At 40.1% G+C, this 144179-nt stretch overlaps 1 pseudogene; it reads left to right on the top strand.

Annotated features, from left to right (window-relative positions):
- The first annotated feature begins 16645 nt into the window (after positions 1-16645).
- Positions 16646-92328, top strand: LOC149168865 (uncharacterized; annotated as a pseudogene).
- Positions 92329-144179: the final 51851 nt, after the last annotated feature.

The following is a 144179-nucleotide window of genomic DNA, read 5'->3' on the forward strand; positions in this document are numbered from 1 at the left end:
GACCTCAAATTTTCCTTTTAGCAAATTGAAGCAAGTTTCCCTTATGATATATGTATAATTACCTTCCCACCAGATTGAAGGGACCGAAAATGGATTGGAGAGCACAATATACCCAAGGACAACCAGGGAACCTTGTGAACTAGAGAGTTGTCTATGCCAAACGACTCACGAATAGAAATGTTTAACCCACAACATTCCAATTACCATCAAAAGAGCTTGGAATCTAAGAAGAGTCTCTTCACAAAGCCTGAAAAATTCATGATTAGATGCGACTGTAACAAACCGAGGTTAAAAGTTCATGTAATAAGGTTAATAAAAGAAAAATAAGAGCAAGGTCATGGGACACATATTCCAAGTTGAATGTTGGGAAAAACATCCTAGTGAATGTCAATTTCAGTTTATTATGGCTAAGGAAGTTGCCATTAATTGGCATTTTATTTATGAAAATAGGAGAAAAGGAATATGAATGGTCACAAATTTGCATGAGAGGAAAATTGAACGAAAAATAGAGGAAAATGAATAAAATAGAGGCCTCAATGATAAAAAGGCTTCTAAGGATCAGTTCACAATTCTTTCTTGTTCAATTTTTTTTTTAGTTCAGTTTTGGAGCTCTCTCTATTCTGTCATACTATTTCATACTTACATCATTCTTGGAGCACTCTTGCATTGGAGAAAGGAAAGAAAAGGAAGGACAAGGAAAGCAAAGGAAAAGAAAGGAATGTTGGATCAAGCATCTTTAGCAGGAAGACTTGCAGGTAACAGGTCACATGTGAGATTTCCTAGCTGGTTTGTGAATGCATGATACATGGATTTGTGTATTTGGTTCTCTTGTTTTCATTGGCATGTGTCTTTCCAAGTGTGATAATGACTTTAGCCTTGCCTTTCCATTTTCGGATAGCCATGGTGTGATGGGGTTCTGTTATTTGGTTGAGCTTTAGATTGCTGGAAGATTTTGGAACCGGGTGCGGTAGTCTCAGGAAAATTCCCAAGGGTTGGGGGTGGAGGTGGTTTTAAATCCAAGAAGCCCTCGATAGGTGGGTGGAGACAAGAAAATTCCTCAAGATAATGGTGAAGAAGTTATAAGGCATCCAAGTTTTTTTTGGGCTTAGTGATCTCTTTACGAATTTTTGCGGGGTCGCGATAGCCTGAGGGTGGAGGTGCTTTAATTTCCTGGAAGCCCTAGTTGTTTATGTATTGAGTCCCACATTCATACTTGGAATATGGCATGGGGGAGATTGGCTGAAAGAAAGATTTGGTCCAACTCAATCTATGGTCAAGTGGTACGTGGAAGTCCCTGACTTGGTTGGATTTTTCATATATTATGTTGTAGTGGCTACAACCACCCTCCAAATTTTTTCCTTAGCTTTGTTTTCGAGCATCCCTTCCAACCTTCACAGTAGCTTGCCTTGCTTCATCAAGTTCACAAGCTTCAATGTTTTGATTGCACAAAGGTAGCCTGTTGATCACAACTTGACGCATTCCCCTCATATGCTATTGACCCGGACTTGGTCCAACTACAGGTTGAGCCACTTGCCCAAGAAATTGCACATTTCTGGAGGGAAACCAGCCTTCCCTCCAGAAATTGCGCAATCTTATCTGGCAACCTTCTGGGCTCCAAGATTGCACAAGTCTTCTAGTCAAAACTCCCAGCAGGAATTGTGCACTTTTCCCTAGTAGGACTGCTCAACCCATAATTTGGGCAAATCTAGGCAATAGTCAGCTGCTCTGCCCCAGAAATTACACAAATCTTCTGGGCAGTCAACCCAGCTCCCAGCTAGAAATGCGCTTTTCCTGCAATCTATCAAACGACCTCTTGTATGTGCAATTGAGTTGATCGTTCCCTTCGGGACCGAGCAAAATAGACTTGCATGAATGGGCTGATTCTCCCAAGGCAGCATATAAAGGCATCCCTTGTTTAGGGATCCATGTTTAATAGTTGGAGGTTACATGTAAGGATCAATTCAGAAACCTCCCACCAAGTGTCGCTTTCCCTAGATTTGTGGCATGCGCATCACAACCTCGATGTTATCAAAACTCATCAACTAGATGTTGTAGAGCTCATTCCTCACATTCACCTTGTAGCTCTGACATCCCACATCACATCTAGGAGCAGTTGGTATATTCAACTCAACTGTTTTGGGGTAAGCCTGCTTCACGTGCCTTGTGTTGCATTTATGTTGTTTTTTGTGTTTTCGCTTGTATGAGTACTGTTTGCTTGATTTATTTGAACGCTTGCTTTAATTTACATGTATATTAGCTTGTCTTAGCACCATTTTAGTTTTTGTCAACATCTCACTGCTGTCGCATGCATGAAACTGTTTTCTACGAATGGTCGTCGATTTGGCGACTCGCCTCACCCACATTCATGTTGTTCCATTTTCTGAATCTGTCATTCATCATTTGCATGCATGATGATTCACTTATGCTCACAATTAGTATCAATATGCATTCATTGTCCTATTTGCTTTCAGTTGCTTATCGGTGAGTCGGGCCAACCTTGGCCTGGACTCTGCCTTCGCCACGGTTGCATTGTGCAATCTGGGGAGGGAAGGCTTTGCCTTCCTCTCCATAAATGTGCATTTTTTCCCAACACTGGCCTCCAAGACCTTTTTGTGCATTTCAAGAGGACAGTGACTACTTGGCCCAGGAAATTGCGCAAATCAGTCCCTAGGCCTGTAGTCCTTCCCAACTGGAATTGTGCATTGCGCAATCCCAGCGGCCAACAACCAGACTAGACTGTGCATTGCATACTTCTAGCATCCAGTCAGTCTCCCAGTAGCCCAGAGTGTGCCTTGCACAATTTTGGTAGTCATTCTCCCAAGCTCCTGTCTGTAATTGCGCAACCTTCATGATCAGTCACACAGGTATGTTGTAAGTCAGTTCTCAAGTTCATTTTGGTTTTCGACTAACAGATTGCTTACCATGAGTGTTGCCATGTATCTAGGTACTGCAGGTGCTCATCTGCCTCTCAATAGTGCAGGTACAATGGTTTCCAAAGGGCAGAGTCGAAGACAGCGTTCAGAGCACACCTGGAGATGTAGTCGATCAAATGTCTATGAGCTTGCCTACTCACGAATATATCAAGTTGTTTGTAAAGAAGGAAATCAAGATATGACATAAGCAACATCACAACAAGCAGCATCATGAAAAATAGCTGAAGGCAGCATACCGAATGCAGCAAACACAACGAATGCAACAAACACAACGAATGCAATGAATGCAAGAGGAAGGTTGTTGACAACACAGGGGCGGAACAAAGTTGCAAGCTCAAGATGATGAAAGCAACTTTGGAGACTCAGGCTATGAGGTGACGATGCTACATGATAATCGTGTGAAGACAGGGAATGGAACAAAGAAGGAGTTGCATGTGCTGAAGCAACAACTCAAGGAAGAACATGAAGCTGCACAAATAGACAAGTGAGTTGCAACATGAATAGGAACAATAGTGGGCGCAACATGCACTCACGGATGAAACTACACCCGTACAAGTTAAACATCCATCCCAGCAGCTAGCAAGGAGAAGACATCGTGAGTAATGTTGTTGATCGCATGTAAGGGATTCAGCAGCATGCATGACATTATGCACACGCATGCAACCCAACCCATTCAGCACACTCACCAAGGTGAAGACAAGAAGCAAGTCCAACTGGAGCTGAACATGTACTTCGGAAAGTTGATGTGCATGACCACCAACACACACTTGAAGATCAGCACAAACACTATGCATCAATGTGTTGCAAGTTCAGCCGCACCCAAGAAGACCATGCGCATGATAGCAGACAAGTTGGATGAAGGGGCCGAACTAATGCACCAGTTGCAATGGAGGTAAGAGTTCACTTTCAGCAAGATGTCATCATGAGGTGCATGCACACCATCACAAACGACCAAGCTTGGCATCAGCTCACCACCTTCACCATCACAAGCATGTCATAGAGTTGGTCTCATCACAATGGACCGAGAGTCAGTGATGTCTTGCTTGGATTTCTCAAGCCATGCTGTCTCACATGAGTACATGTGAATTGTAACATTGAGTCATGTCAAGTGTCAATAGTTGGATGAAAACAATCATTAGAGTAAGTGAATAGTCATGAGGGTAGTTGAACTATCACAAAGGGGAATGTCAAGGGTCACCCCACCCTTTGCTATAAATAGTCCCTCATAACTCATTGTATAGGCTTTTGGTCAGCCAAGATTTTGATAAGACTATTCTTGGAAAGAGCTTGGATAGTATTGTAATGCGCCTTGGCTTCTCCACTGCACAGAGCTAGTTCATCTCTTTGGAGGAGCAGGTGGATGTGGCTATAACGTTCTACTGTTGGGGCTAGCGGGTTTACATGGATGTATTATATGATTGGAACCACTTCTTTATATAATAAGAGCCAACATGTTTTCACACATGTATTGTATCTACTGTAAGACTGATCTTTAACACTTGTAATGCATGTTGCTTTAACTTGTGTTCTACATTTGAACTGATTCATTTTTTGGAATGCATAATATATTAATGGAAATGTGTTGTATATGCTGCTAATGCTGTCCCGTCCAAGTTGATTGCTCTGTCGGACATCAGACAGACCTTTCACATGAACCTTGCTGAAACAACTGTTGCACTCATTCAGACTGATTCGTGAGTGTTGTATGTGTTATCTTACCTTGTATGTTGTGACTACCGCATCCGAGTGGACTGCTCCGCCAGAAGTTGAGTATGTCTTGTGTGTTGTGTGTTCCTAGCCGAGCTGGGACTGATCCCTTTCAACCTGGAACTCATATTCACCCTCACCTCAACCCACCTGTGTTAGAACCTCTCATACACCTTCCTTGACTCACTGCAGTGGTCACACCCTTGCTACTGACAGAGTTATCTTACTTGCCTCTGTGTGACATCACGGTCAAGGCATTACCTTACGACCCACAACTGGGACTCCTACACCAAAATTTCTGAGGTTTGATTGGGACTTATTAGCGGGGAGATCACCTTACATGTTGGTGGGTCCAATACCGTCAAAATTTTGGTGCTAGAAGGAGGTCCAGATGAAAATCTGAGTCCTCACATATGTTTTGAATCTCTTCACATCTATCATGACTAACTACCGAGTTGCTCTTCCGGAATGCATGTCTTATGGAAATGATTTCATCATTCCGAAAAGGCTCTCGGATAACTTGTCTCATAAAACATTTGATGGTGGAGGCTACGTAGCCTTGGTAAGGCACACGGTCAGCGTTGTAGGCTCATGCGAAAGACATGGATTCTTTGAGGAATACATGAGTTGTGCGCTATTCATCTCCATGCTTTGAGGGAACCCAATGCACTGGTGTGCCACGCTTCCCGAAAAATATATTCATTCTCTTGCTCATCTGGTCGCAGAGATAAATTGTGATTTCAATCACTATGACCATAAAGCACTCAACAACGAAATTATGAAATAACAAAAAGCAGTCGACGAATCCGTTGAATAGTTTCACACACTCTTTTGTAATCTTGCATACCGATTCACGGAAGATGATATTGATTGGAAATTTCTTGATGGAAGATTTGAGTATCTTCTTTACATATTAAAACCCTGCTCAGCACAATCTAATGATGAAGCTGCATAATCACAGGCAGGTACAGTTGTTGTCACAAGTGACTGTCCACCTTCATCTCATCCAACAGCTCCACTAGCATGGAGTGATGTGGGAGATCATGCACACACCTCGTTTGAACTGTCACATCCTCCCACCCCACCTGCTCTTGATATTTGCGCAGATTTGGCTTGCAAGCCTGCTAGTTGTCACATGGACTCGTTCCCTCGACCTATGTCCTCGCATTCTGTTGATCCTCTGGGTTGTATTATCTTATGTTCTTCCATTCTGGACTCCTCACTTGTTGTGAACGAGGATTAAACTGTCGACGGAGTTGGTGTTATGAGGCCAACCTGTGCCATCATTCATGGTGAGTGTGTGCAGGAATATAAAGAAGGGACTGCGGTGAAGGGTGAATCCCTTCCAACTGCGCCTCATCTGCTTCATCCTGAGATCCCTTGTGATTCTACCACTATTGCTTTTCCCTGTGAAAACTCATTTCAGATGCTTCTACTTCCGATCATTCACAGGACACCTCAGATGTTGTCTATCATTATAGCGGAGAGGACACATCTTCCTCGGAAAATCCATTCAATCTATCATTTATATTTCTTGAAAACACACAGGGTGAACATCTTTTCTTCCTATCTACCCCTCTACTCGATTCATCAAATCTGAGGATGATGATAAGCATCTTGAATTTTTTTATCTTGGTTGTCGTGATCTATTCACTTCCTCCTTCGATCACGATGTTGATTCAATTGTTGTTAATATGTCTGAGACACTAGTATACAATGATCTATATGTCAATGAAGTTAAAACCCGCTAGACCGTTGAGGCACTTCAGCCTGAGCTGATGGTTATGTTAGGCCCTCGCTGTCCTGAGGTTGGTTTCATTTTTATTCAGGAAATTATTGAAACACTCAAGGCTCCTCATCACTCTTTGCTTTGCATCGAAGATCAACCAAACACCTAGATTTCAATTCCTCCACTAGAACTACATGATACCATCGCTCATGCATTGGAGGTATCTTACACAGCAAGCACACATGCACAACACAAGTGGTCTACCTTTATCACATTTTCTTGCATGTCACAGTCAAGAGAATGCATACACTCAACATCTGCACGCAGTGTAGCACAACATCATGTCAACACCACATAATGCATGTCATGCACTATCACTCATATTTGTTTTGTGGTCACTTGTAAGGTCGGCGTGTGTTTGTCTTCACTGTTACATCTTTATTGTTTGCTGGTTCACACAACTGTCTTGTTCGCAAACCTTGCCTTCACCAACATGGGTCAACCAATGCGCCGGTCGCTGCATTGGAAGTATCACTTCACGTGAGATGACCCATGCACTTGTCTAGTCAATTTAGTGTCCTAAATTTCTCTACATAAATTATCAATCTAGGTATCGTAAACTGATGAAGTGTGGTGCACTATATGTGTTTAGTTAACCTTTTTCCTTACTTTGTTGTTTTATAGTTTATGTTGTTTTTGGGGGTTTTGTTTCTTCTGCTTAAGGAAACTAATCTAAGAAAGAAAAGTTATGCTTCTAGTTGAAATCTCTAAATGTTAATGGACAACTAAATCTAATGACTCTTAATGTTAAAATCTAATTTCTAAAGAAAAGAGAAAAGGAAATGAACATTAGATAAAAACAAATCAAAACTTTGAACAATTAGACTAATCTAAGCCAGCAAAATATCTATGAAATGAAAGCAAAAATGATAATGCTAGTTTAAAACAATACAAAAACAACTATGATCTACTGCAGGCTCAAATACCATTGAGAACATTCAATATAGGAAGATGTTGAAATCATCTTCTTGAAATGAATTAAGCAATTGAGTATACAATAGATGTGATCTTAAGAAATCATGGTAAATGAATCTATCACTGCTGCGTGAACAAACACCCATTCAATCCAATTGGAAAATGGCAGAGCCACCTTCTTGAGACGATTTAGTGAGCACAGGAAACACAGTCAATTATGCTAATTTGAAATGGAAATCAAATACAAAACATGTAAAGGAAAACTAATCTATTGTGTGCTCTAATGCTCCAAGCACCAATTGGAAAATAGGAGGACTACTTTGTTGGACTATTTTGTTAAGCATAGATTACACAGTTAGATAAGTCTACAATCAACCGGTTGAACACACTTGCGTGAATTAAACTAGCATGAATGGAAAATCTAAACTATTAAACTTAAAAACAAAAAAATGACATACTTGAATGAAATCAAAGCAAAACTACAAAACAAAATCTAATCTACCTTACATTCCAATATGCTCCATGTCATCTACTTCACATCTCCTTCCATGTTGAGAACATCAAAGCTTTATTCAAATTCTTCAAAATTACAAAAGTTTACAAAGCTATCCAAAGATTTCCAAAACTAAAAATATTTCTAAGACTACAAATGAAGGAGAGAGATCTCCTATTTATACAAAAAGATGAGAAGTCATCTCATTAATGAGATTCCATGAATCCCTCCCTATACCTCTAGAGTTGTAATCAAAATAGGAAATGATAAAACACATGACTTCTTAGAGTTTCAATACAAATAGGAAATGTGACACATATCCTCATGATCCCATGATCCTCTCCACTCAAATTCGAATTTGGCCTTAGGGTGCCACATAAAGGTCTTCTAGAAGCCTCCTTTTGACCTACACATGTCAACAATCTCAACCCACTTGTTAGGTATAAGCATATGCACATTATTTTCTAATTTTTAACCACAAATTCACTTAAAAAGGCTAAGAATTAATAAAGTTTGGAAAAACATAAATGTGACCCAATGATAATGAAAGTGAGATGAATGTAGTGACATGGTAGTGAAATGAAGGTGAAATGGAGGTGATATAATGGACATAATAGTGAAAGTGTAATGGAAATGTATGACAATTTCAAGACCCAACAACACTGTTAGCTTAGGAGTAGGAGTAGTGTTTTCTTTTGCGTTGTTTGCTTGCATGCTTGTTTGCTTACTTGCTTTATTTGTTTGTTTTTCTGCTTGCTTACTTACTTTTCTTTCTCTTTTGCTTCTGCTCTTGCTTTGCCTTGTTGTTTGTTAGTTTACTTTTTTTGTTTCGTAGGATAGTTTTGCGTGAAACCATGTATGACTCTTGAAACGAGTTGGGTAAAGTACAAGAGGCCTTATGTTGCTATCACTACTTGGTTATCTATCATCCTGCCTCTGTATGAAGTACTTGCTACTTTCATTCCATGATATGTTGATGGAAAATACGTACTATTCGAAGTGAACCTTGCTGAAAACACAATGCTTGCATGCTAACTAGTGTCACCTTCTCTAGTCGGTTGTTTTTGGGTTAACCCTTGTCAGCTCAGTCAAGTAGAGTAAGGTGAGGGGGAAACCTAAACAGGCACGTCATAGATATATAAACTATTTCTTTGCTGGAACAACTTCTTCTTCTCTCAATAAGTCAGGATCCCTCTTCCACCTCTGAAATGAATAAGTGCTATGAATAGTTAAAACAAATGAAAAAAGTGAAAAAGGTTTGAAAAAATGAAAGAATGAATAAGGTGAAAGAAGAGAAAGGCTTCCTGCGCTGGGAGGTGATGCAAGTAACTCCGCTAGGGTACCGACCAAGCTCGCTGGCAGCGGAGCCATGCTTGTGTTCCTATGTGACTCCGCCGAGGTATCGTCCAGGCCTACTGGCAGCGGAGCAACACCAGAGATGAAACTAAGACTCTGACGACTATACCGCTTGTGCATCAATATACCCCTCAACCCAATCAAAACAATCGTGTTGACTTGGCTTGGAATATGTGTCAATCGACCAAGAGTTTTCTAGATGCTACATCTTACAATTAAGCTAGTGTGAAACCAAGAGGAGTTGAGAACTGAACAATAATTCTGGAGGTGTTAGAGTTACTTTTCATGAACAATGTCCATTTAGAGAGCTGGAGTTCTACCAGCGTGTCACCGAGTGTTGTAGCGGTTACAAGCGCCCTCCAAAATTTTTCCTTTGCTTCGTTTTGGAGCCTCCCTTCCAACCTTCACAACAACTTGCCTTGCTTCATCAAGTTCACAAGCTTCAGTGTTTTGATTGCACAAAGGCAGCCTGTTGATCACAGCTTGATGCATTCCCTTCATAAGCTGTTCACCCGAACTTGGTCCAGCTACAGGTTGAGAAACTTCCCCAAGAAAATTATGCATTTCTAGAGGGAAACCAACCTTCCCTCCAGAAATTGTGTAATCCTATCTGGCATCCAGCTGCGATCCAAGATTGCGCAATTCTACTAGTCAACACTCCTAGCGGGAATTGCGAAATTTTCCCCAGCAGGGTTGCTCAGCCTAGAATTTGTGTAAAACTGGGCGGTAGTCAGCTGCTCTACCTAGAAATTGCACAAATCTCCTAGGCAGTCAACCCAACACCTAGTTAGAAATGCACATTTCCTGCAAGCAGTCAAACGACCTCTTGCATGTGCAACTGAGTTGACCGGTTCCCTCTGAGACCGAGCTAAACAGACTTGCATGCATGGGATGCTTCTCCCAAGGTAGCATGCAAAGGCATCCCTTGTTTCAAGGATCCATGTTTAACAGTTAGAGGTTACATGCAAGGATCATTTCAGAAACTTCCCACCAAGTGTCGCTTTTCCTAGATTTGTGGCATGCGTGTCACAACCTTGATGTTATCAAAACTCATCAACCAGATGCTGCAGAGCTCATTCCTTACATCCACCTTGTAGCTCTGACATCCCACATCACATCTAGGAGCAGTTGGCACATTCAACTAAGCTGTTTTGGGGTAAGCCTGCTTCACGTGCCTTGTGTTGCATTTCTGTTGTTTTTTGTGTTTTCACTTGTATGAGTATTGTTTGCTTGATTTCTTTGAATGCTTGCTATCGTTTACATGTATATTAGCTTGTCCTAGCACCATTTCAATTTTCATCAACATTTAACTATTTTCGCATGCATGAAACTGTTTTCTGCGAACGTCGCCAATTTGGTGAGTCATCTCACCCACATGCATGTTGTTCCATTTTCTAAATCTGTCATTCATCATTTGCATGCATGATCATTCACTTATGCTCACACTTAATATCAACATGCATTCATTGTACTATTTGATTTCAGTTGCTCGTTGGTGAGTCGGGCCAACCTTGGCCTAGACTCTGCCTTCACCAACATTGCATTGTCCAATCTGGGGAGGGAAGGCTCCGCCTTCCTCTCCAGAAATACGTATTTTTTCCTAGCACTGGCCTCCAGGACTATTTTTCCCATTTCTGGAGGACAGTGACTACTTGGCCCAGGAAATTGTGCAAATCTATCCCTGGGCCTGTAGTCCTTCCCAGCTGAAATTGCACATTGTGTAATCCCAGCAACAGCCAAACTATACTGTGCATTACATAGTTCCAGAACTAGTCAGTCTCCCAGCAACCCAAACTATGCCTTGTGCATTCAGTCTCTCGACCTCCCGGCTGAAATTGCGCAACCTTCATGATCAATCACATAGGTATGTTGCAAGTCAGTTCTCAAGTTCATTTTGTTTTTTGAATGCCAATTTTCTTGCCATGAGTGTTTCCATGTCTCCAGGTACTGCAGATGTTCATCTTCCTCTCAATAGTGCAATTACAATGGTTTCCAGAGGGCAGAGTCGAAGAAACTGTTCAGAGCACACCTGGTGATGCAGTCGATCAAATGTCTATGAGCTTGTGTTACACAACATTTTGTCACTATCCGTGTACTCCCTATCCACGATCTTGAAGGACCTCTATAGTGTACTCGACATACTTTCCTATCATGAAGAAACTCCCATTGTGTCCCTCTTCATGAGCAGAACAATTCCCTTTTGCATCATTTCCCAAAAATCTTCTGTTTATCCCAATTTACAAGACCGACGTTAATGACTCGTGTTCTCCTCGCGCCGATATGCAGGGATTACAAGTATCCCTAGTGCCGATTGGATCGATTGAGCCCTTTCTTAGTCACAACAATCCTCTTTTGGAAAGTTTTTTAAATATGGAGCCGAGGTTTCCATCTCTAGAAGCTTCGTAACGAAAGTCTGGTAAATGGTTAGACTGGATGGAGTCGAGGAGGTTAGTTTGGGCTCCTTTCCCCTATTAGGATGGAACCAATCCAAGAGATAAGGCCTTCTCCCATGAGAAGAGGAACCATCTCCCCTCCATCTAAGCTATATAAACCTCTCTTTTTCCCAAGCATAAGTTAGCTTTTAGTCCTAATTAAGTTCTGGCTGAAGTTTTGATTTTGGAGTAGTTAGCAAGCTACCCATAGTTTGTAGCTTTCTAGTTTGTGTTTAAGGGAGAATTGTGAGTTTGGTTTGGTGTGAAGACTAAAGGGAAGAGCCTTGAGACTACCATTGTTGAGGCTATCCATGAGATACTAGCAGAAGTGTGTGGGAACCAGGATATGTTAGAGGAGAACAACAACATCAAGACATCGTTTCTAATCTCTTCTTGAACTAATATGGATGCAACTATCGATTGATTTCGTACATGAAATGTCATCTCACATATTTATGGCTTAATGTTTCTTGACCTGTTAAGTAGGCTAAATGCAATTTGTATGTTATCACGTTTGTTGTTTGCTATTGTTGACTTGTTTCATGTGTTCAAAGGAAGGAAACATAAGATAGCTGGAGCGAGGAAGAAATATCATCACCAAGCGGAATAACATACTAAGAGGTATGCCCTCTTATTTGATTCTAGGCTAAGGAGATCTTCCATAGATTGTTTCTTTGTGGCTAGACCCGCTCTATCGGGCTAGAGGAATTTTTTGTGTCTGCACTTAGAATTTACCTGCACCACAAATTGGCGACTCCACTGTGGAGCCAATCCTTCTGTTTGGTTGTTTGTAATTTCATGGTTTTGTGTGAACTTTTCTAGTATCACGATTTACCTTTAGTCTTGTCTGCTTTGCCTTGTTTACTACTCTAGGTCTAAAATTTATAGTAGCAAGTTTGGTCTCAGCCTTTAATTTTTGTTTTTGTTTTTTCCTTGCATCCCCGGTCAGCATGCTTATTTTCTTAACAGTCACGCCAATCAACGCAAATTGCTTAGAAATAGTCATGCTGACCCCCTTCTGGCACTTGTTTTCAATTTGGTAGTTGCGTCGATGCCTATAGGTAAATATTAGGGTTTTCCCTAGATCTCGACCAGTGTGTCTTTCTCTCTCGATTTCTGCCTCTAAGATTATTTAGGATGTGTTCTCCCTGATTGGAAAGCTACATTTGGTTTGGTTTATGTGCTTGTTGATTTGACTTCCTTTTACTTGATTTCTTGAGTCCTTGGATGGTTGGTGGCCCTAGGGCATCTAGGTTGTCATCCATTTAGCTGATTGTGAACTTAGTGAGTCAAGTGATTGGTGAATTTACTCCTTGCATTTCGTTTGTAGTCCTCTTGTTGCTTTGATCTCCATCACACAAGTTTGAAAGGTTTCATTTGCTTAAGCGTCTCTTTTCCAGCATAGATCACATTGCTTGTCTTGTTTTTGATAGAGTCATTGTGTCATTGGTTTAGAAAAAAATATCTTTTTTGACTTTTCATTTTCTTGAGGATTGATTGTCTCGAAATTTTTTTCATTGAAGTGTTTTATGAAAGATTCATTTTGTCATTTCATGAAAGTACATAATTCTAGTTTGTTGCATCAATGTGTTACGTTAGTTAGCATCATTGGTGACTAGAGTTGCATTTGCATTTGAAAAGAAAAAAGAATTCTCTTTACTTGTGAAAGGATTGCTTGAAGTGCACTTATTAGGAAAATAGGAATTGGAAAGAGTTTTTCATTAGTTTATTTTCAAAAAGTAAAGTAGTCAAAAAATCATTTTTCTTTTAGTTGCTTGGCTATTTTCATTTGATTTTATTTTCTAATCTCTCTAGTGTAAACAATTCATCGAATTGAAAGAGTCTTGTCCCATTTAGCTGCATATAGGATCTTTCTAGTCACATCGCTAAGGCCTAAAAAACCGAGACATAATTCAAGATAAACTTTAAAATGAACTCAATTAACCTAAGGCACATTTGAAACCTAATGATCACACTTAGAGGGTCTAGGCTAGAGATGTGCTCGTACGTCTTTAAACCTAGCAGCTGTCATTAGCTTCGACACTAGACAATGCTAGTACGGACTTGGGCTCCCCGTACCGTCGCGTATATAAAGGGTGATCCCATTAGGTTACAATCCTTTATCCATAGTAAGCTGAGTCTGCAACCTTGTAAACGTGATACACCGAACACAACATTTAGGGAGATTGCCTGTCTGTACTTCTCGGTTCGCCGGGAGCTATTATGTAGTTCACGATTACCTGGTAATCCTTTTTACCTAGATCAGCCTGAATAGTCATTTGATCTTTTTTGACTCATTAAATTTAAAAGATCGTCTGAGCGCTTGTCCTTTCGAGCTTGTTTCAAATCAAAAGTGATAGAGTCATATTTGTTTCTTTCTCGACTCTTAAAACATGAAAGAACGTCGTTTTTTTATGCGTCTTAAAAAATTGTTGCCCACAATCTCATAATATCCTTGTTAGTCTTTTCTATACCAAATCATGAGTATTCCTTAAAGTACATTTTAAAGCCGAAAATTTATCTCTCTTTTCCTGTTATTTGAGATGAAGTCATCGTGGCTGAACCATCTGGTTCACCTAGTTCCTCTTCCTCTCCTCCATCTGAAAGATTGTCTAAGGAGCCATTTCCTGAATTATCGCAGTCACTTGAGGACCAAGGTGTTGAACTTGGAATTGTTTAGAGAATTCAACCTTTTTCATCTCATCCTCCACCTCCCTCAGATATTGGGTCACTTTCTGATATTGTCCCAGAATCTACGAACAATCTTGTCCAGACTCCTGAGAGTTCATTGACTCCTGAAGGTTCGCTTGGACTGGTCGTTTATCCTCTAAATCCTTTTTTTGATCCTGTTGTGATATCACCACAACGTCCATATAGTCTGTATGATCAACTGGGTATTCCTTTGGAATTATCCCCTCAAACATCTTCAGTCATTTGTCATCGCTTGTTTCCACCTATGGAATCCAAAGGTGAAATTCCGGTCTCCTCTCTGGGTCACTCAGAGGTCTCCACTCCACACACTGTCAAAATGGAAGAATATCCTTTTCCACCTGAAGGTTTCCCCTACACAGGAAGAATTCCCATCAATGTTTACTGAGATTTTCCACCTAATTATGTGACTTTATCACAATTGGTTTCAGGTACGCCTAGTGCCTTATTGCTTTATCATAACCCTTTTTTGGCTTCTTGCGCTATGCCTACCACAGGTCCATTCATTCAAAACTCGACCTCCCAACACACAATGATTTCTATAGTCACTTCAGTCCCACTACGACCCACCATTCTGAATCCTCTTGTCTCGTCAATTCAAGTAACTCGTCTGGTTCAATCGACAGTCTCGAGTCATGTCTCTCTTAGTTCGTCAATCCATCCAGTAAGTGGACAGGCTGTACCAGCTGGGGGACAACATCTAAACGTTCCTATGGTGTCAAGCACAACCAATGTGAGTGGATCACAATCTCACATGGTTGGGATGAACCAACCTTCCTTTCATGCTTTTTGACACCCTGCTGGATCAAGAAATGTCTAGTACCAACAGGTCCAAAATCCCGTTGGTCTGTCTGGGTCAATCAATTTCCAATATCAACAGCCTTATGAGGCTCAAGTTCAGTACGAAACTCCTTATACTCCATATGGTTCTCAAGGAATGGTCAATCCGCCTTACTTCCTTCACCTTGGACAGTATGTTCAGCCTGGTCTGTTCACCATTCCCAGTGGCTATGGCCAGATACAGTTCATAAATTTTCAAGGTATCAATCCGGAAACAATTCAAGTACCCTTGCAATAGCAAGGAAAACCTCTGCAACAACAAGGGAAACCTTTGTTGCCGCAAGGACCATCCATGCAATCGCAGGGGCTACCGCAACAAGGACAATTGCAACAGCCGTAGGGTCAACCCTTGCATCAGTTGCGACAAACCATGCACCCTTAGATGTAGTATGTTCAACAAACCTCCCAGCCGATGTGTTCACAAGGCCAACCTCTGTAGTCGTAGGGAAAACCTTTGCAGCCACAAGGTAAACCCTTATAGCAATAGGGTCAACTTGGGCAGTAGCGACCCTTGTACTCATATCAACAGGGCCAACCCTTGCAAGGACAAGGTCAGGGTCAAGTCCTGCAGCAATAGGCCCAAAATCTTAATGTCCAAGGGAAACAGGTTCATAATCCTTTTGTACAAGGGCAACAAGTCTTAAATCCTTATGTCTAGGGGCAACAAGTTCATAACCCATATGTCCAAGGTTAGCAGGTGCAACATCCATATGTCCAAGGTCAATAGGCTCAACAACCTTTTAACCCGTACGTTGCTTATCAAAAACCTATGGCTGGACAGTTGCAAGGCTTTCAAGGTCAAAATCCACTATATGGGTAAGGTAACCTATAGTTGGGGAGAAATCAAATGCCCTATGGACAAAATCCTCCACTATGGGGACAAAATCCTTACCAGCAGGGATGGGCTCCTTCGGTTGGACCCGCTTATCAACCTCCAATACCTTTTAACACCCAATTGTCATTCTTGGCTACAATAGAGTTGCCATATGTGTCTCAACTCACGAATGATCCAATTCTTCATTCACCATACAGGCCTCCAATCCCTTCCAAGATTTCGAGTGATTGTCCGAAGTTTGAAGGAAAATCCAAAGAGGACCCACAAGCCCATGTGATGACATATCACCTTTGGTGCTCCTTGAATTCTTACATTGATGATTCCATTCTTCTTCGTCTTTTCCAATGAAATCTTACAGGTGATGTATCTAAGTGGTATATCAAGCTACCTCGAAATACCTATCATGACTTTAACACTCTCACCATGGCCTTTCTCACACATTTCCAATTGTGAGTTCGCTATGAAACCGACACTCACCTGCTAACGTCGCTCAAGCAAGATACTGTGACCCACATCTCTGATCATATCCATTAATTGAGGTGTCAGCATCGCCTGATTAAATTCAAGATTTCTGATCAGTTGTTGATTGAATGGTTCACCAAATCCTTCGTCAACAAAATTGTTGAGGACATAGCTATGGGAGGATGTGTCACCGAGGAACAAGCTATTGCGTGTGCCCAATATCTAGACCTTGTCTATTCACAGTCTGGCACGTTATATGACGTGTTACCTGATGCACCTAGACCATCATCTGATCTGACATCATCTAAGTCTCCTGCTACACCTCCTGTCGATGGAGTAATTGGTTCAGTGACACAGACCCCTGTAAAATCTTCTTCCAAACAGAAGTCGGTCTCCAACACTGCTTCCAATGAGTCTTCTCATAATCCGCCTGGCCCTGGTAAAACCTCAGAGGTCCACACTGTTCAGTCTACCACAACAGACAAATCCTCCAATGGTAAGAAGAAAGGCAGAGGCAAGGGTAAAGTCGATGCCCCAAAACAGGGTCCTCCTAAGTTGTCTGCTAATGATGCCTCTTAATGGAAGCCTAAGTATTTGTTCCTCATTTGTGAGGAGGATCACTATAATAAGGATTGTACCACATGATTCGAAGTTAGTCATTTGCTCAAAGGGACCCCATCTATCCTAAAAGAGCCATTTCCATCCCAGGAAACCAAAATGGTAGACCAGCCTCAATCATTTGCTTCCTTCGGTTCACAAGTGTTCATGACGAGTATGCCCATCAATGTGTCTACTAGATCAAAATATTATCAAACTCCTACCCCAATAGTAGGGAAAGAAAAAGAAGCTACCTTTTCTTCTTCTGCCTCATCAAGTTATGGTCCTCTTCATATAGAGCGACCTAACCTTGATTCCTCCCCTCGACCACCTTATCGAGGTGTTCTGCGAAAGTCCTCGTATAATCCCAATTCTCACACCGCTGAACACTATAATATTGTTGAGGATTTGGCTCAAGCATCATTGATTATGTCTTCCCTCGAGGTACTTCAAATCTGTTCGTCTCAACACAAATCATTACTGTCGGCTATTGGGGGTATTGATCTTGCTAATTCAAGTCTTATATGTTTTGATCTAGAAAACCACATTCCACGTCTTCCTCATTAGATTTCCTTTCTCATTCAGGTCATCATCAATGTGGAAACATTCATAGGACCATCATCAATGAAGGTGCTTCTACTTTCATCATGTCAGTTGCTTGTTGGAAGGCAATTGGTTCTCCTACTTTGAACCAATCCCCTAACACTTTGGAAGCTTTCAATGGGTGCAATTTGCAACCATTCAATGTCTTACCCAACCTTGACATTACTTTGGAGGATAAGACAATACATGTTGAAGTAGAAATTATTGATGCTAATCTCAATTATAATATTGTACTCGGACAGAGTTGGACCCATGCCATGCATGTTGTAGCCTCCTCCCTATTCTGCATGATTTGTTTCCCCCATCAAGGGAAGATCGTCACAGTCGACCAACTGTCCTTCTTTGCGTCTTCCTCCTTAGATGGTAATGTTCCATATGTCAAGCACACCAGCACTGCTTATGTGAGTGTAGGGGCAGGGCTTTTTAAAGATCCTACCTTGATGGGAAGTTTTCTGCTCCCACCTCCTCATGTTGCCTCTGTCAACATGATCTCGGTCAAATATGATCCTTGGGCCATACCTTCATCGGATCTTGTTGATACATGGGGTGAGGTTATGCCACTAAGTCCAGCCGAAATCAATTATGTGGATATTGTTTCAGCCTCAAGTTCCATATCCTCTGATCATCTTGTTTCGAGTTCATCTCTCGACATGTTTTCTCAATCCTCGTGGCTTAGTTCTGGCCCGACAATCATGTCTATGTGTCTTGAGAATTTCTCTTCTCCACTGCCTATTGACATGTCAGTTTCACCTGCCATTGTCAAGATCTTTCAACTGAGGGCACCTTTATCCCCTCATGGATTCAATTTTTTTCTCCCTCCTCGATTTTTTCCCAATTGCCCATTATTGCGATAGGGTTGTCGTTTGACTCGTAACCCTCCCTCGCCTAGGGGCTTGGGGGCAAAGCCTTGTATGAGTTATAATATATTATTTAGCCAAGTTAATGCTTACTCGTCATGTCAAAGGTAAAACTCCGGTGTTCATCTGTGTTGATTGATTACCCGAGTCCGAGCATGGACTCTCTCACAAAGTACTATGCTTAGGTCATCTTGCATGATTACTTTTGTATGCTAGTGTGTCATTCATTTTTGTACAATGTGATTTGGTGTGCTATTTTGTAAGCAGCTTCTTTGCTTATTATATTTTTTTCCTGCTTTGCAGATGTTAGTGTCCCCTCACATCGGTTTCGCTAATGGTGCTTGCCATAGTACTTGGAATCTATCATCTGTGGCATGGGCCATATATGACCCCCATGGTGAGTTGATTGATCTTCAAGGTATATGTCTAGGTCGAGAAACTAATAACATCGCTGAGTATAGCACAGTTATCGAATTATTGTCAGAAGCTATTGCTCTTGGCATCCGAGAATTGGTTGTCAACCTTGATTCACAACTTGTTTTTCTTCAACTCAACGGGCAATATTCCGTCAGAAACCCTCAGATCTTGAGAATGTATCTACGTATTTGTCTACTAGAGAGAAATTTTGATTAAATTACATATCATAATATTCCTCAACACATGAATACATTAATAGATGCATTAGCTAATTATGTGCTGGATAGACATTTGCAAAACATGTAACAACTCGAAAACAAAAACATTTGTACCATAGTAAGCAAAGAAGTACAACATATATATATGTGTGTGTGTGTGTCGGTAATGTTTGTCATACACCAAAACCTCAAAAAATAATATGTGTGTTCGGAATACATCAGTGGCTCGCAGGGCTTATACATCCGTGGCTCACATGCCTCAAAAATATGGAATGCTATACCTATGCACTAAACAACATGATGCTCATGATAACATGTAACTGCTCGGACTATGCGAGTAAGAATCGACGGATCTGATCTGACACCCCCACCATATGCCTCTGGGACTGGCGTGGGACATCACCCATCTGAGCATACTCTGGGATCCCATGGGTCAAACCCACAAGATTCTGCACAATATCCTCCTCGTTGTCACTTCCCTCCTGATAAGGAGCGACCTCAAATTGCCGAGTAACACGCTTGGCAATCGGGGACATCTAGGCAGGGCGTTCTGGCCCAACATCTGCATTCTTAAAATCAGAGTGTCATGAACACGTATATTTCAAAAATAATAAAAAACATCAAAAAACTAAAATTGTTTCTTTTTAACTCCATCATCAAAATCCTCCCCTTCTGGGAGTGGCATATCTGGATCTCCGCAGAATTCGGTACCGCTATAAGTCCAATCCTCCACTACGATCAGTTGTTGTCGTAGCCATGAGAAAAAGGCAAAATTGAAGGACATCTGTTGGCCCCCCATGACCCTGGGCATCAACTCACTCAAATGGACCATCCTGGGTCTCGAGCCATCGATGGATCTACCTCAGTCAGCTAGTATTGGAACAATGGAACCCGTTCTTGGAAGAAGGTCACTAGCACAGATCCAAAGAAAAATTGCTTTAGGTATCTAGCCTTAGCTCTTGAAAGTTGGCGCTTCATGTTGATTGTCATTTCTTCCACCCAATTAAAGATGGTGGGCATCGTGCAGTCGATAGCGTACTGGAACTTTGACTTGTTGGTCTTATGCGGTGCTTGGGACCTATCCACTCTGTTGATGGTCAATAGTAGCACTCTCAACATAAGATCCCGAACCATCATGATCTCGATCTTACCACTTTTGGATTTGAGATCTTCTTGGCAATGTTCAGCAAGAAGCATAGTCACACTTTCCCCAATCAGCCTCGACCCACATAGGTTGACTGGTTCTCTTCTCTAGGACAGTTCTATTATGAAATAAATGTCTGAAGTCTCCAACTCCAACTCTTGGTCACCGATGATGAAAATTTCCTGATTTATGTCCTAGAGACTAATCAAGTACCGTAGCAACTTAGGTTGGGCCCGTATACCTGGTGTAAGAAATAATTTGAGGAGCCCACGGTTCCTCAAAGCCTCCAAACAATTTGGATCGACTATTGCTTGAGTATCGATATCCTCATGCTCACGTTCTTTCCAATATACCATTTTTTCGTGATTTCTTCCTGCAAAAACCATGTAATCAAGTCAATGATTATCCTTGGCCAGAAAAATTTGGGTTTGAATGGCTGAATTGAGCAAGAAACATGTAAATTTTTGTTCATAGCACCAGTGCGATTGTTTTAAAAACAATGACACTAACAGTGCGGTTGGCAGTGTTAACCACCCCTGATCGGCGCGATTCCGTGCCTAGAAATCGCGCCGACCGAGGGTGATTTTTTTGTTGCCAAAAGCTCCCCATGAAACCCAAAAAATGGCTTAAAATAAGGAAAAACAATATGCAAATGGAGCTTAAGTTCTTGGCTCTTACCTGCAATTGACGACTCAACGAATAACCTCCCAGATCTCCTGCAATCTCCTTTGGAAGAATTAGGGCACAAGTGGGTAAAAACTATTCACACAAAGGTAAAATGGTAAATGCTAAAAAATAATTACTTTTGCCCCATTTTATTCATTTTTTCATGAAATATTCAGGGTTTTTGGGTATTTTTGACCTATTTTGCCTCAAAACTAGGTAATACCTTTACCTTTCTTGTGTAGCGACAAGTGATGTATTGTCAATGATGGTACTAGAGTTGTGTTTCATCTCTTTTGTCGACTTGTAAATCTCCAACGAAAAGATCGCCAATTATTTTTCCCTTTTTGACTCGTAAAAGAGAATAAAATGGGAAAATGGGAGGTCTGCTTTCAAGCTCTTTTCTGACTCTTTAAACACAAAAATTTTCCTGAGCTTTTGTCGTTTTGAACTCATTAAAGGTTGTGGAACGTCGTATGTTGAGTATACGTTTACCCCTTTTTCGGGCTGGGATGCACTATTTACGAAAAAGGTACTCCTTCATTGAAATGGTCAAGCGGTTCTCTCAAGTATCATTTTCTACCTTTTCAGGCTCAAGAGACACAAATGTACGAAAAGGGACCATGTGGAGTTTTCTTTTCCATGTCTTTTTCAAACTCTCTAAACATGAAAAAGATACTGAGTTACCCCTTTGTCGGAGTCATTAAAACATCAAACGACATTGGATTCATCGCCATGATGAACGTCAACTTCTCCTTTCTAGGGCTTGTTAAACTTACTAAGTCAGATTCATCCGAAGGATGAACTTACAGTGCGAGCACATGCTATCCCCTTCAAGCTTGCGATAAAAAATAATTGGGGTACCTTCTAGAAATGGTGGGGGAAAATTGGAAATTTTATCAGTTGTGTCGGCAACTCACTCTTGAACATGACACTTTCTGTTTCGTGTCGGGTTGGGATATCCTCCTTTCATCAATGACCTTCTTGGGTTGGGTCGTTCATTTTAGCCTTCCATTTGATCTCTGCCACGTTATCATGACCACCAATCCTATGGATCCAAAAGCTTCCAAGCTTTGGAATCGTGTTGCGAATATTTTCAAGAGTTAGTCCCTCTATAATCACACTTACTCCTGATCCTCTGTATCATCTGAAATCATTTGCATCCCTTTGTCTCGTGTTGATGATGTGGGATACATCATGGCCCTCCTTGGACACAATCGCTTCTTGTCAACTTTTAACTCATTATCCATGAAGCTGGCCGAGAGGCTCCCTTTAAGCACCTTAGAGATTGCATGCCCTAATGGAAAGTTCTTCACACTTGACGACAATTTCACATCATTGGCTTTCGATCGGGTGATTTCGCAAGTGTTCAATATCAGTTTGTTTATTCACATTCTGTGAACTGTGCTGTCAATACCTTGAGAGCCATTGTCATTATTGGTGGTTTCTCTCGTGCTTGTTAATGGTTCACATCATTGACCAATAATCAAGCAACTTCTTAGCATGCTCGACTTCGACACATTCATTCACATGTTAGGATTTGTACTTTGATGGGTTGTTTGGAGCGCAAGACCCTGGGCTAAGATTACACAAGTCAAGCTTGCGAGGTGATGTGACATGGTCATGTTGATATACATGTATCTTTCAAATGGATGGCTGCGACCATACCGTGAGTTGATTATATGTGATCCTTCTCATTATTGGGTGGCTGCGACCATACCTTCGTTTCATTATGATCCTTTCTGCTGGATGGTTATGTTCATGCCTTGGATCCATTTACATGATTATTCTCTGGATGGTTGTGTCCATACCACGATTCATGTATTATTATTCAGAGTTTTCAGTGATGTATATGTATCTGTGCTTGCTTGCAGTTTTTCCGATGACAGACTCCGGTTCCCCGCTTCCACTTGTAAAGCATTTCACCCCTCACTTTAGCTTGGCCTTCACACTTTAGGGGGCATCTGTTACACAACATTTTTTCACTGTCTCTGTACTCCCTGTCCACGATCCTGGAGTACCTCTACAGTGTACACGACATGCTTTCCTATCATGAAGAAAATCCCATTGTGTCCCTCTTCATGAGCAGAACAATTCCCTTTTGCATTATTTCCCAAAAATCTTCTATTTATCCCAATTTACAAGCCCGACGCTAATGATCCATGTTGTCCTCACACCGATATGCAGGGATTAAAACTATCCCTAGCACCGATTGGATCGACCAATCCCTTTCTGAGTCACGCCGATCCTCGTTTGGAAAGTTTTTTAAATATGGAGCCGAAGCTTCGTAACAGAAGTCTAGTAAATGGTTAGGCTGGATGGAGTCAAGGAGGTCAGTTTGGGCTCCTTTCTCCTATTAGGCTGGAACTAATCTTAGAGATAAGGCCTTCTCCCATGATAAGAGGAACCATGTGCCCTCCATCCAAGCTATATAAACCTCTCTTTTTCCCAAGTACAAGTTAGCTTTTAATCCTAATTAAGTTCTGGATGAAGTTTTGATTTTGGAGTAGTAAACAAGCTACCCATAGTTTTTAGCTTTCTAGTTTGTGTTTAAGGGATAATTGTGAGCTTGGCTTGGTGTGAAGACTTAAGGGAAGAGCCTTGAGACTACCATTGTTGAGGCTATCCATGAGATACTAGCAGAAGTGTGTGGGAACTCGGATATGTCGGAGGAGAACAACAACGTCAAGACATTAGTTGTAATCTCTTGAACTAATATAGATGCAGCTATCGATTGATTTCCTACATGAAATGTCATCTCACATATTTATGGCTTAATGTTTCTTGACGTGTTAAGTAGGCTGAATGCAATTTGTATGTTATCACATTTGTTGTTTGCTACTGTTTGCATGTTTCAGGTGTTTGAAGGAAGGAAATGGAAGATAGTTGGAGTGAGGAAGCAAGATCGTCACCAAGCGGAATAGCGTACTAAGATGTAGGCTCTCTTCTTTGATTCTAGCTTAAGGAGATCTTGTTACACTAAAAAATGTCACCTTGACTACTTACAGTTAGTATGGCTCAAATCAACAGTCATGCTACCCTCTTAGGCAAGTCTCATGCCTCTGTTATCCATCTCAAACTCAAAGAAGAGAGAAAGTCTTGTAAAAACTATGTTTATCTCTGGGGTCGCAGGTTCTCTCTAGCCTTACCTGCGGGGACGCTGACCATGTTCACAAAATCTGCGTCCATGGACGCTCTGTATGTTAAGGGACAGGTGCGTCCCTCTATAAAAGGCAAAATGCGCGAGTTTTATCTTGAAAAAAGTTACTTGTGGTTACTTCTAGAACATTCTAGAGGTCGGTTTGATGAAATGGATGCGCCTCCAGTTGGTTCATGTATCTCTATTAAGGGGGAACTTATCCCATCAATAAGGGAGCTATCCCACCCATAGAGGGGGATGATCCCATTGATAGTGGACCTGAATAACCTCTTTACAGCACTATAAATAAAGGCATTGAGCCAAAAGGAGAGGAGGTTGGAGCTATACATTTTCTTTGGGTAAATGCTGCAGGATTTAGGTCTTCCATTAGAGCCTTTGTGAGGAGAGATTGTCTTCACTTGATTCTACTTGGGAGAGGGTGAGCTTTGTCAAAGTAGAGGAAAACCCTTGATGGACCCTGGGAGGAACTTGCACAACACCAAGGCCAGGTTGTAAGAGTTTCTTTGTTTCGTTATTAATACAAACTGGTTTATTTTTCTCAATAGCTTGTGTTAATGAGTTATTTCATGTGTTCCTTGGTCTGCATGTTGAATATATGTTTTATTATATGAAATGCAAGTGCTTGGTAATTGTTTGATTGTTTGTGGTTGCAGGAATTGACTTGAAGGAGGAGCTCATCCGGATCGTCAAGAACGGACTTCAACAACAACGTTTTGGAATAAGGTAAGCCTAAACACTTGTAGTTTTCATGTTGTAAAAGGTGTATTTAGAGAAAGATCACTCCATTTTGTCTTGTTTGTCATTAGAATGTCTTAGACTTCTAGGAAGGTCAGTCGTGTCTGCACCCTTGACAGATTCCGTGTGACAAATTGGCGACTCCGCTGGGGAATCCATTAATGAGAGAGTCTTTTCCTTTATATGAACTTTGCTTTGAGAAAATCATTTTTATTTTCTGGTTTTTGACTGTGCGAATTAGTATTTGGGTGGCTTAGCTGTAGATTTAGTTGGCTTTAGTTTTTCTTCCTTTTTCCCGAAGGACGCAGTCTCTGTGTGCTGCACAGTGCGTCCTTGGACGCGCTGTTGTCGACTGCACAGTGCGGGGCCGCACCTGTGACAACGGGTGGCCTGCGTCTTCCTGTAAAAGTTAAGAAAATTCCATTTTTGCTTTAAATTACTTTTAGATTTTGTTTTTTCTTAGTGTTTTCTGCCCAGATCCTTTAGTACCCTGTCAAGAATTCTCACCTGAACTAGTTTTGTGAGCTTTGAGTGTTTTAGTGGTTTTCAACGAAGTTTAGACCTAGGGTTTGATTTTTGGAAAGGCTTTGTAGTAACTTTGAGCTTAGAAAGTTGTCCAGCCTTAGATATCTCTGGTTAGTCAACCTTCTTAGAAGTTGAGCCTGTCGTAAAGTCTCCTTGTTTGAGCAACTTGTCATTTGAGTTGTTTTGGGTCAAATTTCGCATTGCTTGTTTTTAAAGTATTGATTTCCATTTTCAAAAAGGACAAAAAGATTAGAATTTTGTTTTGACTAGTTTTTGGTTCTGCGATAAGCTAGTCCTTGATTCGTTCATAATCAAGTAAAACACCTTAGAATAATCATTGTTAGTTTTGGCCTCGTTAAGATTGCTTAGAGTAAATTTGCTTTTAGTTTGCTTATGAGTGCATTTTCATAGATTTTAAGAGTTGTTAAGATTGATTTTTGGTTATATTAGATTTACTTGCTTTATTAAAAGAAAAATACAAAAACATCTTCTTAAAAAGTCTTGTTTCAAGTAGCTTTTTGTTTTCAAAAGAAGAAAAGAGTTTTTTCGTGCATGTAAAGAGAAGTTATGTTTTTATGCTTGGAAAAGAAAAACGAATTGTTTCTTTGATTGTCTTCAATTAAGAAGTTGCTTTTATAAAGATTGCATTCTCTCAACTTTTTAGTTAAGCAATTCATCGAAAAAGTAAAGTAGTGGATAAATCATTTTAGGTGCATTTTGTAGTGGTTTCGAGTCGAGTCAACACACCACTAGTTTCACTTCCATCACCTTTTGACTTAAGAAACAACCTTAAAAGTAACGCTTAAATTAAAATCAATCTAGTAATCTTTATTTTTCTAGGGCTCTGAAGCACCAACATAGCTTAGGCTAGGGTCTTGGAGTAGGTGAGTACTTAACTCTCCAAGACTACAAAACCAAACAGATAGTCTATCTTGAGTAGAACAAATCCAATTGTTTCAGTTACATTCTGGGAAAGCTCCTCTTAAAGGAGAAACACGAGCTCGTGTCCGAACCAGTGAGGGGATCATTCCTCCCTCGTTGGGAACGACGCCAGGCAGTACGTATTACAAACGGTAAACCTCGGATTAACCATTGTCGAGGAGCCAGGGGTCACTTATCGGTAAACCTTGGATTGTTGTCAAGGAGCCGGTAAGGGGATTGGAGCTTGCTACTCTGCCCTTGCGTGCTGTCGGAGTTTAGACTGTTCCCCCAGGTGTAATTGTTGTGATTGGTAACCTTAGTGGCCATAATATCTAGGATTCTACCCAAGGTGACGGTGGAGGGAAGGTCCCACTGTACCTGGAGCAGACGTCGGTTATACTCACTTGGATTTTCTGGGGGGTTCGCTTCACTTCGAGACGGTTAAAGTGGAGGAACTTGGTCCAGTCTATTCATTAAGCAGGTTGCCGGGGTAACTGTTCCACCCACTATTTCTGTACTGAATCCTGCGAGGTTGGGCCTAATCACCAACTAGCGCTTTTGGTCCGGAAGACTACTGTTTGTGTGTGGTTTGACGCTCTAGATTATTTAGGCGTGTGCTTCAAATTTGATTGGTTCTTTAGAAGACTTTAGGTGGTTTGATTTGAAATTTTTTACTTTGATTTCGTGTGTTGTAGTTAAAATCTTTAATTGTGGCGGAATTACCGAGAAGGTCCCGTCGCATTGCGGGCCAGTCTCCTGAAGTTGTTTCTGTGGCCGAATTGTTGAGAAGATCCCGTGAACTTAGGGGTTCACCTCCTCGAGACGACCCCAGTAATTTAGAGGGTTTAAAGGTCCTTGTAACTCCTAGTGGCAGTAAAGTAGGTTCACCTGAAGAAGGAGAATCTTCTTTGGTAGTCCATCCAGATTACCAAAGATTAGAAACAGGTTACAATCCCGAAGCTGTTACAGTTTCCGAGCTTGCTGGTAGTTTTTCATCTGCCAGTGAAACAGGCGAAGAACCTGAAATTTCCGAACCTGTTACTCCAACTCCTAGTGTTCCTGATTCACCAAGAATAGAAAGAATTATCACCGAAAATCTTCCTGTTGGATTAATTGCTATAGAAGAACTTGTTCCAGAGGAAGAAATAGGCGTTTCTGATTCTGAAGATCTAATTACCCTTGATCTAAGGGAGCGTGAATCCATCTTTTACAGTCCTCCTAGAAGTGAATCTTGGTACCTTGCATTAACCAATTTTTTAGACAACTCAGTAGGTTTTTCTACACCTCGTACTCCGGTTCCACCTAGAGGAATTCATTCTCCTGTAAATATGTCTGGTCAGTCATCTGTGTTTTCACAAAGTCCTGAATCATTTTTACATGGCGGTCCTTCTGTTCCTACTGGGTATCAATCACTTTCTGGTACCTTTGCGGGAGCATCTCCTCAACCCATTGATCATGGGTTATTAGTTGGAAACAGTGGTAATGTACCATTGAGTATAGGTGAAGTTTATATGATGTCAGGTTCAACTCCCATTAACCAACCTCAAGGTGGCCAATTACCGCCTGGGGGGCAACCTTCGTTAATGCCTGGGGGGCAACCTCAAGGTACTTCATTCGTGACTGGGGGGCAACCTCAAGGGTATCAACCCCAAGGGTATCAACCCCAGCCTCAATATGTACCCCAAAGTCAACCTCAGTATCAGTATCAACCTCAAGGATGGCAACCTCAAGGATGGCAACCCCAAGGGTATCAACCCCAAGGGTATCAACCTCAAGGATACCAACCTCAAGGTCAAGGTCAACCCCAGTATTCGTATTTACCTCAAGGTTATCAACCTACGGGTCAATACCCTGGTCAAGGTTATCAACCACCTCAAGGGCAATCATATGGGACTGCACCTTACAGTTATCAACCCTATCCTCAATACGGCTATGGATCTCAGTATCCTCAACCTGTTACGAGTCAATACCCTGGAATGTTAACATGGGATCCGTCACAGGGTCAACAGATGTCGCAACCAAGTATACAGTCGGTACCTCAAGCAGGACAACCTGCAGTTCCTGGTCCACCCCAGCAACCGCAACCTGTCCAGTCAAGTGTTCAGACCCCTGTAACTTCCGTAGTTACTCAGCCGCCAATTGCACCGAGTACTCCTCCTCACACGGCTGCAGCAACTACCGCTTCATCTACCATGCTTACTTCTGGAGTATCGGCAGCTCCGGTTTCTACTGTCCCTGTAACCGCTCCTCAGACATCTGTACCGTTGTCTGGACCCACGGTTCAAACCACAGTCCAGATGCCTGCAGGCCAACCTGGTACAAGTACGGTTGTTACTACTCAACCTCAATTTGTTCAACCTCCGTACCAGGGACAGTATCAACCTGGGCAAGCTGCCCAACAACCGGTTTACCAGTATCAACCGTATCCTGGGTACACTTATCAACCACCTCAGCAACCCCAGTACGGTCCGGTTAATCCTGGTTTTCCAGGAGGATATAATATCCCAAATGCGACTCCTGTTCCTAGTTATCCTGGATATCCTCCTCCTGGGGCTGGTATTGTGACTCAGAGTTTTAGAGATCCTAACCGGCAGTTACCGTTTATTGCGACTTTAGATTTACCCGACTTGACGCGCCTAACGAACGATCCAATTCAATATCTTCCGTTCTGGCCGCCAATGCCAAATAAGTTGCCCAGCGATATACCCAAGTTCGAAGGTAAGTCTGGAGAGGATCCGTCTAATCACGTGATGACTTACCACCTCTGGTGTGCATCAAATTCCATCTCAGATGATTCTATCCGCTTACGTCTTTTCCAGCGTACACTCATTGGTCTCGCAGCCAAGTGGTACATTGAGTTGCCACGGGCTTCTTTTTACAACTTTAGCCAGTTAGCTACTTCATTCTTAACTCATTTTCAGTTACCAGTCAGATACGATAATGGTACAGAATTATTAACTTCGCTAAAACAATCGACATCCACGTACATTTCTGATCACATCCATGAGTGGAGACGTCGAAGAAGATTAGTGAAAGTTTTTATCCCGGACCAAATCTTAGCTGAATGGTTTGTAAAATCATTATTACCAAGAATTACTGAAGATGTAGCTAAGGCCGGAGTAGTTACTGAGGAGCAAGTCATTGCTCAGGCACAATACCTTGACTTAGTTTACACTCAGTCGGGTACGTTACACGAGAAAATTCCGGATCTTCCAAAGTCAAACCAAATCGCTGCTGCTCCTTCGGGATCTCATGCCGCTGATGGTATGATCGGTATCGTGACTACGAAGAGTAAGAAGAAGTCTTCCAAGACCTCCAATACTCCAATTATCACTTTGCCTGATTCTCCGACAGGAGAGTCTTCTCCTCCTGAACTTACCGCCGACATTCACGCTGTAGAGTCATCTACGGCCAAATCCAAAAACGGTGGAAAGAAGAAAGGAAAGAAGAAGGCTAAAGCAGACAAGGCTCCAAAGGAGAAAACGGAAAAGTCGGAAACCAATGACGAAAAGCGCAAACCTCGTTATCCTTGTCTCATTTGTGAAGAAGATCATTTTACGAGAGACTGCCCTCATCGGGCCGAGGTAGTGAAAATAGTTAAAGGTTCTCCCACTCCTGCTGTGTTAAAGAATCCATTTCCCGAGCAGGAAAATAAGATGATAGGTTCTTCTTCGAATGCCAGTGAAGAACCCATTTTGATGATGTCTCATGTCAGGATTGCGACTCGATCGCAAGATTATGGTAGTAAGGCTCCTGTTGATGGTAAAGAAGCAGAATCTTCTCACTCTAACCCATCAACCTCAACTCCTGGTTCCGATCCACTACAGATCGAAAAACCTAACCCAGACTTAGTGATTAAGCCGCCCGCCAAGGGTGTACTTCGAAGGTCTGCTTTCAATCCACATGCGAGAGCAGCCCAGAATTACAACATTGTTGAAGACTTAGCTGTTTCACCTTCAGCAATGTCGGCACTCGAAGTGCTGCAATCATGTCCAGCGCAACGAAAATTGCTTTTGTCGGCTATTGGAGCTGTCGATGTTCAGGACCCGAACCTAATGATCTTTGATCTAGAAAGTAGTACACCGCGTCTCCCCCATCAAATGGCTTTCCAAATTCCAGTGATAGTCAAAAACAGGCCTATTCATCGGACTGTGATTGATGAGGGAGCTTCTACGTGTATTATGTCGATTCAATGTTGGAGATCGCTTGGTTCTCCTTCGTTGAACCAATCCCCCACCATCCTTAAGGCCTTTGATGGCCGTGGGTTCCGTCCGTTTGGTATTCTACAAGAATTGCCTATAGGGGTCGAAGGTAAAACCGTTAGTCTGGATGTGGAAGTGGTTGATGCCCCTCTAGACTACAACCTTCTTTTGGGTCGAAGTTGGTCATATGCTATGACAGCGGTCGTTTCATCGGTCTTCAGAGTCATTAAGTTTCCACATAACGGTAAGATCGTGACTATTGATCAGCTGACATACTTTTCATCCGACCCAACCTCTTTAGAAACTATCCAGCATGTTGGTAAAACGACAATCCCTTATAGGGACATTGGTGTAGGTTTAGTTAAGGATTCCGGTTTACTGGGAACTTTTCCTCTCCCTCCACTCAATGCAGACCCTTCGTTTGCAACAATTCATATGATCACGTCAGAAAACATTATTTATGATGATCCTTGGTATGTTCCCTCTGACTCTGAGCTAGACTCACTCGGTGATGTTATGCCGTTGAGTCCGTATGAGATTGCTTATGAAGCTCTTATGTCTTTTACCGACTTTCATTCAACCGACCAAATGAATGTGGTCAGTGAAGAGTCACTTTTCACCTCACCCTTAGAACGGATAACGTTTCCCGAAGAAGTGTCATCTGACGAACAACTTCGCGAAATCCTAAGTGTAGATGATCTACCATGGGAAGATCTCCATCACAGATCTTCGTTTTTACCTAAGGATGATGCATTTGAAAATGATTTTTCATCTATCTTTACCGCTGAATATGTCAAAGACGCTCAGGATCCAACGAAACATTCTGATTCAGAGCTGAATTTAGGGAATATTTCTCGTACTATTCCCATTGATATTTCAGTGAAGCCCGGAATCGAGGAGAACATTCATATAGGTGCCGCATGTACTGAAGAAGAAATTGAAACTTACAAGGCCCTATTCCAAGAATTCCGCGACGTGTTTGCCTGGTCCTACGAGGAAATGCCAGGAATCGATCCTGCCATTGTTGTTCATGAAATCAAAACCTACCCGGATGCTAAACCCATTCGGCAACGGTTGCGTCAGATTCACCCTCGAAAAGCAGCTGCAATCAAAGCCGAAGTCGAAAAGCTGTTGAAAGCAGGTTTCATTTATCCGATCCCGTTAACGGATTGGGTATCGAATATTGTTCCCGTCAATAAAAAACAAGGAACAATAAGAATCTGTATCGACTATAGGGATATCAATCGAGCTTGTCCAAAAGACAACTATCCTACGCCTTATATCGATCAAATTATTGATGATTGTGCCGGAAGTGAGATGTTTTCCTTCATGGATGGTTTCTCAGGTTATAATCAAATCAATATTCTACCTGCCGATCAACCAAAAACGGCATTCATTTGTCCATGGGGGACATTTGCATGCCGGTGCTACTTTTCAACGGGCCATGTCTTATGCATTTCATGACAGCAAGCACATTGTGCAACCCTATCTCGATGATTTGCCTGCTCATTCTTTACACCGAGCTGATCACCTTGTCCATTTACGAGCAATCTTTATGAGGTGTAGGCATTATCGAATTCGGTTGAATCCCCACAAGTGTGTTTTCTGTATAGAAACAGGTCGATTGCTGGGATTTGTTGTTTCCAAAACCGGCATTCGCGTCGATCCCTCGAAAGTCGAGGCTATCATCCAATTGCCTCCTCCTTCGAGTTTGCGCCAACTCCAAAGTTTGCAAGGGAAAGCGAACTTTTTACGCCGATTCATCCCTAACTACGCCGAGGTCACTAAAGGTTTTACACGGTTGTTGAAACAGAACGTACAATTCTTTTGGGACGAGATTGCTCAACAATCTTTTGATGCATTAAAACACGCGTTGACCCATGCACCGTTATTGCATCCTCCCAACTACAACCAGGACTACTTCTTATACCTCGCAGCTTCGCATTCCACCATTGGAATGGTGTTAGTTCAAGAAGATGAATTCAAGGCAGAGCATGTGATATATTACCTTAGCAGAACCTTAAATCCAACTGAGTTAAAATATTCACATGTGGAGAAATTGGCCCTGGCAGCCGTTCAAGCTGTCCAGCGTTTTCGTCACTACATTCTTCTCCGCAAAACTACTGTTATTTCGGATTGCAACCCTATGATTTATATCTTGACAAAACAACTGCTAGGGGGCAAGTACTCTAAATGGATCGTCATCCTGCAAGAGTTCGACTTGGAGTTTGAGAAGTCCAAGTCTAAGAAATCTTTAGTCTTCGCGGAATTGATGTGTGATTTCCCGAGTGCTGACACAGAGACTGTGGCAGAGGAGTCCATTGCGGACGAATCTTTGTTTCTTATTAGCACTGTAGATCCGTGGTATGGGGATATAATCATCTATCTCCAAACCCAAACCTTTCGGCCTGAAGCTTCCAAGGAAAACCGTCGAAAAATTCGGTTTCAATCCCAGCAATACAGAATTATTGGAGATACACTTTATCGCCTGGGGGCAGACTTAGTTTTTCGACGTTGTTTAACTCACGATGAGGCTGAGAGAGTTTTGAATGATTGTCACTCTGGAGCATGTGGCGGTCATATGTCTGGGTATGCCACAGCTCAGAAGGTGTTGCGCGCTGGCTATTTCTGGCCGTCTATGTTTAAAGATTGTATCCTTGCTGTCAGAACATGCCACAACTGTCAAGTGTTTGATCGAAAGATGCGCGCTCCACCTGCTCCTCTCCACCCTATAATTGCCGCTGGTCCATTCGCCAAATGGGGCATTGACTTTATTACTTGTAACCCTCACTCGGCCGGGGGGCATGCGTATATCATCCTTGCGGTTGATTATTTTACTAAGTGGGCCGAGGCGATGCCTACATTCGACGCAAGCGGCAAGACAGCTGCACTTTTCGTATTCAATCATATCATAACTAGGTTTGGTGTCCCACAAGCAATCATTACGGACCATGGAAGCCATTTTCGAAATGTCATGATGACTGAGCTTACAAGCCAGCTTGGTTTGCGCCACGATAGCTCTACACCTTATTATCCGCAAGCCAACGGTTTGGTTGAGTCAATCAACAAAGTTCTAGTCGTCATGATTCGACGGATCATTGGTATCCATCGAACGAATTGGCATAACATGTTATTTTCGGCGCTATGGGCATATCGAACTTCAGTGAAAAATTCAACAGGTTTCACCCCTTTTCAGCTAGTTTATGGCTTAGAAGCTGTGTTACCTATTGAGTGCGAAATCCCATCACTTCAAATGGCTGTCGAATTACTTCCAGCTACTTCCGAAGAGGAGAAACGGTTGTTATACTTGGCTAAATTAGATGAGACTCGACGTGACGCTACTTTAGCTATCGAGACTCACGCGAAACGAATGAAAGCTCAGTACGATAAAAATGTAACCCCTCGAAGTTTTTCGGAAGGAGACCTAGTACTATTATATGATCAAGCTAACGATAAGCTAGGTGCTGGAAAATTCGTTCCCATGTGGCATGGGCCCTACATTGTAAAGCGAAAGCTAGCAAAAGGGGCTTATGAGTTAGTTGATTTTGATGGGGACTCTTTGGGCAAACCCAGAAATGGACTTTACCTAAAGAGGTATTATGCTTAAAATGATGGATGGAGAAATTTTTAGATAGGTTAGATTTCCTTTCTAGCTAGCAAGTGTGTTAGTTTAGTCAGTGTGCTTAGCTTAGCAAGTGTGGTTTTTCGTCATTATTTTGGCTCATCTTGGTTTTACTCTTGATATTGTAGATGTCGACGCCTCTCCAAACATACATTGGATTTGCTGATGGTGCTTGTCGTAGTACACGGAATATCTCTTCCGCAGCTTGGGTTATCTATTCACCCTCTGACGAGTTAGTTTCTATGCATGGGGTAAGCCTCGGTCAAACAACGAATAACATTGCAGAATACAGTGCAGTGGTTGAATTATTATCCGAATCTATTTCATTTGGAATTCGACGTTTGATAGTGAGGTTAGATTCTGAACTTGTTGTATTACAGCTTAATAGAGTTTATGCCATTAGAAATCCTGTGTTATTAAGGTTGTTTTTGAGAGTGCGTCTCTTGGAACGTGAATTTGATTACATTGAATATCAACATATTCCAAGGTCTTTGAATACATTAGCAGATGCAATTGCTTCTCGAGTGTTGGACAGACATTTATAATAATCATGCAAGTAAATTTAAAGACATTTCATCATACATGTTAAACAAGATAAGCCGGTAATAGTGATATATAGATATAGATAGAAGTGTGTCCAAAAATATATACATCGTCTTCGATCATAGGTTTAACACACCTTATGATCGGCAAAATGATAGTACAAAAAGTCAAAAATGTCACATGTGACTACAAAAGTGACTAGTCAATCACTGGTGGTGCTCTCTGTACGACACCACTGCGCGGGCTACCTTACGCAAAAATCTCCTAAACGGTCCAGGGACCGCGACTACGAAGCGCTGAAGCCTCATAGGAATATCGTCCATAGTAGTCTCAGGTATATCTGCCGTGAGACGCTCTAGATCATGCTCCAAATCAGCTAGTACTTCTGCTGTCGCGTCCTGTGGGGCCGGTGCCGGTGCAGCTGGATGTCGTCTGTCGTAAGGCCGGAGATTGGCTGGACGCTGTGGTCCAACATCTGCATTTTTAAAATTTTACTGTTACTTTGAGACGATATATATGAAAAATAAAAAATACATAATTAGAAAACTTGTGAAAATGAAAGTACCTCTGTCATCCCATTGTTCTCCCTGTGGAAGAACCATGTCCGGATCACCTCTGAAATCCATTCCGGCATATGGAAAGTCTTGTATCACAAAAAGCTGGCCCTCTAGCCAGTCGAAGTAACTGTCTGAGAATCGAACCACTGCAGCACCCTCGTCAGGATGCCGGGCCATCACCGCAACCCATCGAACAAGCTTTGGCTCCCGAGGACCCAAGTCATCAACAGTGAGTTGCTGAGGGATCAGCATAGGAACTCTCTCCAAGGCAAAGCTCACGACTATAGGCCCATATCCAAAAGTTTTAGTCGTCCGTTCTTTGCCTTGGTTAGTTGGCTCTTCATATGAGCCGACACAGCTTCGCACCAGTTGAAGATGGTGCCTTGGTAACAGTCAACTGCCATCCGCATTTGGGATCCGGAGGCAATGTGCAAGGCGGCCGCGCCACAAATCCTGGTGACCGTAAATGCAATAACTCTAAGTTCCGCCAGAGCGATGTGCTTTATCTCCACGCCTTTTTTATGGCGAGTCCCTGGTCTGCACCACTCCTCGCGGAGATCATCAAGGGATTGGCCACCCGGCCTGGTCCCCGCAAGGTTGAGTTGCTCACCTCTGTTTGGCAAGCCAGTGAGAAAGTATACATCCGAGGGCTCTATCTCGAGCTGGTGCCCTCCAATGTAAAAACATTGATCTTGAACGTTCCATCGCTCAACCAGCCATTCCAAAAATCTTACCTGGCCCCTCATGCCCGGTATGGTCCAATATTTGTACAATCCACATGTTCTTAAGGCATCCAGAGAGGGTTGGTGGTTAATCGCAGCTTCATCGTCCTCTACGTGCTCTCTCTCTCTCCAGTCTAACATGTTTTAGGTCCTGCACATCAAAAGAGTCAATTAGAAATTAATTTGAGCAAATTTGGTGGTTTTTTGAGAGAGTTGGGGTTTTGAAATGCGCCCTTTGCGGAAGACGCACCCCGGCTTTGTAGCACAGGGCGTCCGGACGCAGCTCGCCTGAAGGCGGACTGCGTCCCCCGACCTTTTTCCCGTGTGAGAAAAAGTCGGGGGACGCAGGTCACCCGAAGGGCACCTGCGTCCGCCGAGGGGCGCATTTTGAACCCAAAACCCCCCAAAAAATGAAACAGAGACCAAAAACAAAAAACTAAACGGATAAAAATGAAGAGTGGGATGTGTAAAATACCTCGGTGAAGCGGCGTTCGATTCCGACGGTCAGATTTTCCGCAGCAACCACGGGAAGTTTCTTGTCAAAAGCTCTTTTTCAACCTCAACAGTGAAACGGTAAAAATGACATGGTAAAAGGTCTTTTTATAGGTTTTTTGGATGAATTAGTTCATTTTTTACCATGAAAAGATGTTTTTGGATGTATTTTTGCCTATTTTAAACAGGTATGAGTAATGTGTCGCTTTTGTGCAGGACAAAGGGATTTCGAGGGAAATTGTAATTTTTCACAAACAAAATTTCAGAGTCATCTTTTAAGCCCTTTTCTGACTCCTAAAACATGAAAAGATCGCCGAGTGTTTCTTTTTCACTCGTTAAAACGGAATTAAAAGACGGTCCCCTTTTAGCTCTTTTCTGACCGCAAAATCAGGAAAAGATTGCCGGGTTTTTGTCGTTTCAAACTCGATAAGGAAATAAAACGACGTGTCTTTGATCGCTTTTTACTTTTCAGGTCAACGACACTATTATGAAAGTACTCCTTGGTCGCAAGATCAAGCGGTTCCCCCAGGTATTATTTTATACTTTTTCGGGCTTGAGGGACACAAATTACGAAAAAGTTCAACGTGGAGTTTCCTTAAGTTTTTCAGACTCTCTAAAAATGAAAAACGCCGAGTTTCTCCTATACTGGGCTCGTTAAACTTTTACAGTAAAGGACCTGTTCAATTACAAACAGGAACGAACCACTCCTTCCTAGGGTTCGAATTTAAACTAGGTTGGACTCGTCCGAAGGATGAGCTTATAATCAAGCATATGTTATCCTCCTCAAGCTTGTTAAAAATAAAGAGGTACTTGCCAGAAATGGTGGGGGAAAAGAGAGAAGAATGAACCTATTTGTCACCTTTTGTCTCAGAAGAAACTTTATTACCACTCTTGAACACGACACTTTTCATTCACCTGGGTTGGGAAATCTTTTACCTCACAGTTGACCAAATCACTTTGAAAATCTTTAACCGGGTTCAGGGATCAACTTTGAGTTATTCGTCACCAAACCATCTGTTGTGTCGTTATGTGTTCAAGAGGTCTGCAAGCAAAACTTTCATCTGCAAAATACTTGTCATCCATTTGACCATCCCTGAGTCAGTCCTTACAGCAACATTTCTTCAACTTGAACAATGATTTCGTGTTGCGGGCTTGCCTGCAACGGGTCGCTTTCTATCGACATCGACACATTATCTAGAAAGATGACTTAGGAATCGACAGTACCTTGAAGTCTGCATGCATCAATGGCAGGTTTCTCGCCTTTGACGTCAGTTTACATCATTGACTTTCGATCAGAGGATTCCGTGAAGTGTTCGACATCAAAACATCTATTCACATTTCACGGGTTGTGCTTGGTACTTTGAGGACCATTGACATTACTGGTGGTTTCTCTCACGCTTGTTAACAGTTTACATCATTGACTGGTAATCAAGTGGTTTCTACCATGTTCGACATCGAATCATTTAATCACATGGCTAGAATCGTACCAATTCGGGAAGTAGAAGTGAAGACCCTGGATCTAGTTTCTACCATCCAGGCTGCGAGGAGTTTTGTATTCATTGTCTATGTAGACTTATCATAAACAGATGGCTGCGTCCATACTGTGTCTACAAAAGTCTATAAAAATGATGTACTGCAAGATCATTCCTGTATCAGAATAGTTAGTCCATTAGTTAAAGTTTTGAATCTGAGTATGGGAATGCCTACCTCAGTGATGATATAATCTTATCCATGTATTTTGTGTTGAAAATTGCAGGTTCCAACCAGGCCATCCACAAGGCAATCCTTGAAATGATAAAGCGCTTCACCCTTCCTAGAATTACAAAACCCTATTCTATTCCAGGCTTCGCACTTTAGGGGGCAATCTGTTACACTAAAAAATGTCACCTTGACTACTTACAGTTAGTATGGCTCAAATCAACAGTCATGCTACCCTCTTAGGCAAGTCTCATGCCTCTGTTATCCATCTCAAACTCAAAGAAGAGAGAAAGTCTTGTAAAAACTATGTTTATCTCTGGGGTCGCAGGTTCTCTCTAGCCTTACCTGCGGGGACGCTGACCATGTTCACAAAATCTGCGTCCATGGACGCTCTGTATGTTAAGGGACAGGTGCGTCCCTCTGTAAAAGGCAAAATGCGCGAGTTTTATCTTGAAAAAAGTTACTTGTGGTTACTTCTAGAACATTCTAGAGGTCGGTTTGATGAAATGGATGCGCCTCCAGTTGGTTCATGTATCTCTATTAAGGGGGAACTTATCCCATCAATAAGGGAGCTATCCCACCCATAGAGGGGGATGATCCCATTGATAGTGGACCTGAATAACCTCTTTACAGCACTATAAATAAAGGCATTGAGCCAAAGGAGAGGAGGTTGGAGCTATACATTTTCTTTGGGTAAATGCTGCAGGATTTAGGTCTTCCATTAGAGCCTTTGTGAGGAGAGATTGTCTTCACTTGATTCTACTTGGGAGAGGGTGAGCTTTGTCAAAGTAGAGGAAAACCCTTGATGGACCCTGGGAGGAACTTGCACAACACCAAGGCCAGGTTGTAAGAGTTTCTTTGTTTCGTTATTAATACAAACTGGTTTATTTTTCTCAATAGCTTGTGTTAATGAGTTATTTCATGTGTTCCTTGGTCTGCATGTTGAATATATGTTTTATTATATGAAATGCAAGTGCTTGGTAATTGTTTGATTGTTTGTGGTTGCAGGAATTGACTTGAAGGAGGAGCTCATCCGGATCGTCAAGAACGGACTTCAACAACAGCGTTTTGGAATAAGGTAAGCCTAAACACTTGTAGTTTTCATGTTGTAAAAGGTGTATTTAGAGAAAGATCACTCCATTTTGTCTTGTTTGTCATTAGAATGTCTTAGACTTCTAGGAAGGTCAGTCGTGTCCGCACCCTTGACAGATTCCGTGTGACAGATCTTCCATAGATTGTTTGTTTGTGGCTAGACCCACTCTCTTGGGCCAGAGGAATTGTTTATGTTCGCACTTAGAATTTACCTGCACCCCAACTTTCCTACTCACGAAGATATTAGGTTGTTCGTAGTCAAGGACATCAAGATATGACAACAGCAACATCACAACAAGCAACATCATGAACAGCAGCTGAAGGCAGCATACCGAATGCAACAAACGCAACAAACACAGTGAATGCAATGAATGCAAGAGGAAGGTAGTTGACAACATAGTGGCAGAACAAAGTTGCAAGCTCAAGATGATGAAAGCAACTTTGGAGACTCAAGCTATGAGGTGACGACACTACATGATGATTGCACGAAGACAGGGAATGGAACAAAGAAGGAGTTGCATGTGCTGAAGCAACAACTCAAGGAAGAACATGAAGCTGCATAGATGGACAAGTGAGTTGCAGCACGAATAGGAATAGCAATGGGCGCAACATGCACTCACGGATGAAACTATGCCTGTACAAGTTAAATATCCATCCCAGTAGCTAGCAAGGAGCAAACATGGTGTTATAGACATATTTGGGCACTACAACCCCAAACTCATATGTCCATAAAATAAGGGCTCCTTAAGTCCCTAAAAGTGTTGTTTCATACCCTAAAGGATCATGGTCAACTGATTACATCATTTCCCAGAAGTTCCACCTAAAAAACTACTGAGAACTAGCCAAAACTAGACCATACAGACTGCTCCATGGGCAAGGTGTGATGCATACTGATTACCAAACTGGCTAGGTGCGATGCATACTGAAATGGCCTTCTGTGGGGTGTGATGAGCGAGAATAGATAAATGGCAGAGACAATTTGCAAGGTGGATGATCATGGAATCTTCCAGAAACTTCTCCTGTGACACTTGCCTCTTTGAATTTGCCCAGGGATGAGTAAGAGATCATTGAAATATCCAAGAGGAACCAAGAACTATTAGTGGAATGACACTAATCAAAAACCTAGAGCTGACTCACACCCTTGCAAGACATCTATAAATGGATCCCTCATCTGAGAGATCCAGACGCTGGAATTTTGTATTTTGTAAGGAAGTGTTGTTGGTTTGTTGGTGAGAAGAGACATTGCATTGTTGGGCGATTTGCTTGTTCATGAGGTGAAGAGGGCTTCTACAATTGGGAGGATGATGCTGGATCAGACAGCTGGGTTGTAATCCTCTCTTACATTACTATTAATAAAGTTCTTTGAGTTTTCCTCCATATAATCGTGTATTTGTGAATCTTATTGTTTATGAATGCAATTGTATGGTCAATGTGTTTCTGATTCCACATTGTTTATGATGTTTTAGATAGAGATGCTTTAATAGTTTGCTATTACTTTGACTCTACAGGTACTCTTTGAAGCGGGACAAGTAGGAGAGGAGTGGAAAATTCTATCAGGGAAAGGAGAAATCAAGCTAGGATCAAAGTGGAAGATCCAGGTTGGTCCTCTTTTCTTCTCTTCCATCTATCACACTTAAAGGAACTCTTGAAAAGCTTTCATTGTTTGTTTCTAAGATAGCTACCCATCTTAGTGGGACTAGCAGTTCAAATCGACACTAGTTTTCCTTGAAACAAAATGGCGACTCCGCTGGGGAACGAATAGTTTGTTTTGTTTGTTTATTGTTTGCTTTATAAACCACAGAAGAAGCCTGAAGTTAGCCAGCTAGCTTTTGAAATTCCTTTGCTATGCAATTGCGAAATAGATGAATGTTGCTTCAGTCGATCTACGGGTTGGTTTATGAACTGAACATCTGAATTACAAATCATTCTAAGTGCCCTTGTGGTAGCTCAGAAACTCATCATATCTTACCCTTATGATTTTTTTTTACTGTCCATCATTACCCAGCGTAAATCACTGAACTTCGTTGCAAATTTTTATCAAAAACCAAGCTCAGTTTTGCTCCCTGGTCCATCACACTGTTTGTAACTGTGCAACCTGGATGCATCGCACCTCCTGTGTGTTGCAGGTGAGATGCATCCCTGTTTCCCTGTGTTGCAGGTGCGATGATTGAGTGATACTGTTTTCTTCTCTGAAAGTTTGGTTTTGTCTCCTTGTTTTCAGCTTTATTCAGTATTTTTGTTATTCATGATCAGTATCTTCTTGCTGAAACCTTCTTCCTTCACATATTTCAGCATCCATTAGTTAGGAATTGTAAATGTTTTTGTGTATTTTTCAATCATTTACAGTCTTCCTTTGTCGAAAGTAGCTTAATTGAACTATTGTTTTTGATGCAAATGTCGTAATTGTCATTTTGGATTAGAAGAAGAGTGTCGTAAAGTCTTCCTCTTCTAGATAGTTGATTATACTTTTGCCATTGTACTTGATTTGAGTTATTAGTATTTGAAGTGTCATTTTACAGTTTTCAATTCGAAATTGAAAAGTGTCGTCTTAGTATTCCTTTCGTTTTGAAAAGAAATTGTTAGAAATGTCGCTTTGAAAGAAAATAGTTCAGATCTGTACTTAGCTTTCCTTTTTGGCATTCACACATTAAGGAAGCAGAAAACAAATACATGCATGTGCATCTGCATTTTGACTGCATGCGAAATTTGATTTAGGAAAGTGCATTTAGTGTGTGCTCTATGCTCTCTGCTGAAAGAAAATCATAATCTTCTTTCCTTTGTAGCTAGGATTTTCATTGCTAAAAGAACATAAACGACTGTTTATCATTTTAGATTGCATATTTAGGAATTTCACATCTACATCACACAGTGAACCTTGAAAGACAAACTTCTAAGCAAGATCAACTCTAAAATAAACCTCAATGAACATAAAAATGCTTTGGAACCTAACGCAACACATCTAGAAGTCTAGGCTAGAGACGTGTTCCGACGTCGTAAAACTTGGTAACTATCATTTTCATCGAAGGTTGGGTGATTCCTCCTCTTTGATACGACAAGTGCTAGTACGGACTTGTGCTCCCTGTACCGTCGAGTATATATTGGGATACCATAATAGGATGATATCATTTATCCTTAGGAAGCCGTGTCTGCCACCCTATCAATCACAATGCACTGAACATAGCATTCAGGAAGATTGACTGCCGTACATAAGCCCTTGGTAATTTCTCTATCATTTATCACCAAGGTGTATTTTGTAGTTTTGCGATCGGTTTGGTAATCCCTCTGTCTATATTTCCAGAGTAGTCAATTTCGTTCCTTTTCAACTCCTTAAAAGAAAAGGTCCATCTGAGCACTTGTCACTTCAGGCTCATTAAAAATCGAAGGCGACTAGAGTCACCTTTAGCTTTTTCTCGACTCTTAAAAATTGAAAAAGTGAGTTGTGTCAAAGTATCTTAAAATTCATTTAAATCGGAATAACATTTTTCCCATTTAATTTTTGAGTTGATCAAGTAATCCGCAATCATGGAAGAAAGTCAATCAAAACCCCGTCGTTTGCGGAGACTAGCGAGTCAACCGTCTTTGACCCCGGAAACGAAACCATCCCGGGCAAAACGGTCTCGTTTAAATGGGTTCTATTCACCTGATTTATTTGAAACTTGTGTTTCAACATCATCAGAGACTACAGTTACTCCAATTATCTCTGGTACATCTGCCTTTACAGAAAAAGTTCCGCAGTTACAAGAGGACATTAGAACTGATCCTAGTGTAATAGTAGACACCTCTTTTCCTGAAGTAGCTTCACCTAGGACTGATCCAGAAACTAAAGTTCACTTGCCTGAACATCTGGAAGTCGAGTTCCAGAATTCAGAAGGTGTCACCCCTCCAGTATCTGTTATTGTAGAAGCTACACTTTCTTCAGCTCTAGAAATATTTTATGTACCTAACGGTCTACCTATTCCACCTGGATTGATTGCCATAGAAGAGATAGTAGAGGATCTTCCACCCAGTACTCCAGTGCATTTTGGAACTGGGATCCACCTACATCCTTCTATTACAGAAGTTAGTCCTTGTAATCATCCTTCATCGCAAGTTCCTATCGAATCGCTAGGAAATCTTTTGGATAGACTAAATATGTCTCAACAACCATCAACATCTAGGACTGTGTCAATCGACACAGCTATGGTGGATCTTCTTGTTGCCGTTCCTACAATGTTTTCTGGTATACCATCTGTCCCGACTAGTTATCAACAACAAGCCAGAGTCCACTCAGGGACTGTTTCGACGACATGGTCTGTTCCTATTTCTTCATCCGGAATCTCATCTAGTATTTCTTATGTTGAAACTCAACAAGTTGATCAAATGTATCTTCAAATGCCAATCTACCCTTTAAGTACTGGATTTCCACCATATGGGGGGCAGTATGCCTTTTCATTGTTCCCTCCTGGAGAACAACCATATGAGAGTTTACAACAAAATTCAGGTCAAATTGGAATTACATCCAGCGGTTGGGTACCAATACTGCCTCAACAACCAAGGGTTGTATATTCAATGCAACCAGTCCATCCTGTGTCGAATATTCCCACTACACCTGCTATTGTGACTATATCACAAGTACAAGCGCTACCTATTGTATGTCAACCTCAAGTCTCTCAGGTTGCAATACAACAGCCTCTCATCTTAGCGATTCAATCACAACCTCAGGTTAGTGCCTCCTTATCTGGAGTGACTTAGGCTCAAATAGGTACTATCACTCCGCATCTTGGTCAATCATCTAGTATTGGACAACAGAAAATGGTCCAACAACCATGGCTGGTGCAATATCAACAACCGCAATTCCAACAATCATACCAAGGACTTGAGCAACAAGGCTTTGTAAGTAACATGCAACCGCATTTCCAAAGTGGTTATCAACAACCATACTATAATGGTTATGCCCATCAACCTTACCAAAGTTACCAACATCAAATACATTATGTTAGTATGCAAAGACCTACTGCTTAGGCGATTCCATCTTATCCTAGGTATGCTTCGCCTAACCTGAATCAACAATTGCCTTTTGTAGCAACTCTAGAATTACTAGATCTAAATCGGCTGACGAATGATCCAATTGCTTATGCCCCTTGGTGGCCTACAATTACTCATAAACTTCCCTCTGATATTCCTAAATTCAATGGAAATCTAGGTGAAGATCCATCGAATCATGTAATGACATTCCATTTGTGGTGTTCATCCAACACCTTGAATGATGATTCAATTAGGCTTTGCCTTTTTTAGTGAACTTTAACTGGTCTAGCAGCTAAATGGTATATAGAATTGCCTAGAGCTTCATTCGATAACTTCAACACCTTTGCCACTACCTTTTAAACCCATTTTCAGTTACCCATAAGATACGAAACAGGGACAGAACTCCTTACCAACTTTAAACAGACAACAGCCACTCACATATCTGATCATATTCATGAGTGGTGGTGTCGTTGAAGAATGGTAAAGACTTACGTTCTTGATTAGCTTTTAGCTGAATGGTTTATAAATTCATTGTTACCCTCTATTACAGAGGATGTGGCTAAGGGAGGAGTTGTCACTGAAGAGCAAGTCATTGCTCGTGCACAATATTTAGACTTGATCTATACTCAGTCTGGCATGCTCTACGAAAAAATTCCTGACGCTCCTAGACCAGAATTTTCCATTCCTCCCCCTCCTAAATCAAACAAGGACTCTCATGCCAGCGATGGCGTGATCGGTACCACAAGCACGAAAACCGCAAAGGCTACATCTAAAAAAGCCCGTACGGTTTCTAGTAAAAAATAAGCTGAAGAACCTCTCACCTCAGAGGTCAACGTCGTGTCAACTGACAAAGGCAAAAGTCCTAAGCAACCATGGGCCAAGAAGAAAGGGACAAACAAAAAGAAGAAACAAGAGAATTTGACTCCTAAGAAACCTTCTGGAAACCCTACTGGAAAGAAGAAACCTAATCAACCATGTTTCATATGTGATGAGGACCATTACACAAAATATTATCCACATCAAGCTGAAGTCAAGAAGTTTTTCAAAAAGACTTCAAATACCTCAGCGGTATTGACTGATTCGTTTCCAAATCCAGAAACTAACCTGGTTGCTAGTGATCGTGCTTCCCCATCCCAAGTGCTTATGCTATCCATATCAAAACAAAAAAATGATGCTTTGATATCTACAAGGAATAAAGATTATGGAAATCCATAATCGTCGAACGGTAAGGCTACAGATCAACCCAACAGTTCGGCAACAACTTCATCAGAAGTTGTTCCACCAATCATTCCTAAATTAACAATAAAACTACCTAAGGGAGTAGTACATAAATCAACATTTAATCCTTGTGCTCGAGCAACATAGAATTATAATATAGTGGAGGATCTAGCCTAATTTCCATCTGCCATGTCGACGCTTGAAGTACTGCAGAATTGTCTCTCCCAAAAACAGGCTTTGTTATCAGTGATAGGTGGGATTGATCCAGCGGATTCCAATCTAGTGGCATTTAATCATAAACGATATGAACCTTAGTTACCGGCACAACTCGCTTTCCTCATACAGGTAAAAGCCCTCAACAAAACTGTTCATCAAACAATCATTGATGAGGGAGCATCTACTTGTATTATGTCAATGAGTTGCTAGAAAAATTTAGGCTCTCCACCCTTGTCACGATCATCAACAACGTTAAAAGTGTTCGATGGAAGAACATACATGCCATATGGGATAGTAAGTAACTTGAAAATAGAACTAGGGGGCAAGACAGTAGAAAAGGTCATTGACGGAAACCTTGACTACAATATCCTACTGGGCAGGCCCTGGATCTATGCTATGGTTGCTGTTGTGTCAACATATTTTAGAAAGATTGCATTCCCCTTTCAAGGTAGAATCACAATCATTGACCAACTAACCTTCCTCCCCAACAATTCTCAAGTTACCGGAAGAATTCCATTGATCCATGGAAGCTCTCAATCGCTTCAAAATATCGGAGTAGGTCTCCTAAAAGACCTTTCCTTAATGGGTACTTTTTCCCTTCCGCCTCTGAGTAATCTGGCAGAAGTGGCCATAGTGGAAACTTGTCACATGATATCTTCTACATTGTCAAAGATTAAGAAGAATTCCGAACATTTTGTTAGCATGGATCATCGCTAGGTTTTTCCCCCAAGCCCCATAGAATTGTTGTAGCAATCAATATTTTGGGCATGGGCGGTAAACCCAAACCAACGCTCGGTAAGCATTTGGATAGATAGGTCTCTAGAGTATGGTACCTCTTCTGATCCTTGGTCGCATGTACATTCTACAGATGAAGGAATCATTCAGTCAATGATGATAGGAGAGACACCATGGGAAGATCACCACCATCGTTCCCAACCTCAAGATAACAACGAGGATTACTCTAACGACCTTAATCATCCTTTAGTTTTTGATTTTCTATCAAGTATTGTAAATACGATGGATTCAGATCAAAATCTGTCCAATATTGAAGAAACTATTGCCATTAATATCTCGACCAAACTAGATGTTGTAGAGAATATACATGTTGGCAAATCTTGTTCTCCTTCAGAACTGGAAATATATTGCGCTCTCTTTCACGAATTCAAAGATGTCTTTGCTTGGTCATATGAAGAAATTCCAGGCATTGACTCGAGCGTTGTTGAACATGAAATCAAGATGTATCCAGATGTCAAACCAGTACGACAACGACTTCAACCTGTTCACCCGAAGAAAGCCGCTGCCATTAAGGTAGAAGTTGAAAAACTTTTACATGCTGGTTTCATTTACCCCGTTCCTATCACTGATTAGGTATCAAATATTGTTCCCGTGATGAAAAAGCAAGGAATGATTAGAGTGTGCGTCGATTATAGGGATGTAAATCAAGCTTGTCCAAATGACAACTACCCTACACCCTTCATCGACTAGATAATTGATGAATGTGCCGGATGCGAAGTCTTTTCATTTATGGATGGATTTTCTGGATATAATCAAATCAATATCCGCCCACAGGACCAGTCGAAGACTGCATTTATATGTCCATGAGGCACATTCGCGTACCGCAAACTACCTTTAGGTTTAAAGAACGCAGGGGAAACATTTCAGAGGGGAATGAACTACGCCTTCCACGACATCAAAAACATCGTTCAACTGTATCTTGACAATTTACCAGCTCATTTGCGAAAGCGGACTGATCAGCTGCAACATTTGAGAGCTATATTTATATGTTGCTGACACTACAAGATACGACTCAATCCACACAAGTGTGTGTTTGGGGTTCGTTCTGGTTGGTTACTTGGTTTCATAGTTTCTAAGGACGGAATTCGACTCGACCCACGTAAGGTTCAGGCAATTATCGACATGCCTCCACCTTCAAATTTGCTTCAGATTCAAAAAACCCAAGGGAAATCAAACTTTCTAAGGAGGTTCATTCCAAATTATGTCGAACTTGCTAAAGGTTATACATGTCTTTTGAAAAACGAAGTACCCTTCAACTGGGATCAGGTTGTGCAAGCATCCTTTGATGCTTTCAAAAGTTCCCTAGTAAAAGCATCATTAATGTATGCTCTTGATTATCAAAAAGACTTTAACCTGTATCTCGCTACCACAGGTACAACCATCGTAATGGTTTTAGTACAAGAAGACAATGGAATAGAACATCCTGTGTATTATTTAAGCCACAACTTAAATGATACGGAAAGCAAGTACTCCTATGTTGAAAAGCTAGCTTTGGAAGCTGTTCAAGCAGTACAGAGATTTCGACGCTATATACTCTTTCGGAAAACTACCATCTTGTCAGATTGCAACCCTATGACCTACATCCTGTCGTGTCAATTGCTAGGGGGCAAGTATTCAAAATGGATAGCCATTTTGCAAGATTTTGATCTAGAATTCACCAAATCCAAATCAAAGAAATCTCTTGCCTTCACGGAGTTACTTTGTGATCTCCCATTGTCGTCCAACGATTTAACATCTAAAGAATCATGGATGAAACATTGTTTCTGATATCATTAAGCGATCCGTGGTATAGAGATATACTAATCTATCTCCAAACCCAAACCTTTAGGCCTAACACCTCTCGCTCAGAACAACAACGTACTAGATACCAAGCAAAAGACTACATGATCGTCAGTGATACACTTTACCATCGTGGAGTTGATACAGTTCTGTGAAGGTGCCTCACTCATGAGGAGGCCGAAAAAGTCCTGAATGAATGTCATTCAAGCGCATGTGGGAGGCATCTATCTGATTACACTACTACACAGAAAATCTTGTGAGCTGGCTACTTCTGGCCTACCATCTTCAAAGATTGCATAATAGCAGTAAGAAGTTGCCATGCTTGTCAGATTTTTGATCACAAAACCAGATTACCACCTGCACCACTACATCCAGTAGTTTCTGTTGGGCCATTCACCAAATGGGGCATAGATTTCATGACATGTAACCCCACCTCGGCCGGGGGGCATGGGTATATCATAGTCGCTGTCGACTATTTTACAAAATGGGCCGAGGCGATGCCTACATTAAACAACAACGGCGAAATGACTGCTCTTTTCTTTTTCAATCATGTAGTCTCTAGGTTCGGTGTTCCATAGGCTATAGTCACAGATCATGGATTGCATTTTCGCAATCACATGATGGTTGAATTGACTGCCAAATTAGGACTGTCCCACGATAGTTCTACTCCATATTATCTACAGGCTAACGCGCAGGTTGAAGTGATCAACAAATTCCTCAAGCGCATGCTGCAGAGAATGATTGGAGTCCACAAACGGGATTGGAATTTAATCTTGTACTCAGCTTTGTGGGCATATAGGACCTCGGTAAGAAATGTGACCAGATTTACGCCTTTTCAGTTGGTGTATTGCCTGGAAGCTGTCTTACCAATTCAGTGTGAGATTTCATCTCTAAAGTTCACAATCGATCTACTTCTCGATACTTCAGAGGAAGAGGCTCGTTTCTTGGAACTAATCCACTTGGATGAAACCGGTCGTGACACCGTGCTGGCTAACGAAGCACATAAGAAATGTGTCAAAGTGCAATTTGACAAAAATGTCAAGCCTCGTGTCTTCTCAGAAGGTGACTTGGTCTTACTCTACGATCAAGACTCTGATAAATTGGGAGCAGGTAAGTTCCAATCATTATGGATGGGCCCCTACATTGTTAAAAGGGTATTAGCAAAAGGATCCTACAAGATGGTAGATTACGATGGAATTCCATTGTCGCAATGCCGAAACGGGTTGTATCTTAAGCGATACTATGCTTGATCAAGTGTAGTAATCTCTTTATGAATATGATTTTGTTTCATTTTTGTTTTCGTCAAGAGTTGTCATTTTGGTTAAGTAATCCACTTTACATTTGTTGCAGATGTCAGACTTTTTGGAAACATTCGTTGGGTACGTCGGTGGAGCTAGTCATAGAATTCGGAACCTATCTTCTACAACCTGGGCCATATTTGATCCAAGCGGCGAGTTAGTGAGTTTCAAAGGGATATGTATTGTTCAATCAACGAACAACATTGCTGAGTACAATGCATTGATAGAGCTTCTCTCTGATGCCATTTCACATGGCATACGTTGACTTGTTATCAGGCTGGATTCGCAACTCGTCATTCTACAGCTTACTGGCGTCTATTCAGTTCGGAACCCAACAATCTATCGTATGTTCCTAAGGGTCAATATTTTGGAAAGGTAGTTTGATTCCATTCAATATCAACACATTTCCAGAAACTTAAACACTTTAACTGATTCATTAGTGAATTATGAGTTAGACAGACATTTGCAACATTTGTAAAGAAAATAATTTTATATCAACATTTTCATCTGGATCACATAGCTTAACCAAAATAAACTTTGAAAATAAAAAATATATAACTATTTATAGTTTCACATAACTTTTTGTGTACAAGGAAAATTCGGTCATGTGACCAAGAAACTCAAAAGTAAATGTAGAAAAGCATCCTATAGTAATGATGCTGGTGATAACATGTCACTGCCTGCGCGATCATACGCAGGAGCCTAGTCCATCGACTCGGGACGCCAGTGGTATGGCACTGTAGCCTTAGAGGTAACTCGTCAATCCTCACATCCTGAATACCAAGGGTAAGATCCTCGATATGATCCTGCAATACTGCTAGGGTCTCTGCTATGTACAGATCACGAAGGACAACCTCCTTACAGCCTCTCCTGTTGGAACGCCAGCTGCCGCCCTTGGGCGTGCCGCTGGTCGCACTGGCACAACATCTGCACAAGTACATGAGTTCAATTAGTCTTGATAAATCACAAAAATATTATAAAACTGATAAACAAAGATATGGTCAAATCATCTTTACCTATCACACCCCACTACTTTCCAGCCGGAAATGCCAAATACAGGTCACCTCGGAAGTCCATCCCGACATATGGATACTCTGAGAAGACCATCTCCTGATGGTCGAACCACTCAAAGAAGGCATCAGAGAAAGTAATCTGTGGCTGACCAGCATGTCTGACCATGAAATCAACCCATCTCTGCATCCTGGGTTCCCTCGGTGCTGGCAATCCTAGTGAAATATGTTGCGGCTACATCTGTGGGATCCTCTCTAAGGAAAAAGTAGTCAAAATGGAACTGTAGCCAAAGTTCTTGGATCTTCCATTCTTTACCTTAGAGAGTTGTTCTTTTATCACCATAAGTACTGCCTCACACCAGTTGAATACCTTTGGTTCCAGGCATTCTAAAGCATACTGCACATAAGATCTGTTCGCCAAATGAAGAGCCGCGCTACCGGCCATTCTAGCAAAGGTGAATAAAATGGTCCTCAGAGGCCGATTAGTGAAATCCCAGATATTGATCTTGCCATCTCTACTAGGGTGAGATCCATCTCTACAAACCTGATGGATATAATCTCTCACCGATTTGCCCCCACAGACGGATCCCGACAGTGAAAGAGGGGCACCACGCCTCGATAACCTTGTCAAAAAGTAGATGTCCTCGACTGTCAGTGGGATAGATTTACCTCTAATCTGGAATACTTGGTTGATCAGATCCCATGCATCGAGGAAATACTGCAACAAACTGATTTGTTGCCTCATGCTAGATATACAGAAGAATTTGAGCAAACCACAGTTTCGTAATGCAGTAACAGTACCCTGATCATGTAAGGAAATCATGTCTTCTTCTTCATGCTTGCGTTCACGCCACGTGACGACCATATTGATCCAACAAATATCTGAGTCACAGACAAAAGATGAATTAGGATCCAAATTTGAGCAAAAACAGGCAAAAATTTCATGAGAAATCACTGTGCAAAGTTTCCCTTCCGCGCCCATCGCAACCTACCTTTGGACTAGGTGATATGCATACTGACTGGCCAGTGTACAGTTTAGTATGCATCGTACCTTTCGATATACGGCAGGTGCAATGATGTGAGATGATTTGTTCAAACCCCAGGGGCTCAGAAAAAGGGGAAAACTTGCTCAAAATCAGAAAAAGATGGAATGAAAATGAAGAGCTCAGGGTTAGCTCCTACCTGGTCCTGACGACGCGGAGAATAGTCCACCAGATCTCCTGAAATCAGCTGATGAAGTTTGAGGGGGAAACCACTCCAGAGCTCCAAATCCCAAATTTGAAATGAAATGGTAAAAATGAGAGGTAAAACTACTTTTTATGTTACTATTCACGTACTTCAAGTAAAATGTTAGTTTTTAATTCATTTTTCAGGCATATATATGTGTATTTCTAATCAATTTGATGGAGAAATTAAGCAGGTTGAACGACCGAGAAAAGAATCTAATGTGTTAGACAATAAACTGAATATCATTGACCAATATCAAGAGCAATGTTCTCGCAAGGTTCAAGCTCGTTAAAAAATCAACTTGCACTGAGCACATGTTGGCACAAGGTTCAAGCTCATTAAAAAAAAACCTGCCTTTAGTAAATAACCTTTGTGATCGCTTTGCTATCAGACCTTTTGAAGTTTGGTTGTGTTCCTTTCGTCACCTCCTTTCATTTGGCCGACCATACGCTTCCACTTGATTATTTACCCTTTTGAGGAACATTTGTGACGAGTGATTCTGATTGCCACCCTATTCATGCTGCCATGTTTTGAGAAGTTCCAAACTTACCTGGAACCAGCTGCTACCCAGACATACCACTCGTTCCTAAAAAATGAGTCCCTTTTAAACTCTTTTTAGACTCATTAAATATAAAAAGATTGTTGAGCTATTGGCCTTTCCAGCTCGTTAAAGTAAAGGGAATGCCATCCCTCTCATATATTTTAATCTTTTTGGACCTGAGGGATTATTGAACAAAAAGATCGAGTGCTTGTCTTTGTCAGCTTGTTAAAAATATCGAAAGTCATCCCTTTCATATTATTTTATACTTTTTCGGACTTAAGGGATTATGCCACGAAAAATGACTATTGGAGTCTCCTTTTCATCACTTTTCAAACTCTCTAAACATGAAAAGGGCCAAGTTATCTTTGTCATCAAACTCGTTAAAACAATAGCGACAAACTTGTCCAGCCAGACAAGAACGAGTCTCACTGATGCTAGGCTCGCTAAACACAAAGCGACAGGTTTGCCCGAAGGGAAAATTATAGACCAAGCATATGTTATCCTCCTCAAGCATGTCAAAAATAAAGAGGTACTGGTCAGCAATGACTGGGGAAAAATGGGAAGAACACTGGAAGAACTTTATTGATAGCAGGTCACTCTTGAACATGACACTTTCACTCCATCACCGTGATTGAGTTGGGTTGGGTTTTTCCGTTCACCATCACAATTGGTCCACCGTGCCATCCATGGGGTTAACACTACCAATCCATATCAGTGTCACCAATATGTTCAAGAGAAGTCATTTAGAGAATTCACCATCCAGCAAATGCCTCATCCACTGCATTACATCCACCCTTCATTTTTCATGGCTGCCATTCCTAAAACTTATATCATCAGATTGTTTTCACCACCACAAAAATCATTTGCCTCGTTTCGCGTCGTAGATATGAGATACATCAAGGCCCTCCTATGACAGGTCACTTCTTGTCGACATCAGCTCATTATCCAAGAAGTTGACTTAGAAAAAACCCTTTTAGTACTTTGAATCTTACATGCCTCAATGGCAAGTTTCTCACTTCCGGCGATAGGTTTACATCAATGACCTTCGACTGAAAGACTTTGCGTGGTGTTCAACATCGACTCATATATTCACACCACGTGAATTGTACTGTAGTACCTTGAGGGTCATCATCATTATTGGTGACTCCTCTCGCATCTGTTAATAGCTTACATCATTGGCTGGTAATAAGGTGATGTCTTTCCATGTTCGACTTCAGAACATCTTTTCACATGGATCGACTTGTACGTTGGGCGAAGATTGGATGAGTTTTGAAGACCCTAGATCTAGTTTCATCCATTCGGGCTGCGATATATTCAGGAAAATAAAGACATCAATTGTACACAGAAGCTGCACAGATAGTCATCTAAGCCAGGGAAGATGACTCTTCATGCGAAGAATCACTAGTCTGCAACAACAGACGATTGTCTGTCCTATGTACATGAAAATGAATTTATAAAGCTGAGCATGGGAATGCCCGCCTCAGCTAGATCATGAAAATAATATGATGATGATGTATTGTATTGTATCTTATATAGGTCACCTTCCAGTACGAATACCTCAGATCCTCATGATAAAGCATTTCACTCGACATCAGAAGATTTACGACCTCATGCTTTAGGGGGCAGCTGTTATAGACATATTTGGGCACTACAACACCAAACTCACATGTCCATAAACTAAGGGCTCCTTAAGTCCCTAAAAGTGTTGTTTAATACCCTAAGTGATCATGGTCAACTGATTACATCATTTCCCAGAAGTTCCACCTGAAAAACTACTCAGAACTGGCCAAAATTGGACCATACAGACTGCTCCATGGGCAAGGTGCGATGCATACTGACTGCCAAACTGACTAGGTGCGATGCATACTGAAATGGCCTTCTGTGGGGTGCGATGAGCGAGAATAGACAAATGGCAGAGACAGTTTGCAAGGTGGATGATCATGGAATCTTCCAGAAACTTCTCCTGTGACACTTGCCTCTTTGAATTCGCCCAGGGATGAGTAAGAGATCATTGAAATATCCAAGTGGAACCAAGAACTATCAATGGAATGACACTAATCAAAAACCCAGAGTTGACTCACACCCTCGCAAGACATCTATAAATGGATCCCTCATCTGAGAGATCCAGAGGCTGGAATTTTGTATTTTGTGAGGAAGTGCTGTTGGTTTGTTGGTGATAAGAGACATTGCATTGTTGGGTGATTTGCTTGTTCATGAGGTGAAGAGGGCTTCTACAACTGGGAGGATGATGCTGGATCAGACAGCTGGGTTGTAATCCTCTCTTACATTACTATTAATAAATTTCTTTGAGTTTTCCTCTATATAATCGTGTATTTGTGAATCTTATTGTTTATGAATGCAATTGTATGGTTAATGTGTTTCTGATTCCGCATTATTTATGATGTTTTAGATAGATATGCTTTGATAGTTTGCTGTCACTTTGACTCTACAGGTACTCTTTGAAGTGGGACAAGTAGGAGAGGAGTGGCAAATTCTATCAGGGAAAGGAGAAATCAAGCTAGGATCAAAGTGGAAGATCCAAGTTGGTCCTCTTTTCTTCTCTTACATCTATCACACTTAAAGGAACTCTTGAAAAGCTTTCATTGCTTGTTTCTAAGATAGCTACCCATCTTAGTGGGACTAGCAATTCGAATTGACACTAGTTTTCCCTGAAACACATGATGAGCAGTGTTGTTGATTGCATGCAAGGGATTCAACAACATGCATGCTATTGTGCACACGCATGCAACCTAACTCATTCAACACACTCACCAATGCAAAGACAAGAAGCAAGTCCAACTGGAGCTGAACATGTACTTTGGCAAGTTGATGCACATGACCACAATCACACACTTTAAGATCAGCATGGAAACCATGCATCAGTGATTTTTTGGTTCAGCTGCACCCAAGAAGACCATGCACATGATAGTAGACGCGTTGGATGAAGGGGCCGAACCAATGCACCAGTTGCAATGGAGGAAAGAGTTCACTTAAGCAATATGTCACCATGAGGTGCATGCACACCATCACGGACGACCAAGCTGGGCATCAGGTCACCACCTTCACCATCACAAGCATGTCAAAGAGTTGGTCTCATCACAGCGGACCGAGTGTCAGTGATATCTTATTTGGCTTACTCAAGCCATGTTGTCTCACATGAGTACATGTGCATTGTAACGTTGATTCATGTCAAGTGTAAGTCACTGGGGCTTCACTAACTAAGCTATATAATATCACGTGCATTCATATTGGAGTATAAAAAATAAAAAAAAGCACAAAAAAATATATTGACTATATAATAGGGGTTAGAGGGGGTTTTATATGTTAGATAATAATTATAGGGTATTTTTTATTTAAAAAATGGCCAAGCGGAGGCACAAAAGAGGCGGGAGGTGTGAGTGACAACACAACACCAACGCACCGCACCACCAGCGCACCATCTATTTTGCACCTATTTTGCTGGGTGAGAGCTTTGTTCCTATTGAGAATGCAACAAGATGATGGAGCTTAGTGGAAAGGAGTCGCCTTCACTAAGTGGGCCCGCAGGCTATTTTTGGTGCAAAGTCTATTTTTAGACATATGGATCATGGTCTATGAGTTGCAAGATGCTATTTGTGGATGATTGGTCATGTTGGAAAAAATATATGGACTTCTATTTTTAGACATATGGGCAGTTTCTATTTTTAAACTGCCAGGCTAAAAATAGAACAATCGAATATTATTAGCTCTTAATAATATTTGGACTATAAACATTATCTTATCCTCTTGGAGCACTTCAGTTCGAGCTACGGATGTGGCACATGCAGTTGTTAGAAGGAAATATGCTTTTCTTGTGGGTCAGTTGAGCTATTGCATGCAGGACTTCAGTTAGAACTCATGTGGTTGAGTTTGGTGGAGTTGATTGTGGAGTTGATGGAGTTGTGTTCAGCTTGACTTGGTTAAACTAGTTGTATTTAGTCTAACTGCAGAATACACTAGCTAGTGATGAGAGATGTGAATTAATTTTTAATTAATTCACTAATTGTTAACTCATAAAGCAACTAAAGAATATATCAGTTAACTCAGTGCATGGACAATTCAGTGGAGAGAGGTGTTAGAGGTTGAGATTGCTATCAGTTGTGACTATAGTTGTGCATGAGATTTTGCACATGCATGGATTGAGTATTGCCAATGAGGATTGTGTGGTTCAGCCAAGAAAAGGACGAGTTTGGATCAGCCATAATCATTCATTCTCTTGCAGGATTGCACAGTGGAGGCAGGCAAATAGTGGAGGAGATTTGAGGCTTCAGATCTGAGCTAGTTTGTGTGTAACAGGTGGAGATAGTACTGAGTACTTGTGAGGAGTATTATACTATGTATTATTACATGTTCTCAATCATTATAATATACAGATAGTGTGGGGTTTTCAGCTGTATGCTTTCCTCGGGTTACATACTGTGTTAATGTGTGCATGCGATTGATGTTTCATTGTTTTTAATGCTGCTAAATTGATGATCAACGTAGAGGAGGTTATGTATTATGCATGTCTTTCGCAATAGTGTATAATCGGGATAATCTCTGTGAATAAGTGATTAATTATTCAAAATTTATACATGGTATCAGAGCTGGTTGATTTGTAGAAAAGGTTCTACAGGATATCAAAGCAGGATTGATCATCAGATCTATTATTCAGAAAGCGTTTACATTTTATTTCTTCAAGCAGAGTCTGTAATCGGGCCAGGTAGCTTCTGGATTCATCCTTCTTTTGGAAGGTGAGATATCTGATGAATGCCCATACAGTCGATCTCTGTACAAGAAATACTTTGTTCTCATGAATTTTAGATCAGAAGTGGTTGAGTTTTGAGTTGGTGGAATGGCTCTCAAGGATAAACTCAAAAACATCAAAGCTGAGAATGGAGATGCCACAGATTGTCCGCAGAAGAAGAAAAATAAGTAAGTTGTTGGATCTGCAGCGGGAGAGGGCTTAGCCTCGCAGTTTGAGCTGGATTTTTCACTGATCGCATGCTTGGTATTAAGTGTGATGGGATTGGTATGGTTCTTGGACAATGGTGCGTCTTCTCACATGACAGGAGATCGAGATTTGTTTTCTGATCTGGATGAGAAAGATCTTGGAGTGCACATCGAGATGAGCGATGATGGTAGATACAGTGCGACCGGTATCGATACCATTTCCTTTGAGAGGGAGTCTGGTAAACCCTTCAGATTGAAGGAAGTGATGCATGTTCCAGGATTGAAGAAGAATCTTATATCTGTGGTGATGTTAGAAGACAAGGGATATGATGTTGTCTTCAGTGAGGGAAAGGCTTTCCTGCGCAGCAAGACAACTGGAGAAACCCGGAAGATAGGGGTTCGAGTCAGGAACCTTTATCAGTTGCATGTAGATGCATGCAAAGCCTTGAGCAGCAAGGCAACTGATGGAGACTTGGTGGTTGAGAGGGAGGGTATATTACCTCTCAACATGTAGAGCCAGAAGAAGTCTCAGACGATTGTGGAGGAGCCACGATTGGTGTAGCAGCTTTAGGAGGTTGTGGAGCAGCCACAATAGGGGAAGCTGAGAGGAGATCAAGTAGAGACATCTACTCATGCAGAGACCTACAGTAGGGGGAAACTTCGAGCCAGGTGGGCTGAGGGATCACATGCAGCCATACCTCCAGGTAGGAGGTGGGGCGATATAGAGTGATCGTCCCAAGGAGGAGGGGTAGGATCCTTGAGGTACCCAACCTCTTGGATGAGACCTTGCTACAGGAGCCCTGATGTGGAATAGCAAGAATTGACTGATTGGGTAGACACAGATGCGGATGGAGTGGCAGAGAGAGTGACAGTGCAGGGAACCCCAAGACAGTGCATAGCTAGCAAGCTGCAACAATGCGAGAGGCACAAGTGTTTTGCACAGTGCTAGGTGGCACAGAGAAGTGTGAAATGGTGCGAGATGCATGGAGATGTTGCAGTAGCGCAGATGTCAGAGAGGGAGCACTTGTTAGCAGTAGGTAGAGCTTCAGCATCAGAGTATGTTCCTAGCCCAACGGAGTGATCAGTTGGGGGTGTTTTTGTTCCAAGTGTTGTTGGAGTAAGTGGACCGGGCAAATGTGTTGCATGCAGAACATTCCAGAGTTACAGGATAGTGGTTGCAGATAATCCATATCTTGTTGAGAGGGTGTTGAGAATGCAACAAGATGATGGAGCTTAGTGGAAAGGAGTCGCCTTCACTAAGTGGGTCCGCATGCTATTTTTGGCGCAAAGTCTATTTTTAGACATATGGATCATGGTCTATGAGTTGCAGGATGCTATTTGTGGATGATTGGTCATGTTGGTAAAAATAGATGGACTTATATTTTTAGACATATGGGCGGTTTCTATTTTTAAACTGCCAGGCTAAAAATAGAACAGTCGAATATTATTAGCTCTTAATAATATTTGGACTATAAACATTATCTTATCCTCTTGGAGCACTTCAGTTCGAGCTACGGATGTGGCACATGCAACTGTCAGAAGGAAATATGATTTTCTTGTGGGTCAGTTGAGGTATTGCATGCAGGACTTCAGTTAGAACTCATGTGGTTGAGTTTGGTGGAGTTGATTGTGGAGTTGATGGAGTTGTGTTCAGTTTGACTTGGTTAAACTAGTTGTATTTAGTCTAACTGCAGAATACACTAGTGATGAGGGATGTGAATTAATTTTTAATTAATTCACCAATTATTAGCTCATAAAGAAACTAAAGAATACATCAGTTAACTCAGTGCATGGACAGTTCAGTGGAGACAGGTGTTAGAGGTTGAGATTGCTATCAGTTGTGACTATAGTTGTGCATGAGATTTTTCACATGCATGGATTGAGTATTGCCAATGAGGATTGTGTGGTTCAGCCAAGAAAAAGATGAGTTTGGATCAGCCATAATCATTCATTCTCTTGTAGGATTGCGCAGTGGAGGCAGGAAAATAGTGGAGGAGATTTGAGGCTTCAGATCTGAGCTAGTTTATGTGTAACAAGTGGAGATAGTACTGAGTACTTGTGAGGAGTATTGTACTATGTATCGTTACATGTCCTAAATCATTATAATATACAGATAGTGTGGGGTTTTCAGCTGTATGCTTTCCCCGGGTTACATACTGTGTTAATGTGTGCATGCGATTGATGTTTCATTGTTTTTAATGCTGCTAAATTGATGATCAACGTAGAGGAGGTTATGTATTATGCATGTATTCCGCAATAATGTATAATCGGGATAAGCTCTATGAATAAGTGATTAATTATTCAAAATTTCTACAGTTTGTAGTCCTGTATCATAGCTGGGTGAAAGTATAATATCTCGTGGGAGTAATCCATAGCACAACCTCAGCTCTGTTGCATAACCTCGGCTCTATTGGATGATACCTTTGTTCGCAACAACAATCTCCTCTATTTTGGCATTCTCCACCCTCATTTTAGGGTAAATTCTCGTTAATGGAGTGTTTTGATGTGATAATGGGGAAATCGTTAATGGAGTGTGTTGATGCGATAATGGGGAAAGTGTCAAGGGTATAAGCGTAAGTTCTGGAATCCTGAGAATGGAATGTGAAGGTTTTGTGGACAGTTATTTTCTTGGACAAGAATTTCTACTAAATCTCTAGGCCAGTTACCACAGTCTGGGAGTAAATCTGTAAACATGTCATTTGAGCTTGGGTTCAGGGTGAATTGCACCAACTGCTACCATCACCGGGGAGCAGTCTGAAATCCATAAACTGTGATCATAGTCTTTCTCATCCATCTGGAATTATGTTTTATCTGAAGTGTTTGGGGCTACAGAAGCAGTTGAGGTGGGCTTGACATATAACAAAGAACGTTTTTTTTACCGGTGTCGAACATTGACAAGCAATCCAGGTATTTTTCATCGTTTTCTTTTTTTTGGTCAAGTAAGAGTGGAACCTTCAATTAATTGAACAAATATTACATATTGTACATGTCTTTACAATTGTAAAGACCAACCAAAGATAGAACAGTTGAAAAAACATCAAACAACCAGGTTAGCCGAACCCAAAACCTTACATACATAACCACACCAGCCCTTTGTGCAAAAATCCTAAGTGAACAGATTGCTGTTCACTCTGCAATTCTTCTTCTTCAAGTCTTTCTGCTCAATCTCCCCAAATCTTAACCATCAAACCCCACCGTTGACTGACCTTTCAATCGGACGGTAGAGACTCACTCCGATCACTGAGAATTACCAAGATCCACCGTCGATCAAGCCTTCGATCGAACGGTAGAAACTTACTCCGATCAATCGCGAAAAGCCGAGATCCACCGTTGAGCTGACCTTAATCGGACAGTGGATACTCACTCCAATCAACGAGTTGCACGTTGATCCTGCGCTGTTGATCCAAACCCTTTAAATATAACGGTCCACAATATATCGCTTCAGAAACATACGTGGTAATTATCCACTATTCAGACCCAAACTAGATTATATCCTTGGTCTAAAAAGATATCGGGTCCACTCAACCCCTTAACTTCCGATCAAAATTGGACCCGATATCCATTCGATGTCGAAAGCCAACAAAACCTATGGTCTGCGGCCCTTCAACAAGCACGTTGTTTAACATGTCCTTTACTTCCATAGTTGGCTAAGGTGAAAGTAATTACGATAGGATTTACGGTTAGGAAGCACGCCAACACTTCATCCAGGTTCCAGGACTCCTGCGCTTGCCCACACCCACTAGTCTCCCTCCTGCTTATTTCCCATGATCTGGAAGTACTCCATGTCTTTTCCACTAGTTGATAACAATCATCCCTCAGGTTACTAGAGGGTATAGAATCCCTGTCATACTAGATATGGCTCTCCTTGCACATCACGCCTTCATTCGCTAGCCGATCGGCTAAAAAATTTTCTTTCCTTCGCACATGAACAAAACTGACAGTTCTTAAGGTTCGAAAGTGGGAATGAATATGCTGAAAAACTTATGAGAGCCTCCAATGTTTCGATACTTTTCCAGGTGCCGTTCCATTACACATTTTATTGGCTGCATTAATGACCAATTCTGAGTTAGCTTCAATGATGGCATTGTGTAAATTTAACTCAATCAGGCTTTCCAAGCATTGTTCTAAGGCCATTAGCTCAGCCATGTTATTTGTGGCAGTCCCTAGATGACTATGGAAGATGTCCTTTATGCTCCCCTGTTCATCCCTTATGACACCTCCAAAACCAGCCATCCCTGGGTTGCCCTTAGAGGCCCCGTCTATATTGATCTTCAAAAATCCATGAGGAGGAGGCTGCCAGAAATCTTTACCAGTAGTTGTTTTACTCCTTCCCTTAACAGTTCCAAGGGGAACCAGAGAGTGGAGATCCAACTGCCTCAGTATGCGAGCCTCCTGGGCTGAAGGGGGGTCCTCAGGAATTTTCCACAAAAGGGCTCTTACTGTATCTTTGATCTGTCTTAGAATTTGGGCAATGATGTTCTGGGTTGAGCCTTTTTTGCTCTTGAAAATCCTGCCATTGCGTTCTTTCCAAACATCCCATATAATAAAGCCCAGAAGCAGAGTCCAAGCCTTGTTAATGATTTCATTACCGGAGAAGTCTTTTCTCCAATTCTTCAAGGTGTTGGTGATGTTGAGCCTGTCTCTGTCAGTTTTCCTGAAGACTGAGGCCTCCCAATCCCACAAAGTAGCGGTTCTCCCTGTAAGCCACATAGATGGCATTTGGATGGGCCAAAAAAACCCCTTTTTAGAAGATTCTCCCAAGTGAGAATTTTCTTTTGGTGCACTAACCACATGAATAACTTGACTTTCATCCACTGTGAGTTCTTCCAAAGGTTATTCCAAACCTGGTCAGGGTTTGGATAATCATAACCTATGGTAATGCATTTAGCTTCTTTGAGGTTAAAAGTACCTTCAGTGTTTCAACCCCATCTCAGTTGGTTAGACGAGGAGGACACTAAAATCTTCCTCTTCTCCAAGTCAAGAGCAAGGGAGTCCACCTAGGCTTTCAAAGGGCTCTCTTCACTGTATCCATGATTCTTCCATAGTCGCCATTTTTCATTGTCCCTTTCCTGCTCCCAGAAGTCACTTACCACGAGTAAACCTTTGTTATCGATGTCATTTTTTAGAGCGGTTAGTTCTTCTCTAAACAGATTGGGTTCCTGTTGCCAGTTATCCTCCCAAAACCGAGCAAGGTTACCATCTCTGATCTCCCAAAAACTATGCCTTTGGACAATGCCTCTATTCTCCCAAGCAAGGTTCCATATGTGGGAGCCCTTGATGAGCCCTGAAATTCTGATATGATCCCTCTCTTGCCAATTACTTGCATATTTCTGCTTCCAAACCTTGGCCCAAGGAGTAGTCGATTCCTTGAGCCACCTCCACCACAATTTTGCTCCTGAAACTCTGCTTAGGATTTCAGGGTCATGAAGCCCCAAACCTCCATGGGCCTTAGGTTTGCAGAGCTTGTCCCATGCTACCAACGCCCACTTCTTTTTCTCTTCCCCATTGCCCCAAAGAAAATCTCTTTAAATACTTCTGATTTTTTGTATGACACCTTTAGGAGCAGGGAGAACTGAAAACATGAATATGGGTATAGCCTGCAGGACAACCTTAGTAAGCACAAGGTGCCCTGCCAAGTTCAAAGACCTGCAAGTCCATTTCCTAACTTTATCCTGAAGTTTATTGGTGACCGGTTCCCACACTCCCTTACTCAGAGGTTTGTCAGTAAGAGGCATTCCAAGGTACTTGGAAGGTAACTGAGCCCTTTGAAACCCTAGAATTCTGGTGAGGTTCCTCTGAATAGCAATGTCAGTATTGAAAAAGAAAACTTTTGATTTTTCAAGGCTTACCTCTGTACCAGCCGCCAAAGCAAATTCGTTTAGGATTTGTTTGAATGCTCTGGCTTCTTTGACCGTAGGAATGCCCTGCAGCATTGTATCATCCACAAATTGTTGATGAGTAGAGGCATCCCCATCCGGGGTAAGTTTCAGACCCTGGATTCTTCCTTCACCATTTGCTATTTTGATCACTCTGCCAAGTCCTTCCATCATGAGAACAAAAAGGAAGGGGGAGAGCGGATCCCCTTGTTTGAGACCCCTAGAAGGTATAAAGGTTATAGAGGGAGATCCATTAAGCAGAATTGAGAAACTAACTAAAGATACAACGGCCATAACCCATATTATCCAGTTGTGGTCGAATCCATAAGCTTTTAGCACCTCCTTGATGTATGCCCAACTTAGCTTATCATAAGCTTTCGCTAGGTCCAGTTGCATTATCATACCAGCTTGCTTCTTGCTCTTAAGAGAGTGTACCACCTCATGTGCTTGTATGATGTTGTTGAGAATATGTCTTCCTTCCACAAAACCAGTTTGCTCCTCTAAAACGAGAGCAGGAAGAAGAGGCTTTAGTATGTTAGCAATCACCTTGGAGATAATTTTGTACACCACATTACATAAAGCTATGGGTCTGAATCTATCTAGTGTCATAGCTTTTCCTGATTTGGAATCAAAGCTATGAAAGAAGCATTAAGAGCTTTCAAAATAGTTTTAGATCTTCTAGAGTCTTCCAAAACCTCAAGGATATCTTGCTTGACTGTTTTCCAACAAGCTTTGAAGAAATACACATTGAAACCATCAGGGCCAGGATCTTTCCCGTGTTGCATCTCATTATGACCTCACTAACCTCCTCTTCAGAAACTGGCCTGTTAAGATTGTGGTGGTCTTCCTTGGTTACAAGTTTAGGAATGAACTTTGTAAATTTGTTAATGAACCGACATCTGTCAACCAGAGTCTCTTCTACTATGCTACAGAAATGTTGAACTAGGACAGATTCTATTTTTGTGTGTGAGACAAGCACTTTTCCTTGAGAATATTTGAGTTTGGAAATTCTGTTATGAGATCTGTGATCCAAGGTTGATATGTGAAAAAACTTTGTGTTTCTTTATCCTTCTCTAATCCACTGCAAACTCGATTTCTGTCTCCATAAAATCTCCTCTTGCAAGCACCGATCCTCCCATTCGTTCTGTAGAGAATCAACCTGAATTTTCCTTTCCTCGGTAAAACCCTCTAGGATGTTGATCTGATTAATCACCTGGATTTTCTTCTTAACTTCTTTTTTGGATTTAAAAATATTGCTAAACTCTTGTTTATTCCAATCTTTAAGCCTAGATTTAATGTGCTTGAGTCTTTACTGCAGTATGAACATTTTAGTGCCTTGAATGGGCCTCTCTTCCGTACACCATTTATCAATATTGCTGGTGAAGTCAGGGTGAGAGAGCCAAATATTTTCAAACCTAAAGGGTCTGTTCCTTGGTGTACCCATAAATGTAGCTTCCATGTGGACAGGCTAGTGGTCAGAGCCTCTGAAGGGAAGGATTAAAGTTGAAATATCAAGGCCTTTGATAAGGAGCTCCTTAGAGATTATGAATCTGTCTAATTTAGAGGCAACTTGAGATGCTCCTCCTCTCTTATTATTCCAAGTAAAAATTGCCATTTTTTGTTTCTGTGTCCACTAGCCCCATATTATTCATGAAGTTCTGGAAGGAAATCGAGTCCCTGCGTAGTTTCCTTGTACCTCCTTTTTTTTCTTTAACAAATTTGATCATATTGAAATCCCCTGCCAGGATCCAAGGCATATTAGGATGTCTCTCCCTTAGTTCCTCAAGGGATGTGAGAAGCTTTAGTTTGTCTTCTAGTTTTTGAGGGCCATAGTCATTAGTGATCATGTAGATCTCCTTATCCCCCAAAGGTTGAATCACCATCGATAGATAATTCCTAGAAACTTCAGCATCCAAGATTCCAAGTTTTCAAGGATCCCATAGAGTGAGAATCCCCCCAGCCGAGTTATTTGATTTTACCTCTAGATACTCATACTTGATTAACCATTTGTTGTGTATCTCTCTGATCTTATCCATCGAACATTTTGTTTCCTGAATAAAAATCATATCTAATTTTTCTTCTTTTATTCTACTACTAAAGTTTCTTTGTTTCCTTTTACTTCCTAGACCCCTAATGTTCCAGGTTGTAAGCTTCATTAAGAAATATTTGTAAAGGAGTAACTAGTGAGATCCTTCATCTCACCCAAGTTAATCATAAGTTTTCTGCATTCAGACAGTAAGTCATTCTGTTTCTTCCTTCCTCTTTTCCTACCCGGGTTCTTTGAAGAAAGCATCGGTGTATCCTCCATCGTTTTCACTCCCCTATTCTCCTGGCTTTCATGGTTTCTTTTGACTCTAGAGAAATTTGTTTGTGATCTCTAGAGGAAGAGCTGTTGAACCCTGTCAAACTCCGCTTTTGGCAGAGAGTCAACCCCTTTGGTGATTCCCTGCTCCAGAAAATTTTCTAGATCTAAATTCTCCCTGTCTAGAATCTCCTGCAGTTCATGGTCTTCTGTTCCTGCCTCACTTGGAGTCATCTCGTGGTCCTTGCTGAGCTCCATCATATTTAGCAAGTCCTCCATTTGTTTGTTGTTTTCTGGTATCTCCTCCATGTTAGCATCCCCTTCATTCTCATTGTGAATATTCTCCGATTCTTGGTTTGTCCCATTGTTTTCAACTACTTCTTCTAAGATCTTGAAACTATTGTGGTTCGTTTGTCTGTCTTCAATACTTTCTTTTGGTACCTCTTGCCTCCTTTCCCTTTACCCCCTACCTTGGTAAAGCCTTCGAGATCCTTGCCTATGGTGGCTTTGTGTTGCTCTCCAGTTTGTTCAAAGGGCAGTCCCTATATAGGTGCCCATGTTCATGGCATTTACGACACCTGAATGGGACGTGTTCATAGTCTACCATTTGCACCCATTCCTCGTCATACACTTCCAAAATGATTTCATCCAGAAGTGCCCCAGATAAGTCCATTTCCACACATATCCAGGCAAAGGAAGTGTATTTGCCTCTTAGAGTAGTATCTGAGATTTTTATAAAGTGCCCTAGCTTGTTACCAATAGCCTTTAGAGATTCTGGCAGCCAATAATCTAAAGGAAGGGAGTAGAGTCTTATCCATACTGGTATTGAGGTGAAAGTCTCTCGTTCTAGGAAAAAGTTCATTACCCATGGTCTCATGTAAAGGCCTGCAGACGCGTAAAAATAGGGTCCTCCTTCAAACACTCTGTCTTTGTCCTCTAAGCTTGTGAACATCGTCGTGAAGAAACCCTTGGACCCAAGGTGAAGATAAATTTTCCCCTTTGGTTTCCAGTGGTTCCTTATCCATGCTTGCAAAGCCTTCTCCGTCTGCTAGATCCCCATGAATTTACATATAACTGCATATTCCACCATGTGTTCTCTGTGCACCTGCAGCGCTGGGTCACTTAAAACGACTCGAGGAATAGTGGTCACCTTGGGTTTACATGCCCCTGATATTTTCATGGGAGAAACTTTCTAATTGCTACCCTCTATCCTCTTCTCCTTACTATATTCCTCACGGTTCTCTTCTTGTTCTTGAGGTCCGCTGGTTCCTGATTTTTCATTATTCGTAATCTCTGTTGCCACCTCCGCTGGTTTCTTGAAGTGTTGGGAACCAGCTCCCTTGCTTCTGTCCTCCACTACTTTACTGTAGGAGGGATAAGAACTCCCTCCTCCTCGCCCTGCCATGGTAACCAGCTACACAAACCCTAAAGTAAAACCCTAGATCAGAGTGAATCCCTCCAGAAACCGACTATTCTTGTAGGCCCTCGTATTTTTCATCGTTTTCACTTTGGGGGCTAAAAATTAATTATTCTGGTGCTTTAGATAATGATTAGGATTTTTTTGTTTTTTGCTTTAGATAATGATTAGGGTTTTGTTGTTTTCAGATGAACAAGGCTTTGTTGATGAAAATTCTTGCATATGATGGAGAAGGTTTTGTTTACTCTTTTCCTTCGTGAACTGGTCAAATTTTATGAATCCATTGTTTGGTGTTTCACAAACAATAAATGGCACCTTTCATTCTCTTCCCCATGGCCATCTTCTAAAGATAGAATCCCATTTGGCATCAAGAGATCCATTAGAGTTTGACCTACCAGATATCCATGAATCCTCTCTTTCGAGACGAACTACCACCTATGAAAGGGTTAAGCACCTCTTCCGTCAGATCCAAAACTTCACCGTTGCGCTAGCTCTAGCCATGGAAAATCTAGATCCACTAAGTTTCTAGTGTTAAGCATAACACTATTTGCTATTCGAATAGATACTCATTTAATACCGAGAATTATCACCCTAAATTAGGGGTATTCTCTGCTTCGTCTGATGAATATGATCAAATTATCATGTAAGTCACATTTGTAGAGTATGCTTAATCACCTTTAGAGAGATTTTATTGCCTCATAATAGGCATGGTGACATAAAACAGATCTCGTGATCAGGAAATCCATAGGCAATCCATAGGCTAGAGTTGTCTAAACTGTCCAATTTGATGAGTGATTCTGATTTGAAATTCCTACCCTAATCTTGAGCCAAGGCTTTCAACCAAAGAGAAAAACAAGTCTTCTGGACAATATTCAGGAAAGGGGAGTAGGCTTCTATTTCCTTGAGCTTATGGCATGGATTTTTTACAAAACATACCTTGTGCTTCTCCCATTCCCAATGGTCATATCAAGAGGTTTTTTGACATGCAAATTGTAAACTCTTCGACAGTTGTATGGCTGTATAAACACTGTTTGTTCAGCGTCAGAACTGTGATTTGAAATCAAAAGTTTATCCTTATACATATTAAATCCACTAGAATCAGGTGAGAATCTCTCCACATATTTGTCATTAGATAAATATTCAGGTCCATTGTTCATGTCAGTGTTGGAATCTGAAGATAAAAGTTACTCTAAAATACCCTCTTCGATGACAGCCTCAGCATCCTCAAAAGTACAATTATCACGATCATCAAAATGTAACCCTAAGAATTGTTATAATTTTGCTTCACTTCTGAATGCAAACTAAGGTTGCAAAATATGTTGTGCATAGTCTTGTTATAGTCATGTTTCAGAATAGCATGGTCATTGTAAGACTGGATTTCTGCCCAAAGAAAATGATTAGGAAATGCCCAGCCAACATGATGCTCAGTTCTCAGTTGAGTGTTTTCCCTACAGTTCTCTCTGTCCATGTAATAATGAGGGTCTTCCTTAAAAGAGGCAAAGAAAGGGCCTCTTCTCAAATTATACACAATAAACTCATCCAAATCACATTTTTTTGGAGATCATTTGTTTATCAAGATCCAGACCTTGTGAGGAAACGAGTTTGGTTTTTCATATTCTTTATCATCTTCATAATTTTCACCTTTACACCTAGATGAACAATGATCATAAGACCATGCAGGTTGGTTCAGATAATCAATAAATCTCCTTTCATTCAAAATCACAGAGCTACCACCTATAATTTGTGCTTTTCAGTCTTTTGAAGAAGGAAAATGGAGTTGAAAATGTCAATCATACTACTGGAATCCTTTCCCTGGAGAAGCGAATCTTTTATGTCTAATTCCAACATTTCCTTGGATAAGATGAAGGGTTTATTCATGTCTAAAAATTCTTTCCTGTTTCCATACTTAATTGTTATAGCAGCACATAGGGATTTCATCTCTACTTTGTGCATTTTAGTAAGTTCCAAGACAAGCACATTTGTAGGGTCAATTTGATAAGTTGGGAAGACAACGTCAAATTCCTTTCTTCTTTCAATACAAATCCTAATCAATAAATTCATTACACAAGTCTTCGACCAATCGCTCACAAAGCCTCATGTCTATGCTCTCTTGAAGTTCTTGATAACTTTCTTCATCAAGAACCTCATTATCTTCTTGATCATGATAGGGGGAGGATCAAACATGGATTCTTCTTGTAGGACTATCATCAAGACTTGATAGCTATCTTCATTCCTTCAAAATTTGAGACTCTAGTGCTTGAGAAATTCTTCAATGAAAATTAGAATAGAGGGTATACTCATTAATTTGCAAGAATATACAATCCACTCCTTTTTTGTTTGTTCCCCACCAAAATGGGTAACCTTAGAGGAGAAAAAATTTCTCCTATTTCTTCACATCCAGTCAGCCAGCCATGCAGCCACCACTAGTCGATGACGTGCCATTATATCTCTGCCACCTTCATCAATCATATGCTTCTCACCCATTTAGCAAGAGCACATGGACGAAGGTGGGCTTCCGATCAAAATGTGCTTTATTTTTTTTGTAATCGGGTACTTTTGTTTGTTTGTATTTGAGAATTTGATATGGATTATAGGGTGAACTAGAAGAAGGAGGGGTTTTAACCTTGATCTTGTTCCCTCACCTTAAATGGGGGTTAATATTTGATCCTAGTCTGGTGGGATCTCCCTTAATGGCCCAATGGGTAAAGGAGGGGCATTACTTGGGAAGCCCTGATTGAAATAGTGTAGTTCCATCTATCCTTATTCCATACTTACAACTTTCCATCATGCATTATAAGTCCTTGTCTCACATCCATTCTTAGGTTCAACTAACCATTGGTTCTTTAGGATTTGGGACCCATACATCCTCATATCTAGGTGGGACCTGAAACTTTTCCCTGGGAGATTGATGCAACTAAAAGAAAACAACTTCGCCACCCTTGGACACAAAAATCAGCAGTGTTCAAGGTGACATTACTTAGTTTCCCTACATGGGCATATGATCAAAAATCCATATTGTTGGAATATTTACTTTCTCAGGAAAATAATTTCCAATTGATATCAATGCATCCAATTGATTGATGAGTCTCACATTCAAAATCTAAAGATTGAATTATCTGCTAGCTACTGGGCAGAAATATGCCATTAATGTTTAGGATATACCTATGCTTATACCTCAAGATAGAGTTTAAAGTGTTTCTTCCCTGCTCCAATCGAGGTTGCAATCAAGGCAATGTTCTCTTGTATTCGTTATATAACAGTCGTTTTGGAAGCAATTGAGTGTTGCTGCTATTTTGGATTTTGCAAAATTGTGTGTGATACCTATAGGTGGAAATCCTGTAGAAATATACAAACTTATCCTATACAAGAACTCTTAAAATAATATGGATAGTCTAATGTCACTTGGATCAACCCCCTGCACCTAAAACCTACTTGATTTGTTGCATCTTCCTCATAGTTATCAACTTCCTAGAATCTCCTGTTTAGGAATGATTCCATAATTAGATTTAATATTGAGAATATTCACCCTAACAATATCAAATTTCCTTACATGAAGACAGGGATGTTTTCATTTCTTAGCTAGATTACTCATCATAGAGAATTATTGTCTAATAAGTTCCTTAGTAGCATTGACCATCTCAAAATGATGTGTTTGCTCACACACAAAAAATATGTGTCGATGTGCCTTGGCCAATTCTCTACAAGGGAAAATAAAATAGGAATTCATGACTTTTGAGATCATCCCTACAAGGAGACAAGTCTCTGAGAATAAGTTAAAGACAACCTTCAACAAAGTTTATGGACCCTACAGAATTAGAACACATGCTGTTGATGTGGGTAATTCCTTAGAAATTTTGAAAGAAAGAAGACTCCATGAGATCTTCCACAACTCCTATTGAGAAAATAAATGAGGTAGTAAGGTTGTTACTCAAATATAGGTCCCTCCCACAAATGAAGAGCGCAAGCTCATACTGTTGGGATCATAGGACATTTTGGAGGTGAATGTTCAAGGGTACCGATATTCAACTCCATCTTAATGGGCACAATAGTTCCTCACCCACTACATAATCAATCCAATCGTAGCTCAACTTCATTATAACTAATTGAAAAGTACTTTCTAAAATAAAACAACTTGGATTTCAAATTTGATATATTGATTTCCACGTAGCATTCTATTTCTGTTGCCTCATTAGTTGCAATAGTAGTTCCATCTTGGGTAACAAAAATTGCATCAAAAGAGAAAGTGTTACCCCATAGCTATCAAAGTTTTCAAAGATAGACTCACAACAACCATCGACGCCTCTCACACTAGAAAGACAATGAAATCCATTAATTGACTTAACAGAGATTAATTAAAAATACAAATCCTTAGCTTTTTCTTGTGGAACCTATGGGTCCTGTTCATCATCACTCACATCACAAAGATCTGTGACAACTCCTCTTCTCTACGTGGCTTCCTTGATGTCCATCCTCGCTAACATGGCCCTAAACAACTTGGTAATATGATTAACAACACCTCTTCATTGTCCTCAACCCTAGACTTGGTATTCCCTTGTATAATACAGTACATTATAAATATGAAATTGTACACTGTAATTCGTAAAAAGCATAGGTATTTTTTATACACTACACAAGTTCTCGTCAACATCATAGCTTAAACAAAAAAAGGTTAGAGTTCAATCTGGACTTTCAAAACCAGGTCTTAATCAATATATAACATGAAAATACCGTGTAGTGAGGAAAATTATTGAACAATCAAAGCACAAAATATAGCTTCCAAAAGTAATACGTGGAAAGCAACATCACCACTTTTGTGTTTTAATTGTTTCTTTGCTTACTAAAATATTTCAAGTCTGAATCATAGAGATGATATGACAATTAAAGCTAAGTTTATTTTCTCCAAGAAAAATAATCCAGTTTTGGACATGACACAGAGAAAAATCCAACGAAAGAAGGATATAAAGCCAACGTAATACACTTTCTCCCTTGTTTCTTGTATATAATTTTTATTGGAACAAGACTAGAATTTTAATAACCAGAATGATGCGTTTTGTGGGCTAGTTATCCTCCTTCCCTTGACAAAGATATGTTGATTTGCTCCTTATCATTCATAACCATTAATTGTGTTAAAATTTAACTGATCTAGTGCTAGCCACAACCTAGGAGTTGTGTTAAACTTTCACTGATCTATTGGTAGATCACAACTTGCTTGAAAATTCTGCAGGTCTACAGCTGGACCATGTCCCATTAGAAAATAGGGGAACTTAGTATGCAAGCCATTGAGTAGCTCAAGTTCGGTATAAGTAAAGAAAGTTTCTCTAATGTACTTCTAGACCACAGTCTAACTGACAATTATGTCAATCTACAACTAGACCACATACTTTCAGAAAACAGGGAAATGCAGCATGCATGCCACTAAGAAGGTCAAGCTTGGTATAAGAAACACAATTTTTTATTGACCAACTGCTGGACTATTAGCCTAACTAAGAATTCTACCAGTTTACAGATGGACCACAACCCATCGGAAAACTGGGGCAACTTAGTGTGCAGGGCACTAACCAGCTCAAGCCTGGCATAAGATATCTTTTTGGTTATTTTTAATAAATTGATGAGAACATGCACAAGTCTAACTTAACAATGTCAATTGGATTGTCCTGATTATTCGAGGCAAGACTAAGGGCCATGCACTCTTCCAATGATTGGTATATAAGTTGAATTGATTGTCCTAATTATTTCAGTGAAGAACAAAGGCCATGCACACTTCCAATTTTTGGTATATAAGTTGAGATTTATAGGTTCATTCCAATGTGAAGTATGTATATATCCTATGTTTTATACTAATCATGGATCTTTGCAATCTCAATTGATGAAGTACAGTGAAAAAGCACATCGATGAAAAAACACATGGTGCTTGAACAAGTTTTATTTCTACTAAACTTCCACTGATCTACTGCTAGAGCACAACTTGACTGACAATTTCGTTGGATCCAAAAATAGGAACAACCAGTGTGTAGGCCACTGAGAAACCCAAGTTTGGTATCTATATATTTTTTAACTATTTATTGCTACACAAATAGACTGCACCTTCTTAATGAATTGATGACCAGGTCTAGCTAAAAATATTGGATCATTTCAATCAATGAAGTACAGTGAAAAAACACATTGATGAAGTTTAGTGGTACAGGTAAAAACTAGATTGATGAATTTCAGCTTAAGTAAATGGATAAACCAGCTTGATGTAGTTAAGAGGAAGTACCATATTGAGTCCATGGAGAAACATGGTGTAATTAAGATGAAGTACTAGATCTAGTTCATGGAGCAACAATTTATGTAATTGAGACGAGGTACTAGATCCTAAGGCATTTTAGGTTTTGTTGTTGGATGAGGTTATCACTGTTACATCCACTTACACAAATTAAAACACCTTGGGTAGAGTGCAAAAACCTTCCCTCCAAATTGAACGCTGAAGTTCAGAGGAAGTACAGTGAAAAACATAGATTGAGGATGTTCAAGGTAGATGGAAAAACTTGAGAGAATTGAGGACTGGCTATGGTAGTATTATATTTGAAAAAGTCATTTTCAACTTTCCCAAGAAGATATTGGCCAATTTCCATGGATAAAGTCCCAATCTAGTTGAAACTTATACACAATTTTCCTGACTTGTAAGTAATAAATCACCATACATTGATGTCCTTGTCCAATACTCATATCTGTTTACTGTGAAAAATTGCAATATACATAACCAAAATAATCTGAGATACAAAGGGAAAATCAAGGTCTTAGTTTACAAGGCATTAATGAACAACTCAAAACATGAGTTTGGTAAGATGGGTTTCTTGTAGTTTAACTATGGCCTTTTTAGCAACAACATTACAGCAAGTGAAGCCTGCATATCAAAAAACCAAGAAATACAACATCTCAAAATCTGATCTACCTGGTTATCACTCTTGGTCTTCTAATTTTGGAAGTCATCTTGGCTTTTACACATTGTACATGGGTTTCCAAGAGTTATTCAAGTCTGATTATTCATCCACAAGGACCCTATGATATGTGATGTGCTGAGAGAGTAGACAAGAATGATGGGTGAATCTTCCTTCATTAGGATTCCTAGAAAATGAACCATCATTTTTAGAGGATAAAATGGTATAGGGACCATAAACCAGAGGCATAGTCTCTAATAGAAATAAACCAAAGCACATAGTCTCCACTCTCCACGATCCTAACAAAATTGAAAACCCTTTTTTACGAAAACACCATCAAAACTCCATCAAATTCTAATGGTGATTTTTATACTAAAATGCTCAGTAACCTAGGCATTTCAAGGCCTCCTCCTTGTCTAAACAGTGACCCATTTATCAACCTAGTTCTATCGAAATTATGTGATCTTACTGGATCCTGACACAGAGTGTACTCGATATTATAGAACTCAAATGTCATGTCCTTTGAAGTATCTTTGCCCCAAACTGCATAATGCACTTCAAAAGAAGAAATTATCATAGTTAAAGAATTACAACCCACATTGGCCTTGCTCAATCTAGACGCTTTAAATGGTGGAGAACATGTATTCTAACACCCACCCAAGAGGATGAAAAGAGTTCTAGTGCAACAATAAATCAACTCTCAAATTTGTTTTAGTAATATGTTTTATTTCTGGTTTCAGTTCCATTTGAGGAATCCACCGATAGTACATTTTGAATCAAGGTGTTTCATCCAAATAGTAATATTTCTTCATGTTTTTTGGAGCTTTGAATTGAAATTTCATACTTTGCTTCCTTTCTCTTTTTCTATAATAACCAATATGCTTGTGGAATTTTACTTACTTTTTCATTTATTTATGTGCAAAAACAGATGGAGTTGTTTTATAAAATTGCTACCGGTGAAGAAAATTCTATCATTGGCGTGGTCAAGTGTCGAGAAGGTTGTACATTTTCTGAAATTCGTGATGAAATTGTGGATGATGAAATCGTTGGATACCCTTTTGATTTTATCCAGGATGGAACAGGTTTAAATCCAAAGCAAGAGAAAAAATGGAAAGTTTGTACAACACTTGTAGGCATCAAGAGGAAACTAGGCACATTTGATGTGGAAGAAGAGTGTTCAAATGTAGTGGAAACAATACCAATCTTTGAAAACATTGAAGTGAATGTGGAGGGACCTATGCATAAACAACCAAGAGTTGAAAATATGTCTTTGTCAGTGGAACAAGCCATAGTTGTTGATCCTAGTGTATTGGCATCTTGGGAAAAAAAAGTTAAAAGTTTAATGGAAGAGTTTGTTAATGAGAAAATTGCTCTCAAAGTATATTTAGAAAAGGGAGAATCTAAAATAAAGACCCATTGTGAAATTTTTGGAATTGATTATGGAACAGGTGATGTATCCTTGGCAGCGCGAACAACACACAACTTCAAAAACCATCATATGAAAATAGGGGGCCATCAACAACGCCTATCAATGCCAAATGGTAGTGAAATTACTTCATGTAACGAAGTACAACAAACATTGATGGTTGGAGATGAATTTCATATTGATCAAGCAATCAAACTTCTAGATGATTACAATAAGACACAAGAGCCTAATTTCTTCAAGGTGGTGGAAGAAACACTTGCAGACTATAAGGACATGAAAAAAGTGAGAGTGGAATGTACACAATACAATAAATGGTTTTGTTTAGTTCTGACAAGTGGTAATATTATCAGTTCTCTAAATGAACACATCAAATCACAGAAGCACACTGCTACTACTACAAATGGGGGTTCACATGAGGAGATTGGGTTGAGGAGTGGCATGGTTGGGAGACCCAAAAATCCTACCAATGATAAGTCTCAACAAAGTTTGACTAGGTTCTTGGTCCCATTATAACCATCAGTATTACATAGTGGTTCTCCAAGTGCAGATCCTTCTACTTCAGGTGTGTTAATTAACAACTTAGACTAAACTTGAATATGAATTGTATATTATTTTATTTATCTTACTTCAAATTTATTTGTTTGTTGTCATCTTATTACAACTCAATTATCTCCCTTGTTACTACAATGTTGGGGGTATTTGTATCTTTACATTGATAGAAATGGGGAGAGATTGGAAACAAAGGTCCTAATGGATGATCAAAGGGGTGGAAAATTATGGGCCATAGAGAAGCATACCAAGATCATGTTATTTTATGAGGGTATTGAATGTCGTATTGATGGTACATATAGGCATATTCATTGGCAGAGGGCTTCTGAAATAGGGATCCCATTTTATTCATTAACATGCAACTTTTGTAAGTTGGTTCCAGAATGTGATGACTTCAGGATGCAATTATATCGTGAATCAATGTGCACCAATAAAAGAAGTGAATGAGTTATAGGAAAAGGTAGAAGACTCGACTATTTGACTCACAATGAATTGAAGAATGCTGCAAGGGTTACAAATTCTAACCATAGATCAACAATGCGATCTCTTTGGTGGGAGAGGACAAAGGTTGCCACACTCTCTATTAGAATGAGACCCCTAAAGGAAAAGTTGTTTGAATCAATAGAAAGGAAGGATGTCTTTAGGTTTTGCAAGGATGTGTGTGAGGCACATAAGCAAGGAAAATTACAAGGTAAAGATGCAATTTGGGAAATTTTCAAGGATATCTTTCATAACTTGATGCATGCAAAAGTAGGGAGAAGGTATAGTACATCCACAAAATCCCTTTATGAGATGATCAAGTTATGGGGAGGCCCTAGATTACATAGCTTTATTAGCTTGAATCTAGATGGTCCTTCAATATCTACGAGTTTGAGGCAAGTTAGAAAGTCATTAGCATATATCCTAGGGGAGCACGAGCATATTTTTTAGGCAGTCAGAAAAATTTATGCTTCTTATAAAGACAAGCATGGTATAGATGGCCTAATTCTTGTATTTCTCGCTGAAGATGAAATAGTTGTGAAAAAATATGTTAGGTGGGTAGCAAAAAGTGATACACTCGTGGGGTTTTGGGGTACAAAAGAAGAACATCAATGCCAATCACATTTCTTGGTGAGAGTTGGTGACGAAGCTGCAGGCTATGAGATTATAACAGATAATTTTAAGAACAATGTTATTGGCCATTATGCACGTGTTATTATGGCAGACCCTTTACATGAAAGGCTTCCTAATTTTGTTGTGGTTTTTCATCCAACATGAAATAGGTTCAATGCAAATTTTGTTTATCAACAATGGGAAAAGGTAGAATCTATGTGGAAGAAACATGTGGAAAATAATTTGGGACCTATTGTTGGTCATTCCTTGGATGGGGATAGCAGAAGAAGACAACTTATGTTGAAGGATTATTCTTCAACATCAGGTCTTCGATATCAAATTCCTTGGGAAGGGTGGAGGCTAACCGGGTTGTACAATGGTTGCAATGTAACAGGATTGCATGACCAAGATTACATCCATAACGACAAAAAGCTAGTGAATCCTTTGTTTAGCGGTTAACGAGAATTGGTTATAGGAAATGATTACATAAGTTTTGGTCATGTCAGAATGGTTTATCACACTTTTAAAGTGGATGATCATAAGCTTAAGGGTGAAGATATAGAGAGGGGGGATCAAAAAAATTGGGGATCCGCACAACGCACTGCTTCAAGGCATGTTGATAGGTGTTTGAAAGAGTTGAGAAGTACACCAAGTAGAAAGTTAGAGAGGACACTAGCTACAAAGACTTATCTAATGATTGTTGCTGACTACATTGACATCTTTATGTCTCATAGTTTGAGCCTTTGGGAAAGGGTGCGAAATGCTTCACAAGTTCATCATTTCTTCACATTATGGTTATGTTGGGTACAGAAACAATCTCATACTAATGTCAACATAAATTTCATCAGCAAAGAAGCATATCAAGATGTGAAAATTTCTTGCCATTTTGCAGTTTTGTTGATGAGATTGTTTCGAGATCATTACTCTAACTTTCCATGTGTTTTTCACTTGACTGGGTCAGATGTATGTGAGAACTTCTTTAGTAAAGTTGGTGGGATGGTTGGAGTGGAGAGGGCCTATGATTTCACTGACTTGCTTGATGCTGTTGGAAGCCTTAATAGAGTTGCTGAAGAAGAATAAAATCCCCAAGGGCTTCATTTTATAAATCTCATAAGAAGCAAGAAAGCATTTGGAATAGATTGCACCAAGAAACAATACAAAACATTGATATATTGTCGCAATATGATTCAATATTCACAGACGCTAAAATTATAGAGGCCCTTAAGATTGGATTGAAGGATGCACAAGAGACATTTTATCAACTCTTGGAATGCAAACAGAAAATTACACTCAATATTCTTGGTGGGTTAAACCATGGATAGAGGATCAAAATTATCCAACATTCCAAATTGTGGATGAATTAGTTGATGCTTCTCCACTGAGTTGTTCCAACTCTATATTCCAATCTTCATCATCATTGGTACACAATGAAAGTGAATTGCAAATAATGAAAAGTGAGTGGAGACACGAGTTGGATAAAATTTTAGATTCCATTGATGAAAATGGAAGCAAAACAATAAAGCCATTGGTGGATCTTGATGGTAAGGATATGTTTAAATCATGTTTGGTTAGTCAGTTGAATGGAATGTTGGGTGTGGAGCCTGATTATCTTCTATATTCAAAGGTATCGCCACATAGGACCCCAGTTCGAAATGGGGGCGACAACGCCACCCATAAAATATTCGCTGCAGGGGGGGTCCAGGGGGGGTGGCTGCGACCTTTGGGAGCCCCCCCCTGGCGGGGGGTTTCGGGGGCTGCGCCCCCGAAGCTAAAAACAACTGTAAAATTGCCTTGTAAAAGTATAGTAATTTCTAGTCAACCTGGGCCGTTCATTAGGCGGATGATCTGACGGTAGAACTTATGTTTAGTTTAGGGTTTTTTGCCCTAGAAGGCAACCCCTCTCTTTGTATGAGGGTATTGTATTTGAGGCTGTGTGATAGATGTGTATTCTGTGAGCGAGAAACAGAGAGGTGAGACTGTGAGAGAAAACAAAGGATATTACAGCGGATTTGCTGCAGGTTGTGTCTCTTCATTTTGCTGGATAATAGAAAGGAAGGATTGGCTGTTCGGGGTGGACATAGCCCAAACTGGGTGAACCATGTATATCTGTGTCTCTCTTGTTTTGTGCATTTTCTGTGTTTATATTTCTGCAATATTTTATGTGTTCCATTGCTCCGTAAATAATAATTTTCTAACAACTGGTATCAGAGCCGAAGGTCTATTTGGCTAATAAACTCGCAGGAAAGAAGGGTTCCTGGTTCGAGTGGGAGCAATGGCGGAAGATGGTAAGTTTAGGGTCGAGAAATTTAACGGCCAAAACTTCTCGCTGTGGAAGATGCAGATGGAAGATTATCTGTATCAGAAAGATCTATACCTACCATTGGGCGGAAAAACAAAGATGCCGACGGGTATGAAAGATGAAGAATGGAACCTTCTCGATAGAAAGGCACTCGGAACAATACGGTTATGCCTTGCTGCGTCAGTCGTCTTCAACATTTCGAAGGAAACCACGACAGAGGGTTTGATGCAGACGTTGTCGAAACTATATGAAAAACCCTCGGCCTCAAACAAGGTATTTCTTATGAAACGGTTATTTAATATGAATATGTCGGAAGGTGGATCTGTTGCAAACCATTTAAATGATTTTAATACAGTTACAAGTCAGTTAAGTTCTGTAGGGGTAAACTTTGACGATGAAGTTAGAGCTCTGTTATTCTTGTGCTCATTACCAGAAAGTTGGAATGGTTTGGTAATGGCCATTAGTAACTCCGTTTCTGGATCTAGTACTTTAAAGTTTGATGATGTTGTCGGTGCTATCCTTAGTGAGGAAATGCGACGGAAAAGCTCTGGTGATACATCGGGAAATGCTTTGAGTGCAGAGTCTAGAGGAAGAAAAATGGAAAGAGGAAAGAGCTCAGGATATCGCAGTAAATCAAGGAAAGGCAGATCCAAGTCTAGGTCAGGGATAGTGTGCTAGAAATGTGGAAAGAAAGGACACCTAAAGAAAGACTGTAGATCTCGGAAGGGAAAAGAAGGAGATGCACAACAAGAAAACAATCATGAAGCAAATGTGACAGGTGAGGTGTTACAAGATGCTTTGATTCTTTCTTTCGAAAGTATTACTGATTCCTGGGTGGTAGATTCAGGGGCTTCATTCCATGCCACACCTGATAAGAAATACTTTCATGACTATGTTCAAGGAGATTTTGGACAAGTTCGTCTGGGTGATGATAAACCCTGTAAAATCGTTGGAATGGGTAAGGTTCTTGTAAAACAGCAGAATGGAAACCAATAGCTATTAAAGGAGGTAAGGCATGTTCCAGATCTAAAGAAAAATCTGATTTCAACAGGGCAGTTAGGCGGTGAAGGTTGTGTGACAACTTTCACAGATAAAGCTTGAAAGGTCACCAAAGGAGCCCTGGTAATAGCAAAAGGTGAAAAGGTTGGTACATTGTATTTATGCAATGGTATTTCTAACTCTGTTAATGCTTTAACTTCCAAAGGAGCAGATGCAACATTATGGCATCATAGGCTCGGACACATGAGTGAAAAGGGGATGAAGATTCTTCACTGAAGGAATTTGTTGCCAGGTTTGAAGAATGTTGATTTGAACTTCTGTGAGAATTGCATTTATGGAAAACAGAAGAGAGTCAGATTTCTCAGAGTTGGGAAAGAAAAGAAGAATGAAAAATTAGAGCTTGTGCATACTGATGTATGGGGACCTGCTCAGGTATCATCCCTCGGTGGCTCTCGTTATTATGTTACTTTTATTGATGATGCAACTAGAAAAACTTGGATTTATTGTATTAAGAATAAATCTGATGTATTTGATACTTTCAAGAAATGGAAAGCTTTGGTTGAGATTGAGACAGGAAAGAAATTGAAGTGTCTTAGATCAGACAATGGAGGTGAATATTGTAGCAAAGAGTTTGATAGGTACTGTTCAGAGCATGGAATTCGCAGAGAGAAGACAGTTCCAAGAACACCACAAGAAAATGGTGTGTCAGAAAGGATGAACAAAACAATCATGGAGCGTGCAAGGTGCATGAGATTGCATGCAGGATTGCCTTTACAGTTTTGGGCAGATGCTGTAGATACTGCTTTTTATATAATAAACAGAGGGCCTTCAAGTTCCTTGGATGGTGGTGTTCCATAGGAAGCATGGACAGGTAAGAAGGTAAACTACTCTATTTTAAAGCCTTTTGGTTGTGAGGCCTTTGTCCATATTGATAAAGAAAATAGAACAAAGCTTGAGGCAAAGTCAAAGAAATGTACCTTTATTGGATATGGTGTTAATGATTTTGGTTATCGCTTATATGATTACGAAAATCACAAAATCATTAGGAGCAGAGATGTAATATTCAATGAAAAGGTCTTGTATAAGAATCAGTTGCAGGAAAAGAAACAGGAAAAGGAAAACAAGGAATATGCAGTTCTTGATGAAATCACTGAAAAAGTAAAGGTGCCTGAAAATAATAATAATCAACAACCACAACAACAACAACCACCACAACAACAATAGGCACCCCAAACACCTGAAAGTGGTGTTAGAAGATCTACCAGGATAAGTAGACCCCTTGAACGATACTCTCCTTCATTATATTATTTATTGTTGACTGATTCCGGTGAACCCGAATGTTATGAAGAAGCAATGCAGGTTGAAAGCAGGAAGAAGTGGGAGGTAGCCATGGAAGAAGAGATGGACTCCTTAATACATAACCAGACTTGGGATTTAGTCAGGTTGCCTGTAGGAAAAAATACATTGAAGAATAAATGGGTTTACAGGCTGAAGGAAGAAGATGGAGGAAAACAGAGGTATAAAGCTAGACTTGTGGTGAAGGGGTTTGCACAGAAGAAAGGTATTGATTTTGATGAAATATTTTCTCCTGTTGTTAAAATGACTTCAATCAGAACTATTTTAAGTCTTATAGTAGCTGAAGATTTGCATCTTGAGAAGTTAGATGTAAAGACAACCTTTCTCCATGGGGATTTGGAGGAAGAGATATATATGCAACAGCCACAAGGATATGAGGTGAAAGGGAAGGAGAAACTTGTGTGCAGGTTGAAGAAGAGCTTGTATGGCTTAAAACAGGCTCCAAGGCAGTGGTATCTAAAATTTGCAATGAAGGATTTGGGAGCTGCAAAACAAATCCTTGGTATGAGAATAACTAGAGACAGGAAAAATCGTAAATTAACATTGTCTCAGAATGAGTACATACAAAAGGTGTTGAAAAGATTTAACATGCACAATGCAAAACCAGTTAGTACACCTTTTGCTAGCCATTTCAAACTTAGCAAGGAAATGTGCCCAAAGACCCAAGAAGACATGGATTATATGTCTAAAGTTCCATATGCATCAACAGTTGGAAGCTTAATGTATGCAATGGTCTGCACAAGGCCTGATATTGCACATGCAGTGGGAGTTGTAAGCAGGTACAACGCTTCCTCGAATGGATGTATGACTGCGCCTTCCAAAGGGAATCACTAGCGAACACTAGCGAACCACCAGCGAAAACCAACCCCAGCGAATAGGCCTTTCCTTCTCTTTCGGAAAGAATTCCCTCAAGCTTTCTTTGGGTACAGACGTGAAAAATGCTTGGTCCACCTAAGTGGGGATTGTACGCTGAGCCATACCAGTTCATGAAAAAGCTAAGCCTGTTACCTCATAAGCTTGCCCAGCCTTATACCTTAGCAGCGATCTAAGCCTACTACCGTAGCTAGCTTGGTGCTGAACAATCCAGGAAAGGAACATTGGATGGCAGTGAAATGGATTCTCAGATATTTGGAAGGTACCACAAATTAAGCATTATGCTTTGGTGGTTCAAACATCTCCCTACAAGGATATGTTGATGCAGATATGGCAGGTGACAGAGATAACAGGAGGAGCACTACAGGATATGTATTTACTATTGGAGGAACAGCTGTCAGTTGGGTTTCAAAAATCCAAAGTGTTGTTGCACTTTCAACAACAGAAGCAGAGTATGTTGCTGCTACAGAGGCTAGTAAAGAAATGATTTGGTTACAAAGGTTTATGGGTGAATTGGGTAAGGAGCATGATATGGGCACGTTATACAGTGATAGCCAAAGTGCCATTCATCTTGAAAAGAACTTAGCATTTCATTCTAGGACTAAACACATACAACTCAAGTACCATTTCATATGATCAGTGTTGGAAGATGGAGAGTTGAAGCTGGAAAAGATACACACTAGCCAGAATCCTGCAGATATGCTAACAAAAGTTGTAACCAGGGAGAAACTGAGAATATGCTCAGTTTCAGTTGGTCTTCAAGGATGACAATGAAGATGAGAAATAGTCAGGTCCAAAGAGGAGTCATTGTCCAGCAAATGGAGCAGCGGTGAAGTTACTACAATCAGTCTCCAAGTGGGAGATTGTTGGGTGTGGAGCCTGATTATCTTCTATATTCAAAGGTATCGCCACATAGGACCCCAGTTCGAAATGGGGGCGGCAACGCCACTCGTAAAATATTCACTGCAGGGGGGGTTCGGGGGGGGTGGCTGCGACCTTTGGGAGCCCCCCTCTGGCGGGGGGTTTCGGGGCAGCGCCCCCGAAGCTAAAAACAGCTGTAGAATTGCCTTGTAAAAGTATAGTAATTTCTAGTCAATCTGGGCCGTTCATTAGGCGGATGATCTGATGGTAGAACTTATGTTTAGTTTAGGGTTTTTTGCCCTAGAAGGCAACCCCTCTCTTTGTATGAGGGCATAGTATTTGAGGCTGTGTGATAGATGTGTATTCTGTGAGCGAGAAACAGAGAGGTGAGATTGTGAGAGAAAACGGAGGATATTACAGTGGATTTGTTGTAGGTTGTGTCTCTTCATTTTGCTGGATAATAGAAAGGAAGGACTGGCTGTTCGGGGTGGACATAGCCCAAACTGGGTGAACCACGTATATCTGTGTCTCTCTTGTTTTGTGCGTTTTCTGTGTTTATATTTATGCAATATTTGATGTGTTCCATTGCTTCATAAATAATAATTTTCTAACATGGAAATCCAACATTATCCAAAGATAGGTTGACAAAAGTGAGAAATGGGTTCTACTTTAGGCGAGATGGGAAGGCTCCACCAAAGGGTGTTTCAATTGGCTTTGGAATGGGATCAGATTGTGGGGTGTTGTTTGAAATCAACTCAATTCCCCCCACTAAACGTACTGCAAGAAAAGGTGTTCCTCGAAGTACAAAACAAGGTGTTTCTTGTGGAACGTGGTACATTGGAAGGGTTCAAAGAATAAGGAAGAAGGATGGTAATAGGGTGTTTGATTACCATAATGACATTGACCTTTTGGATAGATTAGAAGGCATCGAGCTACAATTATGTGGTATAGTAGAATAAAGGGGCAACACATGTATACGTATGATTTGACAGATCATGCTTTTGTACAACTTGAATCTGTTATAGCAATCACAAACTTATCATACAATGCTAGGAATGATACATACAAATTAGAAGAATGTGATTACAAAGTTTTTTCAGATTTTGTGAAAAATTTGAACAAGGTAGATTTTCAAAACATTCTACTTTATCTTTCCTTATGTATTTCCATATGTTGGATCATTTATAAATAATTATTGGTTGTATTTTTGTTGATTTGTTCGTATGAATCTGATGTTAATTTTGTACTTTTTGGTTTTAGGTCTAGTGAATAGTTCAAATGGTGAATGTTCGGGATAACTCAACCTTTTTTTGCTACCTACTTTTTTGTGTAAGTTTCTTTCACTAGCCATTCATCCTTTTGTAGTTGTGTTTCATTGGAATGTTAATTTGGCCCCTCTGAAGTTGGTCCATTTAATCATGAAAAACAAGAAGAGATGGTTCCTTTTTCATGAATATGTTTTGTGGATAAGTATGTGGTTCTTCTCACTAATGTTAACATTTTCCTTGAATTTTTAGATTAATGGTTCGCTTGCTAGAAAGGATATCAAGGATCTGATGGCACGAGCTTCAATCATGATGGTTTCTGCTCACTCAAGTCAACAAATTTACACCAGAGCAACGTCTAGCACATGAAGTGCATTTTATTTTGAATGTTTATGTGGTAGTTGGATTTCCTATTTTTTAAATTGGAAATATGAATCAGAGTTTGTAGTTCAAATGTGCCATCAGAGTTTTTTTGGACGTATTTATGTTTTGGCCATACAAATGGGGTCTACAACAATTAAATTGCACTTGGTTATTATTGTCAATTGAGTCCTCAATCATATTTTGGGCATTTCCTTTTAGTGCTTTCACTAAACGACATTAACATTAATTACTATCTGTAAAGGATTTTGGACATGTGATGGTGGTTTTTTTTTAAATTATTTGCAACTTTATTGAGATATGTGCTTCTAGTAGATTGTTTGGGTGATGACACTTTGCTTTCTTGTTTTTGCCTACATTGATATATATATGTTTGATGGGCCTTGGAATATGTGCGTATGATCCAAGGGCTATTTTAAGGTGAATGGTATCTGATTTTTTGCAACTTTTGGATTGACAAGAATTTGATAGGGTGAATGGTATGCAAAATTTAATTGATTTTATTTTTCTAAAGAAAGAATGCATACATTTCTATTTCATGGTTTGGAGAAGGAAAATACATATGAAAGTTCTTATAGCATGACATATCACCTCCAAAAATGAAAATAAGGCCACCTAGTGGCCAATTTTCACAAACTTTCATATAGAATATACCTATGATCTCTCCTCAGAACACAACTAGAAGAAAAAAATATGCGTTGTTGAGCGAGGCAGGTTGTCAATGGGAGGTGATGTAGAGCCAGCTCCCAATTTTCTATTGCTTATTGGTCTCTCCATTATCCCAGAATCTCCAAGATGGTTGGTAAGAATTTAGAATTCTTGAATTTATGTTTAAGGTCAGGATCACGCTCAGTTATGGCTTTCTTATCAGTTTTGGAGGGTTTTGATTTTTCAATAGTTACTGAATACTTTGTGTTTGTCTTTTTAGAAAACCAAAATTGGAATCGAAAATAGGGTGGTGAAGCCCAATAGGTCCATGGCTAGCAAAGGTATTTTATAGTATTCTGCTGTCTAAACCCCATACCAAAACCTAATATCAACAAATATGTAGTACATCTTTATTAGTGTTTATATGAATATCAATGGATCTATATGAATAGTGTAAAACAAAGATCAATTTGATAGAGGTTATATGCATGCTCTGTGATGTAGTGGTGATGCAGGTCAAAACGAGCCCTAGAAGGGTTTTATCATACATTGGGAACCTAGGGTGCCATGCCTCAAAACCTAAATTATGGGGGTGATGAGATCAAGCTAGAGTAAGCAGGCTTTTTCATTCCTAGAACATATGTATTTTTTTTTTTTTTAATTTGCAAAACCCTTATGTAATACTCATGTTTTATCAGCACATAGTGGAAACTTCAGTTTTATAAAGAAGTTTTAATTGTGAGCTTAGTCTCTCTGGCCAAGCATTTTTCTATAGCCATATGCTTATTTAGGCATTTTAAACCCTCTTCTGGTGGGGGCTGATGAAGAAGAAGGTGTATGTGATGCTTTGGGTGTGTATTATATGTCCATAGGAAATCTAGGAAGCAAAATCAGCTTGCTGATAAGCAAATGCCAAGGTAGATTCAGCTTCCCAATATGATGCTCTGGTCTTTTGCAGATATTTTGGGGTTTTTACCAATTAGAGTTAACAATTAGAATTGGGTGTGTAGGAGGTTTGGTGTCGATGTCAAGAATACGAGTGCTACAAAAAAGTCATCGTCCATGGTATGTACATCATCCATGGTTGTATAAATTGTGTGTGATTAAATAACTATCTGATTTATTTATCATATATCAATCCCCAGATGTTAGTATGCAACATGAGGTGAATGATATGAGTTCACTACTACTGGGCTTTATATGTTGGCCTTTGTTTCAAATCGGTAACTGCGTGTGGATATATTGAGGTCAATAACAGGGCTCTTTGCTTGCCTATTTAGTTGGGATGGTTTACATGTATTTATTTTACTTCCATTGGTTTTGTTTTGCTGCCATTCAGCCACTGGGGCCACAGAGGAACAAAGATGAAAAGGGAAGCATTAGATCAACTTTGGTTTCAAAATCCAAGCATGTAGCAGGTTCAGGAAAAGCACCTGGGATTTCCAATGTTGGACCCTTACATACACGTGAATCAGTTTCAGGAAAACTGCCTAGGGTTTCAAATGTTGAGGTCTCAAGTAATGATCCATTGAGTTCAAGGATACAACGCAGGCCTTCTGCTACTGGCCTCTTAGGTAAACACGCTTCAACTTCAAGGAGGCCTTCTACTACTGGCCTCTCTAGAAAATGTACTTCAGCTTCAGGGAGACCACCAAGGCCTTCAAATGTTGACATCTCAGGTAAAGATGCTTCAAATGCATCCAAGTCTAGGTTCTACCCACCTGTAGCTAAAAGTGTCTCAAGAAGAATGCCAATGATTGATGCATCAAAAAGGAAGAAAAGGCTTCCACGAGATTTTACATCAACACTGACTTCCAGAAGTGAGGTTAGGAGCATTTGGTCCACTACTCTTATTTTAGCATGTGTAGATGGTGCTTTTTATTCACAGAGTTTTACTCTATTCTTTTGCAAAAGCAAGTGAAGGGTTTATCTAATCCATAGATCCAATTTCCATCCAATTTTATTAAATACCTTGCATCCGGAGCCATTGAGTGGGATGTCATGGAAGAGGAAGGGGACTTGCCCAACATTGACGAAGAAGATAATGAAAATCAACTTGCTGTAGTTGAATATGTTCAAGACATTTACCATTTCTATTGGTATACAGAGGTACATCCCTTTTGTCATGGGAGCCTTGCAAACTATTTTTGTTCTATTCAAAATAACAACATCTTGTCTTGGAAGAATACACTTCATTTAAACAATTTAATCATACCTCATAAGATGACTATGTCCAAATTAGCAACATCTCCATCTTATTAAACCTTTTAATATTAGAGCCCTTCATCTTGACCCCTCAAGAAAAATCTCCCTCTTACTTTGATAAATGAGAGGGTTATCATCTGTAGGACAAATGTCATCAATAGCTGAATCATAGCTCCCTCATACTCATATTGTATTCATAGGTCTGTCTTCAAGCTGCTATTAATCCAAATATTTTATAGTAGAGCCTTGCTATGTTTAATTTCCTGAGCTTCTCATATGGGCTTCAAGGAAGCTCCAGACCAAAGAGGAACTTTTTGAAGAATCGACAAGGTTCTTCTTTAATCAGGAGAAGCCATCTTTCTTGAGATGATTTCAACAAAGGCCATTCTTTTCCTAATCAATCTTCAAGAATAAAAGCTTCAAAAGATGCATTTGACTGGTTTATAGCTTGATTGTGAACAATCCTGTAACACTGGCATCAACATATAGGGCCTACAACATATCACCACCGCTACTAGACTTGTAGCAGTATCATACAAAATGGTGGGCTAAAAATAGAGAATAAATGATGTTGTGCTGCATGTACAGGGATGTCATTCATAGATAGTGCCACTGATATTGTATCTTTACTGCATAGGATACTATCCTTGATAGCTACAAATCTTCATACTTCCAAGATGATCCCATCATTACTCAATATACCAATATGGTCCATACAAGCATTGTTTTGCTAACAAGGCTTCTTATTTTTACTCCAGAGATAATAGTAATACATGTCCAATAATAACTATTCTCAAAATTTCCTTATACATATTCATCAACGAAAACAAGCTGTGTGCTTGATCTGAATGTTTCAGCTTCTGACAGGTTCATCGCAACATTTAGCCAATGATGTGTATTAGTGATACGACTTAACAACAAGAGAGGAACCCTTTTCTACTTATTAATGATTCCATGACAACTTCTACATGTAGTCAATTTTCAACCTGAATCTTAGACATATCTTCATAAAACTGTCCTAATTCAGTTATCACTTATATGATTTAAAAATGACTTCCATCAAGTTGATACCTTTTTTCTTGGAGATGTTCCATTCTTAGCTTTGAATGATTTCAATAATTCAAGAGAGAGAAGGTCAAGTATATTTGACAACCAAGATCCACATTTCACAATATGGTAAGGTATTTGAATTTGAGGAAAATGATACTATAATTTGATATCAAGGTCAGAGTTAGGATAAGGTTGTCAAGGCATCGAATATGAGATGTAATAGGATTCCTTACATTTCTGTTTGCTTTGACTTCAATCTTCAATTCTGAACCTCTTAGCACAAAATATGGCTGCCTTACTTACCAAAAAGAAAACTTAATAGGTTAGGCTTTTAAGCATAGCTCAGAATTCTTGTGGGGAAGTTAATTGTTGATTTCAATGAGCCGAGATACCTTCAAGAAGAGCATCAATCAAATGTTGCTAGGATTACATCATCATTAGAGATCAATATTCTTAAATCAAGTTCAGAGCAAGGTCACTCAGAACCTTAGAGTTGGTATTAAGAAGAAAGGACGTATTGCCTTGAGATATCAAGTGATCAATACATCTCCCATAATGACTTCACAGACCTGACGAATTATGTCAATAACATATATATACATATATCCCCAAAAAAACTGTTACAAAAGTTAGAGCAATACAATCATTGATTATCTAATATTGCTCCTTGATCTGAAAAATTTCCCAGAAAGTATGCCGCATAGGATAATCAAGGTTGATCCTTATATTCAGAATTGTCAACAAACTCTCAGCAAAGATCCAGTACTCATGCTCAAATTGGGTTGTCTTCAATATACCCTTTAACAACTCAGCTTTAAATGCTCAGTGATATGCAATGAACCAAAAAGGGATGAGATGGATGTGAAACCATAACTATCATCTGAAACGTTCCAGGGATCTGAGAATCTCAAAGAGAAATTATTATTTTAAGAATGATACAGTCCTCTAAAATGAGGGTTGTAATACTTCAATCAAGCATCTATAGAGGTTCGGCCCTATCTCCAAGGATCATAGAAGATTTCAATCTTTAAGTATATCCTCCTATATGCTGGAGATTTCTATACTGCAATTATGAATACTGGTTAGGGCACAAACACAGTTAGCTTCAAGTGTTGATGGTAATCCTGGTCACTAATTAGGGCTATCAGCTTCAGTCCTCAGTCTCCTCTCCCTCAATTATTGTGATTATCCATAGAAGACACCCAATCATTGATTTAGAACTTGGTAGCTCCTCCTCAATGAATCTTGAAACAATCCCAAACTACATGGAAGAGTTCTGACTTGTCTGCACTCAAGCCTGGGCATATGTGTCCAAGAGAGGACTTATACATGCCTTCATACCCACTGAATAGTCTTAGCAATAAGATACTGTAGCAACTATATCCATGCAGCCGTAACAAAGATAAACCTCACCAAATAGCATAGAAAAACATCCAACATGTATTCCTCTGACAACGACTATATTCAACAGGAAATCTGTACCCAAAATTAAGTGATACGCTACCCAGATAGACCTCCTATCCTCCACGCATGGAGCCACATATCTGCGGCTCTTTCTCCCAAGAAAACTATAGAATGCAATTGTTAATAGTTTATTCCGCCATATAAACTATTTTTTTCTCAGTGGCATATATTCTTCTACCTATCTCCTTTCCTTACGTGTCAGTCATATCCATCCATGATGAGTATTCCTACTAACCCTGCACATTTCTCTTGTACAATGATTGGTGGCATCGTCAAGGGTTTTCACATAAATGAGATAAGTTGGAAATGCAGGTGCAAACATAGAGGAGAATGTGGGTGCCTAATAAATAGGGACTGGGTGCTTAATAAGCATGAAGTGAGGTTTTGAGCCCCATGTTTCACCAAATCAATTTCAGACTTTAGGAGTGCCAGAGCAAACAGTGAATAGATAAGGTGTTAGTGTGGGCCTCTCAAGTTACAATGAGAATGTAGGTGCTTAAACATGGCATTAAGCTTTCAGCCCTAAGCTTTGCCAACTCAAATACTTAAATTTTATTTTGTGTCATTCCCAAAGGAAGCTATTGCCTTCCTGTCACAATGCAAATAGAAATTTTGAGTGGAAAATTTAAAAGATTAAGCCCTAACTAGCTGTCAAATAAATCCATGTCCTAAAGATTATTTATTTCTCAGTTGTTTAAGAATTTTTATAATGTAGATGCAGTGTGCACAATACAGGTTTTGGATTCATATATGAGCTACTCTTCCAATTTTCTAAATTGATTGTAGAGATTAAATGGTATATCTTGTACTGTACTGAAATTCTGGAAATTCCCAAAGAAGGGTCCGACACCCAAAAAATATGAAGTTGTTTTTATCGCCCCAACAGGTGAAGAATTCAAGACAAAAAAGGCAATAGAGCGGTACTTGAAGGCAAATCCAGGAGGGCCTTCTATCTTTGAATTTGATTGGAGCACAGGTAAAGTTTGTTATTTTATTGGTTTTTCCTGATCTGAACTATGTTCGGAGCACAGGTAAAGTTTGTTATTTTATTGGTTTTTCCTGATCTGAACTTGTGTTCTTACATGTCTTTGTTTTTTTTGTCGTTTGAAATCCATACCCTTTTTGTGAGGATATTGGCATGTATCTTTTAGAAAATATAATTTGACATTTTCTTTCTACCATAGGTGAGGTAACACCAACAAGGAGATCTTCAAGGATAAGTGAAAAAGTAAAGGAATCACCAGTCAAAACACTAGAAAGTGAATCGAAGAAAAAACCAAAGAGATCTAGAAAATCAAAAGGAGATTCAGAAGATGCAGAGAAACAAGAATCATAAGTAGAAGCTAGTAAGGAAGAGGAAATGCATGATACCCATCATGGGGAAGATATGGCTGAAACAGGGGAAGATGCTGATCACAAAAAGGAAGAAGAAGGTAAAGGAAAAGATGATCTTGATAAGAAGAAGGAACCAGAAAAAGAGAGTAATGACAAAAGGGAAATAGAAAACAAAGACAAAGTACATGGGTCAAAAACTGAAGAAATAAATAAAATGGATGAGAAGGCAGAAGAGATGGCACTACGAGGGACAAAAGGTGACATAAAGAAAGATCTAGTGCTGGAGAATGAAGAAAAGCACAGGGATTTGGAGAGTAAGGGAGAGCCTCAAGAACCCAAGCAAGATTCAATTGATGTAACAAAGGAGAATGGTTTTGATGGTATAGGTACACTGGAGAACTGTGCCCTGGTCAAACATGTAGAGCTAGTGAAGGAAATGCATGACCGAGGGGAAAAAATACTTGAAGGTCAAGCAGGAAAAATGGCAGATGAGATTGGTTCACTTTCCAACCACACTGCAGTAAAACAGACCCCTGAGCCCCCACTTAATGCATCCAACTGAACTTCTATGGTTTAAATTTGTGCATTGTTGGAGGTTAGCTTCTTAATTTACACATTATTCATTGGGAGTTCTGCCCCAGGTTTAGAGTTTGAAGAGAGGAGGAAAACTCTAGGAGTGTTTCTTTAATATTGCAATGATAGATTACTGCTATCCTACATATCATAGTGAAAATGGAACCTGGCTTTTGTGGCAACTCTTGCTACAGTTGCATAGTCACCGATTAGTTGCCATGGTTTTGGTTCTTTGACTTGCATTTCTTATCAATTTACTTTTTGTAAATTTAACTTATCTAGTTCCTTTTATAAATGTTCACTACAATTTTTAGCTTCTTGCATATGATTTTATTAGTATTTTATTTATGATGTAACAAATTATCCATGAATTGTTATGTAGCTATATTTAGTTCTCAATATATTCAATTTATCAGTAGTATGGAAAATGGTTAGGTTTAGATGCTTTATAGTTCTTATTGCCTGTTATACATTCTCTGAAGCAAGGAGATGCAAAATGTTATTTCTTAGAGTCCATTATATATGTAGCTTTGAAAGCCTAGAGGTGTTTGGTTGTACCCCCAATATTCTAATTTTCTTGTTCAAGATTTTGTTGATTTTAGCTTTTTAACCTAGACAAGGTCTCTATCTTGTTGCATCTCATGAAGCTTGAGACCTAAATAGAATAGGATTCAAGAGAAAATCTCAAATGTAACACCGATGCAGAATCTGTTTGGGGTGAGTCTTTTTGGGAATTATGTGTTGCTAATACCTTCTTGATTATGGTTCATTTGTCTTTCTTATTCTACAAAGACAGGCTTCATTATATTTGTTTTAGTATCAGTTTCAAGTTGTTGGATCATGTTCTTTGTTTTAATGAGATAACTGATTTATAGGCATTTTATTGGGAACCCTTAAAGCATCTTAAAAATTAAAAATAAACAATTCTCACATTTTTTATATTTGTTTTACTATTGGAGTGGGTCCTAAAGCTATTTTTTTGTGTTTAACCTTGAATGATTTTGATTTAGTGGTGCATGATTTGTTGATTTGAAGTGTCAGATTTATCTTCCACAAGCCTTTCTTTGCATTCTTCATGTATTATAATAGATGTATCTTATGTAGACCATGAAACATTTTTTGTGATGGAGTAAGGACATAGTAAGGATAAAATTCTAGTGAAGTGAATGTGATAACCTGTAGGAATTGAGGTGGGAATGAAAGGGAACAATACTTCTTTAGTTGGTGGTATTATTTTTGTATATAATTCTGTTAATAATGTTTATGGGCTATTGTAGTTTTTATAGCTACTTATCAACGTTTTGGTACTTATGTGAATTGTATCTCCTCTCTTTATAAACTCTGGTCTCATAAAATAGAAAGGGCTTCACTGTATTAGTGGCAAGGACCAGCGTCCTTGTAGAGTTTAGAGTAAGTGTGGATTTACTTTTTGCTTGATGCACAAAACTATATGCCTTCTGTGTTGTTGAAATTTTAGGCCTTAAATTTGATCTTTCATATGTTGCTTCATTATAGGGCAATAAGGGTCTTGGTTCTTGGTGTTCAAGACATTAATTTAATATTGTTTAGCTTATATTTTCAAGAGATTCTTTGATTATAGAAATTCCAGGGTCATTCCTATTTCAAGGAAGTGATATTAGTTCTTAATATTGTTTCCAGGGTCATTTCTATTTCCTATATGATGTTAGTTCCAATGTGGTTCCAATGTAATCACTCATTATGTAAAAGAGACCTTAAAGAGAAATCCACTATATCTATATTGAGTGGGCCTAATGGTTAAGAGCATGTGTTTCCTCCTAAGAGGTCACATGTTCAAAACCAGAGGGGGTAGAGTATGTATGCCTTCATTGACTTAGCGGTCAAATCACTGTGTGGAGGTGGGTCCCTTGTCCCACAAGTAAGGGGTCTCATACATCAATGTGGGGTCTGGCTTGGTTGTGACCTTTAGAATTGTATTTCAAAGGTATGAGAGTGCAAGGAAGCCTTGTATTTAGTGAGGTGCATGATAAGGTAATGCTTGCCTTCAACATGTAGAAAATATTGTAGACATTTGGAGGTTTATTTTGGAATACACCATTGTTTTGAGCTAGCCAAATGGAGCAGATCACCTCTACAACAAAAGTTTTGTCTTATGTTCTAGTTGTAGTATATTCATTTAATATCTCTGTGTTATCTCCAATCCATTGTTTCATTTTAATAGTCTATGAGTGATAGTCCATATCTCATTGGTGAGATGACAATGAATCAAAAGGTGATTTCATGCTTTCATGTTATTCCCTTAAGAGCGCATGTGTTGGTACTTTTCCATCCTCTTCTTCTAAGCATGTCTAGGTTGGGATTGCACCCTTGATTTGAGATTTGGGGCCCCAACCTTGGTTGTAGATAGTTGTCTTGCATCTAGGTGGCATCTAGAGGGTCTAGACTTATGCTTGAACACCTTATTTGGTGCAAACCTATTCACAAAGATTCATCAATTGATTTTTCATCATCATATAGATCAATTTATATGTTATTTTATATACATGCACATAATCAATCTTCCTAAAACATGGTTGATCTTTGTGTGCCTTAGCCAACAATGTTTCTCCAGGTGGGAGGGAAAACAATGCTTCTATATCTGGAATCAAAGAAAGTCCATCCTATCGGAATCAATGAAAGTCCATCCTATCATGTTTGCTAGCTCTCCCTCCCCAACTACCATTGAATATTAATCTTCCTTTATAAAGCTTGACAGCATTTCTTCACTTCGACCTTCTGCTCATTCTTTCTGTTATCTCTCAGAGATTATCCAACCCCATGATACCTTCCAATTATGAAACAACCAATGGAAAACAAAAGAAATGGGGTTCTTGTCAAATGACAAAACAACGACAGATCTCAACAAAGAAGGGAAGGGGAACATAAAAGACCCGCATAAAGCATTACAACAAGAACAACAAGCCTAACACTAATCAATAAGACAGAGCAAGCACCTTATAGGATCAAAGATGGTGATATGGCTATGGTGATGGCTATATTTCTTGGATGCGTCACTCAGTAGAATCAGTCTAGCTTGTTCACTACCCCTTGAAGCCTAATGAAACCTAATCTCCCATAAGGGCTAACTACCTTATGTTACCTCTCTGTCCCTAAAAGAAGAGCTTGACCTTGACCTTGAGCTTGACTTTGAGCTTGAGGTTACACTTTCCCTCAAACTAAAAGAAGAGCTTGACCTTAAGGCAAGGCCTTTCATTACCACTTCTTATTCCTCAAAGAAAGAATAATAACCTTACTTTCATTCTAAGCCTGAACTTCCCTTCGGTAAAGAGGCAAGTATTATCAATGAGCAGGTAGTGTGCCTAACCCTCATAGTGTGTATCATTCGGTGCCATATTGTGTCGTAGTACCATACCATGCATGTTGGGTGGATGTGTCAAGTTGTGATGGTTCCTTCTCTCATGGTTTGGCGGTGCAGACTTCCCTCTGTTCTGGCAGTGCAGACTTCTCTTCTTTCTCTCGGGTATGTTGGAAACCAGGGGGCCTTCTCCTCTCTCAGGTATGGTGGCTCAATAGGGTACATATCCTCTCGGCCATTAAATGCCACAAATCATAGTGAGATGTGCTTGAGTGTGGGTTAAGTAATTGCATTGTGGGAGAACTAATATGCATTTACAATGTCTATCAAAAGAATAAAGGTGCAACTAATATGCATTTACAATGTATATCAAAAGAAGAAAGGTGCATTGTAGAATGCATGTGGGGTCATAAGAGAGGCATCATGTCACTATACCAGGGATATAAAAATAAAAGGGTATAAAAAATGTGAATAAAAAAATGGATACATACAATATTTAGTGAAAATAGGGGTTTTATAAATTGGGAAGGTGTATTGGATTTATATTAGTAGGGGGTTAAATAATGTGATTTTTAGAGGTATTTTCCAATATGTAGTCAAATTAAGGGTATTATTTAGTATGCCACGAATGCACATGCTATGTCAAAAGTTCAGTGAGTGAAGCTCCTGTGGTGTAAGTAAAGTGTCAATAGTTGGATGTAACAATCATTAGAGTAGGTGAAGAGTCATGAGGGTAGTTGAACTGTCACAAAGGGGAATGTCAAGGGTCACCCCACAATTTTCTATAAATAGTCCCTCATAACTCATTGTATAGGCTTTTGGTCAGCCAAGCTTCTGATAAGACTATTCTTGGAAAGAGTTTGGATAGTATTGTAATGCGCCTTGGCTTCTCCACTGCACAAAGATAGTTCATCTCCTTGGAGGAGCAGGCAGATGTGGCTATAATGTTCCACTGTTGGGGCTAGCGGGTTTACATGGATGTATTGTATGATTGGAACTTACACTTATTTATATAATAAGAGCCAACACATTTTCACACATGTATTGTATTTGTTGTAAGCCTGATCTTTAACACTTGTAATGCATGTTTCTTTAACTTGTGTTCTACATCTAAACTAATTCATTTGTTGTAATGCATAATCTATTAATGGAATTGTGTTGTATATTCTGCTAATGCTGTCGCGTCCATGTCAACTACTCTGCCGGACATCAGACGGACATTTCACATGAACCTTGCTGAAACAACCGTTTCACTTCTCGCACTGATTCGTGAGTGGTGTACGTGTTATCTTACCTTGTATGTTGTGACTACCGCATCCGAGTGGACTGCTCTACTAGAAGATGTGTATGTCCTATGTTGTGTGTTCCTAGCCGAGTTGGGACTAATCCCTTTCAACCTGGAACTCAACTTCGCCCTCACCTCAACCCACCTATGTTATAACCTCTCATACACCTTCCTTGACTCACTGCAACAATCACACCCTTTCTACTGACGGAGTTATCTTACTTGCCTTTATGTGAAATCGTGGTCAAGGCATTACCTTACAACCCACTGCTGGGACTCTTACACCAGATGGTCTGAGGTCTTATTGGGACTTCTTACCGAGGAGATCCCCTTACATGTTGGCGGGTCCAGCACCGTCAACATTTTGGAGCTAGAATGAGGGCCAGATGACAAGATGAGTCCTCACATTTGTTTTGAATCTCTTCACATCTATCATGACTAACTATCAAGTTCCTCTTCCGGAATGCATGTCTTATGGAAACGATTTCATCATTCTGAAAAGGCTCTCAGATAACTTGTCTCATAAAACATTTGATGGTGGAGGCTAATAGCCTTGGTAAGGCACGCGGTTGATGTTGTAGGCTCATGCAAAAGACATTGATTCTTTGAGGAATACATGCACTGCGCATCGTTCATCTCCACACTTTGAGGGCACCCAATGCAGTGGTGTGCCACACTACCCAAAAAATATATTCATTCTCTTGCTTATTTGGTCACAGAGATAGTCTGTGCTTTCAATCACTATGATTGTAAAGAACTCAACAAAGAAATTATGAAAAGTACCCGATGAATCCGTTGAACAGTTTCACACATGATTTTTTAATATTCCATACTGATTCACGAAATATGACATTGATTGGAAATTTCTTGATGGAAGATTTAAGTATCTTCTTCACATATCTGAACCCCGCACAACACACTCTGATGATGGAGCTGCGCAATCATAGGCAGGCACAGTTGTTTTCATAAGTGACTATCTGCCTTCATCTCATCCAACACCTCGACCAGTGTGGAGTGATGCGGGAGATCATGCACATACCTTGGTTAAATTGTCACATCCTCCCACCCCACCTGCTCTTGATATTTGTGCAGATTTGGCTTGCAAGCATGCTGGTTGTCATGTGGACTCGTTCCCTCAACCTCTGTCATCTCATTCTGTTGATCCTCCGGATTGTACTGTCTTGTGTTCTTCCGTTCCGGAATCCTCACCTATTATGGATGAGGATCAAACTATTGAAGGAGTTGGTGTTATGCATTCAAACTGTGCCATCATTCATGATGAGTGTGTGTGGGAATACGATCATTCATAGGACACCTCAGATGTTAGTATGTCATTATAGTGCGGAGAAGACACATCTTCCTCAGAAAATCCATTCAATCTGTCATTTATCTTTCTTAAAACCACAGAGGGTGAACATCTTTGCTTCTCATCTACCCCTCTGCTCGATTCATCAAATCGTGAGGATGCTGATAAGCATCTCGATTTTTCTGATCTTGGTTTTCGTGATCTATTCACTTCCTCGTTCGATCATGATGTTGATTTAATCATTGTTAATATGTCCAAGGCACTGGTCTACAATGATCTATCTATCAACGAAGTCGAAACCCCCCAGACTATTGAGGCACTTCAGCCCGAGCTGATGGTTATGTCAGGCCCTCATTGTCCTAAGGTTGGTTTCACTTTCGGTCAGGAAATTGTTGAAACACTCAAGGCTCCTCATCAATCTCTACTTTGCATCGAAGATCAACCAAACACCTAGATTTCGATTCCTCCACTCGAACTACGCGATACCATCTCTTATGTGTTGGATGAATCTTACACAACAAGCACACATGCAAAACACAAGTGGTCTACCTTTCTCACGTTTTCTTGCATGTCATAGTGAAGAGAATGCATACACTCAACATGTGCACGTAGTGTAGCACAACATCATGGCAACACCACAGAATGAATTTCATGCACTATCACTCATCTTTGTTCTGTGGTCACTTGTAAGCTCGCAGTGTGTTTGTCTTCACTGTTACATATTTCTTGTTTGCTGGTTTGCACAACTATCTTGTTTGCAAACCTTGCCTTCACCAACATGGGTCAACCAATGCGTCGGTGGCTGCATTGGAGTATGAATTCACGTGAGATGACCCATGCACTGTTAGCTTAGGAGTAGGAGTAGTGTTTGCTTTTGAGTAGTTTACTTGCATGCTTGTTTGCTTACATGATTTGTTTGTTTGTTTGTATACTTGCTTGTTTGCTTACTTGATTTTCTTTGACTTTCACTTCTGCTCTTGCTCCTGCTTTGTTTTTTGTTAGTTCGCTTGTTTCGTTTCGTAGGATAGTTTCGCGTGAAACAATGTATGATTCTTGAAATGAGCTGGGAAAGTATAAGAGGCCTTGTGTTGCTATTGCTACTTGGTTATCTGTCATCCTGCCTCCCAATGAAGCACTTGTTACTTTCAATCCATGATATGTCAATGAAAAATACGTACTGTTCGAAGTGAACCTTGGTGAAAACACAATGCTTGCACGCTAACTGGTGTCACCTTCTCTAGTCGGTTGTTTTTGGTTTAACCTTTGTCAGCTCAGTTAAGTAGAGTAAGGTGAGGGGGAAAACCTAAATAGGCACATCGGAGATATATAAACTACTTCTCTACTGGAACAAACTCTTCTGCTCTCAATAAGTCGGGATCCCTCTTCCGTCCCTGAAATGAATAAGTGCTATGCACAGTTAAAAAAAATGAAAAAGTGAAAAAAGTTTGAAAAAATGAAAAAATGAATAAGCCAAAAGAAGAGAAAGGATTCCTGCATAGGGAGGTGATGCAAGTAACTCTACTGAGGTACTGACCAGGCTCGTTGGTAGCGGAGCCATGCTTGTGTTCCTATGTGACTCCATCATGGTACTGTCCAGGCCTGCTGGCAACGGAGCAACACCAGAGATGAAACTAAGACTCTGACGACTGTACTGCTTATGCATCAATATACCCCTCAACCCCAATCAAAACAACCATGTTGAATTGGCTTGGAGTATGTGTCAATTGACCAAGATTTTGGTAGATGCTACATATTACAATTAAGCTAGTGTGAAACCAAGAGGAGCTGAGAATTGAACAATATTTTAGGAGGTGTTAGACTTTCTTTTCATGAGCAAGGTCCATTCAGAGAGTTGGAGTTATACCAGTGTGTCACCAAGTGTTGTAGCGGCTACAACCACCCTCCAAAATTTTTCCTTAGCTTCGTTTTGGATCCTCCCTTCCAAACTTCACATCAGCTTGCCTTCCTTCGTCAAGTTCACAAGCTTCAGTGTTTTTATTGCACAAAGGTAGCCTGTCGATCATAGCTCGATGCATTCCCCTCACAGGCTGTTCACCCGGACTTGGTCCAGCTGTAGGCTCAACATCTTCCCCAAGAAAATTTCGCATTTCTCGAGGGCAATCAACCTTCCCTCCATAAATTGTGCAATCATGTCTAGCAGCCTGCTGGGCTCCAAGATTGTGCAATTCTGCAAGTCAACACTCCCAGTAGGAATTACGCAATTTTCCCCAGCAGGGTTGCTCAACCCAGAATTTTCACAAATCTGGGTAACAGTCAACTACTCTACCTAGAAATTGCGCAAATCTCCTAGGCAGTCAGCCTAGCGCCCAGCCAAAAATGCGTATTTCCTACAATCAATCGAACGACCTCTTGCATGTGTAGCTGAGTTGATCGGTTCCCTCCGGGACTGAGCAAAACAAACTTGCATGCATGGGCTACTTCTCCCAAGGCATCATGTAAAGGCATCCCTTGTTTCAGGAATCCATGTTTAGTAGTTGGAGGTTACATGCAAGGATCATTTTAGAAACCTCCCACCAAGTGTCATTTTCCCTAGATTTGTGGTATGCGCATCACAACCTTGATGTTATCAAAAGTCATCAACTGGATGCTACATAGCTCATTCCTCACATCCACCTTGTAGCTCTAACATCCAACATCTCATCTAGGAGCAGTTGGCACATTCAGCTCAACTGTTTTTGGGTAAGCCCGCTTCACATGCCTTGTGTTGCATTTCTGTCGCTTTTTGTGTTTTTGCTTGTACGCGTATTGTTTTCTTGATTTCTTTGAATGCTTTTTGTCATTTACATGTATATTAGCTTGTCCTAGAACCATTTCAGTTTCTGTCAACATCTCACTGCTATCGTATACATGAAACGATTTTCCGCGAATAGTCACCGATTCGGTGACTCGCCTCACCCACATGCATGTTGTTCCATTTATGAATCTGTCATTCATCATTTGCATGCATGATCATTCACTTATGCTCACACTCAGTATCAACATGCATTCACTGTCCTATTTTCTTTTAGTTCCCGTCGGCGAGTTGGGCCAACCTTGGCTTGGATTCTGCCTTCACCAAGGTTGCATTGGACATTTTGGGGAGGGAAGGCTCTACCTTCATCTCTAGAAATGCACATTTTTGCCTAGCATTGGCCTCCAAGAATGTTTTGCAAATTTCTTGAGGACAGTGACTGCTTGGCCCAGGAAATTGCGCAAATCAATCCTTGGGCCTGCAATCCTTCCCAGCTGGAATTGCGAATTGCATAATACCAGCAGCCAATAGCCGAACTGGAATGTGCATTGCGTAGTTCTAGTAGCCATTCAGTCTCCCAGTAGCCCAGACTGCGCCTTGCGCAGTCTTGGCAGTCAGTCTCCTGACTCCCAGCCGAAATTGTGCAACCTTCATGATCAATCACACAGGTATGTTGCAAGTCAGTTCTCAAGTTTATTTTGGTTTTCGACTGATAGATTTCTTGCCATGAGTGTTGACATGTCTCCAGGCATTGCAGGTGTTCAACTGCCTCTCAGTAGTGTAGGTACAATGGTTTCCAGAGGGAAGAGTCGAAGACACTATTTAGAGCACACCTGGAGATGCAGTCAATCAAATGTCTATGAGCTTGCCTACTCACGAAGATATCCGGTTGTTCGTAGACAAGGACATCAAGATATGAAAAAAACAACATCTCAGCAAACAACATCCTGAACAACAACTAAAGGCAACATATTGAATGTAGCCAACGCAGTGAATGCAGCAAACACAACGAATGCCATGAATGCAAGAGGAAGGTTGTTAAAAACACAGGGGCGGAACAAAGTTGCAAGCTCAAGATGATGAAAGAAACTTTGGAGACTCAGGCTATGAGGTGACAATGCTACATTATGATCGCGCAAATACATGGAATGGAACAAAGAAGGAGTTTCATGTGCTAAAGCGGCAACTCAAGGAAGAACATGAAGCTGCATAGAAAAACATGTGAGTTGCAACAGGAACATGAACAATAGTCGGTGCAACATGCACTCACGGATGAAACTGTGCTCGTACAAGTTAAAGATCCATCCCAACAGTTGGCAAGGAGAAGACATGGTGAGTAGTGTTGTTGATCACATGCAAGGGATTCAACAACATGCATGCTATTGTGCGCATGCATGCAACCCAATCCATTCAACACACTTAACAAGGTGAAGACAAGAAGCAAGTCCAACTGGAGTTAAACATGTACTTCGGCAAGTTGATGTGCATGACCACTAGCACACACTTGAATACCAACACGGACACTATGCATCAGTGTGTTGCCAGTTCTGCCACAACCAAGAAGACCATGCGCATGATAGAAGACGAGTTGGATGAAGGGGCTGAACTAATGCAATGGAGGTAAGAGTTCGCTTCAACAAGATGTCACCATGAGGTGCATGCACACCATCACGGATGACCAAGCTTGGCATCAGGTCACCACCTTCACCATCATAATCATGTCAAAGAGTTGGTCTCATCACAACGGACTATGTTGGTGATGTCTTTCTTGGCTTGCTCAAGCCATGTTGTCTCACATGAGTACATGTGCATTGTAATGTTGAGTCATGTCAAGTGTAAGTAAAGTGTCAATAGTTGGATGTAACAATCATTAGAGTAGGTGAAGAGTCATGAGGGTAGTTGAACTGTCACAAAGGGGAATGTCAAGGGTCACCCCACCCTCTGCTATAAATAGTTCCTCATAACTCATTGTATAGCCTTTTTGTCAGCCAAGCTTCTGATAAGACTATTCTTGGAAAGAGCTTGGATAGTATTGTAACACGCCTTGGCTTCTCCACTGCATGGAGATAGTTCATATATTTGGAGGAGTAGGCAGATGTGGCTATAACATTCCACTGTTGAGGCTAGCGGGTTTACATGGATGTATTATATGATTGGAACTTGCACTTCTTTATATAATAAGAGCCAACACGTTTTCACACATGTAATGTATCTATTGTAAGACTGATCTTTAACACTTGTAATGCATGTTGCTTTAACTTGTGTTCTATATTTGAACTGATTCATTTGTTGTAATGCATAATCTATTAATGGAAGTGTGTTGTATATGGTGCTAATGCTGTCCCGTCTATGTCGACTGCTCTACCGGACATCAGACAAACCTTTCACATGAACCTTGTTGAAACAACCGTTGCACTCATTCACACTGATACGCAAGTGCTGTACGTGTTATCTTGCCTTGTATGTTGTGACTATCGCATCCGAGTGGATTGCTTCGCCGGAAGCTGTGTATGTCCTATGTGTTGTGTGTTCCTAGCCAAGTTGGGACTGATCCCTTTCAACCTAGAACTCAACTTCACTCTCACCTCAACCCACCTATGTTAGAACCTCTCATACACCTTCCTTGACTCACTGCAGCATCACACCCTTGCTACTAACAGAGTTATCTTACTCGCCTCTATGTGACATCACGGTCAAGGTGTTACCTTACGATCCACTATTGGGACTCCTACACCAAATGGTCTGAGGTCTGATTGGGACTTCTTACCAGGCAGATCCACTTACATGTTGGCGGGTCCAACACCGTCAACATTTTGGTGCTAGAAGTAGGGCCATATGACAAGCTGAGTCCTCACATATGTTTTGAATCTATTCACATCTATCATGACTAACTACCGAGTTTCTCTTCCGGAATGCATGTCTTATGGAAACGATTTTATCATTCAGAAAAGGCTCTTGGATAACTTGTCTCATAAATTTTTGATGGTGGAGGCTACGTAGCCTTGGCAAGGAATGTGGTCGGTGTTGTAGGCTCATGCGAAAGACATGGATTCTTTGAGGAATACATGAGCTATGCGTTGTTCATCTCCATGCTTCGAGGGCACTTAATGCACTGGTGTGCCACGCTGCCCAAAAAAACTATTCATTCTCTTGCTCATCTGGTCGCAGAGATAGACCGTGCTTTCAATCACTATGATCGTAAAGCACCCAACAAAGAAATTTTGAAATTACAAAAAGTACTCGATGAATCCATTGAATAGTTTCACACATGTATTTGTAATCTTGCATACCGATTCACGGAATATGGTATTAATTGGAAATTTCTTGATGGAAGATTTGAATATTTTCTTCACATATCTGAACCCCGCTCAACACACTCCAATGATGGACTTGCACAATCATAGGCAGGCAGAGTTGTTGTCACAAGTGACTGTCCGGCTTCATTTCATCCAACACTTCCACCACCGTGGAGTGATATGGGAGATCATGCACACACCTCGGTTGAACTGTCACATCCTCCCACCCCACCTGCTCTTGATTTTTGCGCAGATTTGGCTTGCAAGCCTATTGGTTGTCACATGGACTGGTTCCCTCGACCTCTGTCCTCACGTTCTATTGATCCTCCGGATTGTACTATCTTGTGTTTTTCCATTTCAGACTCCTCACCTATTGTGAATGAGGATCAAACTGTCGATGGAGTTGGTGTTATGTATCCAACCTACATCATCATTCATGATGAGTGTGTGCGGGAATCTAAAGAAGAGCCCGCAGTGAAGGGTGACTCCCTTCTGTCTATGCCTCATCTCCTTCATCCTGACATCCCTTGTGATTCTGCCACTGCTGATTTTCTCTGTGAAAACTCATTTCCGACTGCTTCTACTTCCAATCATTCACAGGACACCTCGGATGTCAGCCTGTCATTATAGTGTGGAGAGGACACATCTTCCTCGGAAAATCCATTCAATCTGTCATTTATCTTTCTTGAAATCACAGAAGGTGAATATCTTTGCTTCTCATCTACCCCTTTGCTCGATTTTTCAAATCATGAGGATGCCGATAAGCATCTTGAATTTTCTGATCTTAGTTGTCGTGATCTATTCACTTCCTTATTCGATCACGATGTTGATTCAATCATTGTTAATCTATCCGAGATAATGGTCTACAATGATCTATTTGTCAATGAAGTTGAAACCCCCCAGACTTTTGAGGCACTTGATCCCAAGCTGATGGTTATGTCAGGCCCTCGTTGTCTTGAGGTTGGTTTCAATTCTGGTTAGGAAATTGTTGAAACACTCAATCCTCCTCATCACTCTCTGCTTTGCATCGAAGATCAACCAAACACCTATATTTCGCTTCTTCCACTCGAACTACAGGATACCATCACTCATGTGTTGGAGGAATCTTACACAACAAGCAAACATGCACAACACAAGGGTCTACCTTTCTCACGTTTGTTTGCATGTCATAGTCAAGAGAATGCATACACTCAACATCTGCATGCAGTGTAGCACAACATCATGGCAACACCACAAATGCATTTCATGCACTATCACTCATATTTGTTCTGTGGTCACTTGTGTAGGTTTTAACCTCGTACAGAAATTACCTGCATACGAATTCTAAAACACAGAAAATAAACAATGCGAGAGCATAACACATAAAACACATATACACATAGATTTTCCTCTGGATCCCAAAACCGGGGCTACCAGATTGATTTTTAATTATGTTCCTTTCAATGTTACAATACATATTTATACATGTCAAAGCATCCAATGCCATGGACTGAAAACCATTGCGTCGAAAACCATGGATCGAAAACCATCGCGTCCAAAACCATGTGCAAAAAATCATGCACAAAACCATGGGTAGGTCCACCCAACCTAATATAGGGTCCAAAAACAAAATTTTCTAGGGCACTGCCCTGGACCACATAGAGTGGGGTTACTCACACCCCTTAAACCCCCTGTGACTTCCCGCACTACGCAATCGGTGCAATAAAGGGGGGGCTCCGCCCCCCTTCTAACCCCCCGGTTAACTACGTGGGCTAGTTGTGGAAAGAATATAACACAACCCAACATTCTCCCACTTTTTGTTTTCTTTCCACAGGGGGCCACAAGAGATCTTAGTCATTTATCCAACCTTGCAAAGCCCATTGTTTCTCTACTCTAAGAGAACTTCTCAGAGCTCATAGATTTTGTCGATGCATCTGCAGTATTCTTCAAAGTGTCCACCTTTACTAGCGACACCTTTTTGTCTTCTATCATATCCCTCACAAAGTGATATTAAACATCAATGTTCTTTGTCTTTGAATGATATGCAGGGTTCTTTGCCAAGAAAATTGCACTTTGGTTGTCACAGTCTATCCTTATAGGTCTTTGTACTAACCCCATACTTGAACACAATCTCTAAAACCAAACTGCTTCCTTGCTTGCATGAGTGGCTGCCATGTATTCTTCCTCTGTGGTTGATAGTGCCACTACAGATTGTTTCTTACTCATCCAACTGACTGCACCTCCAAATAGGTTAAACACAAACCCACTTGTAGATCTTCTCTGATCCAGATCTCCAGCCTTGTTTGCATCAACAAAGCCATGCATATCCAACACTCTTTCCAATCCTAGTCTTCCTTGGTAGCACAAACCATAGTCACTAGTGCCACACAAATACCTAAAAATCTGCTTCACCGCTATCCTGTGATCCTTCCCTAGTTTTGAAATAAACCTGCTCAATACTCCCACTGCATGTGCAATGTCTGGTCTAGTATAGACCATCGCATACATCAAGCTACCGACTACATTTGCATATGGAACACGAGACATGTCCTCTTCCTCTTCTTGTGTCTTGGGACACTGTTCAACAGATAAATTTACACCTATAGGAATAAGAACCTTCACCAATTTACTATCCTGCATATTAAACCTCTGCAATATTGCCTCAACATACTTCCTCTGGTTTAACCAAAGCTTCCTCTTTGTCCGATCTCTTTTAATTTCCATGCCAAACATATAGTTTGCAGCACCAAGATCTTTCATGTAGAATTTGGAGGACAAAAGGGTCTTCAAATCCTAGATAGTTTCTTTGTCATTTCCAACTAGCAACATATCATCCACATACAAGACCAGATAAATAACACGGTCACCAATTAATTTAAAATACACACAGTCATCTGCTTTGCTTCTGGTGAAGCCAAGTCCCCGTATAAATGTTCCTTGGTGACTGTTTTAACTCATACAAAGACTTCTTTAACTTGCATACCAGTTCTTTCTTACCCTTCACCGTAAAGCCTTCAGGTTGCTTCATGTAGATATCCTCTTCCAGATCCTCTTGAAGAAATGATGTCTTCACATCCATCTATTCTACGTCAAAATCAAAAGCAGAAACAACAGATAAAAGTAATCTAATAGAAGCTACCTTGGCAACAGGAGAAAAAATATCACCAAAATCAATTCCCGGCACCTGGGAATAACCTTTTGCTACCAACTGAGCTTTTTATTTCTCCACCTTTCCTTCTGCATTTGTCTTCTTCTTGAACACCCATTTGTTGCCAACGGGTTTCCTTCTAGCCAGCAACTCCACCAGACCCAAGCCTCATTTTTGGGCAAAGATGCCATTTCATCAATCATGGCCTCTTTCCAAATTTTTCCATCCTTTGAATCTATTGCTTCCTTCACAGTTCTGGGATCATCATCAGTAATAGATAAAGCAAAATTTAAACAGAAAGCAGATGGACTATACCTTTCTGGCTGCCTTCTTTCTCGAATTGATATTCTCACACCTGGAGTCTGTGGCTCTTCATCTTCTAATTCCTCCTCTGCTGTAGAGTCTGATTCTTCCTCCTTTAGCTCAAACTCTATCTTCTCAGGTTCCTTTGGTTGGAATTCATGTTTAATAACATCTTTCACCTCTCTGAACACCACATCTTGGTTGTACACAACCTTCCTTGTTACTAGGTTCCAAAGCTTATAACCCTTTAAACCATCCTTATACCCAATAAATATGCCCTTTTCAGATTTACTATCCAACTTGGTTCATTTCTCCTTTGGAACATGTACATATGCATCAAATCCAAATACCCTCAGATGTGAAAGAGAGGGTTTCTTACCAGCCCATACCTCTTGTGGAGTTTTATCCTCCAACGCTGATGAAGGTGATCTATTGACCAGGTAACACGTTGTCCCCACTGCCTCTGCCTAGAATTCCTGTCCTAACCTGACACCACTGAGCATGCTTCTTCCCTTTCCATCAACGTCTTGTTCATTCTTTCAGCAACTCCATTTTGCTGACGTATATATGGAGTAGTCTTCTGTCGTGATATACCACACTTCTTACAGAATTCTTCAAATTCCTTACTGCAAAACTCTCCACCGTTATCTGTCCTCAACACCTTTATCTTCTTCTCTGTCTGGTTTTCCACCAAAGCCTTAAATTCTTTAAATCTGTCAAAGACTTCAGATTTATTCTTAAGGAAATATATCCATGTATTCCTTGAGAAGTCATCTATAAATGATACATGGTACACAAACTTACCTAGTGATGGAACCTTCACAGGTCCAAACACATCACTGTCCATAAGCTCTAATTTCTATTTTGCCCTCTTACCACCAGAGGGGAAACTCACCCGATTCTGCTTCCCATATACACAATTTTCACAGAAATCAAAATTCAGAGAGCTATTACTCATACCTTCTACCATGCCTTTACCATGAAGTATTCAAAGGCCCTTCTCTCCAATATGTCCAAGCCTTTGATGCCATAGCATAGTCTTCTCTCCAGAGACCACTATATTTTCTGCTCTGCTTTCAGGAACCACAAAATTGTTGCACCCATCAACAACAGTGCTACCTTGCAGCTTGTATAGAGTTCCAATCCTAACTCCCCACATCAATACTAGTGCTTCCCGAACCATCTTGCAGGTATCCTTCTCGAACACTGTTTTTACAGCTGCATCATCCATATTGCTTATAGAAATCATATTTCTATCCAATGTAGGAATATGTAGAACACCAGAATTGTTCTAACCCTTCCACCTTGCAACTTCAACTTTACTTTTCCGCGACCAATGATTCTGGCCTTCCTATCATCCCCTAAGGAGACATCACCACCATCATATTTTTCATACTCACAGGACCACTCTCTATGGGGAGTGAAGTGAAAGGATGCACCTGCGTCAATCAACCATGCCTCATGATCTACATGTGTACTTGAAGAAGCCAAGTACACATCCCCACCTTCATCTGAGGTGGTTTTTGCCTCTGCAGAAGGAGCATCATCAGATCCATTTCCTTTGTTAGGAGCTTTAGATTTATAGTCCCTTTTGTAGTGCCCTTCCTTTTCGTATTTCCATCACACCACCATTGCAGGTTTTCCTGGAGATTTAGATCTCCCTCTAGATTTAGATCTCCCACTCGATGACTTATTTTTGTTTCTGTTCTGGGACCGTCCTCGTACAGACAAGGCATCACAATTCTGGCTCGCCATATTTTTCCATCTCATCTCCTCCGTTAGCAAGGATAAGACTATTTCATCAAACTGCAAGGCAGTTGCATTGTTACCTATTGCATTAACCAGACTATCCCACCAATATGGTAGAGAACACAACAAACTAATACACTTATCTTCATATGAAATTTTGATATCAATAGATGATAACTGACTTGCCATAGTATTAACTTTTTCCATAGGAATAATTTATTCACCAGAGACTTAGATTGGTACAAAGTCCCTAACTTGTCCCACAAAGCCTTCGCCGTAGCTTCCCCTGATACATTCAACAAATACTGAATCTGAGACACACAATCGTATTGTGCTCTTTGCCTTCCAATCCAACTTCTTCCATTCTTCATCAGACAATCCCGTTGGTTTAGTGCCCGGTCTAATGTGATCCACTGATCTTTATCCACCAACAGATCCTCCATCTTGAGAAACTCTGACCATTAAATTTATTGATCTCTATCTTTCCATTGCTCGCTATCTTCTTTCACTACCAGAATCGATCCTGCAGATCTCCCACTAAACAGGGTCTACCACAGGCCCGAGCAAAACCCCTCAGCAATAAAGGTGTCCCCTTGAAGCCAAAATAGCTCTAATACCAAATGTAGGTTTTAACCATGTACAAAAATTACCTGCATACAAATTCTAAAACACAGAAAATAAACAATGTGAGAGCATAACACATAAAACACATATACACAGAGATTTTCCCTTGGATCCCAAAACTGGGACTACCAGCTTGATTTTTCATTATGTTCCTTTCAATTTTACAATACATATTTATACATGTCGAAGCATCCAATACCATGGACCGAAAACCATCGTGTCAAAAACCATCACGTCCAAAACCATGTGTGAAAAATCATGCATAAAACCATAGGTAGGTCCGCCCAACCTAATATAGGGTCCAAAAACAAATTTTTTCGGGTCGCTGCCTCAGACCCCATAGAGTGGGGTTACCTACACCCCTCAAACCCCCTGTGACTCCCCCCGCTATGCAATCGGTGCAACGAAGGGGGGGTTCCGCCCCCCTTCTAACCCCCCAATTAACTACGTGGGCTAGTCATGGAAAGAATATAACACAACCCAACAACTTGTAAGCTCGGAGTGTGTTTGTCTTCATTGTTATATATTTCTTGTTTGTTGTTTCCCACAACTGTCTTGTTCGTAAACCTTACCTTCACCAACATGGGTCAACCAATGCGCTGGTGGCTACATTGGAAGTATCACTTCATGTGAGATGACCCATGCACTGTTAGCTTAGGAGTAGGAGTAGTGTTTGCTTTTGAGTTGTTTACTTGCATGCTTGTTTGCTTGCTTTGTTTGTTTGTTTGTCTGCTTTCTTGTTTGCTTACTTGCTTTTATTTCTCTTTTGCTTCTGCTCTTGCTTTGCTATGTTGTTTGTTAGTTCGCTTGTTTCGTTTCATAGGATAGTTTCACATGAAACCATGTATGACTCTTGAAACGAGTTGGGTAAAGTACAAGAGGCCTTGTGCTGCTATCACTACTTGGTTATATGTCATCTTGCCTCTGTATGAAGAACTTGTTACTTTCAGTCCATGATACGTCGATGGAAAATGTGTACTGTTCGAAGTGAATCTTGGTGAAAACACAATGCTTGCACGCTAACTGGTGTCACCTTCTCTAGTCAATTGTTTTTGGGTTAACCCTTGTCAGCTCAGTCAAGTAGAGTAAGTTGAGGGGGAAAAACTAAGTAGGCACGTCAGAGATATATAAACTAGTTCTCTACTGGAACAACTTCTTCTTCTCTCAATAAGTTAGGATCCCTCTTCCGCCTCTGAAATGAATAAGTGATATGCATAGTTAAAAAAAATGAAAAAAGTGAAAAAGGTTAGAAAAAATGAAAAAATGAATAAGGCGAAAGAAGAGAAAGGCTTCCTGCGCAGGGAGGTGATGTAAGTAACTCCCCCAGGGTACTAACCAGGAATGTTGGTAGCAGAGCCATGCTTGTGTTCCTATGTGACTCTGTCAAGGTACTGTCCAGGTTTGTTGGCAGCAGAGAAACACCAAAGATGAAACTAAGACTCTTACGACTATTCCACTTGTGCATCAATATACCCCTCAACCTCAATCGAAACAACTGTGTTGACTTGGCTTGGAATGTGTGTCAATCGACCAAGAGTTTGGCAGATGCTACATCTTACAATTAAGCTAGTGTGAAACCAAGAGGAGCTTAGAATTGAACAATACTTCAGGAGGTGTTAGACTTGATTTTCATGAGCAAGGTCCACTCAGAGAGCTAGAGTTCTACCAGTGTGTCACCAAGCGTTGTAGTGGTTACAACCACCCTCCAAAATTTTGCCTTAGATTCGTTTTGGAGCCTCCCTTCCAACCTTCATAGTAGCTTTCTTTGCTTCGTCAAGTTCACAAGCTTCAATGTTTTGATTTCATGAAGGCAGCCTGTCGATCACAGCTTGATGCATTCCCCTCATAGGTTATTCACCCGGACTTGGTCCAGCTGCAGGCTGAGCATATTCCCCAAGAAAATTGCACATTTCTGGAGGGCAACCAACCTTCCCTCAAGAAATTGCGCAATCATGTCTGGCAGCCTGCTAGGCTCCAAGATTGCGTAATTCTGCCAGTCAACACTCTGAGTAGGAATTGCGCAATTTTCCCCAGCAGGGATGCTCAGCCCAAAATTTATGTAAATCTGGGTAGCATTCAATTGCTCTGCCCAGAAATTGCACAAATCTCCTGGGCAGTCAGCCTAGCTCCCAACGAGAAATGCGCATTTCCTGCAAGAAGTTGAACGATCTCTTGCATGTGCAGCTGAGTTGATTGGTTCCCTCCGGGACCGAGAAAAATAGACTTGCATGCATGGGCTGCTTCTCCAAAGGCGGCATGCAAAGGTATCCCTTATTTTAGGGATCTATGTTTAGAAGTTGGAGGTTACATGCAAGGATCATTTCAGAAACCTCCCACCAAGTGTCGCTTTCCCTAGATTTGTGGCATGCACATCACAACCTCGATGTTATCAAAACTCATCAACCAGATGTTGCAGAGCTCATTCCTCACATCAACCTTGCAGCTCTGACATCCCACATCACATCTAGGAGCAGTCGGCACATTCAGCTCAACTGTTTTGGGGTAAGCCCGCTTCCCATGCCTTGTGTTGCATTTCTGTCGCTTTTTGTGTTTTCACTTGTATGAGTATTGTTTTCTTGATTTCTTTGAACGATTTCTATCATTTACATGTATATTAGCTTGTCCTAACACTGTTTTAGTTTTCGTCAACATCTCACTGCTTTCGCATGCATGAAACTATTTTCCACGAACGATCACCGATTCGGCCACTCGCCTTACCCACATGCATGTTGTTCCATTTTCTGAATATGTCATTCATCATTTTCATGCATGATCATTCACTTATGCTCACACTAAGTATCAACATGAATTAACTGTCCTATTTGTTTTCAGTTTCCCATCGGTGAGTCGGGCCAACCTTGGCCTGGACTCTACCTTCACCAAGGCTGCATTACGTAATCTAGGGAGGGAAGGCTATGTCTTCCTCTCCAGAACTGCACATTTTTTCCTAGCACTAGCCTCCAGGAATGTTTTTCACATTTCTGGAGGACAGTGACTGCTTGGCCTAGGAAATTGTGCAAATCAATCCTTGGGCCTGTAGTCCTTCCCAGTTGGAATTGCACATTGTGGAATCCCATCAGCCAACAACTAGGTTGGACTGTGCATTGTGCAGTTCTAGTGGCTAGTGAGTCTCCCAGCAACTCAGAAAGTTCCTTGCGTAGTCTTGGCAGCCAATCTCCCATCCTCCCAGCCAAAATTGCACAACCTTCATGATTAGTCACACAGGTATGTTGCAAGTCAGTTCTCAAGTTCATTTTGGTTTTCGACTGATAGATTTCTTACCATGAGTGTTGACATGTCTCAAGGTATTGCAGTTGTTCATCTACATCTCAGTAGTGTAGGTGCAATGGTTTCTAGAGGGAAGAGTCGAAGACACCGTTTAGAGAACACCTGGAGATGCAGTGGATCAAATGTCAATGAGATTGCCTACTCACGAAGATATCAGGTTGTTCGTAGACAAGGACATCAAGATATGATAGTAGCCAACACAATGAATGCAATGGACAATATGAATGTAGTGAATGCAATGAATGCAAGAGGAAAGTTGTTGACAACACATGGGTGGAACAAAGTTGCAAGCTCAAGTTGATGAAAGCAACTTTGGAGACTCAGGCTATAAGGTGACAACGCTACATGATGATTGTGTGAAGATAGGGAATGGAACAAAGAATGAGTTGCATGTGCTGAAGAAACAACTCAAGGAAGAACATGAATCTGCACAGACAGACACGTGAGTTGTAGCAAGAACAGGAACAACAGTGGGCGCAACATGCACTCACAGATGAAACTATGGTAGTACAAGTTAAAGATCCATCCCAGCAGCTGGCAAGGAGCATACATGGTGAGCAGTGTTGTTGATCGCATGCAAGGGATTCAACAACATGCATGCTATTGTGCACATGCATGCAACCCAACCGCTTAGCGATGACATCGCAAGGGAGCAATGCGTTTGGACCAATCATCACACTAAACATCTGGAAGACTTGCACCGAGCCCTAAAATTCGACCGTCGTAGGAAACACGTGTACACCTATGATGATGTCGCAATGATACAGTTCACGACATGGAACTGTATCACTTTTTAAGGGTTTACTTGCGACGATGCAGAAACTTAGGCAAAGAGGGTCAATCTTCAGCATCAGAGAGAACTTGCTTAATATTCGTGCATGAGTGGGAAGATATGGACATGTTTATCTGATGTATGACATAGTGGAGGGACTAAGATGAGGTCAGTGACAAATTACTATGTAACAGATGCCCATAAAGCATGAAGCTCGAGAGAGTGGGAGGGGTGAAATGCTTTATGAAATCATAACCGAACTGGAACACCACCATGAAGAACCTACAGGCACAAGTACAACTGATATCTCTGATAGTGAAATACATGTAGTCTAGGCATGGGCGCAGCCATCCAAAAGACATATGAAACTTGGTCTGTGGTATGGACGCAGCCACCCAGTTGATAAGACCATATATAATGATAAAGGTATGGTCGTAGCCATCCATGAAGACTCAGGTATGGTTGCAGCCATCCAATCAAAGAGTCATGTATGTAATCATGAACCAATCCACGTAGCCTAAACATATGTAATCTTTGTCTGGGGTCTTGAAACCCTAACCAATCATAGTATAAGTTCTAGCATGCGAACAGATGTGCTGAAGTTGAGCATGATAGAAAATCGCTTGATTACCGGTCAATGATGGAAACCGTTAACAAGCATGAGAGAGACCACCAATAATGCCAATGGTTCTCAAGGTACTGCCAGTACAATCCACTAAGTGTGAAAAGTGATCTGAAGTCGAACACTCATGGAATCACCCAATCGAAGACCAATGATGAAAGTCCGTCGTTAGGTGCGAAGAACTTGCCATTGAGGCATGCAAGCTCCAAGGTATCGAAAGGAATCTCTAGATTGACTTCTTGGATAATGAGCTGATGTTGACAGGAGGTAATTCATCGCAGGAGGGCCATAATGTTTTCCCCATCGATGACGCGAGATAAGGAAAAAGCGGTAGATGGTAAAAAAGAGCATCAGAGGAGGAGGTAAGGGTGTGAACTGCAGCAAGATTATACTCTTGAACATATCAGCGAAACGAATCCGGAATGCGACAACATTTTGGTACCAAGGGATCTGAAGTTTTATGGAGGCAACACAGATCAGATGGAATGAGGCAAAATGGCAACCCAAAACCCTGGAAGGCCAATGACGATGTAAGGATATCCCAACCCGATGAGATGCAAAAGTGTCAATGTTCAAGAGTGACTAGCTGCAGTAGGTAACCAATGGCAACTTCCAAATTTTACCCCACCATTGCTCGCGAATACCCAAATTAATTTTGAAAAACAATCTTGAAGGGGATAACATATGCTTGTGACATAAGTTGGACCTTCAGACAGATCCAACCTAGTGATAGTTTAACGAGCCCAAGGGAGGAAAAGCTCGAGTCTCATCATGGTGAGGAGTCCAATGTTGTCAGAGTTTAACGAGTTCGACATATGTAAAACTCAGAGTCTTTTTTCATGTTTAGAGAGTTTGAAAAAGACACAGAAAAGAAAACTCGGGGGGGGGGGGGGGGGGGGGGGATTTTTCATAAATTTGTGTCCCTCGAGTCTGAAAAAGTAGACAACAATACTCGAGAGAACCGTTTGACCATTATGATCAAGGAGTAATTTTTGTAATTAGTGTTCCCAATTCGAAAAAGTAAAAAAGTGATCGGAGACATGACATTTCATAACCAAGAACGAACTTAAAATGACAAAATTCTGGCTATCTTTTCGTGTTTATATGGTCAGAAAAGAGTTGAAAGTAGACCGCCATTTCTATTCAATGAGTCAAAAAAGGAAAAATACTCGGCAATCTTTTCATCTTTTACAAGTTAGAAAAGAGCTTAAAGGTGACTCGTACTGGAGGAACAAGTGGTATAAAGGGAAAAAATTGGTTCTGGCAATGGTGGAACTGTTCAAAACAAATAATGGTCAATAGGCTGGCTAATAAAACCACTCATCACTGCGATCCCTCAGGAAAGGACAACAACCAAGTGAAAGCATATGATCGACCAAAGAGATGGCGATGATGGAATGAAACAACCAAGGCTCATCTAGCAGAATTTAGCGGATAAAAACGACAATCACAAGATGTAAATTAGGTATGGGTTCATTTTTACACAAGCTTGAACCATGGAGAACTTTGCTTGGATTCGGTTTCATGTTTACACAAGTGTAGTGGCCAATCTAGGGTGCGAGATTAGACTAGATTTAATATCAACCAAGGTAGGTAAACTTAGAGGCACGTGTCTAAAGTCTATAGACCTAAAAGGATCTCATCTACCTAACTAAGTGTTTACTGTGACAGGCTACAACACTCCTTTACAGGAGATTGAAATATGTTTCCTCTCACACCTTAACACTCAAATCATCTAATTTATCTAACTGTTCTAAAGAAATAGCGTGTTGCTAGACTGAGTTTTCAACCCTCTTACAAGGATATTATCCACAAAAGCTCTTTCCAGCTAACACACTAAGCATTCATGAAAGTCAAAAGCTCTTTTAATCACACTGAAATTTTAAATGCATGAAAACAAAGTCCACAGAGATACTTCGAAATCTAATGATCGATAAAATCTTTTACAAGATATTGTTCAATGATCTAGCAATCGAATTCTCAAGATATCACCATGAATATTATTTGCAAGAACTTCTAATCAAATCAATAAACTCACTGGCAAGAAAATAACATTAAATGCTATTCACACTATTCAGATTCAAAAACGCTATGGAAATGAAAATAAAAGTATACCAATCTCCACGTAGGGCCCATCCACGCTTCAATGGCACACTTAAGAAACTTCAAGCGATGAGAATGTTAAAGCATAAGAAATGTAAGGGTAAAACGATGACTGTAATTAAGTTCTGGAAGTCGAAATCACATGCAAGAGCAATGTTCTGGAAACAATACACAAGAATAATAATTTTTCTGGACAATACAATACGTAGTCTTTTATCTGCTTGTCTCCTATCCTATATTTACTAACTTTCCCTATAATTTGAATGTACATACATTATGCAGATGTTTCTGCTTTTACAAAAGAGTGATTTTTGTCTTTTCTAATCTTAACTGATTTCCAAAGCAAAATGAAATCAGTTTGGGAAACTCTGGCTTTTTGCTGCCTTTGTGACCAAAAAGGCTGGGTTTGACCAGCATTGACCATGTATCCAGGAGCTTTAGATTCGCTGTTGAATAGATCTTTCACCATGTATGTACATTCCAGATCACGTTCCTATCCTTTGTTTTGATTTTCCTGCCATGCCACGTGTCACATCATAAACCATTTACAGGAAGTCATGACATCCTGTAATTTTTGTTGAAAATTCCTAATTTTTAACATAAAAATTCACAAATTAAATTTAATGTAAATTAACAACTATAATGCTTTGATTAATCAATTTCAATGGACTATGAGGGGTTTATGGGAGAAAAATATAGACAAATGATGGATTTCTAGAAGAAAAGGATGGCAATGAAATGGTACCAACAACAAGCTTGAAATGAAAAACTATGCTTGTTATAAGTTCACATGCCCCCAGCATAATGACCCAAATCAAGGTACATGCCCCCCAAGCTTCATTGCATTCAATGAGGTGGATGTAATGAAGGTTCAATTTTGAGACCTTGGAAAGACTCGACTCATATTTTACGAGAGCTTAATCAAAGACTCGATTGACAAGAGGGAAATGTTTCATTTTTTAAAGCGAGGTTGACACAATGAAGGAACTATCCTCGAAACACCTTGATTCATTGTTTAACGAGCTTGACACAAGATTAGGAACTATGCTCACTTATGCCTAGTTTCATTTGTTAATGAGGTTGAGATGGGAACAAAACTATCCTCGGCCTTGCTTCATTTTTTAAAGAGGTCGACACAAGATCAGAACTATCCTCAGATCTCCTATTCATAGGCCGTACAAAAACATGGCTCCCAAGAGATCTTCACCAGACGGAAGAAGCACGCTCTGGGAGGAACACATGTCATTAGACACCAATGATAGATCGGGTTCCAATGCCCCCAGTACATGATGTACGAGACCATCGGCATGATCATCAGCAGAGGCAGAGACAGAATGGGTAGACACATAATTGACCTGTGGCAAGGAAGGTACTGCTTGTGGATGAGAACCAATGGGGGATGATGGTAGTTCAGGAGGCACCGGGTGACTAAAGAATGACAATTGATCAATAGTCACCATTCTTCCATCGTGCGGAAAAAAGCCACATGGAAAAGTGAAGAAACAAGAGCTCCAATGGCATAAATATAATCACGGCCAAGGAGAAGACTGAAATCTAAAGCACCTTGGACAACCATCACATCTATATAGATGGTTTTGCCTCCCAAAGTAATAGGGAACTTCGGAAGGATCCCTAAAGGTGGACTGGCTCCTTTGTTAAATGCAAACAGATTCTGTGTGACCGGCACAAGCTGAGGGGAGCCCAAAGCTTGCCAAGTAGTGAAAGGCATGAGGCTAACCGATGCACCTTCATCCAAGACAGTGCCAGGTACTACCTTATCATAGGCATGTATTGTAATCTGGAAAGGCACATAGGATGGAAGGCGAAAGGCAGTCAAGTGACTCTAGTCGAAGGAAATGACCGAACTACTTGTGGGGGTATTATATGATTGCCTCGATTCTCTACAGGAACCGAAGAAGGACTCTTTGAATCAGTTGGGAAAGGAGGGTTGTTCTTGGACTCAGGAGAATATGATGAGACAAGAAGAACATGAGCAGTATAATCATGATGTTCTTCGAGAACAGAGTGGACCACTGGTGGCGAATCCAAGTCGACACTCTTTCTGACCAACGGTTGGTCAACAACAGGTTGACCACAGCCAGGTTCGGGAAGAGAAGGGTGGACAAGAGAAGAATCTAAGTTAATCTCTTTGTCAACTGGGAGAGGGTCTAAAGAAAGCCTCTGATAACCAATGGGAAGTGGAGGTGAAGAAGCTATAAGGCTTTCCAAAACAGCGGAAGCTTTATCCATGAGCGGACAAAGGTGAAGGGGATGGTTATCTTCACATAGCCTACAAGGGGAATCAAATCTTCCCTTTCTTCTTACCACTACCAATTGAGGATTGAAAATCGACATGAGCTTCAAAGGATGATGAGGGACAAACCAGATAATGAGACCATACTTCTAAGATCCTAGGAATGTTAGGACAATCACGAAGAAGATGGTCACCCTTGCAAAATTTACAAGGAAACTTAACCTTACGCGAAGGATCAAAAGGTGTTCCGACCTAAGATGTACTCGAAGCAATAGTTGCATGGGTGGCCTCACACTTATCAAACTTCTTCTTCTTTTTAGTCTCCTGGTTACTAGAAGTGGAACTTTCACCAGGCGAAGTAGGAGATGAAGATGAAGAAACAAGGGAAGAAGGTGCAGGCTCAACCTTGGAATCATCGTGTCATGATTCAGACAAAGGAGATGGTGGAATAGGAGTCATGACACTCGGGACCATCGAGGTTGAAAACAACCAAACGGGTAAACCGATGGTTAACCCAAGCAATGACAATGTTGCCATATACGGAGCACTGACATTTCCAAATGGAGGAAACGAGCCAGGAGTTCCATCCGGGGGAAGACCTTGGCCGGTAGACTCAGGGAAGGTTGCCATCGGGAACGAGCCTGAAAAACACTTGCACTGTAATCAAGAACTCGAACTATTACCAGGGATATTTCGTGGGTAGTAAATTTTATGAACTTGACCTTTTTATTTTTAAAGAGTCAAGAAAAGGAAAAAATATGACTCTAGTCGCCTTTGAATATTTAATGAGCTTGAAAGGACAAGTGCTCAGATGATCCTTTTCTTTTAGGGAGTCGAAAAGGAACGAAAGTGACTGCTCTGGAGAACTAGGCAAAATGTTAACTAGACAAACCATAAAACTACATATACACCTTGGTGATCAAATGAAAGAGAAGTGACCAAGGACTTTCTGTACGGCAGTCAATCTTCCCGAATGCTGTGTTTGGTGCGTTACGGTTCGTAAGGCGGCAGAAACAACTTCCTATGGATGTAGGATGATAACCTAGTGGGATCTCCCAATATATACTTGACGGTACAGGGAGCATAAGTCCGTACTAGCCGCTATTGAGTCAGAGAAGGAGGAATCACCCAACCTTAAGCGAAAACAATAGTGACTAGGTTTAACGACGCCGGAGCACGTCTCTAGCCTAGACCTCTAAATAATGTGCGTTAAGTTCCAATGCATTGTTAAGTTCATTTAATTAATTTTAGAGTTAATCTTGGATTAAGTTTCATTTTTCAGGCCCTACCGAATGTATCGCAACTATTCCTAGGATGCAGCTACAATGAGAAAAACACCATTCGATTCGATGAACAACTACCTAAAGGAGGGTAAAGAGTTCATTTCCAAGCGAACACAAACCAAGACAAGCAAGTGCAAGCACTAAGAAACATAATGCATCAATACATATATCTCACAACTACTAATGAAAGATTTAAACTTTGCTTTCCAATTTCTCAATCATGAAAATTCAGTAATTCAAATGCGCTTTCACTTTTGTATGCTGTATGTATGCAATATTTTGATTTTTTCCGGAATTGAAATGACAAACAAGCAAGTGTAAAACTGACAAATCCAAACAATTGTGATCTATGTTTGATAGTGCAGAAGTTCAATAACCAACACTAAAAATCAATCAGAAAGACAACAAGCAATAAAAAAGCCTCAAGCAAATCAATAAGACGGTTGTGGATAAACCTTGGATAGACACGTAACCCAAGAAAACGATTTGAAGCACTTCAAATAGCTAGGTCACAAGGTCTAAAACACAAGACTCACTCAAATGAAGTCAAATAAAAACAAGCCTTAACCAAAGCAACTAAAATAGCTGATGGGAGACAGAAAACAATAAGGGGTAAGCAAGATTGATGGTTTCAAGAGGTAAAGTTGAAAAAACAACTTGCACAGGAATCGTTGCGAGCCTATAATAAGCAACTTGTGACGATAAGCCAATTGTTGCAAGTGTAGAGACAACAACTGAGTGACGTCATCGTAGGGGTACACCTATCTTCTGCGACAATCCGATTTCAGGAAAAGTCGCGACTGTACGACAGGTAATCAGTGACACACAGATTTACTAAAGAGGACAGGGCGACATCGTCGCAACTGTTAAGCTATCTTCAAAAACGAGTTTAAAAAAAAGGAAAAGGCAAGTGACAACACCCAAAAAACCCCAGGCTATTCTTCCAAATAGTAAGGGGAATTCTCAGATCGACCCAGGTAAGCCAAAACTGAAGGTGCAACTCCAAAATTCAAGAGGCACTTAAATCAAAAGACAAACCAAGAGTAAACAGGAAGAAAACATACAAAGGAGCTCCCCATCGGAGTCACCAACTTGTGAAGTAGGAAAGTGTTCCCTCTGTGGACAGAGGCAACCCCTCTAGCCCAAGAGTGGGTCTAGTCATAGCAAAAACAAAACAACAATCAATTTCCTTAAATAGTCATCGTTGAAGGCCTAACTAAAAACTGGTGCTCGATGAAGCTTTCATTGCGCCGCTCCAGCTCTCGTTTCCTTCTCCTTAATGAGCAATCAGCCTGAAACACCACAAGAAAACAACAGAGCACGTAACCGAGAACAACAATGATCTACTTACTTATAAAGTCAAGAAATCATAAGCTATCAAGTAAATTGTACACAAGATATAGGAAATCATCATTGATTGTATTAAAATTAATCAAGAGCAAAGCTTACAACCAAGTCTTGACGTCGCAAGCCTTCTTGGAGAGTTCGGCCAGTATGTTTCTTCAAGAATTCACTCTCAAGAATGGGTCTCCCAAATGGATGATATATCTCTCTCACTCACAAGCTCTAATGCAAGGATAAGGCACTCCACAACCTCTTACCAAACTATCAGCAATTCCACACTTGTCAAACTCACACCAAAGCTGTGTAATCTACTTCAATCCAACTAGTAACCAGTAACTAGGAACTAGATGATCATAGCAACGGTCAGTGCTTTTATAGGAGGAGGAGCCTCCATAAAATGAGGGAGAGGGAGCTTATCCTCAAGAGAGGTTTCATAAAAGGTGGAACTACCATCCCAAAGGAGGAAAGGCAAACCAATATGACCCAAAAACCAGTTCTAGAATCACCTAGAAGGCCGACTGTTTGAACTAATTCACCAAATCTAAATCGTCGCAGGTCATAAACTAGGGCTTAGCGATGACATCGCAAGGGAGCTATGCATTTAGACCAATCCTCACAATAAACATCTGGAAGACTTGTGCCGAGCCCTAAAATTTTACCGTCGCAGGAAACCGTGTACACCTGCGACGACGTCGCAACAATACAGTTCACGACAGGGAACCGTTGAACTTTTTAAGGGTCTACTTGTGACGATGCATAAACTTAGGAAAATAGGGTCAATCTTCTATCATGGTTATTATTATGGTTATATGCTGATTATAAGCATGGTTCGATAATGTGTTATAGCTATGGATCTTGATATGTTTTGATTATTTGATGAATGGTTAATGAATTCATGGGATACCAAATTTTATTGCCACTATTATGAGAGGGAATTAGAACTTCTTGGTTATTCTCAGATAATTTTCTGACCCATATGTTCAGATATGCATTCATGACATGTAGATTACATGTTCACCATATGTTTGATGAAATGAATATCATTGTTAGGCATGGTTAGATCAAGTCATTGATAGAGTTTTGTATGAATGACTTTGTACTAATTTTATTTATCATTTTGGAAAGCCTCATTGAGTTATGGCTAGTGGTCTAGAGGTTAGCCTGAAATGGTAGCTCAGAATCCAAGGCTGCACCCTTTGAACTAGAAGTTTTGGACCATGACCACAACCTGGTAGGCTTATGCATGTGATTGGAGACCTATAACCACATGGAGGCCTTGTCATGCATGCGGTTATGGGCCCAGGTCACTAAAAAGGGAATCCGGATCAGGGTTTGGGCACTTGGAGTGGTTGTTTAGCTCATGGGTGTTTTGTAGCTCCTTAGGAAGGTCAATAAAGTTCCAGTTTGTCAACTCCACTTCCTTAATTGTACTTAGGAGGTTGGGTCCTATCATAGTAACCCTCAACTCATGTTTACCCTGGTAGGCGAGTAAATGTGGTAGGAGGCATTACAGTTTGGTTTTAGAGCATGGTTAAAATGCTTGGACTGAATGGGAATAATGTGTTTGTCATGCATGCATGTCAGTGTTTATAAGGTTGTTATGTACACATTTTCATGGTTATGGTTGTCGTGCATGAGGTCATTTTATTAAGTTAGTATTATCATGCACGATGTCAGTATATTGATATGATTATGTACATAGATGTATCGTGCTAATCTAGAATGATTTTGCAGATGAGATAACCTCCCATGAACTTCACTGAGGTATGTTGATTATGTTTATATTTGGTTTACCTGACATGGTATGTTTGTAGGAAGAAGAGGATCAAAGCTGAATAGTGAAATGATGGATTATAGTTCACGAGACTCTGCTTCTAAATCATATGAGCAACATAGATTTGAGTACTCTTCAGACATAGTAGATACATTGGGAAGTTTAAAGGCCGAAATTTGAAGTTGCAAAGCAGATAACGACATGATCATTCAGTCACAAGAAGGACTCACAAGGGAGCAAGAAAAATAAGTAGAAGTCAATGCAATTATCCTTCATTTTTTTAGAATTGCAAAGATAGGGATAACCATGGATCAGTTATGGACATGAGGTTAGGATTAGTGGGGCATATGGTAGCATGTCTCATGGTGGGAACAAGTTAGAAAAGTATGACATAGTCCACGATGGAAGGTTCTTAAATACACCTAATAGGAGAGGCAGTGGATATGGGTTCTACTCTTATTCTGGTTTAGACAGGTATCATGGCCATCATCGTTATCACCATTAAAAGAGGAGTGAGAGGGGATACTTGATGGATGAGTTTAGGAAATCCAAGCCACCTACATTTGATGAAGAGTTGAAGAAACCAGATGATGCAGAGGAATGGTTTCTTGGAATGAATAATTTCTTTGTGCTACATGAATATATAGAGAACATGAAGGCCAAGATAGCTATTTTTAGTCTCAAAGGGAAAGAAAACATCTGGTAGGAAGTCGTGAAGCATTTTAGAGACATTAGGATAGAGGAGTTGAGTTGGCATAAATTCAAGGGACTCTTTAGGAAGAAGTATTCGTCAGAAAGGCGCTATGACAGTAAGGCTAATGAGTTTTATGAGTTGAAGATGGGATCTATGATAAACGTGGAGCACATGACTAAGTTCCTAGAGTTGTTGAGCTATGTGCCTTATATTAAGGATAAGAAGACAAAATTTCAAAGATTTATCAGTGGGTTTCCATTAGCATTTAAGGATCGGATAGAGTATGGTGAGCCTCGGTCACTGGAAGAAGTCATTGGAAATTTGAAACACTATTATGAGCAATCAACGTGTAAGACCGAGTCTAAGCAAGATTGGAAAGGCAAGACGAGACTAAAGGTAAGTGGCCACTGAATTAAGCAAGACCTCAAGATGCAGGTGAGAGAGAGAATGTTGCTCCTTGAAAGAAGTTTAATGTAGTTGAGAAAGTACATGGATCTCATCCTGGAGAACAACATAATAGGGTATTGGGCCTTTGCAGTGTTGGGCATGTGGCAAGGATCATTAGAAGAAGGATTTTCCATTGTACTGTGGTGGTAGACTTCATATCTATAGTGCTTAGGAGGTGTAGACAATTGGGGATGTTGGACAAAGCATTCCTTGGATCTATGCAGTATTTGATAACAAGCAGGAGGATCACTAGGCATCCATTATTGAGATGGAAGGTAAGTGTCGTGATCAAATTGTTTCTATTTTTATTGAACCTCGATCTAATTATAGTTATGTTAATCCTAACGTGGTGGATAAGTGTGGTTTGAGAAAAGACGTGCATGAAGAGTCTTGGTTGGTGCAGTTGACTACAGGTACTTAAAAAAGAGTTCATCATTGGGTAAGAGCTTGTGCATTTGAGTTGAATGGTATGCCTACATCAATGCATTTTAATGTGGTTCCATTAGGTTCGTACAATATGTTGTTGGGTATGGATTGGTTGTACCTTCACAAAACTAAGGTGGATTGTCATGAGAAGTCTATTGAGTGCTTATATGATGATGGAGAGAAGAAAATATTGCAAGGTAAGAAGAATCCTACATTGGTAAGAATGGTTACATCTATGTAGGAAAAGTGTAGTTGCAAGAAAGGGTGTGTATTGTTTGTAGTGCATGTTTCCAGTGATAAAGGTAAGGATGTTGATGGTGCATAAGTCTTGAAGAGGTATCCTATTTTGCATTAGTTTCAGGATGTGTTTCCAATAGATATTTCAGAGTTTCCACCGCACAGGGAAGTGGACTTTTCTATTTATTTGGTACTATGAGTAGCACAAACATCAAAGGCACCTTACAGGATGAGCACTCCACAGTTAGTGGAATTGAAGTTGCAGTTGAAATAAACGTTTAATAAGGGATACATTAGGCCCAATGTGTTGTCTTGGGGTGCACTAGTGTTATTTGTGAAGAAGGATGGTACTCTCAGGTTGTGCATTGATTATAGGTAGTTGAACAAGGTGACAATCAACTATCAAGAACATATATCCATTGCCGAGGATCAATGATTTATTTTATCAGTTGAAGGGAGAAAGAGTGTTCTCAAATATTTATTTGAGATCAGGATATCATCAGGTACACATCAAAGAGAAGGACATCTACAAGACTGCTTTCTAGACTAGGTATGAGAATTATGAGTTTGTTGTGGTTCCTTTTGATTAGAATAATGCTCCAGCTACTTTCATATGTTTGATGAATAGTGTGTCGCATCCTTATCTGGACAAGTTTTTGATAGTATTAATTGATGATATATTGATATATTATAATAATGAGGAAGAGCATGTCGAACACTTAACAACGGTGTTAATACTATTGAGAGAGCATCAATTGTATGCCAAGCTTAGTAAGTGCAGTTTGTTTTAGACAAAGATACATTAGTTGGGACATGTTGTTTCCAAGGAAGGTATAATAGTGGATCTTGAAAATATCAAAGTTATCATGGAATGGGAAGCTCCTAGGAATGTGTATGAGGTCAATGTAACTACCCCTCCCACATTTATCCAATTTCATCGGCCTTCTGGGGTAAACATGAGCCGAGGGTTGCTATGACATGACCAATCTCCTAGGTCCCATTAGGGAAGCAGGGCCAATTACTGAGGACAAACTAACATTTCACAACATCCTATGAGGGCTACAGGACACTCAGAGGCTGAGAAACCACCCCAGGTGGTCAAACCTTGAGTTGGAACCCTCTTTCTCTACCCTAGGCCCTCAACTACACTCACAACGAGGCTGCCATGTGGTTGGGAGCCTCCAACTGCATGCACAAGCTTACATCCATGTGGCTGCAACCCAATTTTTCTAGTTAGGAGCATGCGGTCCCAAGATTTTAGCCTAGATTCAAAGTCAGCATCCGACCACTAGCCATAACTTCCTGTAACTTCTCAGAATCAATGGTGACATGAAAAAAATGCTAGACATATAAATTTGAAGGTAGAACTTGACCTAGACTGCCTAGAACATGACATGCATTTCGTTAAACATATTGAGAACATGTAATCTACAGGTCACAAAGGCATATATGAACATAGGGATCTAAAAATTTTCTTAGAGTAATGATCAAGAAGGTCTAATTCCCTCTCATAATAGTTGCAATCACATTTTTTAACTCATGCATTCATTAGCCATTCATTAGCTAATCAAACATGTCAAAAGCCATAACTAGAACTTGTTATGAAACCATGCTTATAACTAGAATATAACCAGAATAATAACCATGATAGAAAAACCATCAAAGCCACATAATAACAATTACAAGCACTCATGAAATACAATAAGAAAAGAACTCTTATTAACATATGAAAAAGCGAACCAAGTCAGGGACTTCCATGTACCACCTGACCATAGATTGAGCCGAACCAAATCTTTCTTTCAGTGAATCACCCCTGTGCCATATTCCAAGCATGAATGTGGGACTCAAGACAAAAAAAACTAGGGCTTCCTAGAGATTGAACCACTTCCACCCTCAGGATTTACTGCAATCTCTCCAAAAATGGTCAAGGGATCACTAGGCCCAAAAAAAGCACATAAACAACCAGGGTTTCCTAGAGATTAAACCACCTCCACACTCAGGATTTACTACAATCCAACAAAATTTTGTCAAGGGATTGCTAGGCCAAAAAAAATCTTGGATGCCTCAGAATTTAGTCACTAATACCTTGAGGAATTTTCCTGTCTCCACCCTCAAGTTTTATCGCAATCTCGCCAAAACCGATCAAGGGATTCCTATGCCTTATGGGAATTTTTTGAGACCACCTCACCCAGTTCCAAAACCATCCAGTAATCTAAATCTCAACCAAATAAAAGAACCCCATCACACCATGGCTATCCAAAAATGGCAATGCAAGGATGAAACCACTATCACACCTAGAAAAACCCATGTTAATGACAAAAAGAGAACCAAATACACAAATGCATGTACCATGCATTCATGAACCAACTGGGAAATCCCACATGCAACCTATTACCTACAAGTATTCCTATTGAAGCTATTTAATCCAACTTTTCCTTACTAGTCCCATTGTTTCCTTTGTCTTCTTGTCCTTCCTTTCATTTCCTTTCTCCAATGCTAAAGTGTTTCAAGAATGCTCTAAGTGTACAATAATATGAGAGAATAGAAAGAGAGAGATCTCCAAAAATGAATTGACAAAAGGTCTGAACTAATCATCATAAGCCTTTTTATTATTGAAGCCTCTATTTTCTTCAATTTCCTCTATTTTCCCTTCAATTTTCCTCACATGCAAATATGTGACCTTTCATCTCCCTTTTCTCCTATTTTCCTTTATTTTCACAAATAAAATGCCAATTATTGCCTCTTTTCCTTTGGCTTTGCCAATTTCCTTAGCCATAATAAACCAAATGAGCACCCACTAGGATTTTTTTCCCAACATTCAACTTGGAATACATGTCCTGTGACCTTGGTTTTATTTTGGCTCTATTAACTATTATTACTTGAAATTTTAACCGGGGGATATTACAATCAAACTATTCATGGGGTTAGCGAGTTATTAGAGAAGGTTCATCAATAAATTCTCACGGATTTCCTATCCTATTACATCATTGCAAAGCAAAAGAAATAAATTTGAATGGACAGAGGAATGTGCAACCATTTTTGAGCAGTTGAAGCAGTTGCTTACAAGTGCTCTAGTTCTAAAGATTTCAGATCTAGATAAAGAATTTGTGGTGTGTACAAATTCTTGCAAGACAGGACTTGGTGGATTCCTCATGCAAGAAAGATAGGTGGTGTGCTACGAGTCAAGGAAACTAAATGAGCACGATAAGAACTGTGTGACTCATGATCTTGGGTTGGCAACAATCATTCATGCATTGAAGATGTGGAAACACTATCTTCTTATCAGGAGGTTTGTATTAATGAGTGATCATAGTGGACTGAGATACTTGTTTGACCAACCTAATTTGAATGCCAAGCAAGCTAGATGGTTGGCCACACTCAGTGAGTTTGACTTCGCGATTAGGTACATTAAGGTTAATGAGAACAGGGTTGTAGATGCTCTTAGTAGAAGAGTGCATGGGAATCACATAAGAACTACGAGTTCATATGGGACAAATTTACAGGATTAGATCTTACAGGAAGGACAACAGGATGATAGGTACCAACAACTTAAGAAAAAGTTAAATAAATAGGGTACACATGATTAGGATGTGGATTATTATCTCATGATAGATGGTTTGGTGATATTTAGGGATAGGAACTATGTATTGGGAAATAGTGAGCTCAAGAATCTTATATTGCGGGAATTTCATGTTACCCTGTATTCAAGTCACCTGGGATATCATAAGACTCTAACAACTGTGAATAATTTCTACTACTAGACAAATATGAAGAAACATGTAATTGAGTTCATTTCAAGGTGTTTGGATTGTCAATAGGTAGAAGGAGAGTGAAAGCATCTAGGTGGTTTATTGCAGCCGATTCGAATTATGGAATGGAAATGGTAGGTCATTTCCAATGAATTCATTATAGGTTTGCTGAGGAAATCTAGGCAACATGATTCCATCATGGTTATGGTTGACAGGTTGACCAAGTAGCTCACTTCATTCTAATGAAGTCTACTAATTCAGCTAGTGAGGTAGCTCAAATATTCATCAGGGAGATAATGAGATTTCATGATATTCCTATGAAGATTATATCCAACAGAGATGCCAAGTTCACTTCCAGGATTTGGATCGAGTTGTTTGTAGGTTTGAGTATGAATTTGGATTTCAGTACAACTTATCATCCACAGATAGATGGATAGACAGAGAGGGTCAACAAGATTCTGGAGGACATGTTGAGGATGTATGTTATGCACTAGTAGAGGAGGCAGGAGGAGTATCTTCCACTAGTTGAGTTTGATTACAACAATGGGTATCATGAGTCACTGAGGATGAGTTTGTTTGAGGCACTTTATTGGCAGAGTTGTGAAAATACCGTCATCTAGAGTGATCCAGTGAATATGGTATTGATTGGATTGGAAATGTTGGCAGAGATGGAAAAGGAAATGCAGGTTATCAAGAAGAATCTAAAGGCAACACATGATAGGTAGAAGACTTATGCAGATCAACATAATGTGTTTAAGGAGTTTCATGTTGGGGAGCATGTGTATTTGCGCATCAAGCCCAAGAGGAGCTCCTTGAGGATTGGGTCATGTGCCAAGCTGACACCTTGGTATTGTGGGCCTTTTGAGATCCTTGAGAGGATTGGACCAGTGGCCTACAAACTTGTACTACCTTCGATAGTGAAAATCAATGATGTTTTCCACATTTCATTACTTAAAAGATATGTGAAGGATGTTGGTCATTTGATTGACTGGTTTGTATTGCAAGTAGATCCAAAAGGAGAATTCCAGCTGAAACCTCAGTGCGTATTGCAGCGAAAACAAATCATGCTCCAGAACCAAGCAAGTTAAAGTGTAGTGGAAGCACTTTAGGCCCAATGAAGTTACATGGGAGATGGTTGAACAGATGCGGGCTATGTATCCTTCACTATTTGTTAGTTGAGGCAAAGGAGTTTTGGTATATGCAAATATTTATATTTATGTATGGATGTTATTCTAATTACAACAATGAGTTGTGTTATAAAGCTACAATAAGTGGTATGGTTGTAGTGTTTTCATATTTGTCATGCTGGTTTTTCTTTTCATCATGTTGTTCATTGTAAATACTGCATCGAACTAAGTTATAAATTTCCATGGGCAGTATGTTTTGGTTTTCAGTGGTCTTGTTGGTCATATGTGACATAGAACACCAAGGATGGTGTTCCCAAAGGGGGAGGATTTCGTAACAACCTTGGGTTAAAAGTTTATTTAATAAGGTTAATAAAGGAAAAATAAGACCAAGGTCATGGGACACATATTCCAAGCTGAATGTTGGGAAAAATATCCTAGTGGGTGTCACTTTTGGTTTATTATGGATAAGGAAGTTGTCAAATGAAAAGAGGCATTGATTGGCATTTTATTTATGAAAATAAAGGAAAATATAAGAAAAGAGAGATGAAAGGTCACAAATGTGCGTGAGATGAAAATTGAAGGAAAAATAGAGGAAAATGAAGAAAATAGAGGCCTCAATGATAAAAAATATTTTGAGGATTAGTTCACAGATTTAGTTGGTTCAAATTTTTCTTTTTAATTTTAGTTTTGGAGCTCTCTCTATTCTCTCATACTATTGCACACTTGGATAATTCTAGGATCACTCTAGCATTAGATAAAGAAAAGGAAGGACAAGGAAAGCAAAGGAAGGACAAGGGAAGCAAAGGATAATCAAGGAATGTTGGATCAAGAAGCTCCAATAGGAAGGCTTGTAGGTAACATGTTGCATGTGTTATTTGCTAGCTGGTTTGTGAATTCATGGTATATGCATTTGTGTGTTTGGTTCTCATGTGTCATTGACTTGGGTTTTCTAGGTGTGACAGTGGTTTTATTATTGCCTTGCCATTTCTGGATAGCCATGGTGTGATGGGGTTCTAATATTTCATTGAGATTTGGATTTTCGGGAGATTTTGGAATCAGGTGAGACGGTCTCAAGAAAATTCCCAAGGGTTGAGGGTGGAGGTGGTTTAATCTCTGGGAACCCCTCAACAGGTGGGTGGAGACAGGAAAATTCCTCAAGGTAATGGTGAAGAAATTATGAGGCATCCAAGCTTGTTTTTGGCTTAGGGATCTCTTCACTAGTTTTGGTGGGATCATAGTTGCCTGAGGGTGGAGGTGGTTTAATCACTAGGAATCCCTGGTTGTTTATGTCTTGAGCCCCGAATTCATGTTTGGAATATGGAATGGGGGTGATTGGCTTAAAGAAATATTTGGTTTAGCTCAATCTGTGGTCGGATGGTACGTGGATGTCTCTGACTTGGTTGTATTTTGCATATGTTAATAAGAGCTCTTCTCCTATTGTATTTTATGAGTATTTGTACTTGTTATTATGTGACTTTGATGATTTTTCTATCATGGTTATTATTCTGGTTATAAGCATGGTTCCATAATGGGTTCTAGCTATGGACATTGATATATTTTGATTAGTTGATGAATGGTTAATGAATGCATGAGATAAAAAATGTTATTGTAGCTATAATGAGAGGGAATTAGACTTTCTTGGTGATTCTCATATAAGTTTTAGACCCCTGTGTTTAGATATGCATCCATGACCTGTAGATTACATGTTCACCATATGTTTGACAAAATTATTTTCATGTTAGGTCTGGTTAATTCAAATCCCCGATCAAGTTTTGTATGAATGACTTTATCCTGATGTTATTTATCATAAAGTCTCATTGAGTTCTGGGAAATGGTTTGGAGGATATCCTAAAATGGTAGCTCAGAATTTGGGAACATACCCTCTGAACTAGAGGTTTTGAGCCATAATCACACCCTGGTTGGCTTATGCATATAGTTGGAGGCCTATAACCACATGGAGGTCTTGTCATGCATGCGATTACGGGCCCAGGTCACTAAAAAGGTAATCTTGCTTAGGGTTTGGGCACTTGGAGTGGTTGCTTAGCTCCTGGGTGTCCTGTAGCTCATGAGGAAGGTTAGTAAAGTTCCAGGTTATCGACTCCACTAACTTAAGTTTACTGAGGATGTTGGGTCCCCTGTCATAGTTTCCCTTATCTCATGTTTACCCCAACATGCTAGTTAAAGTGGGTAAATGTGGGAGGAGGCATTACACCACGATTGAAATCTTAGACAAGAACCCACACCAAATCTTCACCCTCCAAGGAAAATGAATTCTTGAAGTTGAAGCCTTCATGAATAAATCCAAATGAGGGATTGTCATCCATTTAATTTCACTATGCCTATAAAACCACATGGGTTGCATCATTTTCCCATTAATGTTGCATGTGTGATATCCAAGAGAATTCATCATAAATATGCGATGAAGGTGATTCTAAGGAGATGGCAGGGGATCGAAGCAAGTCTGAGCATGCAAGGATGTATAAAAACTACATGCTTGATGTCATAATCCTTTAAATGCCATGTTCCTTAAGATTTTGAAGGACGTTAATAACCTAAGCCACCAACTTTCATTAAGAGAAAGGACAATGCCATGAAAGTGAGACATGAAAGCTAATGATGGGAGGGGGATGGGAAAAGACAAGCAAGAGGGAAGTGGGACAAAGAAAAAGGAAGGAGAGGGAAGGGGAGAAGGATTAGGGAGAGGGGGGGAAGGTAATAAGGGAATGGGAGATGAGCCTTAATAAGACTAAACTTGAATAAGGGGGACAGGAGGGAAAAAATTAACTTCAAGCAAACACATTAAATTCGAATGAAAAGACAAGGAGAGCTTGAGCCAAATGGTCTGGAAAATTTAGGGAATAGGATGATAACTAACAATGTCATTAACCACCAACAAACCTTCATTTAGGGTGCAAGCCTTGTTGGCTTCCAAATCAACTTCCTCATTATTGGCCCTCAAAATGTGATAAATTGCTTTTGAATGAAGGACTTTATCATGCCTTTGATTCGCTAGAGGATCTGAGATAAATAATTTTCCATTGGTGATCCTTCATTTGAGAGATATAAGATAGTAAAGAGAGAATCACCAAGGATGATTATATCTGTGATCCATTTTTCCTTAGCAATACATAGGCCTTGAAAGAGATTATACATTCTTGCTTGATTGTTGGTCCTCTTTGCCAAGCCCCAATCATACTTAATTTAATTGATTCCCTCGGGATTGATTAAAATCCCTCCCCCTCCTACCACCCTTGGATTTTTCTTAGAGGCCCCATCAAAATGCATAATCCATTTTTCTTTCCACTTTGGGAGACGAGCTTTAGGAGATGAGGTAGGAATGGGATGGGGAGAGAGCGAGACAACCCAAAAAACTTCCAAATTATCCAAATTCGAGTCCAAACCAAGGGAACTTGTTTCTAGATAGAGTGTTAAATCCTTAAGGGTCACAGATCTAGTAGAAATCTTAGCTGATTAAAAAATGGTCGAGTTTCTTAAAATCCAAACGCACCTGCGAATATATTTAGGAAGCATGAGCTAGAAGGATTTCAATTAGGGTTTGGATTGAAGGGATACCACATACTAATTTTTCCAAGTAGAGAAGAATATATTCAAATGGGAAAACCATCTCAACCTTGAGTGAATAGGACCCAAAGTGAGAGACCAAACTCTCTTAACATATGAACACTCCAAAAATGGATGTGAGATTGTTTCTTCATTTTTTTTTCACACAGAGGACATCTTTAGGGACCAATAATGTCCCTCTTTTTAAAATTATTCGAAGACAAATATTTTTGTGGATGAGAAGTCAACAAAAGATATTAACTTTGGGAATAGCATTAGGTAACCATATTTTATTCCATAGGGAGGAATTCAGAGGAATATGAGAGTTAAACAACTTGTCTATATACCCTTGTTTGACAGTGTACCCAGAATCTTTCCAACCCATCTTATCCTGCTAAAAATAATTGATGGGTTCCTTACTGACCAAATTTTTTATTATATCTTCTCCTAAAGGATTTAGATCATTAGGAAGATATCTCAATATATAATTACTCCACAATCTCTCATTATTCCAAGAGAATATATCGACCAACATGTATCTTCCTTGAGAGTGCATATACTCCATCGGGGGGTGCAAATCTTTTTCCTTTACCAGTGGACGTTTATTAAGAATGGAATATTCCCATATCTTTATATTATCTCCATTTCCAGGGATCCACAGAGGTGAGATCGAATCAGAGGGGAGGCTGTTGAAAGAAGCTTCCCAATAGGAGATCCACAAGGAAGAATCTTACCCGAGGAAGGATGGAAGTATTTATTTTTCATAATCTGAACACACCAAGTATTTAGTTGGACTGGAATCCTCCAATCTATTTTATCGTTGACAGAAATATTCATTATATCAGGGTCTCTTATACCTAGACCACCATGAAGTTTGGGAGCTCTAACCATATTCCAATTGACTAAATGGAACTTTTTATGTTGAATTTACCGCCTTCCCAAATAATTTTTCTCAAAGAGGTTATGATCCTGTTTAAATTAATATTTGGAGCCAATATGGATGAGAATTGGTACACAGGGATTGCAGATAGCACTGCCTTCGTTAAGACAATTCTTCCAACAAGTTTGAGTTTTGAGTCATCTAGCCCCCCACTTCTCAATTCTAAGTTTGATCTTATCTAGAACTCTCTGCTAGGATTTCAAGGATGAGTTCTTCAATCATATAACGATTCCTCGATATTTGAAATCAATGCAGTCCATAATTACTTTAAAGCCAAGAAATTCCTCAATATTCTTTTTTTTAATTGGGTTAATAGTCCAAGGATAAATATTGGATTTCGTATCATTAATTAAACCTTAAAAAGCCAAAATAAATCTATCCAAGAATTTTTTGTATCTTTTGGTGATCACCATAGATGCCCCTCCCAAAAGGATCATATTGTGAGGGAACTACCTATGGTTGATGCTTTTAACTCCATTAGAGAAGCAGACACTTGGGACTCACCCTTTAGTTATTTCATATTCTAGTGTTTTTCTCAGAGAATTGACCAAGATAATGTACATGAAGGGAGATAGAGGGAAAATTTGCCTCAGACCCCTCAATGCTTTAAATAAGTGATTTCCTCTACCATTAATCAGTGGGGAAATCCATGGAGAACCAATATAGAGGCCAATCCATTGAATGAATTTTTCATGAAATCCCATCTTCTTCATTACCTTAAAAGGAATTGATGTTTGACCATGTCGAACACATTTCCAATATCAAGTTTTATGACCATGCCTTGGTCTCCTCTTCTCCAACTAGAATCGACTGCCTCTTGGATCATGATTATGTTGTCAAATATTTTCCTTCCAAGGATAAATCATCCCTAGTTTCCGTTAATAATTTGAGGGAGGAACTTTTGAAGTCTAAGAGCCAAAAGTTTGGAGATCATTTTGTAAGACATATTACATAAAGAAATTGGCCGAAATCTGGGAAACGACGACAAATTATTTTCTTTGGGAATTAAAGCCATGAAAGATGAATTTGTACCTCCTCCCATATGAAGCTATTTAAACAAGTATCCAATCATTCATAAAAGAGGGCCAAGAGACCATCAAGGCCTAGAGCCTTGTCTGGATGAAAGGAAAAATTGCGTGCTTGATTTTTCATTTGAAGGAGGAGCAATGAGATAGTTGTTCATGTCTTCTGATACTAAAGAAGGAATGTGATCTAACATATACCGGTCTTCTTGTTCAGATACTTGAATTGAATATTGGTACAAACTACTGAAATGTTTCACTATTGCTTCTTGGATCAGTTGGAAATGTTCCAATTTTTTACCTTGATAGACAATTTCTGCAATGTTATTTTTCCTTTCCTGAATTTTGGCTTGATTATGAAAGAACTTCATATTTTTATCCCCATATTTTAACCACAAACTTCTCGATTTGGGCCTCTAATGATCCTCTTCTCGACGAAGGAGAGAATGATAAGACTTGAATGTTTGGACTTCCTGATTGAGGAGGCCTTATGTTACATGGTCAGATTCTATTAGAGATTAGATATTCACAACTTGACTTTCTAGAAACTGCAACGAAGCGTGATTTTTCAATCTTCCTTGTTTCAACCATATTTTTATATCTTGTTTGAGCCTTTTGACCTTAGACTCCAAAATACCAATTGGGATTCCATCCATCCATTGATTCCAAGAAGACGCAGTCATCTCAGAAAACCCTAGAGATTGCAGCCACAGAATAAAGAACATAAACGAGACTGGACCGAAATTTGGAGGGGTACTAATTTTTAACAAGATGGGGTTGTGATTTTGACGGAAAGAATAGATAAGGAAAATACTCATTAAAAAAAACACACAATTTTATTAAATTAATTTCACTCCAAAGATTGGTTCTACAAATGAGTTACATGGCTATTTATTATGGAGGAGGAAAATTCTCGAATTCCTCAAATAGAGAACTCCTTCATGGATATTTGGAGGAAGTTGAGAGAAATCCTCTCAATTCTAAGAATCTATCCTAACTACTTAATCTCTAGCAAATTCTAGAAGTCTCCACAAAATCTAGATTTTTCTAAGATTCTCCAAATTAAATAAATAAATAAATACAAAATAAGAGATGCTCCGGCATCATATTTTATCCACTTCATGGGAGAATGGAGGATTGAAGTTTGATATTCATAGAGAGGATAAAATCTGTGCCCAAAAAACTGTCTAACTGTGATGTTATTTTCCCAGGCCTCGTCCTTTTGTTGTTCCACGTATATCACATCTTGTTGGGCTTTATACAAATCAAATTGAGATTGCCAATCAAGTCTTCCATGGCTTCTTGGTTCAGATCCCTTACCAGGGATCCTATTCTTTTTTCTTTTTGGTGAAGAATCATGTTAAAATCTCCTCCAATAATACAATTGGAACAAGTGTATCTTTCAATTCCATTAAGGAGATCCAATATTCGTATTTTTCTCTAAAGGATATGGGCATCTAGATATTGACAACGATACATACCTGGTTGAAGGATGAAATTATGAACGTAGTGTTAGCACTCCGTAATTCCTCCAGGATGAGGAGAGGAACCTAGAGGTAACCAAAAACCTCTTTTAGCTGAATGAATGCTCTTCTTCAACCTGAGGGGGCTCCCTCACTAAGCAAACTCAGAAATAAAACTTATGAAAACGATCTTTGACAGAGACCAGTTTTGAAAATGTTTAAATGTTTGGTATGGGAGTAGTAGAGGATTCTAGGAAAACTAGTGTAAGGTGATTATAACCTTCCTCGTACAACATGCTGATGTATCTCCAACCAAATTCATGTACAAAGGCACAATTAATATGGCTTTTAGATTTAAAGACAAATTGTAGTATAGTGAAGATGGGGATATCATGGCATTCATTAGAAATATTGATGAGCCCCAAATTTGGTAACTTGTTGGGCTCATTCGGACTAATTATCCTTGTTCAATCCTTCATTTTTTCATAGCTTATGCATTATTTTTCAGTATGTTTATGTCATTTGTACGAATAAGGGTAGTCACTCTTCCTAGGCGGCTAACACGTGCTCATTCTAGGTTTTTTGACACATGTTGGAGCAAAACCGAGCAATCATGGGCTGGAAGACAGCCAAGCTTGGGGTGAGGATTCGTAGGGGGGTTGTCTATGGCATTAAATAGCCTTCCTCGGATCTTCACCCCCAACTCCGAGCTCCAAAGGCCACCAAAACCGGATCTAGAAGGCAGCCAAGCAGATTTTGGAAGAACTCACAGTTTGGGCGGCCAAGTCCCATGGATTTAGGAGGCTAGCTAGGGCCCTCGTGGTGTATAAATGTTAAGGACTCAGCCTTCGTGAGGGATTTTTGGAAAACTCTTGCATACTTTGCACTACAGTGCTGCTAGCTTCATTTTGTTCTCTTGTAGCCATTTTTGGCATAACTCTTGACTTATGATCATGTTTTGATAATGATAAGCAGTATGATTTTATACCAAATCTGAGTTTTCTATAGGAACCATAGCTCTCGGGGTTGGGCCCAACCTGAGAGGCTAGGGCATCCTTCTTTGTACTGCTACCTTTTCTTTATGCATCGTGGTTTTCCTTTTATGCATTTGAAACGTGTTTCTGTTAAGCAGATTTAGTTGTGTTGGTTAAATAGGTCACTGGTTATGAATAGAATTGCTTCAGATGTTTAGAATAGATTGGTAGGATAATAACAGTTAAAGCTCCAAGAAAAGGGTCGACAACACTCTCAGTTTCACCTCATCCTTATTGGATCAGGGGCTGGAATTGCAGAAACAGTGCTGCCCCAACAAAAACACTAGTTTGCTTGACCATGCAATCCTTGGTGTAATGTTTTCATTTGTAGAAGTTAGTTATGCATTCAGACCTCTGAAATGTTTCTTTGCTTAAGTGATGTACATGGTTCTCTTTATAAATAAAGCTGCTGTTCATTTGTTTCATTGACAGTTAGAGTAGATTAGCTAAGACTTTGATTATGTGCAGGACTTTGTTGATTTGGTTAAGTGTACACCGTGTAGGGCATCTCCACCACTCTCTCATCCGCCTAAGCTTCGTCCAGGCTAGCTGCTCCATCTCCTAGTTAGGTTCCTTGTCTCACAACTGTTCTTCTGCCCACGTAACCCTACCTTCTTGCTCCTCCATTGTCTTAGCCTTCTTTAAGCCAAGTCAGCCTTCTACACCCTCTCATCACTCCATCCATCAGTCCCTGGGTCATTTCAGGCCCCTATCCTACCTCCCTATCCATTCATGCATCTTCCCTCACTCACCCATCCTCTAAAGTCCACTTTATAAACTTCCTGTAGAAATTTCTGAACATCCTGTAGAAATCTCTGAACATCCTGTAGAACCCCTGCAGACTTCCTGTAGAAGCTCCCAAATGAGGTTTCTTGATAGCCAAACTTTGTGAAACTCTCCGGAAGAGTGTTAGGGACTCCTTAGACCCCCTCTAAACCTTCCCAACCTTTTCCAAGCATTTCTCCTCCTTGATCCACCCCTGCACAACAAAAAGCCAGTTAAAAGCACATGCATGATAATTCTAATAACTTACTCAAAAATACAATTTGTTTTCTTCAGATAAAGGTAGTATAGACACATGCATTTCACTTTCATAGAAGTAATGGCATCTCTTTTAATAGTTTGCATTCTCTCCTTTGCATCAGTAGGACTAGCTGGTAGAATTAGGGTTTGCTAGGGTTTGCGTTACTTCTTGGCTTTTAGTTTCTTTCCTCAAGTAGATTAGCTTCCTTTGAGTTAGCTTCCATCCATTAGTTAAAAAGCTTCTTCTAAGAGCTCATAGAAGTTGGCTTAAGCCCCTAGCGGACTTGTGCCAGTTGACCAAGTGACAGCTGCGACAAAAGCTAGTACTTGTGCATACGCACCGTCGCTTCCAAGTTTGTTACGAACTACCGAGTTGATAAGAGTAAAGAAGGGAGTCCCAGGAGTTGTAGCTTTATTGCTGCAATAATGGAGCCCACCATCTTTTTTCCGCCTTTGCCGGGGAAGCGTCAGAGTATTGGTGATTGTTGCTTTTCTTCTCTTTTCCTACTCCCGCCTTCTGCTAAATAGTTTATTTCATTTCCATTCTGCAATTTCATTTCTGCAAAAGTAAAGTAGATATTCCCTGCTTTCATAGATTAGCATTTCAATTCCGCAATTTCAATTCTGCTTTCATAGATTAGCATTTCAATTCAGCAAGCATAGAGTAGCATTTCATTCCTACAATTTCATTTGAGCAAAATAGATTAGTCCTTTCATGCTTTCATTTCAATTCCGCATTTCCATTTCAGTAAGATAGATTAGTTGCAGTTCAATCTATTTTAGTTTTGCAGGTACCAGAGAAAAAAAAACAAAAGAAATCAAAAGTCTTTCCATTTCATGCCTCGTAGGAACAGAGATAAAACCGGAAAATTCTTACCCAACACCCCCACCACTTCACTGGGTCACCCTTCTCTCTTCTTTGGTGACAGTGATCCAGAAGAACCTATAGGTGAGCCTCCTGAGATATACAAAGATCCTATAACAGAAGAAGAGTTAGAGAACACTCCATCTGAAGCCATGGCTGAAAACTGAAATGGTAGAAGAGAAGATGAGAGAATAGAAGGTGCCTTTCCCATTCGAGAGACCAATCGAGACATGAAAATGAAAAACATAAGCCCCTCCGCTTTACCTCACTTCCATGGATTGACTAATGAAGACCTTTATACCTTCCTGTTTGAGTTTGCTGTCCTTTGTCGAACCTATGACTATACAGAAGATGAGCAAAACTTGAAACTCTTTCCCTCTACCCTCAAGGATGCTGCATTACGCTGGTTCATGGGGTTACCTGGAAACAGTATCACCACTTGGGCTCAGATGCAACAAGATTTCAATACCAAATACGGGGACTACTGTAGGTCTAAGGAAGCCAAGGGAGAAATCTTTCGGATGACCATGGGAAACGATGAGTCTTTAGAAGATTATGAGGAAAGGTTCCAGCTTAGCTATAAACGGGCCAGGTGCACACTTGACCCTGAATCTCTAAATCTGGTCCTGCTCCAAGGAGTCCTTGAAGATCTTCTAGATACCCTTCACCTGCTAGCTGGAGGAGATATTTTCCAACTACCTTATGAGGATATAAAGACTGTGTTTAGAAACCACTCTAGGGTAGCCCGGAAAAGAGGTAGGGGAAACCCACTTTCAGCTAGTACTACCTTCTCCAAGCATGAGTTTGCTAATCAGTTGGAGGACCTCAAAAGTGAGGTGAGACAGACCATTGCCATGCAACTAGATACCTTCTGAATCTAGTAGAAGAAAGAGGAAGCTGAGAGGGCTTTGGCCATCTTCTGTCCCAGGTGTATGAGGAAGCACCCTAAGAACGAGTGTCCATTACACTCAGTAGAGGTATGTTTCGTTTGTGAGGAGGACCACCCCACAAACCAATGCCCAACCTTACCTGGATTTAAGGCCATATACCAAGGGACTGAGGCACCCACTGAACCTCTCTACTTCCTCAACCAAAGGAGGCCGCATGGACCTAGACCTTACTAGCAGGGGATGCGAGGGAAATCCCAAGCTTATTATAGCCCCAACCAATCTGCTCCTATGCCTTCTTGGCCCCCCCTGCTCATCCTTCCTGGTCTGTACTTCCTCCATGGTCTTACCCACCTCCTTACCATACTCAGCCCACTACTCATTCGTTTCACTCACATGTCCCTCCACAGCCTCAGTGGAATGCACCTCAACCGGGGTGGAGGCCCCAGTACAACACTCCTCCCGCCATTTTGCCTCCACCACCAGCTCAACCACAACCATTACCTCCTGCTCCTCCAAGACAACCCCAAATTCCTGCTCAACCGAACCCGAACCCCAACAACCGACAGGCCCAACAGGTATATACTGGGAAAACAACATGCCCTACTTATGCTGTGGAAATCTAGGAGATCAACCTGCGATCCGGGAAGACTCTTCCGGATCGCCAACCTCCTCCCCCAGAGGACGAGGAAGATAAACAAGAAAGTGAACCCAAAGCCATTCCATCCTTTCCTTAGAGACTAATAGTAACCACACAACCCGACCCAGAAGAGAATGAGCTTCTGGGAGAACTCAAACAGTTGTGTGTGAGAATACCACTTCTCTAAGCCATCAAAGCAAGGAAAATTTTAAGAACCCCCCCTAAATTTACATGTAAAAATGGGCGAATCTCCATGGTATATAGGAAAAATGGAAGGCGATTTTATCAATAATATGATATGTATATATAATTTTTTGGAAAATCTCTCACCAGGCATGGCGAATATTTTACTCAATTATAAAATCTTGTGTTTATTGAATACACAAATGAAATCATTGCATTTCTTTAAAATATCTTTTGAAATAAAAATTACCGAAATTACATATCGATAACCTAGTGGGTGTAGGATAAAATTCACCCGTGCCATTCACAGAAAGCATGAGAAAAAACCTAATACTATATATAAAACCAAGAAAAATTCAAATTCATCACTTCTAGGGACCTCGTAACCACCCTGCCAATACACAAGTATGTTCTTGTTTGCAATTAGAAAAATTACCCAAATTACAATTTGTTTACTCTAGCATATGTTGGAAAGTTATAGAAGGATGACTAGTGCAATCAATCCGTTCCTTTTAGCCCTGGATTTGTTTCAGTTTAAAACAGAACTATACAAATATACTTGTCCAATGTTTATGCTTTAACCATTCACCTTAAGATGTTTTTACAATATAATTTCCTAAGTCTATTTAATATCTTCATTATCATAAAAACCAACCTATATCCATCTTAACTCCACATCTACCACTCTTAGGGGGATGAAATCTATTTATCCCTCCGAGCACTTGGTAGACCCAGAATTAAGATGGATCTAAGATGATAGGATTTCCCCTTTAAATAGTCTATGCTCACATGAATACCACGGTATTACCATGGGTCAATACCATGGGTTATCATAAACCTGGAGCTTAGAAATTATTATTAGTAATTTATAAAAATTAATAAAATTAATAGTTGATTTTTATTTTATTTTTTATTTTGACCAAGCTAAAATGTTTAACATACATTAAATCACAACATCCATTTTTACTCTTGATCGGATCAAATATTTTTTCACTCTATGCTAGTTTGCATATCACGATATTTGATACCTCTCAGGGTTAGTAGATCCAGAGTAAAGATGGATCTATGCTGGTTTAATTCCCCCATTTAAATAGGCTACATTCCAGGTGAATACCATGGGTCAATACCATGTGCCATTTTTATTTTTATTAATACTAATATTAGGGTTGATAATGTTTTTTTGGATGGTATTAATAACAATCTAGTCCATGGTATTTGTCCCATATTATTTTGCCCATAGGTTTCACCTAAATATAACGCATTTTTTAAGTGTCCTTAAATATAAGGTGACTTATGGAGTAAATATAAAAAAATGTTTTATTTGTTTACCATACCTCTCGTTTATTTATATTTTTATTAATTTACCATACCTCTTTTACAAATATGGTATTTGGCCCATAGGATTCACTTAAATAAAACCTATTTCTTGAGCCTTCATAAATAGAACGAGGGTTATGGACTAAATATAAAAAGAAGTTTTATTTCTTTACCATGCGTCTAGTTTATTTATATTTTTATTTATTTACCATACCTTTTGAGTAAGTATAAAAAGACGTTTTATTTATTTACGATACCTCCACTTTACTTATATTTTTATTTGTTTACACCCTTGCATGTATATAAGGTGACTTATGGAGTAAATGTAAATTCTTATTTATTTATTTACCATACCTCTCATTTATTTATATTTTTATTAATTTACCATACCTCTTTTATAAATATGGTATTTGGGCCTTTGGCCCATAGGATTCACTTAAATAAAACCTATTCTTGAAAATGAGTGAATGGATTCACTTAAATAAAACCTATTCTTGAAAATGGGCTAATGAAAGGTTGTAACTCCTAATTTCAAGGGCTAAATTTACCTTTTTTACCCTCTCCCTTAAAATAAGGTGGGCTATTTGAGGTGATTTCTAAAAATGTACTATGATACAAAATATTTGCCCACTAAAAATTTAAAACCCCTTAATTTCGCCAAAGGGCGAACATTCGCCCCTAAAATTTTCTATGCATCAAAGATGTACCGATATACAACAAATTGGTTAAGGAAAAGTGTTTCACGCACCCAGGCAGACAAAAAAGAGATGCCTCAACTATCAATGTCATAGGACAACTGTCTGATCTTATGTTGGGGCAAGTAATCTGTCCAAAGTATTTGGATCCTGGGAGTCCTGTAGTTGATGTCCACATCAATGGCACCATCATACCCCACACCTTGATTGATTTAGGGGCTGCCATTAATGTGATGACCAGGGATACCATGCTCAAACTCAACCTTCAAGGTTCCTTAAGGAAGACCTCGACAGTCCTGCAGTTGGCAGACCGCTCCACCGTGACTCCCGAAGGGATTGTGGAGGATGTCTTGGTCTCTGTTGACTCTTGGGAGTATCCTGCAAACTTCTTGGTCCTTCAACCAAAGGCAAGGCTTACTAGATAACCCCTTATTTTGGGAAGGCCTTGGTTAGCCACTGCGGATGCTTACATAAGCTGCCGAGCA

The sequence above is a fragment of the Pinus tabuliformis genome, chromosome 4_2, assembly GCF_031772625.1.
Source record: "Pinus tabuliformis cultivar Carrire ecotype Pingquan chromosome 4_2, CPIR1, whole genome shotgun sequence".
Classification (NCBI taxonomy): Eukaryota; Viridiplantae; Streptophyta; class Pinopsida; order Pinales; family Pinaceae; genus Pinus; species Pinus tabuliformis.